The 144,179-nt window shown below is 45.7% G+C and overlaps 2 protein-coding genes across 2 annotated transcripts; both read right to left on the bottom strand.

Annotated features, from left to right (window-relative positions):
• Positions 1–17,849: 17,849 nt before the first annotated feature.
• MID1IP1 (MID1 interacting protein 1) lies at positions 17,850–18,487 on the bottom strand. Its single transcript, XM_088521973.1, has one exon. It carries the CDS (start codon positions 18,453–18,455, stop codon positions 17,850–17,852), a length of 606 nt encoding a protein of 201 aa, XP_088378099.1. The 5' UTR covers positions 18,456–18,487.
• Positions 18,488–50,069: 31,582 nt separating this feature from the next.
• On the bottom strand, positions 50,070–136,655 carry TSPAN7 (tetraspanin 7). Its single transcript, XM_088521916.1, has 8 exons — positions 136,514–136,655; positions 66,411–66,599; positions 64,255–64,329; positions 62,521–62,616; positions 60,948–61,103; positions 56,610–56,693; positions 50,405–50,477; positions 50,070–50,144 (listed from the first exon to the last, which is right to left on the bottom strand). The coding sequence occupies exons 1-7, from the start codon at positions 136,592–136,594 to the stop codon at positions 50,409–50,411; spliced, it is 750 nt and encodes a 249-aa protein (XP_088378042.1). The 5' UTR covers positions 136,595–136,655; the 3' UTR covers positions 50,070–50,144; positions 50,405–50,408.
• Between the last annotated feature and the right edge of the window lie 7,524 nt (positions 136,656–144,179).

Below are 144,179 nucleotides of genomic sequence, written 5' to 3'. Positions count from 1 at the left end.
GTGCAGGGGAAGAACAAGATCGGTATGTTAAAACCTGCAGTGAGTCCTACATGCAAGAGAAGAAAGGCAAAGCGTGTTACATGTCTGCGTAGCCCCCCTGTCCTCCACATTATTTATCTGCCAGGGAGGCACAGTATTCTGGATACCGCATATTTCTTAGTTGCTTTTTAGAATACCCCAACAGACTGACCATATGTCAAACCCGCTACTTGCCAGGAAGCGCGCTTATCGATTTTTTTTGATAAGCAAGTAAAACATTGGCAAAGTTTTATCTTATTCTTTATCACCGGCATCAACACAGAGGAAATTTCATGCATCCTCTCAGCAGTCATGTAGAAAGTTTACATAAATTCATTCATCTCACAGAAATGTTGTTATAACTGTTTATAGCAGTTATTCAAGTGCTGCAAGGGGATAGATGGCCCATTGCAAAGAGCAGCCCGTCCTGGCCCTCAGGAGCATGTGAGGCTAGTGACCACTTTGTACACAAACCAGCACTAGTAACAACGAGCTAAGCTGATATGCACCATCCCAGAAGCCAAAGCATCCAGACAGGAGGTTTGTGCTGGGATCCTTCCTGCATTTGCTTGCATGTGGCTTCAGCATGAACAAATTGAAGCTGTACTAATGCAGAAAGCACACAGTGTTTTCAATGGTTACACACCTGCCATTAACTCCACAAGAAGAAATGGGCAAATCCTTCCTAGAGGTGGCGGGAAAAAAATCCTTTAGCACTATAGCTACACCTCCAGGCTCAGGTGTCCTCTCTGGTTCCATAGTGGGAGATACTACAAAAGGAGGCCTAGGAATTTACTTTGGGAAATGGGTAACCATAAGGAGGAGAGAGATTTGTACTCACCAGATGCTTTCAACACTACACCAAGTTTTTAAAAGCATGTGTAATGGAATGTATTTATCTGCTTGCATTTCTTTCTTCAAAGTGTGTTGTTGTAAGCCTACTAGGCTTGTTAAAGCTTTGGATCCTGTTTTTGTAAGATCATCTTTTCCTGGTGGGGATATGCTTTAAGCTCTGGGATGAGCATAGGGAGCTCAGACAGTGAAGCTATATAAACCCATTCCCTTAGAGGCCTGCTATGGCACTGGGGGAAAAATAATATAATCTTACCAGTCCCTGTTCATGTAACAAAAATACATAGACTTGAACACAAAGCACATGGAAAAGCACCTGATTTCAGCATAAGCATCCCTCTTGTTATGGCAGGATTTCTTCCACGGGGACACGAGCTGCGCTGCTGATCCGAAAGATGAGCACCCCATGCGGCGTTCCAACATGGAGCAATACTTGTTGTGCTAACGGCCCCGCTGTGGCCGTTTCCATAGGCCTGGCCTAGTGTTGCAGAAGTTTCCCCTGCGACTCAGTGCATGACTGCAGTGAGTCGGAGCTAAATATCTTCAAAGTAACATATTATTGATCCAGTCCATGAGGGACAGGTAAACAAAGCCCGTAAGCTGCCCCCAGGCTTATGCCTTGCTTAGGTTTCAGAGTAAGTTTTCCCTCAGCCCACATCATCCCACCTCAGGGAGCTCAGCTGACTCACAGCAGCCACCTCTCAAGGGCTATCCTTGGTGTTTGAGCTGCTGCCGGGACACTCTTCTGGCAACCTCTCAGAGCTCGGGGGTCTGCTTGCTCCCAGCTGTGGGCATGGCACAAGCACCCCCACGAGCCATTCAGCCCGCTAGTTTTTGCTTGGGCGGCCCATTGCTGTACCTGTTCTTTGGAAAAACGTGCATGATCAAGAGCCTTGCTTTAAGTCTGGCTTTCTGGAGGATCTATCTGATGTTGTTCTGACAACTTTGAATATCTTCTAGTCCAGCCCCCATCCCTGCTCAACAGGGTTGCCTAGAACAGGCTTCCCAGGGCCTTGCCCAGATGTCTTTCGAGTATCTCCAAGGAAGGAAACTCCACAACCGCTCTGGATAAACTTGCCCAGTGCTCATTTACCTTCACAGTAAAAAAAAGGTTTTCCTCATGCTCACATGGAGCTTCCTGTGTTTCCGTTTCTGCCTGATGCCTCTTGTCCTGTCACAGGGCAACACTGAAAAGAGTCTGGCCCCATCCTCTCTGCACACTCCCACCGGATATTTGTACACATTGCAAATATCCCCTCTCAGTCTTCTCTTCTCCAGGTTGAACAGTCCCAGCTCTCTCAGCCTTTCCTTGTAAGAGAAATGCTCCACTCTGATTAGCCCTTCACTGGACGCTCTCCAGTAGCTCCATATCTCTCTTAAACAGAGGAGCCCATATCTGCATGTGGCCTCACCGGGACTGAGTAGAGGGGAGAATAGCCTTCCTTGACCTACTGGTAACACTCAGTCTAACGCACCCCAGGTGCCCCTGGCCTTCAGGGTGACAAGGGCAACTTGTCCATCGAGTCCTTCCAGGTCCTTCTCTGTGGACCCGCTCTCCAGCAGGTCGTCCCCAGCCTGTACTGGTGCCTGGAGTTACTCCTCCCCAGGTGCAGGACCTTGCACTTGTCCTTGTTGAACTTAATGACATTCCTCCCTGCCCATCTCTCCAGCCTGCCCAGGGCTCTCTGAATGGTAGCACAGTCCTCTGGGGTATCAGCCACTCCTCCTCATTTTGTATCATCACAAACTTGCTGAGGGTGTGCTCTGTCCTTTCATCTGGGTCACTGAAGAAGTTGAAAAGGATTGAACCTGGTATTGTCCCCTGGGGGACACTGCTAACTACAGGCTTCCAGCTAGACTCTGCACCACTGAGCTCTGCCATTCAGTCAAGTAAAGTCTTCCTCACTGATTTTTGAATCCATCAGCCAGCAGTTCAAAGAGCTTTGAGAGAGAATTTGTTATTTCCAGCACTGTGTCTGCACTTGTCTCCTGGGCTAACTGTAATTGAGTGTGGCATGTGCTTGGGCCTAGCCCTGGACTGCCCAGCTGGGGTGCCTGGTGGAGCACATGTTCCGTGTGCAAGTTTCCTTCCTCTGGAAAACAGAGCCCAGGTCTGGAGAGGACAGGGACCGTGACATGTGGCCATATTTTACCTCTGTATGGTGTGAGGGTAATGCCCTCAGACCCAAGGACGCAGCGGCTGGCAGGCTTTCATAGTCCAGACACAGCCAAAGTAATTGGGCTCTACAATTTTTGCAAAAATTGGCAGCTAGGTATTAGTGCTTTGCCTGAGGCAAAGAGCAGAGCATGAGGTCATGCTTTACTGGCAGAGCATCCACATGCCAGAGGATTCACGCTGGAGACAGACCTTATAGAGCCCTGAATTCAGGAAAAGCCTCAGCCAGAGCTTGCATTTCCGCAGACATTAAAGTCATTCAACACCAAGAGGCAGAACCCTAGAAAACCATGCAGTCATTAGCTCTTTTACTGGATATTTCACACCTTTCCGGACAAGTCTCCCAACAAGCTCTACCAGTCTGCCTTACTTTGAGAACACAAAACCTAAGAGGCAAGCAAAGTCACGTCATGTGAGTAAAACCATACATTTAATAGCTTGTCAGGATTTTCTCCCCTGTACATCCTCGCATGTGCCACAGGCTTTTCCAAAGTCTCAGCTCGACAAAATTTCGCTTAGCGATTCGACATCACAGTGTGATCTCATGCATTTTTCTCTACTCTGGTTTTAATCTCCCTTCTCCTTTTCAGAATATTCCTTGTATATGAAACAGACTTCCCTGTCTCTTTTCAACACTTTTCTCTATTTTCATTTTAGTACATTTCTTCTCCTTTCTTTTCTCCTATATTTCCTCTTCCTGTCCTATTTCAAAATCTCCTTATTCCCAACTCTCCACAAGCCAAACCTACTGACTCTAGAGAGTAATATTATGAGTTTTAATAGGCACTAGGTTAATCCCATGACTCTCATGTTCCCAATCTTTTTTTGCTGCCTCCTTTTTATTTTCCTCATCCCAGTTCCTGTTTCAACCTCTTTCTTCTCTGTACCTTGCATTACCCTTTTTACAGTGAACCTCCCACTGTTCTCCTCAGCCTCTCCTTGCTTCTTTCTTTCTCCTTTTCTTCTATCAAAAAACTGTCTCAAAAACGGTCTGTCTAATCTATCATCTAGCTAGTTACTAAATTTTCAAGTCCACACACACGGCTGTTGTATCTGAGTGCTTAACGTATACTAAGATTAGGATCTATCTCATTCACTCTCCTTTCCTTTCCAAACTATGTTAAAAAGGCTGATGCATGGTCTTTTTTTTTTCAATAGTCCTGCCTCTTCCATGCCCTTATATGTCCTGAAGAAAGAGCCTGAAGAAGAGGGCTGTGAGCTAGGAATGCAGAGTTAGCACTCACTGTTTCAAACACATGGGAGCTTTACAGTCTCTTCTCTGTCATAAGAGGTCTGATGCAATGACATCCAAATCAATGGAAAGATTGAGATTAAACTCAGCACGACGATAAACCTGTGGGAGATGAGACATTGAAAGGGGATGTGTGAGTCAACAAATAGATTATGGGAGAGGTTTGCAGAAGGTATGGGAAAAAAACCCAGGACCTTTAGAAGCTGCCCATGTTACCTGCAACATTATCTGCCCCTTGTAACCAGGATCTATTTTTTACTGAAACAAATCAGCATTCCCCAGAATGTTTATTGAGAGGCTGACCTAGAGAGCAGGGTAAAGGAGGACCCACCCATCATGATCTCAGCTATTTCTTTCCCACTATTCACAAGAAAGTCATTTTCCCACAGCAACGGCTTCTGCAGAACTTCTGTACTATTCTGGGAAATAAAGGAAAAACATGGAACTTGTGCTTCACCCAAGCCAAATCACAGAGAAATAGATAGAAATGGATTTGGAAAATTTTCAGTAGCTCTAACAATGGTAAAAGCAATGAATCTCGCTCATCTCTGTTCCCACATCTTCCATGAAACGAGGAAGAGAAGACAAAAAGACCTCTCAGTTGGAGTGCCCTACCTCTCTATGGGGAAATGAACAGAAACCAGCGAGAAGGTTGGAGAGATACCAACATCCCCTATCCTCTTCCTAGATCTGAGAGAAAGGAGGAGAAGAGAGGATGAAGGCCTGCTCTATATCGCTCCATAGGATGTTAAATGCCCGTGGTTGGGCCTCTTCTGTATCGCTGCATGGGTTGTAAAATGCAGAAGAAGTAGTAAAACTTGGTGCTGGGGGAGGAGAGAATTTCTGAACTTTGTGGTCCAGAAATTTCTTCACCTCCACTGGGGAAGAGAGGCAGGGATGCAGTAAGCCTGCTTTCCTTTAGAAGGCCTGCTGCTGGCTCAGACTGCCTGGGCTGCTGCAGGCAAGCAGGAAAGTCTCCCGAAAACAGGAACCAAGGGCAGAAAATGCAGATGGGAGAAACACCTCAATTTGCCAACTGCCTTTCGTAGAAAGCAAAAGTGAAAGGAGAAAGATGGAAACAAGGTCACAGAAAAATGTAGTCAGAATCTATTAATTCACCAAAATTCCAATCAGCAATGCTCTATTAAATAATGTTAGTAAGTTAAAACTGTTTTAGCTTGTCTTATCTGGTTGTCACAGTTTTTAAGTGTGTCAGCAATAAATTATGTGTATTTGCCACAATGTTGTTAGAATTAGAATTAGGTTTCTGTAGGCTTCAGTTCTCTTCCTACAGCATGAGTTTAGATGGAAATAAGGTACCTTTGCAAAACTATATGACATATGCTACTCACCATTTCCCCGTCTTGATTACTCAGACTTTCTAGTACAGGCTGCATAGATTGCAACTCATTCTGTGATGTTGAGGCTTTGAAGCACATGCAGCATAACCACAATATTGTGTCCTAATCTCAGATCCTGAAAGAAGCAATATTAGGGAAAAAGACACATTCAAAGCCCACATTGCATCCACATCTTAGTTTCTCCTCTGCTAGCTGGTCTATAAGGCCGCATGCTACCAGAAAGGGAGTGAAGAAATCACAGAAAGGGTATTTAGTGTGCATGGGTAGTGGCTTAATTTTAGGCACCAGGCCTTGCTTAGTAACATTTGTGGCATGACCATCATTTAACAACACCTGCAGATCTCTGTGATCTGACCATTAGTCCTGCTAATTAAGCTCACAGTGAATCTCACGGGCCTATTATATCCATGCTCCTACAAAAGGAGGTCTACCTAATTGCTAGTGCCTGAAATCAATACATTTTACTGCAAAGTCCCAAGCTTACTTCTTTGCATACACGCAAAGGTAGCAGTTCATGATTACCGTGTACAATTTGGCCTTGAATTTCTTGAATGTGGTGCAATTACATGTCACCTAAAATGCTAAATTAATATAGTGTGTTTTCCCATCGACTGTTCAATGAATTCAGAGGAATATCTGCAGAAAGGAAAATAAAAAAATCCTGTGTATATTCAGATGAATTACTACCCAAAAATAATTGCTGGAAACTTGTTTGCAAAAAAATGCTGGACTTCAAAAACAGCAGTGTGAAGTTTGGGGAAAGATAATCATGTCAATGTACAAGAGAAGAGAGAGAAGGGAAGAGAAGGGAAGGGAAGGGAAGGGAAGGGAAGGGAAGGGAAGGGAAGGGAAGGGAAGGGAAGGGAAGGGAAGGGAAGGGAAGGGAGGAGAGGAGAGGAGAGGAGAGGAGAGGAGAGGAGAGGAGAGGAGAGGAGAGGAGAGGAGAGGAGAGGAGAGGAGAGGAGAGGAGAGGAGAGGAGAGGAGAGGAGAGGAGAGGAGAGGAGAGGAGGGGAGAGGAGGGGAGAGGAGAGGAGAGGAGAGAGGAGAGAATGCTTAGGGTTGGAAGGGACCTCTAGAGATCATCTAGTCCAACCCCCCTGCACACACAGGGTCACCTAGAGCACGTGGCACAGGACTGCGTCCAAGCGGGTTTTGAAGATCTCCAGAGAAGGAAACTCCACAACCTCTCTGGGCAGCCTGTTCCAGTGCTCTATCACCCTCACTGTTAAGAATTTTTCCTTAAGTCCCTGTGGAACTTTTGGTGCTTCAGGTTCTGGCCGTTCCCTCTAGTTCTGTTAGTGGTCACCACTGAAAAGAGACCAGCACCATCCTCCTCACTCCCTCCCTTGAGGTACTTATAGACACTGATCAGATCCCCTCTCAGCCTTCTCTTCTCCAGGCTGGACAGGCCCAGTTCCCTCAGCCTCTCCTCATAGGGCAGATGTTCCAGGCCCCTGATCATCCTTGTAGCCCTGCGCTGGACTCTCTCCAGCAGCTCCACATCTCTCTTGTACTGTGGGGCCCAGAACTGGACACAGTACTCCAGATGTGGCCTCACCAGGGCTGAGTAGAGGGGCAGGATCACCTCCCTCGACCTGCTGGAGACGCTCTTCTTAATGCACCCCAGGATCCCATTGGCCTTCTTGGCCACGCGGGCACACTGCTGCCTCATGGTCATATCATCCACCATGACACCCAGGTCCTTCTCTGCAGAGCTGCTCTCCAGAAGGTCGGTCCCCAGCCTGTACTGCTGTCTGGGGTTATTCCTCCCCACGTGCAGGACCTTGCACTTGGCCTTGTTGAATTGCATGAGGTTTTTCACTGCCCAGTTGTCCAGTCTGTCCAGGTCCCTCTGGATGGCAGCGCAGCCCTCTGTGGCATCGGATAGTCCTCCCAGTTTGGTATCATCAGCAAACTTGCTGAGGGAGCACTCTGTGCCTTCATCCAGGTCATTGATGAATAAATTGAACAGGACCGGACCAAGGACTGACCCCTGGGGACCCCGCTAGCTACAGGCCTCCAACTAGACTCAGCACCGCTGATCACCACCCTCTGGGCCCTGCCATCCAGCCAGTTCCTAATCCACCTCACTGTGCACTCATCTATCCCACACTTCCGGAGCTTGCCCAGGAGCATGTTGTGAGGGACGGTGTCAGAAGCCTTGGTGAGGTCGAGATAGACGACATCATCTAGGACTGCAGTATAAATAATGCAGGACTGAAGGAAGAAGGGACAAACAAAAGGAATATATTATTGGTAGAAATCAATAACAATCATCATACAGTTTTTATGAGAACCTAATTTCCTTGAATATGTGAATGCATGGGAGTGCATCAGTAGCCTAAAAATCAAAATGTTAAAGAGAAGTAAAGCAGATCATGTTTTTGCCACTTGCCAAATAAAAATGCATTTCTGAGCAGGTAAGGCAGTATGTCTGCTGGTGAAGTAGCAGTTTATAATACTGTCATTTGTGTATTAAGGAAATTCAGACTTGCCAGTTCAGACAAAGTTTATGGCTTCCTAGAAATTAAAAAGTACATTCGATTAGGCATTAAGGGGCTATCTTTTTTTTTCTCCCTGAAAGAATGTCTCCTTTTTGGGGGGATCAATATCTTGTGGGTCTCCGCACTGCTAACTTAAACCAGGAGAATTTATGCCTAACAAAGTTCTGGAGATCCCCTTGCATCATAGACTACAGCTTGGGAAATGTCTCAGAAAAGCCCTTATCTGAAAAATTGTGAGTGTAAAAGAAAATAGCTTTGCCACAGTGCCCAAGCTTGCCTTTCCTGCTGGCAATGCGCTCAGGGGACCCCAGCAGAAGTGACAGGGCACACGCTGTGCCCTTGCTGCAGATAGAGGTGCTTTTCCTTCCCTCTATAAGACCCTCTTGATTTCCTAGTGGAAACTGAAGGATGCTTATGTATCTTCATATGTCCTTGCCACTCACAAAAAATTGAAAAGAGTTTAAAAATGCATTTGTGATTCTACTGCAGAGAAAACTGAGAAGATGGGGGTCAAAGACTGCTCACCATCTTTCTGACATCAGTCAACACATGACATCCATTCTTAACTTTGTCCACATGCTTCTGTATCAACAGTTATATTTGTTGCCTTGAGGCTGGAGTAAATGTTGACCACTCTTGTTCCTTTAAAATCTATTTTTAAAAAAGGGAAGGGCAGGGAAGAAGAGCCAAGACGTTGATCTGGAACAGAAAGGATGACTTTGGAGTTGCTGCTTAGAAAGCATGAGTCATGTTGCAGTGCCCCAGCACATCTTACTCAGGATAACTGAATGCAAAGGAGATGGCGTAAAATTCAGCCAACAGAGACTAAACTATCAAGCTTCAAAGGTATCCAGAGTGTGTTCCCCACAATATGCTCTGACAGTCCACAGACATCTGGCTGGTCATATGGTGTTAGTTTCTCTTCTCCATTTCTAGCTGCTAAGCTGTATTAAAAGGAGCAGGAAGTAAGAGAAACTCCTTCTTAAAACTTTTTATATACAAACAATAGTCACATCAATGCAAATGGAAAGGGATCCTATCCAAAATATACAGTCAAAAGCAGCAAGCGCTTCAGAGTGTGACAGACTGTCTCCGTCAAATCCAGCTTTTGTGATTAAAGCCATCGTGCCTGAAGAGCTCTGCCCCGTTCACCATCCTGCAGCTGAGACCACAGTGTGCCAGGCAAGATCCCCCAGCCACACTGGCCAGCTGGCATGGCCAAAGCCACCACACTGCCTGTGGGGCTGGGGACAGGGACCTCAGACATATTCACGCTGCCTGACTGGTTTAAACACAGATCAGAGCCCTTAACTACTGGGGTGAAAGGGACTTTTCCCCATGATTTTATGGGTAATTCTTACATATATGCAGAAAAAAAAAGGGGACACTGCAGCATTCAGGGCTGCTTCTTACCCTCTGTGCTGACTCCACATCAGAAGAGGGCCTGGTGAAGAGTGTCCTCCCTTGTCTCCTCTTTTCTGCACAGAGAAACCCAGACAGGGAGGCCAGCCCGGGAACCCAGACAGGGAGGCCAGCCCAGGCCCACCCTAGCAGCTCCGTGCTCTGTGCAACAGCTACTCAGGACTGCAGGCCACACCAGGATTCACTCCTCTTCCTCCTGCTCCAGGAGAGGCACCTACTGAAGGACATGAAGGGTGGGTCAGAAATAGGTAACTTCAAAATCCAAAGCTCTTTGTGCCATAGTCGTCAGCCACCAAGCTGTGTTAGTGCAAAAGAAGTTGTGTATCGACGTTTCACAACAAAGTTCTCAGATGGCTAAAATGGTGCTTACGGCTCTGATGAAAACACTTTATTCTTGTAAACTGAGCTGCAAGAATCTCAGTTGCTCGGCATCTGTCTAGGCAGAGTTCACCTATTAGGCCGGGCTGATGTCAGGACCTAGGGAAGATAAATTGAGTTGGAAGACTGCTGTGGATCAGTGCTCCTGTTCCCCCTGCAAAAGGCTCTTTCTGGTCCTCCCTTCCTACGCAGGTAGCATCGACATGCAAGAGTGACAGCAATCCCTCCTCCCCTGCACCCACTCTGCAAGTTCCTGCCTGTCTCCTGCATTTTCCAGGTTCCAAGAGAAGGGACAAAAAAAGAGCAGATGTGGAGCCGGGCATGCCAAGACACCAGTGCCAAAGGGATGGGAAGAGGGATAGACCAGCTGGAGAGGCAGTGCCATGTGGTGCTGACTACCCTGCAGAGACAAGTTTTGCTGGGAGATGCTGGCTCCCTCGGCTCTCCATTGCTCTGGTTGCAGCTTAGCCTTTTGAGGAAGCTCCCATCTCCTCCTGAGCCAGAGAAGAGAGGTAAGGCAGGGCTAGCACCAAGCCCGTTCCTCAGATTATGCCAAAATCAACACCCATCTACGTCTGCACCCCAGAGAGAACTGTTTTCAGCCTAGTCAATGGCCCCAGAGCCTGCCTGCTGAGTAGGGCTTTCCACATGCTGCCTTGCTGCCCAGTAGCAGCTCTGAGGGCCAGCAGAAACCTCGTTTCCATCCTCCGCCTGAGTGGCCTCCAGTTCACGTCTTGGCGCCCCTTGCAGAGCGGTCCCAGCTCCTTCAAGAGCGACCTGCTCACCTGGCTCCCCCACCTCCGGCTGGAGCTTTATCTTGCATGGGATCCTTTAATTAGAGGGCAAGGGAGAGCTGGTGCTGAGGGCGCTCTCGGGGAGGGCAGGCCCTGGGCTCCAGTCGCTGCATCAAGGCCTGAGACGCGGCGTGCGCGTTAGTTGAACCTCATCTTCCTGCTGCTCTTTCTTCTTCCCTCCCACGCATGCAGTAAGTATTAACGCCTTCCATACCAAGCCAAATTGCCACCACGGCGCACCCAGGCTTGCTCTGCCCCAGAATACCTTCTAGCCTGACGGTTTGGCTGCTCTCCCAGGAGTTGAGACTCAGCCCTTCGCGCAGCCCCGGGCAGAGGAAGGGGACGGGCCCTCCCCTTGCTGGGTATGCATCCAAAAACCACAGCAGGGTGGCAGCACCAATGTGATGGGGAGAAGTGTCTCCCTCTGAGAGGACACGTGGAAGTGTCTCCTCGTGGACAGGGCCATTTGAAGGAGACAGAGGCATCCGAGCACCAAAGAGGGTGCAGAGGCACCTTCTCCTTAGCTACTTGCATGAAGAGTGCAGGCAGCACGGCAGGTTCCCATGCTGTCCCTTGCGAGCCTGCAGTGCTTAACTGTGGGTAGGGACCACGACGCAAGGCGCGGTGTTAGCACATGCCGAGGCGCCCCAGTCTCTCTCGCTGGCTCTGGGCTGCAGGAGCCCTAGTTAGCCTAGATAGAAGCCCTATCACTAGTTTCAGTGATAGCTTCAGCGGTGCACCAATATCCCTTGAAAATGGGACTTCAGCGGCCGTTTCACAACCGCCTTAATGTGATCAGCCTGGAAGTGGCTGCCAAGGGGGCAGGTCGTTCTCTGCCTTCTCCCTGCATGCGCCCATCCCTTCCCTCCCACTGGCACCCGCGCTGAGGCTGCCACATGTTCTGCCGAATGAGGAAATTAGTGCTGCTGAAAGCCTTTTTTTCTATGTGTTAATTTTCAGCTGGATCATTTCCCTGATCTATTTACTACATCTCTGCACAAGTGCTAATGCCAGCATAGGCGGGACATGAAGCTCTCAGGGTCAGGAGCAGAGGAGGGGGAACAGGGCACCACTGTTTCCTAAAACATAGTCCTTGACTGGGTTTTAAAAATTAGATTTATGTGCCTATATTTACCCAGGTGAGGAATTGCTCTCGTCTTTGTTAAATGCGAACAAAAGCTGAGAGAAATTCACCTTCTGTTTCACTAAAACCAGATTTCTCAACGTTTTAAATTAGGGTTTTTTTTTTTTTTGCATGATATTGAATACTAAGGCCAGCATCATAAATGCATGTGACATGATCTGCCAGCTGCTCTGCTTTGCCTTTGCTCTGTTTAGTCTCACTACAAGGTGCATTTTCCTCTCAGTGTGAGTGTGACGCTGCAATTAATACTAATGGCAATTATTAGGGCACACGAAGAGATGAGCACAGGATACATTAGCCACAGAAAGCAGCTTTCTGCACTGTCGGCTCTGCCTTCAGCACACCTATTTGTGCACTCCGGTGTTTCTTGAAGTATCGACTGATGTTCAGCCACCGTTTTAAAAACATTTTCAAAAGAGCAATGTCTCCATACACACGCACACAAATTGCAGGTTAACAAAATAAGCCATGTTTAATTACATGCTTCCGACAAGGAAATATCATGAAACCTAACATGCTGTTATTACCAGTTATAGTCCAGTTCAAAATCCAAGAGACCTGTCAGGGCGATAGGATCCGTTTACTTGGAGTTTCAGGAACGACCTCAGAGAGATGGGAAAGGGAATCAGGAAGGACACAGGGACAAGTCCCTCAGAGAAACAGTTGAAGGTGAGTGAAGAAGTGAAGGACAGCACAAGTGGGAAAGCAACAGCCAAGGCACATGGGTTGAGCCGTCCGGTGGATAGCCAGGTTAAAAAGAAGAAATAATTTTGCGCAAAGTCAATAGATGCTTGGCTCCAAGAAGGGCTGTGGTTTAGTTTCCTCCCGTGTCCTCTGTTCACAATTGCAGGAACAGGCTCCTTTGTGGTTAGCAGGCTTGATTATTGTTTTGAGGGGTGGCTTTGGCTGCTTTTAAGTCCCGCACTCCTAATGGGCAGTTTTGTAACTTGCACTGCACAAACGCCAAATGCCACTGCGTACGTCAACACCCTCTAACTAGCGTTGTATTTGCAAAACTCCTAGCTCAGTTGCATCCCCTCCCAGTGTGGCCTTAGTGAAAGCAGCTGACCAGCCAGGCTTCCCACAGATCGCTCAGGAAAAGCTGACAGGGTGTAGTCTATATAACATATCTAATCTCAGTCTCTATACAGGCTCCACCGGCGCAACATCTGCTTGCTGGCAGACAAGCGCTGTCTTTGCCAGCCTTTAATCCGTCAGCCTCCGGGTGTTTTGGTAAACCACGGGTGTCGGCGTCTTGGGCCTCCAACAACCTTGTCTGCCTTGCGTGCGGTGGAAAGTCCCTGCGGACAGACGCCAGCCCTGCTGCTCGAGGGGCTGCCTGCCCCATCGCTGCCGCTTCAGGATGGCCCGGGGGCTGGACGGAGCGGAGCGGCCGGAGGGGTGCGCAGGAATGACCGGCATCCGCAGGGAGCTCCGGTGGGAAGCAGCTGAGAGAGCAGGCCGGCCAGCAGGCAAACAGGGCAGCTTTAACTGATACGATGACAACTCTTACCACCATCACGAGGCGAGCTGAGCTCCCTTGCTGCTTTGTGATTTAACGCAGAGGCACCTGTTATCCCCCTAATCTCAACAGGCTTTTTTTTTTTTTTGGTGCCATCTATTAGTAACTAAGCGTGGAAAAAATTAAAAGCACAAACACTCGACGGTGCTTTCGTCACCCCATCACAATGGGTCAAATAAGTATGAGTTTGTTTGGTGAGGATTATTACTTTTTATGAAGAGTGTTGACTCTGGCGGTTGGCTACTAACAAAAAGGTGGCTGATCCCTGTGCACCCATTTGTAAATTTCCTTTTGTAAAGGAGGCTGTAACTTCAATTCTTAAAAGTAACTTTGACCCAAATGTGCCATGCGAGCCTGTGGCCCGGATGAAAAAGGATTTTGCAATTTTAAAACTAATACATTTAGGTATTTGTATTTGTTTAGAGACAATAGCAACAAATAACAGAAAAATACACACAAGGCTGGAACTCCTTTTGAATGCTCACCTGACTTGCCTTCTGCTCAGATTGCTCAGATTTTATCGTTTGTTTTATTCCAATGTCTTTTTTTTTTCTTACTATGCTTACTATCATCCTAGATCTTTGCGTTCTTCAGAATACTGGAATATAATACCAAACCTGCTGTTAGCACGGTATAAATAACAAAAAAGCAGTGCTCCCAGACAGTGCCCTCCCATGCTCAGTGTTTCAGGGAAGCGAGTCTTTGGGAACAAATCTCTGCAGACATTTTCACGGAGACATAAGCTCTGTACCAAACCCATAGGCATGAAGGGGAGAAGCTTTCTATGCACTCCCCCATCCTTTTTTTCTTGGTTTATTTTTTGCTGTGAGAACAGGGCGCAGAGTTTAATTTCGTGAGATCCCAATCTAACCTTGTATCCGGCCTCTAATGGCAGGGCAGCCTACAGTGAAGCTGAGCTGCTAATGACTCATCAGTCTTGGTTTAATTGCCCCTGATGAGCTCGGAGGAGCAGAGGGGGGCACACACCGCAGAACGCGGCTATCCGGCGCTTCTGAAACCTTTGCGAGGAAAAACTTTCAGAAAGGAAGTAGGAAGATGGCAGCCCAGCTCAGAAAAAATACCAGATAATTCAAACTGTAATGACTTGTAGTGAGCACTTTTATATATTAAGAAGTGATGCATTCAATGAGCAGTGTCCTTGAGGCTTCTAGCCAGTAACATACTTACATTTGCAATCAATTTCTAAGTGCAAAATGTTCTGAATTTCATTATTACGCGACTAATGTCTGCTTACAGTTTATTGAGTTTATTTACTTTGAAGGGAGCTAAAAATTACACATGCTTCCCATGGTACCTATGCATACTCCACTGGTTTGTATATGGCTCCTGTAGTTCTACAAGTTGCCTTTTTATGCACATTTGGCTTGGAGAGAGAGACACGTACTAAAATGTTTGAAGTCACCTTTGCTGAAGAGTTTTTTAAAGTAGATTGATGTTATTTTTCATTATCACTTACAGGTATCAGAACTGCTTTACTGGAGCAGGCTACAGGTTTACTGAACTTGACATCCAATCTGCAGCATTTAAAATTATCCAGACCTGCAAAAGAAAATGTCATTCCTAATAATAAACCTGATTGTATTATAAAGCACAACTCATGGATTTTTTTTTCCAATTCAGCATCTAGCCCATAAAACTTTGCAGTTTCATCTTTGCTTGCTGCAATATCAGATGCCAGTATTTGCATAACTGTTTGATCATGTTTTAGACTAAGTTGTTTTCCACAGCCGTCTCTGCCAGCAGAAAGTTCGATACTTTGTTCTTTGTGTAGAAATACATGCATGTTTTAATCTCTTCTTGTATTTCCCCCTGCACCAGATCACCCACCATCCTGATCCAGAGAGCCTTTCTCCGACGCACGACCTTGGAGAAGGGGGAGCCTAAAGCAGCTGCAGGAGGGAGATGAGGGATGCTGCTCCGAGCCCAGCAGCGTCTCGCTGAGGCTGCGTGAGGATCGCCCGGGCGCCGGCGCCCACGTGGGAGCCATGCGCAGCTCCAGGACTGCGCCTTAAGTCACTCACGCGGGACAAGCCCGGCAACTGCTTTATCACCCCTTTCCGTAACTACGCACTCCGCTGTCACCCACGGATTTACTCGCATGGAAATTCCACTTTTACTGCCCAAGAGCCCTGGTCTTTCAATTGTTCTTCCATCAGAACTTTTATGTTGCCGTTTCAGGCTGCAAACAAAAAGCATGCAGTACTCAAACTGCTCCTTCAGTTCGAATCAGGACGATATTCCTGTGGTGCAACATTTAAACAGCACTGCCCAAATCGGCACTAAGTTACCCGGGCTTCCAAATCACAGCTGCTGAAGCAGAGGTAGCTGGTTTCGCTTGAGGTTTTATAAGCACTCTGAACATGGTTTGTAACTGGTTCTTTAGCTGGCTGAACTTGAGGCAGAAGCGAGCAACACAGCAGAACAGGTTCTTCCTCTCACCCTGCTTTCAGAATAAAACTTCACCATGCTGCATAAAGTCCTGCATCTCCCGCATTGTAAAATATCTCCCGCATTGTAAAACACAATGCTATGTTGGCTGCAGGGACCCTGGCACGCCGACATGTTAGGAAACCACTGTAATCCCTCTTATTGTTCCTGGCTTTTTCCTGGCATCTCCCCAGGAAGGAGGGGGAGGGGGAAAAACATTATGAAACCAACAGTCATTGTTAAGGTTAAAAAAGATCACCCAGTCTTACAAAAATTCCTCTTCCCTTAGAAGGAAAAAACCTTCTAAAATATATATTCAAACACACATGTAGGCTGGTTATTTGTTTCAACACAACTACGCACAAATTCACTAACTAGTACAATGTCTGGGGTGTTTGTGCTCTACTACAATGTTCTAGTATTTGGCCTGAAAAAACAGGGAACATTAAATTTAAGCATAAAATCTTTCAAGCTGACAGAACAAAAAAATACTTCTTTTGCATTTATAAAGGAAAAATCCCCCAATTTCCTACACACACAAAGTGAAATTTCAGTATACAGTGACTACCAGCTTAGAAACTCAGTGCCTAAGAAAAGACTATTTTACACGAGGATTAAGCATGTATTTATTAGGTGGTTATGCTGTTGTGATATGCACACTTTTCATCATCATCAAGTACACTTTTAGAACTTACTCAAGATCAAGCCTTTATGATAAGGTAAATGCCAGAGATGATAAACAGAACACTAATTTGGAGGCACAGCACTTCAACAAATGGAAAAGAATACATTTAAAAAAAAAAAAAAAAAAAAAAAAAACACTATTATCTGAGTAAGGTAAAAATTAATTCCTGGTAACCAGAGTATTACAGAGAAGGCAATGTAAGCAATGGGGGAAGGCAAGTGTCCTAAATTTTTTTTTGAGGGCTCCCCCAATACATGAAGGTATCTCATGAAGAGCAGAGTCATGCCTAGGCTGTTCTCCAAACCCCTGAGTCACATCTACAAAGCAACCATGACTCTAGTCTTCTCCGACTTCGTTAAGAAGCACTGACCTTTATGCTAATATATATGTGTATGTGTGCACAGAGCAGCAGGACTACTCATTATGAAATAGCTTACAAAAAAAAGAGGGCAGTGTATGGTATATTAGATATGTTAACTTATCAGTTTCAGATATGCTCATTTATCTTCACTACCTAATTGCTCCCTCTGAATAAAGAAAAAAATTTACAACTCTGGTACGTATAAAGAGTTAACAACTATCTAGTAAGGCAGCACTGGAAATAATTTAGAACAGATGGATTTCAGATGTTAAAAATATTATTTAATCAAAGAAACATAAATCATACCAAAAAGGTTAAGTCACTTTTAGTCAATACATTCGCATTTATTTTTAGAATATACTCTACATCTGAGTATTAAAAAAGAAAGAAAGAAAAAAGAAAAAATAAAGAGGACACGTTTATTTAAAACTCCCATACGTGTACGTCCGGGAAACCCTTCATCCTCCCAGTGACACGGGCGTGTTCGCTGGGCTCCGTCCCGGGTAATGTGAGTACTTTTACACCAGTTTTATTTTCATTGGCTCCTTCGCAGCCTCATACTGGCCAGCCACACAACCGGCTCATACACGCACAAGCTCCAGCCTCGCCCCGCTTGGAGGGCAGGCGCAGTAACCGCTCACCCCAAACCAATACAAAAAAAAGGGGGGGGGGGAGAAAAAAAAATTAATAAAGTAGTATTGATTAATTTACACCTCCGTTTGTTGTGCGTTGGTAAAAAAAATAATAATAATAGCAACAGCTGCAGTTCCAGGGGCGTGCGAGGGACACCTCACGCTTCATGTACACGCAGCGCGTGCATCGCCGTTACAATAGTGCAAACACCGGGGAAGCGCCGCCGCGGAGGCCCAGCCGCCGCCGGCCCCGCGGCCGCCTCGCGCGCCGCCCAACGCTCCCAACGGCCGCTCGCGCCTCAGCCGCGCCCCTCCCCCGCGCTCGCCCCCCCGCCATCTTCTCGCCCTGCCCGCGCCCCGGCGCGGAGCGGGCGGTGCTCACTGGCCCAGCTGCTGAAGCCGATCTCCTGCTTGTAGCGGTTGGTGAGCACGTTGGCCTTGCGCGTGAGCTTGGAGAGCACCGCGTGCAGTCCGCTGAGGTGGTAGTGGAACTGCTCCTCCAGGTCCTCCTCGGCCTCGGCGTCGGCCGCCATCCCGCGGCTAATGTCCGCGGCGGGGCCGCCGCCGCCGCCCAGCTTGTCCTTCTTGCGGGCGGCGTCGTCGCCCGCCGGCGGCTGCAGCACGCCCCACTCGATGTCGTTGCGGATGGACTTGAGCAGCATGTAGTGGCTGTACATGTCCCTGCGCGAGAAGTAGGCGCCGGCGTTGGGCGGCGGCGGCAGCGCCGTGTCGCGCTCGGCGCACACGCCGCCCGCCGCGTCCAGCTCCTCGAGCAGCAGCGGCACGTCGCGCAGCAGGCTGGGCACCATCACCGTCTGGTCCATGTTGTTGACGGCGCCGATGAAGCGGTTCATGGCGTTGAAGAGGGAGTACTTCTGGCTGTAGGAGTCGCAGATCTGCATCATGCCGGCGGACGCGGCGGGCAGCGACGGCGCGAGCCGCCTCTACCCAGGGCCTCCTGCTGCTCCTCGCTAGAGCCGCCGGCCGCCACCAGCCGCACTGGGCCGCCCGCGAGGAGCCCTGCGGAGAAGCGAGGCGCTCAGCGCTGCGGCACCTCCGCTCGTGTGGCCGCCGAGCCGCGCGCTCCGCCGGCGGCGCCTCCTCCCCGCCTCCCCCGCCGCCGCCTTTATCCTCAGCCCCTTCTCCTTTTTAGGCTTCCCTCCCCGCCGCTCCTCTTCGCCCTTCCGCCTCCCCCCGCCTCCTCCTCCTTCTCCTCCTCCCCCTCCTCCCTTCCCCCGCTCCAAAGCGAGGCGAAGCGGTTCCTCACCTCCCTCCCGATGCTCGCAGGGAGAGGGCAGCGCCGCTGCCGCGCTGCGATCCCGGCGGCCGCGGGAGGAGCGGGGCCGGGGTACCCACCGAGCCGCTCAGCGCTGCCGCCGCTGCCCGTGCGCGCCTCGCCGGGAGCCCGCGCCTGGCCGCGCTCCCATCCGCGCCGCCCTATTTATACAGCGCCTATCTCAAACGCCGTGTTCCCCCAGCGCCGGCCCCCGCGCCGCGGGTCACGGCGGAGGCGGCCGCGCTGACCGCGAGTAGCTCCGCGCCGGGCGGCGGCCCCCGCCTCCCGCGGGGGCAGGGCGGCAGCCCCGGCGCGAGCCCCGCGGCGGCGGCCGCAGGAGCGGGGAACCCACCCCCCGAGAGAGGAGCATCTCCCCTTGTCCCGTGTGTGTGACCGGCACCCGGAGGCGCCCCCCGCTTCGCGGCGCGGAGATGCCCGGACCCCCCTCCCCAGCAGCCCCGCTCGCCGGGGCCGCCCGGCCCGCAGCCGGGAGCGCTCCGTGCGCCGCGGGGTAACGGGGGACGCGGCGGAGTGACAGGGCGGGCGGCGCGGGCACACGCGGGCTCCGCGTGCTGGCCCCGCTTCCCCGCGGCCGCCCATGGCCGCCGCCGCCCGCCCGCGTGGCGCGGGGCTCCGCTCCGCGCGGCGCCGCCCGCGGCGATCGAGGGGGGCGCGCGCGGGGCGGGCGCTGGCGCCGGGGCCCCCCCCTCCCCGCATCACCCCACGGCCTCACCGCCGCCGCCGGCCAATGGGCGCGCGCCCCCCGGCCGGGGCTGCCGCCGCCTGCCAATCAGCGGCGGCCAATGGGAAGCACCGCCCCCCCCTTTCCCCCTTGCCGGCCGCGATCTCTCCCCGCCGGTTCGGGCGTCACGTGGGGCAAAGCGGTGGGCGGGAGGGGGGAGCGCGTTGCCGCGGCAACGGGTCAACCGCCCCGGCGCCGCCCTGAGGGAGCCGCGCGCGCCGCCCAACCGCCACCGCCCCGCGGGGCGGGCGCGCCCGCGGCTTCCCCCGGCGCCGCAGCCATCGGCGCGCCGTGCGGCAAGGAAATACGTCCCGGGAGAAAAAGAGTAAAAAAACACCCGCGTGTGCAGCTGCAGGCCGCCCACACGCGCAGTTGTGCACAGCACGCCTTATGGGTTGCGCTGCTCTCGTGCTTCGGCCGCTATCGGCCTGTAAGAGGAAATCCTTTGCAGCAGCGCACAGAAAAACAGGGCTGCTGGCCAGGGCGCTTGGTTCCTGCTGTAACGCAGATGTTCACAACATAGTGATAGCGACCTAGCGCCTCCATTTTCCCAACAGCCTCTCCCATTCTCCAGTTGCATCAGCCATCAACTACTTCTCCCAGTCCCTAAAGGGAGAAGATAAATTCCATGTGGATCAAGGGGCAAATCAACTTGATAAAAAAAAAGCTACGGATAGTAACCATACTGATCGCATCCAAGGGCCATTTGCAAGCAATATGAGAACTGCAAAAGCGTTGGGTTAAACAATTGCAAGTAATGCAGACTTGTGTAAAATCATGAAAGTCATGACGTGCCCACAGTTAATTCATTATGAAAAAAAAAAACACCTTGAAAACTACCCAAAATGTATTCTTGCGTCTTTGTATAGACACAATATGTCATTAATACACTGTTAACCATTTTGCTGCCTTTAACCGAAATTCAGTGTGTCCTGCATGTTCAATAAATTGTAAAGGCGGGTAAATAGGATTGAGAAAGTGGTTAATTGCAAAGCTTTCCTGCCCAGAGTAAAGAACCAATTAAGCAAACCAAACAAAACCAAAGAATTTGAGTTTATTGATGTCTCTGATTAGGACACGCTGACTGGGGAGGAGGAAAAAGTTGACAGAAATGAAACGTACTGCTTGGAATTGTTGGTGAGTGTTGAGGCTCTTTCAAATCCAGGGACGTGTTTGGCGGTGCCAGAAGCGCCAGCCGGAGGAGGGCTGTGCTGTGCTCAGTCGCGCTGTGGAAGGTGCAGCCCGAGTGCCCAGCCTTTTTCACCTCCCCACTCCCCTGTTTCCCAGATGTACAACCGCAGTCAGCCTGCTTCCTCCCTCGATGGTGAATGTCACCCCATGTCACAGCGCTCGAGCCTCGGCAGGCACGTGTCTAATCCATTAGCTGAGATGGCTCATACTGAAGTCAAACTTCACAGCATAAGGCAATCAACTCTCTCTCTCTCTCTTTTTTTTTTCCCCAAACTTCCTTATGTTCTGATCAGTTTTGATATGCAGTGTAAATGTCACTTGTGCGTATAATGTATATCATTAACACGAGCCTGAATAGGTTTGATTGCTCCTTGGTTAGAATGAAGGATCTCGTATTTTCCCTTCTGTGTTACGTAATTATGAGGGCTGTGTACAATGGAGAAAAGAAACGTCGTGTCCCTTTTTCCTCCCTTGTTAAGAAAAGAGGATCTCATTTGAGGCAGGATTTTTATAAGTAACATTTGTTTAAGATATTTCTTTTCCAGGAGCGATCGGATTATCGTGGCCATGCAGTGCGTGGCATGGGAGCAGTCTGGAAGCACCTTATCTTGCAGCGTGCTGGGCCACAAGGAAGCTCGCACAGGCAGTAGCTGCCTGCCAGGGAACACGTGAGCCCCACGCAGGATCCTGGTTTGGAGGGACACCAAAGTGACCACGGGCAAAGGCACAAGTGCCTCAGCTGCGAGGAAAGCGCCTAACGTGTGCCCAGCAATGCGCCTTCGACTTGTGTAGGTTGATACCCAGCTCTAAAGCTAGCGGGAGGAGCGATGCCGCTGGTGATTGCACAGCGTTTTTTTTTTTCCGGAAGAGACTGACAATCCTGGCAAGCTGCTTCAATTTCAGCACGACACGCAAGGGTTAAATTCTCTCTTGGGTGGCAACTGAGTAGCAACCCGCCTTTGCTAGCAGCTTTCCCAGTGCCGTGCTGGCGCGGGAGAGGTGTTACTGGCACGTTGCAGACCACGATGGCTGCACTCGGGCTGCTCGGAAGTTGTTCCGCTGCGCCGTGTTTGCAAAATAAGACGAGATCTTGCGTGGGTGAAAAGTGATAAATATGTGCAAATATTTAGTGTTACATTTTGAGGCCTGGGAACGCCATTTGAGTCGGCCTTGTGAGAGCACTATCTCTGGAGGGTTTCACTTCCTTTTGTGATTAGTTGTAAATGTTACATGGTAGGTTACGGTTCAGTGCAGAAAACTGCAAGAGGTTTCATTCTGTTCCTGTCTATCTGGCATACCTTTTTTTGTCCCAACTCGTGAAACACTTTCCTCGTTTTGGGTGGCAGTACAGACGCATGCATTTAGCACTTCTCTCTCCTCCTTTCTCTTTCCGAGACTCACTCTGTTGTACTAAGGTCCGAACCACTAATTCAAAAGGCAAATATGGAAAATTATCTTTATAAGTTACATCTTTTAATGAATTTCTTATAATCAGCACTTGTAGCTTAACATGCTAAAGAAGAGGGAAAGTACAAACCTTGTTTGTTAAAGGAACGCAGACAGATTTGCCTTGATCCTGCTACAAGCCATGGTATAACTTTTGCAAAGATTTCCTTATGTCTTGCCTGTTTTTCACTTAGCCATTGTCCATTCCCACCTCTGCTTCCTCCTCCGTGAAGGGGATGATGCTCCAAAGCTTAGTGAGAACTTTCCCCCTCGCACTGCGTGTCCTGCCCACGTGCACGGGGCGCTCGCGCAGGCAGGCGCGGCGCTGAGCGCGCCCAGGATGGGGCCGCTCCTGCTCAGATGGCTCCTCAGCGCTGCCATAAATAAGCCTCTTAATTAAAATGCGCACGGATTTCCTGGAGAGGGCCACAGAGGCCGTAGCTCCCTCATTAATACCTCCTCGTGCTCCTCGTTACGTGCTGCCGCAGCCCTGCTCAGCCGCTGAGGGGCTGCTCCAGGGATCCGAGGGCCATTTCCACCCCCCTCCTGTGTTCGCAGTAGGAATTTACAAGAAAATAAAACTTCGAGTGTGGAGAGGAGGAAGCTGCAGTAGGGAGCGTGCTCTCCTCTCCTTTGCCTCACTGCAAATCGGCAGATGAAGAGACATCCACACAGCCGGGCTTGCATCAAGTTGGGTCAAGCCCTTCAGACTACACACGTTTATTTTGGGGAACTTTGTTTCTCTTCAGTCTAAAACGCCGTTTCTGAGCTCTTGGCTGAAATGTCAACTTTAACGGCATCTTTTGCCTCTCATTTTTTCTTTCCTGTTTAAGAGAGAGTGAATTTGGCTGCTTTCAAGCCCCTCAAAGCTGGAGACTTGGGAATTTGGGTTAATTTGAGCAGGGTCTGCAGAGGTTTGATCCAGCTTTTCTTTCTGGCCATCGCCTACACCCCTCCTACCTCCCTCATGCGAGCTGCGACTGCATCATTGAAGTAACCCTGTGACCAAGAGACAAGAGATGCCCCTCCGAGGCTCTGATCTCCCTCTGAACAGTTTGTACACAGCGACACACCACACACTTGTTTCCCTGAGCGGCTCACGGTGCCATCTCCACTGTGATCCCTGCCCCGCTCAGCCACACCGCTGAGCGAGAGCCCACAGTTGGCCCCGGAGCAGCCTTCCCGACACGAACACGGAGCGGCAGCCGGCAGGATGTATCACTGCTCAAAGGCTATCAGGCCTCCCCAGTAGCACATCCCACAGCGTCCTTTCAATATCCGAGCTGGAACGTAGCCTTTGGGTGATGGCTGGAGACGGAGGTGCAAGGAAACACATACAGGGTCAGGAATGACACTAGCCACATCAGCCCATACCGTGCTCTGACGGAGAAGATTCCTGCTTAGGATGGCAGGGGACTTTTGGCATGACAAAATAATCCTCTGTAAACCCGTGGATGTCGATAGTGGTATTTAATATGCACACATCCAAACGAATGCCACAGTGATGTATTTTTATGGACAAATATTATATATTAAGCCCTGATTTATGCATCCGAGTGTAACACCTGGGGCTCCAAGGAGAGCCTTTAATCTGTGTCGAGGAAGCAGCATGCATGCTGAAATGCCAAGGAGCTGTACGCTGCGGCACCACGGCGAACACGGCGCACACCAGCGTTCCTCAGCCCGACAAAATTAAATCCTCCGTGCCGGCTTCCTGCGGTGATAGCACACTCTGCCAGCGAGGAGAGCCCTCGTCCCGCCAGGCCCGGCGCGCGGGAGGACAAGCGGCTCGAGCGCTGGGGCCCGTCCTCTGCGCGCCCCGTCCCCACGCGTGGCCTCTGCACGGGCGCCCCGGGCATGGCCCTGGCCCTGGGAGGTTGCGCGGCACAGTGTGGGCAGCGCTCCGCGCACCGAGCCGCCCCAGCGGCTCTCCCGCTCCTGCGCTGATTTCCCAAAGCGCCCGACTTGGGGGTAATTCCTGCCGGTATCCTCCGAGGGCGAGGGAGTGCCTTTTGCACCCGGCTAGCACCACCTACCGTAGCTCTGTTACACTTTCGTTCTGTGTCCGCAGGGTTTGCGGCTCCGGCAGGAGCTGCCTTCATCCCAAGGAGTCTGCAGGAGAATGTGGGATCGGTTTCATCTGAATGACCCAGCCCTGGGACGATGGGGAAACAAATGCAACACACACCCATCCTACAGCTTATCTTTCCTCATTTTAAACTGGTGATCCATTTTTTTTTCTTTTTTCTTTTTCTTTTTTTTTTTTTTTTCAGTGCTCAGCTTGCTGTTCATAAATTCTACGCTCTCCAGAGCGCTAAAGAGAGGAAGATGCAGAAGAATAAGGTGACCCAGGTTCACCGAAGCTTTCCGTGCTGGCTGGTGAAGCAGGAACTGGGGACGGGGCAAGACAAGGGGTTGGAGCAGTGCTTTGCTGTGGGAGGAGTAGGTCTGCTCGGCAGCAAATCTTCTAGCTACTGCCAGAAGATGCCAATGGGGCGACATCAGCCTGGGATTTTAGCACCTAACGGGGAAGTATGGGATGTGTCTAGAAGCAGCAGTATTTTCCAGGAAAAGTCCTGTTTCTTCTTGTTCCATTCAGTATGAAAAGGTCCCTCCTCCTAAGGAATCTCGTTCTCCCAGATCTGCAGTAGAGAGCTGACATGGGGGAGTGATGTGTCCTCATAATATGTATTCTTATTACAATGTGGTTTTGGTTGGAGGATGTCGTGTGGTTAAGGGAGACTTTTACAACCAAAAATAGACCCAGAACTTTCTGGCTTCTATGGCTTTTATGGATTTGTATGATTAATATGTAGTTGCTTTACAAAAAGTGTCTGAAGTTGGAAGTCAGAATCCAAGCTAAGTTCTGCTAAGCCTTGCATATGGCATATTTTCTTTAACAAATCTGTTGACGTGGGTATTTCTGTGGATGATGGATTGACATGAAAATACCGCTAGTCTATTCCAAGGATATAAAACAAAAAACAAGACATCGTGTGATTTATTTTATTTTATTTTTTGATGTTATTAATCCCCAGATTAACTCTTTGAAACTACTTGCCAGGAGAAGTAACTTGTTTCAATGGCAAGTAACATATTTTTTCAAGACCCCTGTGAAAACTGGAAATGGAGTGGATTTGGCGGTTTAGCCTGTAAAGTTCTGTGGCAAATCTGCAATCCTAAAGACCACATGCCTTTGTCCTGGGCTTGTTTCTCGATGAAGTTCGGAAAAGAGCTAAACCAAAACCATGCTCCAGCCATATGGTTAATTTTGCTCTACTGCAATAGCTCATAGCTGCCAGTGAATTTCTCTGACACTCTCAGCACTCTGCGAGGGATGCTGCAAGAGCCTGACGACTACTCTTCTCAGTCTACCATGCATTTGTTAGCTTAAAATTATTACAACAGCTTTTTTTCATTTGCATGCTTGGAGAGAATCTGTTTTTGCAGTAAATTTGTATTTCAACGCCGATTTCTTTGTCCGTCATTATTGGTGGTTTACAAGATTTCTCCTTCTTCCTCCATTTGGGGATGTGGGAGCAAATGAAATAAACCCATCATAAAAAATAATTTTGTCCAGGTGGAACACAAATCAGCCAAAAAAATATTATTCTACACAGCAAATAAAAAGCATATGCTGTATTATTTAAAGCACGGCCTCCATATTCACATACAAAATTAATGCTGCAGTGGGAGGTAAAACCGATGGAGGCAGACAATGAAAATATTAGGAGTAAAACATGGTGCCAGGAAGGATTCACGCAGAGCCCCTCGCAGGGTCATGGTCATATTCCAGTTCCAATGGGCATGGAAATACACTGCGGGTTATTCTTCTCCAGAGATGTGCAGATAATAAGCACCTGCTCCCCACGTCTACTCGTCCCTTTTAACTGTTGATTTATTGAATGTTTCTGAAAGCTGCGGTCGGGCTAGCGAGGGATATATAGCATGGTGCCTACGGGAAGAAATGGGAGCCGAAGGAAATGTTCTGTCAGGCTCCTGCCGCTGCCACGGGATGAGACAAAACTGGCTCCTTTTAGGAGTCCAAGCAGTACGCTTACGGAAAGGTAAAACCAGGCGTCTTCCTGCTCTCGTTGTGAGCGGGTTATTGCTCTGCGGCTGGGAAAGTCAGCAAAAAAAAAAAATTAAATCTAACCTATGTTTCTTGTCTCAAACTGTAGTAAATTCTGGCTTCAAAGGAGGCACATATGGTGTTCAGCAATCCGAGGCACAAAAAGGGACCTTTTCCATAATTAGCTATTTATTTGACTTCCCACAGTATGTGCAAAACTGCTGAGATATGTACTGGGATATATATGAATAAATAGATATACCCACCCATCTATATGCATACATTTTTAAAGCATACAATTGCGTGCGATTTAAAGTGATTTTCAGAAAAGCATCAGAAATCCAACCTCCCTACGTGCACGTTTACACTACACTGCAGGCTCTCCTGCCTTGGATTTCTTACACTGATCCTTGTTCTCCCAGAGTCAGTGGCTTTTCACTCCATTCCCACCCCTAAACCGTGGAACAGCCTCACTGAAGTGAGGGTGAACGTCATCTGCAGACAGTGCGGAATCTGGGTCACTACAAAGAGACTCCAGATTGATGACTTTTCTCCCCCCTGTAATTTAAAACAAGGTAATTGCACAGAGGACTTGGTTGGTGTCAGTTTTGCTCTTCCACTGCTCTCTGCTACTTTCGTGTCTGCAACTCTTTGCACCCCAGAAGCCTTGAGATGTTCCAGTCACAGAGGAGTCACGGGTCAGTGAGATTTAAGCGTCACTGCTTGGAAGACACATGCGCCTATTTAGAAGCAGAAGAAAGAAAATGTTGTTGTTTAATTAAAAACGCGAATCTGGAAATGCAGGGCTGATGAGAATGGCTCTGAATTGCATATTTTACATACACGGTTAAGAAAAAGTGTTCACCGTAGCAACGAGAGCAATTCATGGTTCAGTTCCTCTATGACACTAAGCAGTTTATTAACCTAGAACTACAAAATCACTCAAAATGACATTTAGCAATGCTGAACTTCTGACACAAACCCACCAATGCAAGGAAACCGAGAGGGCAGCCACAGAGCCTTTCCCTGAGCCCTGCTGTGCCTTTAAACAGCAGCAGGAGAAGCGCACAAGGGGAGCCAGGATCAGAAGGATAAAAGAGCAGCGTGGTAGCAAGGAGCGTGGGCGTTTTAACCCTGCCTCTGACTCGAGCAGGTCACTTTGGACCAGAGATTCAGGAGTTGAGCGCTGACAGCGAAGACCAGGCTGTAAGCAGAGCACGCTCAGCCGTGAGCCCTTTGGACCTCGCTGACACAGCCCAAAGGGCACTGAGTTTACTTAAAAATCAAGCCCAAATGGGGGATGCTGGGATCTTTTGAAACACGATCCTTAAGATCGACTTTGCCAGTTTGCGATGGAGTTGGGAGCGTGGCAGGCTTGGGGCTCCGGCCATGCTACCCCCTGGGCAAGGCAGGGGCTCCTCGGTCCCTTATCCGTGACTGCCAGGGGATACTATCTTGGCAGCCTCATTTGTTTCAATGGTCTGTTGGGGCCTTCTTGCAGGAGCAGGATCTGTCAGGCTCCGAGGCTCTCCAAAGTTGGACTTGGCACGTCTTTTCGGGATCCTAGAGCTTCCCCTGAGGTTAAAGGATGGTGTGGAAAGTTTTGGGGCCAGCACAGCTTGACCGCTTCCAAGATGCGAGCTAATACCCCTGCATGGTGCTTTACTCCATTGCATGGAGGTGCCAGTGTATCTAGAAGCAGATCAGGAGTCCTGGCACTACTCTCCAACACCCTCTCTCCATGGGATATCTAATTGTTTTTCAAAAGGAAGCTATGGAGTGTTACAGGCAGTAAGTCTGACTGTGAGGCCTCCTGGTCAATTGTACAGTCTAACAGTCATATTTCCTGCATTTCCTACAGCCCCATGAAATCTATCCATGATCATCACGAACCAAAGATCAGTTCCTTCCCTGCCGTGTGATCAAGCTTTCATCATAGCAGCAGTCTGAATGACCTAAAATTACTCAGGTGCAGAGCGAGGGAGGGAAAGATCCCTCTTCCCATACAGAATTCCCCTTCTAGGTCTGGATTTGCCAGCACCACCTGCGCTGCAACTCCCATAGCAAGGCACGTGCTCCACGTTATGTGGCGGGAGGCCGCTCTAACTCCAGGCCTTGCTGCAAGTCACCCCAGGGCTGGCAGCCAAAACCGCTCTGCAGTTTTCCAGCTGGGCTGCTGTGCGGGAGGATGTATGAGCAGACAGGAAAAGCAGGTAGGCTTTAACACTTGCCTGGCAGGTGGGCTTCTGTCGGAACATTTCTTAATTATCAGAGGATTTTTGACACCACGTAATTTTTTTTTCTTTGACAGACCCATCTCAAAGAAAACCCTTTTCCCTACTGGACCTGCATGTGTGCTTCATACGTGCTCCGGGGTGCAAATGGAAAGGAGAAGCTGGGGTACACGTCCGGCAGAATATGTTGCCAACCATGCAGAGTAAACACACCTCCCAAAATGGGGTGGGAGAAGAGATAAATCTACTTTTTAATGTCTTTCAGCTCCAGTAATCTCAACCAATCTACTAATCTTAATTGGTATAAATAACACTCGAAATGTTTTCCGACAGCAGCGTGATCTTTTAGCTGACAGTGTCCCTTTAAGCACTAGAGCACCGTTGTGTGGAGCTTTCGCTGTAGCCAAACGGAGCTAGATTGAAATCAATAGCCCCATTTCGCTTGTCACTTATTTAAGCTTGATTTGAACCCGTGTTTGTAAAGCTGAGAGAGTTTTGTGTGCCATCCTTCTGTGCCTCCCACGGCCAGCCCACCGGTGCGCTTCACGTTTTAAACAGAAGTATGATGGACAGCGAAAAAAATAATGTTTGTTTCGTTTTAAAATGTTCAACTCCCCATTTCTTATGTTATTTGGCGGGCCTGACATGAGGCGGCCTGAAAAGGTGATTAGACACACTGACACATCTGCTCAGACCACAGAGAGACCTCCATAACTCATCCAGAGTTATTGGTCTTACCCACAATATTAGTGATAAAAATTGATTATCCATTCCCACTTGTTTCATGATCCATGGCTATTCTTTCATTTGTGTTATCAGTTGTTTTATACGGAGTGAAGCAGTGTTATTCAAATAGCCGAGCGTAGGTGTAATACATCTTACTTTTGAAAAGCCCACACGAGCAGCAAGCAGATTTTTTTCCATGTTAGCCCCCTCCTGTCCTAAAGGCAAAAATAATCTGGACTCAGCAACTGTCAAGGCTGAGGAGAAAACAGCCTTAGGTTGCTTTGTGTGCATTGCCCTGTCAGGCTTCCCGCTTCAGCCTTTTTTATCCCAAAGCGCAAAGTCTGGGAATTGATCTGGCCCCATCATTTGATGACCAGTTACACTCAGCTTCCCAGGGGAAGGTCATTCGGGGACCATCTGACCAATGCTTATAGAAGGAAGGGCAGGATAAGAGTGATTTCATATCCCAAGGTTGGAGAGAAAAACAAATATGCAGGGGCACATCTCAAAGCCTCTGCAGTACTTTTGGAGTGAAATCTGCATTTCTGGAAGTTGCACTCTCAGCAGGAAGGGAAGGGGCTCACCTGCTCCCAAGGAAGGGAATGTCCCAGGAAGCCACATCATGGCCAAGAGTCCAGAGCTTTATAAACCTTGTGTTAATTTCAGCAGAGAGGAAGAACCACTGCTGCCACCAGCTCACTGAGTTCCCACTAGCAAAAGGACAGAGCAGTTTGGATATTGACTTCAGAAGATGTGAAAGTTTCAGTCTTCAGTTAAAACTGATTCCTAAGTTGGACAGTTGGATGTGGTGTGAGGTCAGGGACAGTCCCTGAAATAGGATAAACTACAGTATTCCAGCTGTGAGGAAGAGGAGTTTATTGGCATGTCCACAACTGTAACACGTTGGCCTGTCCAGAGACCAATATTTTCTTTGACTTAGACCCAGAAGATCGTGGTTATTTGATTCAGGGGAGAATGCTGGGGATTGCACCTCCTCCTCTAAAACTCCGTTTAGCATAAACAGGTATTATCTGCATGCAATAAAGAGGAGAACAGGCTCCTAATAAAAATACCCAGCAGCTTAACTGCATAGCTGGTAGCTTCTCTCACGCAGTAAAACAGTCAATGCATAGACTGACATAAAATTGAAAGGAGAGGTGTTTCCCCGCGGGACTATTAAATGTAAATCTTTTTCCGTTCAATAAGGAGACGAGACAAGTTTTTACACACGCGCGCGGGGTAATCTCTGTGGAGCGCCCGCCGCTTGCCTTGTGCAGGGACGCCAACTGCAGAGCCAGGAATTGATGCCGCGGCAGGAGGAAATCCCCATCCCCATCCACGCACCCATGTGGGCCTTGCTGGCCTCCTCCCCTACGCTATTTCAGGGCCACAACCGGCCCGTGTTGCGATCCCTGCTCCCGACCCTTGCTGCTATGGGCGAGCGCTGAGGCGAGCGCTGAGGTGAGCGCGGAGCAGCGGGATCCCCAGAGCAGGACCACCAGCCCCATCGCCCGCAGGGGCAGCCGGAGAGTGTCCCAAGGCCCGTGACACCCGGCCCTGGGGAGCTGCGGGAGCCGCCGGAGCCGAGGAGCCCGTGTGCGGCTGCGATAACTAGCGCTGTTTTGCCATCTAGTGCCGCGGGCCCGGATTGCAAGGCCCCACCGCTGCCACCTTGGCCGTGGCCGAGCTGCCCGCCGCAACGCTGCCCCTCAACGCCAGGCATCACGAGAAGGGCCAGTTTTAATGCTCAGCCAGAATACAGAAACTTCAGCTTTCTTTTTATTTCTTTTTTTTTTTAACATTAATTTGCATCAATATTTTATGTGCTGCAATGGCTGGATAAGCCCAGCTCAGAGATGCTCTATTTCATATTGCCGATAGCGATGGAAAGGGGATAAATTACCGGTGGCTGCATGAGCTATCTGTGCCTCATTGGGAAACTGTTCTTCAGCTGATTAGATATCGCCCAAAAGGAGATATTTAGTGTCACTCAGCAACAGTAGATGTCCTGATTTAGCGCTAAAACTGTGATGGGACTGAAGCCATTAGCCGAGCACCGCTGCCACCACTCCACTTGTTTGGCAAATGAGTCTCCTTCTATTTGTGACTGACGTGATTTACATATTGAGGCTCGGGAGCGGAGCCAGGTGAATAATTTCCAGTGACAGTGAATAATGAATCTGATCAATTCCCTGGCTCCTTCCCCCTCCTTTGGTAATTGTCCATGAGTAGGTCATGATTTTCTCACATTTCTTCATTCTTCTAAATTATTTGGTGAATAATTTCTGTGAATGTAGTTGGTGTCTAAATTATGTGTGAGCAGCTTATGTGGAGAGGCTTTGAATCAAAAGGATTTTAGCTGGTTGCCTGGAAGTACGGAAACACTGTATGGAGACTTGAGCTCACGAAACACAGGTGTTACAGTCACATGTATGAATTTGTGATTTATTTTCCATGTTCCGCCCTGTTCACTTAGAATGTGTTGTGCCTACAACTTCTGTGGCCACAACATTTTAAAGATTATATATGGATACCAAAAACAAAACAACCTCAGATGCAGTCATAAAATATGAGTGGATATTTGCCAAACCTCTTGGTTCAAGTTCTCAGTTCAGCCCATTCTAGTCACTTCAGAAGTGGAAAGGTGAGATAAATGAATTGGGCTGCCTTGCAGTTAGTTCCCAGAATGCAGAATTAAACTGAAATCAACAGCAGGGGAAAAAAGAAAAAGACGACAGAATTGAACTTTGAATTTCATTCTCTCAGAGAAGGCAAATCTCTGTGTTGGTAACCAGTTTCCAGAGGAGCTTTATAGATAATTTCTGGTTTGTTTGGGTAAAACCTTCTTCTGCAGTTTGATCCAGACATCTTTCTTCATTGGCAGAGATGAGAGTCAACATTGCTTACGTAAATGCCAAGAACATAAATCACTTGCCAAGAGTGGTAAAAAGCAGATGATGAAGAGGCAAAGCAAAAAGCTCTGAGTCGGGGCCTGTGAAGTAGTTAAGAAAGAGCGGAGAAGACGACATTCAAATAATGAGCTGTATTCTCTACCGCAGCACAGGAGAAGTGCAGCACAGGTATATCGCCAAGAGGAAATCTTGGCAACTTTCAAGAAAAGCACCACCACACCCCTTAGGCTTGGTAAGCTGCAAATAATAGCACAGTTTAATTTGACACACCAGCACAGGCTATATTGACATCTACAATTAAAATCTTTGCTTAGGAGGTTATTAGTTTTGTTACCAAGAGAGAATAACAGCGAATTCAAGAGAGAATAACAGCGTCATCAAGAGAGAATAACAGCAGGAAGACAAGATACAGGAAGGTCTGGTTTCCTACAGATCAATGGCTTGAGGCTGAGCACCCAAAGGACTTTGTAGCATCCAATAGCACCTATGCTCGCTCCATATTCTTTCCTTCCTCTGGGGACATTAATAGGATGGCTTCTCTTCTATCCAGCTCCCTGCTTTCGTGAAACCCATAGTAAATTTGTGCCTTTGACATCTTTGGCCTCCTGTCACATTTGGTTAAATTAGCCATCGAATTTAAAAACTATTGAGGTTACCTGGACTGAAAATCAAGCGGTGTGATTGAATTCGCCTTGCTTCCTTAGCAAACTCAAAGTTAATCATTGCGGAGCTAAAGGGGTGAAGACTTGAACCTCCCAGATGGGGCTGGGCAGCAGTAGAATGAGCTTTTTGAATCCAGGCACACATTGGCACAATATCAACAATAATGACCAAAAATAACAATAACAGGCGACCTTTTACGTAACAGCACGTATCTCACAGGGCCTTGCAAGCTTCTTTTTTTCACTTTCCAGCTAATTTGCTCAAAATGCATTATGGCCTAGATTTTTTGCAGCATTGTTGAAGTCTAGTCCCGCCTTGGGTAGGGCAATGGCAATCACATGGCTTGCAACACACTGCACATCAGTGGAAGGAGAGGAAATTTTAGACAAAGACAAGCATGCAGATTCCCACTCTAACATAAACTGCTAGTGTTTCTTTAATATTAAAGCAGGTAAGCCAGGGCTTTAATTTTAGGGATCTTGTTCACTGTTTTCTTGTCTTGAGTAGGCAGCTTGTGAACACCATTGTAGATAACAAACCCCAAAGCCAATTCCTTGTCGATACCTTGAGCTGAATCAAGATCGGGGTTGGGCTGTGAATGCATAAATGTGGCGTCCGACTTCTCGAGCTGCGCAGTGCTGTGTGATCACACAGGTTCCAGAAGATACAGAGCACGCACCAGGTGCAGGCCTGGCCTCAAAGCCAAACTGGTAAATGTCCCTATTCCACGGACTCGAATGCCAAAGAGGTGTTCAAAGACAGAGAAGCAGCCATCAAAAAGCCTTTGAGGGTATTGCTGCGGTGCTGCAATTTTGTGTAACTTTGGGGACATCTTGGGTTATATTTTTAATGTATTCTTAGAGGAATATTAGATATGGTGTTTCTGTGTGCATGAATAAATATATGAAAAGAGACACAGAGAAAATGTTTACCCATTGCTTTATGTTTTGTCCTTACTGATTCTAAAATTGGTAGGGGTCATATGTGGCAACGAGGCTGAACTCTCATTGCTCACCTGCCATCAACACGTTGACCTCAGTGTTCCCTCTGCAGTTTAGCAGACATGCAGAAAGAGCACTGTAACACTTATTAATTAGTTCCCCTGTAACAGTATTTCATTAAGATATTATTATTATTATTATTCTCCCATTTAGTGTGCACAGAGAATGACTAAATAATTTGGATAGACACGGCATGAGATTAGGAAAGAAGAGGGTTTCTAAGCACTTCATTTTCCCCCATCCTTTTTCCTGCAGCAACAAGAATCAAATCTGCTGGTTTTCATGCACAACCCTGTGCAGGAGCTGGGCTGCAAATAATTAAGCCTGCCTTTCCTACAGCTCAGCTTAGGCCTTGTCTGCAAACACGCAGATAATAGCATCGCCCAAATGAAGAGGCAGCAGCTGGGCTCTGCTCACTGGTGTGCCAGGAGTGTAGGGAGGGACCATGCACAGCCAGCGCTTGCTCCCTAAACTGCTCCTTTGTAAGTGGGTCAATGCCAAGCACGATTAGAGCCTCAAGGAGAGGTGTAAACAGCAGTGTGGTGGGCTCGTATAGGGGCCAACCTTAGATGGGCTCCATACAGGCATTACAGGGAGAAGAGTGGCGCATCTTTAGCCATCCTTGGATTCCCGTAAAATAGAGTCAGTGACTGACGTGTGCCCATGTGAGTGACACGGAAGGACTGCTAGAAATGGTTGGAGCAAGCCCCAGGTGCACTAAGCCTGCGCCAGGTGCTCCTCAAGGTTACGCCGGCAGCAGCGCGCCGAGCACAAGGCTGATGGGGCAACGCGTGTTCTCCGCACAGGGGAACCGGCCCAGCTGGCTCTCCGGGCAGATGCCCCTCTTCCATAGAGCAACCTCAAAATGCCTTCTTTATGTTTTGCATTGCTGGCACTTGGTTATTTCTTTGGAAAGATTCAGAATAAAGTAACAGATACAGCCAAAGGTGGAATGGAGGTAACAGGAAGGCAAATGAGACTGAGGTTTCCTTGTGTACTGCAATGATGCAAGCACCACGGATAATGAAAATGATGCATAAGACTTCAGAAAGATAAAGGCAAACACAGAAAACCTAAGGGGATGAAACACTTCTCCACATCAATAACATTGTATCAGGAAACTCCATCCCAAGCTATTCTTTTCTTCTCCCAAAGTAAGAAAATGTAAAGTTGTATGAAGAATATTTGTTATGAAAAATGTTTGTATGAAGAATGTTTGCCAGGAAATACTAACTGTGGCTAAAATTACTGGTGGAAACTCTGGAACTGAGCTTTTGAAAGCAATTTAAAGAGGTCAGAGGCCAATTTTCACTGAATTTCAATGGGATTTGGTCATCTGTTCTTTCACACTCCTGAACCAAATTCTAAAACTGTTGGATTTCATAGCAGCAATGCTTACCACTTTCACGGTGCTATAGTAAAACATCGAAGTCCTTTAACTACAAATCAATATAATGGACAAAAATTACCATTTGAAAATTGTAGGCTGCTATATTCGTTTAAGGAAAACATTCTTAATCTTGCTAATCCCTATTGAAATAAATCCAGCAGCTACTTTGGAAAACATTTAATGACCTGGTATACTCAGCCAGCTCTGTGTTTCCATGAATAGCTCAAGGAGAGAAAGCAAAACAAAACGAAACTCCAGCCAGTTGCAAAATGGGGATATGGTACAAGGTCCTAGATGAAAGATGGAGGACAGACTGAGAGTCTTTCAGAAGTCAGATTTCCCTAGCTAAAAACCAGGCCCTGATAAAATCCCAGTTATCAATCACCCAGAACAGATTTGGACCCCCAAAAGCTATGAGTAGCCAGGAGTCTTACATTAGAAGTCCATAAATACTGTATTTAGCTCCATGACTGTCCTACGCTTGAGTTATGAGCTGTTTCCTGGAGTCCTTGGGAGCATTACGGGAGCCCTCGGCGTTCTCGAAGAGCAGCAGGAATTTAACAGGGATGCCCCAAAGCCTGTTGGTCAACCACGACTGAGTGGCGAGTCGCCTCCGCGCCAGCCGCCCACACTGGTCGTCCTTCAGGGAGCAATGAGCTTTTCTGGTGGAACCAGAGGCTCTTCCCAGTGTCCGTCTCTGGACCCCGGGCTGTTTCCTCACCAGTGGATGTCAGTGACTGCAGTCACACCAAAGAGCTTTCCCACATGCCTCCTGCCGCGCTTTCCTTTTCGGCAGTGTGGGAAATACTGCATTCATACTGTTCCTGAGGGCAAGTTCATGTCAGGAATATGAAAGGGAGGGCTGACCCCACCATCCTTTACTTAGAGGTTTTGTTGTGATTTCCTCTTGGACTGTCTTTTCTTCCCCTATAGCCCTTTTGCCAGAGCACATTAGACATTACTGTGTTCACACAGGAGGCTTCTGCTTGCTCCAAATCATTCGAGTGTGTCTCCTCAAGTCGAACAAACTCCTGACAATTACTGGGTTAAACCCTCGCTGCTATTTTGAATCTGCATCATTATTAGGCACTTTGAAAGGCAGCAGCTCTTATCTGTCAGGGTGCTATTCCCTGTCTTTCTTTTCCTTTATGACAACAGCAGTTTTGGAGGAATTTCTGCTAGGACGCTGCCAAGCAGAAGGATGGGCATCAGGGAACTCTGCTGAGGGACGCGCATGGCCTGCCATGGCTTTCCAGACTCGGTTCCCTGTCTTTGTTGCTCCTCCCACGATGCACGCTCCAGGCTACCACAACGCAAGCCCTTTTTTCTGCAGTGACAATCTCCTCTCCTTTCTTTTGCCCCTGCTGTGGACAATATGCTCTCTTTCAATGAAAGTTCGCCACTTCAGTAGCTTTCCAAACAAGAGTCGCTTGATGATCATCTCGGCTTCACCAGGCATGTTAAATTCATGCTGCCCATCAGCAAAGTGCCATGCAGTTTGAGGGACTACAGTTTGAGAACAGAAAAATGGGGCCATCCTAGCAAGACAGACACTGGTGATGATGGGACCCAAAGACCATGGAACACTTTATGATCACTGCTGTAGCTTGGCAAAGACCTACTGTCTCTTTTGGGGCTGTAACTAAGTCTGACTGTAGTGCCTGAAGTGGAAAAAGGAAGAAATACAGATTGGTGATGTTGCTAATTGCTTCAAATCTTTGCTCTCAGCCTTTTTTGATGTCCGCTGCTCTAGTTACCATATTTATTCTATATCTGAGCAAAGACACTTTCTTTAGTAAATGGTTCGAGTTGCATTGCTGGGTGTGAACACATTGACCTACTTCAACCTCCTTTGCAATTTCTAAATTTCCTTGTTTATCCCTTTAATGCTCAGCTTGTTCAGCGTTGCTTATAATCATCAGGCTTTACTCTCTTTGTGGTGCTTTCTCCAGGCATAATTAAATTCATGTTTGGCTCTGTTGAGGTTGGGTTGGTATCTTCTCATCTGTCTCAATGTCCTCACTAATTTGGGATTCTGAGCATTGCTCTGCTCACCATGGCACAGGGTGAAGGGATGCTTTCATTCCTGCAAGACTTTACTGTTCTTGGAATAAAGCTGTGAAGTGTTTCTGGTGCACAAAGTACTCCAGAAGGGTATTTCCAGACTCATTTCAGCTCTAGAGTTTAATGTGCATTTTGGAGTCTCTGGGAGGCCTGGGGACAGTTTAGGAGCCCCGGCCGCCTTGGCAGGGCCGTGATCCCCCAGGGCTGCTATGCTCCCCTGCCCAGCCTGCTGCAGCTGTGGTTTATAGCATTGCTTGGCACTTCAGGCACTGAACAAAAATGTGCCAAAGCAGATGACTTGTTGAAGAACCTGGTTTCTACTTACTGAGTCCCTTTTAATGCTTGTGGCTTCTTGGTACCTCTCCTACCCCCGCTTCATAATTATGATGCTGTCTTTCACTTAATATGTTACAAGCTATGAGCTATCTGCTCCCTTCTTTTGCAATGCTTCCCTTAATCCTTCAATTTCAGGCCTGTGAAACACTCTAGGCGGTTACAAGAACAGGCCCCAACATTTCTGCCTTGTGCCATGGGGCAACAGCCCTGTGCCTTTCAAAAGGGTATACAAATCCCCTCGCTCCTGGGAAGGATTTTGCCCGTTACTGACGTAGCTTTAGCTGCTGCACACCCTCTTGCTCAGGCTCACCAGCACAGGTACATGCAATCTACTGCTTTGCTTTGTCCGATTCAGGGACTTTGGTGGATTTAGAGGTAAGTAACCAGCTTAGAGACGTCCTCAATGGAGATTGACCCTGAACATTTTAATCTTGGTATTAGATTTCCAGAGTTTTCTGGTCCTGCAGTTGCTTGTGTGGCTGCAGCTGGCTTTGTGGTGACTGTGTTTTCATTAGTCAGACTCTAGTGGCAGAATGGCTTCTCATCAGACTAGGAACTTGCTCTTCTCTTTCCCACTAAGATCACTCAGATGCTACCTTTGCCTCCCACCTTTTCCACTCTGTGAAGGTTTTGTGATTGTTTTGAGTTGGAAGTACTTCTATATATGAATTTAATTCACCTCAACATAATTCCCTGTACAAAACGTTTTCCATTTTCCCCCTGTCTTATTCTGACTTTTTTTAAGCCACATGCTTTTTGACTCTTATTAGACATCACTTTACATGTGTGTTAGTTCTATTTCTTGGCATTGGTACATTGCTTTGTCCAGTATGATCTTTGTGTCCATACACAGACTATTGTTGCCTTAATTTTCTATAGCACAATAAGGAGACATTCTGCAGCCACAGAGAGTTGATGAATTTTGAGTACAGAGTTTTTAATATGCCAGATTAATAAAAGTAATTCTTCACTTTGTCTGATACATATATATGAAGAACATACACAGACCTTTGATAGATCATGTCCCTAAAGAGGCAAAGCCAGACTTTTTCATCTGCAAAGTCACATTTTTTCCCTTCTGTTTCTCTGTCATTTCTCTCTACTTTGTACCTCCAACCATGATTAAAAACTGTTAAAAGTACCATTCACTGTGTTGTTTCTCATTTTCCTACTTAGCTAAGGTGCAAAGTTTTATTTGAACTTTGCTACAATCCCTTCCACATTCTGTACATTCCTTTTTTAGCCTAGTAGTTGAGTTGTAGGACACATTTCTACATGTTCTTCTACAACTTACATTGCAATTGCAATGCAAAGCAAAAAGTAATAAGCTCACTTTTTTTTTCCTGAAATTCTTGAACAACATGGGACTCCCATTCCTCATATCATGTTTTATTTTGATGAGAGCAATACCTATTTTCTTGACTAATACTAAAAACTTGAAAAACAAGCAGCCCTCCAAGGCTACTGTGACTTTTTCTAGCTGTGCTTCCTGGAACCATTGCCCAGTTTTGTATTCAAAGCTCTGCCAAAAGGTGAGATGGAAATCTGTTGCCGCATGATAATCCCATAGGAAATACAGTAACTTTAGATTTACCACTGTGCTTAATACTTCATTGGAGACTACCTCTGTGCGCAGAGATTGAGTCTTGCACTACCCAGGCTCTTCCAGCTTGAACTAAATGAGACATCCTTTATCTGTGACAGAGTAGGAAATTGTATTATTAACAAGATTAGTTGCTCTGATCTGAAGCACAAGGGCAATATATTAATTTTACCTCTCCTTGATTAGGCAGTCCTCTCCCAAGCACCTGAGATGCATGGAAGTGCAGATCCTACAACAGGAGCCATTTAACAAGCCAGGGTTGTGCAGTGCTACAGGCACCTTCTCCCTGGGAGAGACTGGAGCCGCCGTGGGCTGCAGGCACTGGCGAACAAGCTTGTTTAACAGGAGGAATATGTAAAACCCCGGTGTCATGCCTGTGGTCATGACTGTATAATGAGAATCCCTTTTGAAGCCTGCAGTTTTGGCGCTGAAATCTCCAGGCGGAGTCCCGCCTAATGATCACAGTGCCTAGCTGTGCACTTCAGCCGTGCCTCGTTCGCACCTCGCCTCATTAGCGGGAGGACGAGCGGCGGGAAGAGCCCCTGCTGGCGACGGGGTCTCCTCATTCATCAGCGCTGCTCCTCACCAGACTGATCCCAAGCAGAAGGAGCCACCGCGCACGTATTTGGCGCCTGGCGTGACTCGCTGTCCCTCAGCGACTTGGCAGCTCAGTTGGCAGAAACCAGATTGTGGCAGCAGCACCTGCACCTGGAGAAGCAGGGGCTCTGTCAGCTGTGCTTGCAACACCGCTGCGAGTGCCACCTTACGCTAATGGGGACTGAGGAGGTGGCCTAAGAGGGGTGATTACAGAGGTGTTGAAAGGGACACTGCAAAAGCTTGCAGACCTGAATTGGCTCTCCCCGTCTTGTGCCCGAGTGCGTAGGAGATGCAATGCCATATTGCTCCGAGGCTCGACCTCATGGCTCTGCTGTGGCATCGAAGGACGCAACAAACATGCTCTTAAGCCCCGGGCTTGCACCACTCAGTTTCCCCTTTGCTCATGGTCTAGAAGAAGCAGAGGACTGCTGCAATGGGGAATACCCCCAGGAATGTGCCCGGGACCGCTCTTGGTGCCTGCCAAATACACCTCCACTACCCTGGAAAATTACCTCTCAGAAACAGTTTGAAAGTACCTTGTTCACTTTTAACTTTTTTTCTTCACCTGCCACATACTTTCTCTTCCCATAAAGCAAAAAACATACTCAAGTTTGGTTGGAGTGTAAGAAAGACGTATGAGGACATATACAGTATTATTATTATTATTGTGAAACATGATACAACTATCTTTTATACACACACACAGATTTGGGTACTCCCACACACAATTTCCTTATGCAAAATACTCCGTATGTGTATGAAATGCCACCTAAGCATAGCTTATCTGATCATATTTCACTTCAGGATGAGTGGCAAAAATAAAAAACACTGATAAATTGATAAGGCCATATAGGGTTTTTCATGATTAGGGGTTCTTCTATTCACTCACCTGCACAAGCAGAGAAGGTATGGTTCACACGAGCAGCTGGTGTGTCATATGCACCTGCTACTTTAGAGATTTTATAGGCCAGTTCATTAGGCTTCTACTAATATACTCAGTTTAGTCAATCAGCTGTTGGCTGTTGGACTGTCTGGAGGCTGTGCCATGTGCAGAGATGTGCGCAGGCATCGCAGATGCTCATCTTCCTTAAGGAATGAGAATGGTGAGAGTGTTAGTTGTGGGGGAAAAAAACCAACAAATTAGTGAGGTTGAATGCAATGTTGAAAACTGCATGGTCTGTATCAACATGGGTCTAGATAGGACTTGTAGGATTGAGAAATAAGGGTTTTTTGAGATCCTTGAAGATATGTGCATGGGTCTCATACTCCCTTTCCTTCACTGTTCTCATAGCATAACTCTGGTTTAATAAAATAGAGAGGGATTGGCATGATTCCACCATGCCAGAAAGCCAGACCCTTTGCCATCTTGTCATTAGTCCTACAAAAACTGAATTTGCCAAAGTCCTTTGGGTGCTCTCTGGGGACTCCGTAACACCGCAAGATGAAGTGCTGCAAGCCCGTTTGTCTACCTGGGGAGGGAGGGAGAATCCTGGCAGGGAGACGGCTGCTCCGTGCTAACTCACCTGCACTTCCCAGAGGTAACGGTGCCAAGGCGAGCGGCACGAACAGGGCGTAGGTGGGGATACTGCACCCTATGCTCTTCCTCCGACGGTAACCTTAGCAGTGGGGCGAGCAGCGTCAGCTAGGCACGATCGGCACCACGTCGGGGGCCGTGGCACTGCTGCTGGGACAGCACAGTGGGGAGGGCGACGCTGCCTTCCTCCTCCTCAGCAATGATGAAGAGCCTGGAATTGCAGGGTGTACGTGGCAATACATGTCAAAGCTTGGCACGACGCTGCGCCTGCGTGGGACAAGTCCATTATGTGCCATGGGAAATGGGAGTCTCGCAGGGCAGGTGCTTTATAGGCAGTATTTATGGCTATAACCCACTTCAGTAAGTATACTTGCGTACACTTGTGTTCACAGCTTCTACAAAATTAAAATATACTTATCCTGTAACTCCATTGTAAGGTCACTGGCACAGCCTGTTTTGAGCTTGTAGCTGCCTCAACACCTCAGAGCTCTCAAGCTGCCCTAGATATATGTACCAGCGGCCAGTGTTTCTTGGCCCTGTGGCTGTGATACTTTCCTTTCCTTTCCAAAGCCAGTTTCAAGCTATAACCTTTCCTGCAAGAATTACCATTCCTATTGTCACAAGAAAAATGGATAATGGAAAACAGTCTTCAGAGCATGGTGTCAGTCTCTGTGGGAATCTAGCCCTGATCTTCCTCAGTTCTGTGTAGTGATACCACATCATGTTTTCAACATTTAACTTATTTTTAAAAAAAAAAGGGAGCTCAAACATTAACCAAAGAAAAGGGTCAGGTCTCTAAATTTAAAGCAAAAATTTCAAATGTGAATACATTAATGATAGTACCAAAAAATGCAGTCCTCACGCCCAGATCCATTAAAGAGTGGCAGCTAAGTGATTGCTACTTCAAGTTTCAAAATGGATTATACGTAGTGAAAATTTCCAAGATTTTTATGTGGAAAGACTCGTTTTTCTTTTCCTTGTAAGACTTGTCCCAGAATCCTAGGTCCACTTGAGACAGAAGAGGGTGATGAGAGCTCTGGCCAGTGTTAAGCCGAGGAACTCTTTCCTTCCTCTTGCGCTAAAATCATGGAGCAGCACAGGGATCGGCATCCTCAGCTCGCCACGTGCTCAGGAAAAGGACCACCTTCATCCCTGCTTCTCTCCAGCCTGAACAGCACTGCCTAATTCCCTTGTTTTCCATCCTTGCGTGTTCGTATCCACACTCTTACAGCCATTGTTGGATCTGCTCAAGGGTTTCCCCCCGGCAGGGCACGTCGGCTCACCCCACACCTCGCCAACGCCAGGCCGGGGGAAGGAGATGCCGTCGCGTGGCGGTTCCCTGAGTTATATGGGGAGGAGGGGACACACAACCCTCTGCCAGCTGGCTGCCAAACAACTCTCGGATGATCAAACTGCCCTGGCTAGACAAGTCACCGTCTACCCTGCCGTCTCCTGTGGGCATAGTTAGGCCGAAGGCAGCGACCAGCACACCTCCACTGGCTTCATCAAGTTTGCACCCCGAGACAAATTAGGCACTGGTCCTTTCGTGTGATTTACTTCGTCTCCTTAGCGGATAAGAAGCTCCTTTTATTGCACTAAACGGAGCAAGTTATTAATGGCCTCTCATTTCGGAGGCAGCCCGCTCCCGTGTTCATCGCAGCGCGGCTGCCTCCTGTTTGCGATCGCCTTGCTGCTTGTGCTTTCAAACGATGCAGTTTTAGAATAACATTAATCTGAAATGGATTATTATTGGCCTGACTGCCCCTTGGGGTGTAATGAAAAGCGCCCATTAAATCTCAGGGCAGGAGGGGTAATTACTTAAAAAAAAAAAACTGTGCTAATTGCCAATAATGTTTTTTATTGAATTGGTCTTGTAAAGCCATTTCTGAATTCCCTGTCCCATTCTACCATCTAAAATACTTCGTCAAAACAAATTGGCAACATCTAGGTTATCCAGATAAGCATGAGCAGGAAATCCTACTATCATAAATACAGGTGGACTAAGCTAGTCTTGTACTCTCAACGTGGCATTAGAACTAGTATTGACGGGGATTTCCGGAATTTCTTACCTTCACCCTGCCTCATGTTTTCATGCAACCGGCTAAGACTTGCTTTCCATTTTCTCCTGAGCAAGTCCATTGATCTTGACAGGTCTCTGTGCAGCCGAGACATCAGGAGCACACAGGGCTTGTGCTGATTCCCTGCGTGGGCCGCATTTCACCTTGTGTGAAGAGAAAAGCAGTCCTCAGCCCAGTAATTACTAGGAATTGTATAAAGGTAAATGGAGCGGCATGCAGCAATAACCTGGGGTTCAATATGCCGGTTTCTGTATGTGGAGGAAGGCCTTGCACATTTCACATCTGGTGAATTCCAGGATGAAGATAATTATTGGCAATTTTTTTTTTTGATCGGTTTGTTTCTACTTGCAAATAACTCCAGGCATGGTGATAACTAGCAAACAACATAAGTACCAACCAGTTTTTTGACCACGCAGTAACTTTAAAATTATTTTCAAATGCAAAAAAATAATAAGGAAGGCCCATCCCACAAAAGGGAGCCAGGGTAAGAAACTTTCAGGGTCAAGCGCTCAAGCAGGGCCACGGATTTATGCTGGTCGTGCAGCTGACCACGTGTGGACCACAGTAGGTCTTAGCAGAGCTTACACTTACAGCTGACCAAACAGCCACAGGCAGATTCTGCTGAGAGAGAGGTTTTTGTGACAGAGAGAGCAAGGGATAATTTTTTTTTTCTCTTTTCCCCTCCCTCTCCCTCTCTGGCTTCTCCCACTGAGCATCAGCCTTCTCTCCCATTGTGTTTTCTGGTTCTCCAGAAGATAAAACACACCATGGTTTCCTGCCCCATGAGCCCGAAAGCTGTTCTTGCTTTCCTCTAGAAACAGTTTAAAAATATTATGGCTTTTACTTAGATGAATAGTCTCCTTTTCAAGAACATATAGGGCTTTCAAAAGTGACTTTTCAGTTCTGAGTGCTTTAAGAGGTTTTGAAAGAGCTTGATTTTCAGATGGCATGGCGCTCAGCATTTCTTGAAAGCGAGAACATTTTGAAAATACCTCAGGAGGGTTACCCAAAATCTAGTGCTTCTGAAAGTCTTGGCCAAGATACTCTGTTATTTGAGTATGATGAATAAAAAGTGGTATTTGGTGGTTCAGTAGCTGCACTGGGAATATATATCACATTAAAAGTTATTGCTTAGCACAGAAGGGATATTATCTGTGTGTTTGTACACTCCCTAATTATCAATAATAATAATGTGGAAGGACTGCAAGCTAAGAGCACTCAGTATCCCCTCCAAACTGCTTCAGGAGAGACCAAAAGTCTCTCCTTTTGGCAATAGGGCCCATTGGATGTCTTGCCATTACTGCAGAGCAGAACAGACTTCAGATGCCAAAGGGTTTCTGCTCCAGCATGATTTGCTTTTAGGGAATTCCCACCAACCAAATACGTGCCATTATGCTGGACCAAAATGAAACCCACCTTTCCAGTTTGCCACAGAAACTGGTGCAAAGAACGTGCAAAAGGCATGTTCATGAAAGGCAACTCCACACCATCAATCCAGACTTTCCAGTGGGATGCCATGTGTTTTATGCGGCATTAACTAAATATTACTTGGAGCTTGGCTGACAGTAAATTAATTTGCTAATCTCAAAATTACCTTGAACAGTAATAAACTATTAAAGTTAATGGGGAAAAAAAATTACACAGGATAAAATCATTGTGGCCATTGAACTAGGTTCTCTGAGGAGCAACAAGCTGAAATCCAGATGTCTTAGAAAGCAAATGTCCCCCAGAGCTACATTCCCCCATAGAAAGTTTTTGTTAGCAGTGGCAACTTACAGGTTGATTGACTCACCACTTTCTGTGCCGTGTTGCACTCACCGTAGAGCTGGGGGGGCTCTGAGAGCTGGCTGGGGTCATTTTCAAAGAAAATGTGATTCTCAGACTCGTTGCTTCCACTCACCAAGGATTGGTCATGGAGCCAGGGGAACTTGTCACTGGAGGTTCCTCCTGCTTCTCATGCTGCAGGAGCTGTTGTCCTCAGAGGGAACCTAAGCCCTTGTGTGGCAGGTGCTCCCTGTGTGCAGGGATGCGAGCCCAGACCTCACCGCCATGGGCAAGACAGGGAAGGGCTCCCAAGGAGGGAGAAGCAGAGGGGACGAGCCAAGGTCTCTCAGGAGGCTGAGGACAAAGCAGAGCCTAACGCGGCTTTGCCAGCCCCGCAGCAGAGGGCTGAAGACAGACAGAGCCCAGGGAAAGGCAGGTGCTTTTCCGCTCCCAGAGCTCCCTCCTGGCTCCTGCAGGAGGAGGCGGGCGTCTTGCCTCCCTCTCCCCGCTACGTGTGACAGGAAAAAGCTCCTAGGAGGTGAATAGGGAAGGAAAACCAGGACAGCCTGCAGGCCAGTTCTTTCTGGTGCATGGAAAAATGCTCCTCTACAAACTTCCTGTGTCTGTAGAGAGGGCATTGCAGCTGAATAAGCAACTACTACTTCTTTGAGGCCTCAGAAGGAACTGCAAATGAGATGTGTGGTGATCAGCACCGAGTGGCTCTTCTTTCTACCTCAAAATCTTTGCACCTGATTCAGTTCTTGCGGTTTCATTTGGCTTGGGAAGGAAAGGACGGTGGTTCAGCAGGAAGAGAGAGAATACACAGCAGTGGCTCCAAAACTCGCACACCAGCTGCCCAGTGGCCTTCCCCACGCTTAGGTAAGCACAAACCCTGCTGCACAGCTGAGCACCAAAGCACGGTCTGCGCGGGCGCAACGCAGGGCGCTCCGTCCGGCCAAACGCAAAGCTGTCAAAGGCAAGGAGATGCTCGAAGCACGGGCACTTCTGTTCGTCATAGGGAAATGCAGCTCCCTCCACGCTGAGCCAAAAAGAATGACCTGGGCCCTCAAGGCAGCTGGTTATTTGCTGTCCTAAGCAGTGCAGAACTGCACAGATGAAAGAGATTAAAAATAAAAATAAATAAAATTAAGACCTCAAAGGCACAAACCGCAGACCAAACTACAAAGCTTGAGCCCGCAGGCCATATAAGTAACCTCAGTCTGAACCCAGAGCATTTGCAATTGGTAAGAAGAAAGAAATGAATGCAAGGCAAATAAATCAAGCAGTGGCATCCTTGGGCCACTGGTCCTGCGCAAAAGCAAGGCCCCTGGTCTGCTGCCGCTGAGCACGGAGCGCACGAGGCAGCCGGACGACTGTGGGGCAGGGAGATGTGGATCTAAAAGAACCAAAAAGAGCCCCCCAGGTTTTAACTGATCCCTTCAGCCGGCACAAACGAATGGTCTGATGTTTGCAGTGTTTGCTCCCCTGTGGTTATGGGCAGATCCACCTCCCTGGCATGCAGCAGAATCCACCGAAGGCTCCTTCTGAGAACAGCCGCGTGGTGCGCGGAGCCCTGCTCTGCGCTCAGCACAGGCTGCAAGGAAGCAGAGCTGCAGAAGGCAGCTGCATTCAGGGTGAATTTAAATTCATGAAGCAGCTGCCTCCGCTCTTATTTACAGATCTCTATGTCAAATTACCACAGTTCTGAACTTCAAGGAGAGACTATGGCAGTGAAGGAGAAGAGAGACATAAAAATTGCCTTCGTGAGCACTTTGTTTACTCTGAGGTAATGTAATTTACTTGGTAGGAAAAAATCAGTAAAATGACTTATGTGAGATAAGCAGGATTTGTTGAGCCCTGCTGTACTTTCCATTACAGCTTCTAACGTTAGTAAAAATTATGAGTAACATTTTCACATGTGCAAATGCATAGGAGAGGAACTCTTAGCTTGCACGTAACAGAAGCTTTCTGCTCTTCTGACTTAACCTGCACTGTTCAGGTATTGAAAGTTCAGCCATTTTTCAGCTACGTGGGAGTCTTTGCATTTCATACAGAGACAGTCGTGGGGTGTGTATGCGTGCATACATGTGCATTTGGGTGTTGCACAAGCACGCACTTTTACAGGACAAGTGCTGCAAAATTATCTACGTGCTTGTCCTTGGTATGGGAATGTCTCAGGTACGAGAATGAAATAGCTCTTCAGCTTAAAGTCTTAATATATCACCAGTCCGAACAGACTCCTGTAATATGTTACGGATGCCCCACATCCTAGCATGTCTCTCACACATGTACTGAGCCCTTTTGTCCCCTTCACAAGGAACTTATAAAAGGCAATGTGGACTGAGGCAGAAGCCAAATGCAAGCTCGGAGCTGAATCACATACAGAAGCAGAGACCCAGCAGCAAATCAGAGCTTCTTGCCTCGGCAGCAAATCGAATCCGTACAAGATGGATCACTTGCATTTTGAGATCAAGAGACAGCACCGACTTCCCACCCTCCTGGCAAAGCAGAGCCCCATGCCTGCCCGTTTTGCAGATACTCCCAGTGAGGCTGGAGCTGCCGCTGAGGAGAGCCCCGGTACCGCTCGGGCTGGCTTTGGCAGCGGGAAGCCGTGCGTGCCCACGGGCCGTGCTCCTCAGGCTCCCGTTTCCCCACACGCTCGGATCCCAGCCCCAGCCATGTGGGAGGCGGGATCCCCCCGGAGACATCCTGCTAGCGGGCAAAATGACCCCCAGCCCCCCAGAGCCCCAGCCCAGCGCGGATGAGGGACTCCCAGGCAGGGGAAGGGCAGGCGGGTGGCGTGGACAAGGGGAGGCCCCGTGCAGCAAGGAGGCAGATGGAGGGTCGGTGCTTGGCAGAGAGATGCGGGGGCCGCGTTTGGAGCAGCGCCGGGCCTTTTGTGAGAGTGCAGTCAGGAGCGCAGCTTTTGCACAGACATCTATTTGATCCAAGACATGCCCAGATGTTCCTCTGTCCTTTCTGGCCATCCGAAACCAAAAATAACTGCCTGGGCCACAACTACGGTTGGTATCATTTTGCAGCCCCTGTTAACAAAGATCCACATGCTGTGACCTTTTAAAATGATCTCTTAGGCCTCAGCACGGAAGCTGTCCCCCCGGCACGGGGTGTTTCTGCACCCCAAAGCCAGGCGGTCGCTCTCTTGCAGGGTGCAATATCCAGGAACGCAGGCAGGAACCGCAGCAGCCCGAGGGCCTGCGAGGGCCCCACGCGACAGCCCCTGAAGAGATGGAGAGAGGGCTGAGAGGCCTCTGCTCGTCCCAGCAAGGGCCCGGCTGTCTCCTGCGTTTGCCTCACTGCATTTAGAAACACTCCAAGAAAGCTACGGAGTTTTCCTCACATCTTATTTTCTGCCCAAGATGTTAGTTTGAGGGCTTGGTGCAAAACCTCCAGAGTGACTTTGGATCAGACCCTCAGCTCCCCACGAGTCCAGAAGAGAGAGATCTGGGCCTGCCTTTCCACGAAGGCAGGAAAGGCGGCTCTGAGTCCTCCCCATCCCTCCTCTCACCACCCACACACTCATTGAAGCCACATAGAGAGAAATGCCTAATGCCAAATCACACACAGCACCAGGGACAGGATAATTAAATACTGCAGATACCATCAGTCACAAGAAGAAAAATTGCAAAGCAGAGGGTGCGTATTTGTCACGTGGCAAAAGCAGCTGTGGAAGGTTTTTTTTGGAGCTTTGAAACAATTCCAGCTTTCTCTTTTTTCCAGGGTAATAACATTTTTCCCCTCGACTGTGAGTGGCAAGTTAAAATACGCACAGGGAAACATGTCACTCCAAGCTTTGCGCTTGGGTTTCCTTTCCACCCCTTCCCCCAGAGAAGAGTTTTGTGAAGACTAAAGAACAAAAAGGAAGCAGCTAGAAATCCGTAATGGTTCCATTTATTAATACGTATATCACAAGTACTCACAATAATCAACGCATTCTCGTTGGCATGCTAGACAGAGGCATTATTAAAAAAGTCCTATTCTTTAAAAAGGTTTTAAACTTTTACTTTCCCCAAAAAATATTCCCTATGCCTGGCTTTTTGTGTTTTTTATTTTTTGTTTGTTTTTATTTTGATTCAACAATGTATTCGGTGGCTGCAACTTCAATGCAAAAAGAAAGAAAAAGAAAGAACAGGAAAAGGTATGAAGGCCGCAGTACAGCACAGTTCAATTAGTTTGTAACTATCTAACAAAAATAAAGGAAGCAAAATTACTGCCTTCACAGTAAGCAACAACACAGCTTAGTAACAGTATTACACAGGTTCAGGTTCAGAGGCAAAATGCACTAGACAAGCCTACCGGGATACGCACTAGGCATACAACACTGAGTAAGAATCAAAGATGTAGAAGAACACCAGGAGTAATGGTTCCCTTCAAGCACAACATTTTAACATCATTTTCAAGTATCTTTATGTTTTGTTACTGATTTTGTTGTTTGTGGGGCAAGGGGGGCGCACAGATGCAGGGCAGGGGGAAAGGATGAAAACCTTAGTAAAGCAATAAACAAAAAGAAATTAAGATAAACCCAAAAGAATATATATTTCATATACCGGCTTATATGAATGTGTGCAACACTTATTAACCATGGTGAAAGGCTAGTTACGCCCTCCAGTCACTACATGCACAGCCTGCTCGGCGCTGCTGTTAATGGATGAGTTACCTTTGTTAACTTACGATGCAACTACTGCATGACCACGAACACGCGCGCGGCGCCGGGACACGCGGAGCCCTGCGACGGAGGCCGGGCCGGGCCGCCCTCGTGCCGCGGCGCCGCGCGGGTGGGACACTACGCACGGGAGAGGCTTCGGGAGGCGTCGGGGGGTGAGCGCGCGCGCACGTGCTGGCGAGTGTGGGTGTGCGGGCGGAGACAGTGTGTGCTATAACATTCGTTTCAGTCTTTCTCCAATTCTGCGGTTCCTCATCTTGAGACGGGCTCTGGATTTCTCACTTCTGAAAGACGAGAGAGCGAGGAGAGAGGTGAGAGTTGCTCACAGCATTCGCAACGACTATTTTGCCCTCTCTTTCTAAGAAAAAATCTGAAATAATATTCAGAAGTGTTTTCCCCTTTTGTCACCGGACAACACTGGAACACAAAATCCAAACCAAGGATCATTTAGGAAGATGTAGTTCTTGATCATCTAACACTTGCTAACTATCTTCAAGGGGAGAGCACATCAGAGTGTAGCATGCAGAAGGTGGCAGACACTCACCTCGTTACACCATCTCATACTGATTAGCAGTAATAAACCGGGACAGACAGCACGCCAGCAGCATTCCGATCAACTGTTACAGACAAAAAACAGAAAAGAAGAAATGAAGTTGAAGGCACATGAAGTAGATTTGCCAGGAGAAGCCATGGTTCCATGTTCAGGAGTTATAGCGCACAACAGAGTTCACACATCAGTTTCACTCTAGCTCTTTGCCTGAGAGACAGCACTCATTTTTACCACGTTATGAGACTTTTTTCCAACGCCTGGCCAACTCAGGCACGGATGGGCAAACTGGTACGTGCAGCAGTGCAGTGCTGGTGGTGGCTGTCTCGCAAGATCCACCTCGGTACCAAGAATTACGACTGCCCCAACAGTCACCTGCACCCCGGCGGGATAGCAGAGCCCACCGTCACGGAGCCAGCGTCGTGCTGAGCAGCAGCGTGCAGGAAGGAAAGGGGCTCAGCTGCCAAAACCAGCTTCAAGCTGCAAGCCAGGAAAGCTTAAACTTCTTACCGACTGCACCGACAACCTGCGTTAACAGCAAAATTTGGTGGTCCTCTGCAGAACAATACTGCAACAGCAGCCAGGGCAGTCACACCGAGAGCCTTGAATCAACTGGAAACCAAAGCTGCATTGAGTTGATCCCCTACGTACTCTGACCGCGAGCTGACTCCCACCACCCAGGCACAAGATCCTCGGTTTACCACGGATTGTTTCAAGGATGCATCTGCTCAGCAATAGCCAAAAAATCCAAAGTGAATGCTAGTGTTATTTGTAAAGAAACAGAAAACATGGGTGCACTACAACATGAATTCCTAGAGCCCCTGCATCACAAAGGAATAAGGAATAGCCTTTCATTTGCATCAAAGCAAAACTCATGGGCACCTGAATTTCTTTCTCTCACTTTTATATTTGATGGTTTTTGGCAGCACATTTAACCCTCGCTCCAAAACAACCTGGCCAGGCTAGCAAATCCCATGCAAATTCCATGGAAAAGGCAGGATAATGAGGACAGCAATACCTTGAAAAACACAAGCAGTCAGTTAGCACCCATATTGCTGACATCATTATCCCCCACCAGAGTCTGCTGCTCATTTCGGATTTTGGGGTGAATGATTTTATAGAGCAAAGATACTGCAACCCTTACAAATGGCAAGTCCTTCCTTCTCCTCCCCAAAACACTGCAGTAGACTTTCCCAACTATCTTTAACTAGGGATTCTTACATTTTATGCAAGCTATAACTCTCTAGTAATTGAAGTGTGCAAGTTTTGTAGCATCTGCAGTTATTGTCAATGCTTTGATTTAATTTAAACTCAATCATAAGGTGAATGTCAGGTTACACATAAATGCATCTTTCTGATCTTTGGTGTATTCATTAATTGTTGGTACCATTTATATGCTGGTTTATGGTCTTAGGTGGTTATAGTACCATATTATTAAACTTATTTCCCAAGTGACGGTACGTCCATCAAGCCACTACACACGCTGATTTTACACCACACTGCTAGCTATTACGAGGAGTTGGCAGAGCTATAAGAAGTATCTTGCAAGTACTCTTAACACATATAAAAATGTGTATTTTACAAGACGTGTTACCCACATATGAGCACTGTCCTTTCTGCAGCCAAGAGGAGGGTGTTTTGTAGCAAGCTGCAGGACTCTCCTCGCAGTGCCCGTTCATGGCAGCCCCAGCCCTGTGTACCTGAACGAGGCCGGAGGCGCCCGGCCTGCGAGCAGCGAGCGCGCTGGCTCTGCCCGCCTTGCTCACGGCCTCTGCTCGACCGCGGCACCCTCTGCCCCCGGGGCCAGGACGCGCCTGCTCCGCCGGTCCCTGCAGCTCCCTGAAACACCCGGGGAATCCGCATGAAGGGATCCCAGCACAGGCGCTGGCTGCTAGCCGGGCATTCCCTTCTCTTCAATCTCACGGCTCCCATCGGCTCTCAAGTGCCTCCTTCTCAACTTTTATCCACTTATTCCTTTATTTTCTTCATTTTACAGTCCCAGGTTTTTGAGAACTAAAAATGACAATGTTCAAATATCACTCCATCATGAGAAGTGTCAAGCTTGGTTCTGTTGGTATTCTCTCTCATTTTTATCTTATTCCTAAGATTATCTTGGTCTCCTGAACTATTCTGTGCAAAACAGGTTTGCCTTGGTACCTCTGGTATTGCTGCAGAAAACTTTTTAAGCATTGCAAAGTTCTGCTTGGCAAACCAGCATCCCTTAGGTGCGTCCTCTTTATTACCATGCTCTCGATCTAAGTTGGTTCTCATGAGCACGACCCAGGGCAGGCACTGTTTATCTTACACTGGAGATCTCTCCTGGAAACCACTGCACCTCAGATCTGACCACTGAAATCCATCCACAGCAACTTCCCAGCAATCCTGCCTTCCACCACATGCATGAGATCTAGCTTTTTACGTAGTTATTTCACATCGATTGGAAGATGTCTTGTGATATACTGTATCCCATTATACTGAACTGGAATGCAAATCCAAAATCCATTTCTTTGTTGGTCTTGGTATCTTTACCCTTCCTCATTCTTTGGAACTCTGTAAAGTCTAAAAACGTGAGTGCTGCTGAGTTGAATTAACTGGAAGTTCATCAGTGGATCAGGTAAACTAAGTTGTTTTTTTCTCTATCACGAATAACAGATTGGGGCAATATTTTTTCTTCTTGCCATATGCTCCATACGCAGAGTTCAAGCATCCTGTTTTTCTGACTATTTTAGGAGAGAGAATCTTTTTTATGTCACATATCACTTACCCAAGAGCCTCATGTGCTGGGGCATGCTTCTGGCAAAGCATGTTCCTTCAACACTGAATGAACAGTGGTAAGTGTTTAGGAGCAAGCTTAGCCATATATTAGATTTCAAGTCATATGTACTGGATCCCAGTTTCTCTCTTCCATGCAATGCCAAAGCTTGTCTCCAACTCCTTAACCCTTGTGCAAGGGATCAGAGAGAAGCCTACCTACCTTCCCCAGGTCAGGAAAGCACGAGTGAAAAGAACTGTGTGCATCACTGCTAGCCTGTGTGTCACAGGCGTAAGGAGAGAAAAGAGCACTTAGAGATAAAGAACAGCACTGCCCTGTCATCAGTTTGTCCTCCGAGTTCACCAGCATCTGCAAGGAAGAACATCTGCCAAAAAGTCCCTTCCTCATCTTCAGCATGTCCACACACAGCTACTCTGAGTCAGCTACTTGTTCTTCTAAGACAGTAGTGCAGACGCTGGTCAGAATTGCAGTAAAAACCTTGAAAAATATTTCTTACACGATGGAGTATCCAAGAGAGGCCAGGTCTCGGCCTGGCCCTTATCCAGCCAGGAGCTGCGCCAGGCAAGGTGGGTGACGACTTTACCAGAGCTGTGTCCACAAGCAGGCAGAGCTACTCGTTTCTGTTAACAATCAGGGTGCCCACTGAACACTGCACTGTAGCGAAGGATTCTGTCCCACAAGACCACAACTTCATTTTGCAGTATATGGAGGGCACCTGCCTTCCCGTCTCTCAATACAAAATGGAGAATTTGGCCCTATCACTTCACTGAGAGTCCCTTACTTGGCAATTAACCTTACCTAACACAACCAAAATCTATTAGCCTCCCAAACCTTGTCTCTTGTGATCCCTAAGACAACGCTTGCACTGTAGCTTTTTCCAGGCAAAACTCTTTGTCAGCTCCACTGCTTGCATAATTTTACTCTCTGCTGGGCAGAAAGCAGATAGCATTTTGCTGTTCTGAAGAGCACCTGCTAAACTGAAATTATTCCACCTGGAAGTCTGCATTGGCATCAGATTCCAGAAAACAATCAAAATGTATTTTATTATTTCAGACCTGAGAAGCAATGTCTGTTTCTCAACACACGTACACGTCAGCAACACGACAGCTTTTCAAACTCTGACCGAGATGTCTATGACAGAGCTAAAATATGTGTAATGCCATTACATCACTTTTCTCATTTTAGAGAATCAGCACACTCCACTCGCTAGTCAAAACCTAACAAATCGTGCGAAGAAAGGCCCTTGAGCTTACTTTTCTGTAGAAGAGCAAAATGATCTAATTTGTCTTTTATTTAGATTAGAACTATTCTCAGTAGGAACAGCGAAACGTCGCCTACAGCTGGAACACTGCCTGGCAGTACTGCCAGCCACAGTCAACCGAAAATCAGTTTGTAAACACCATTCTTAACTGGATCCAGCAAAACAGATCTGTCAGGAACTAGTGCCTTCGACTCTCTGCACATCAGGAGAGGTGCGTGTTTCTCCTCTGCACCCTTCTCTCTTTTGTGAACATTCGCACACGTCCAGGAGGCTTTTCCTGCCCTGCTGCATCTGCTCAGCGTGCAAAGCCCTGCACTTCCAGCAGGCAGCGAGACCCATCTGGCAGGAGAGCCAGGTGCCACTGGGCAGAGCGAGCCGCCAACGCCACATCCGAACACGCTCTGATTTTGCTCGGAGCTGGCGCAGCCGCATCCTGCCTCGCGCCAAACGGCTCCTGTGGCAGGGACCGCATCCTGCAGGCTTTGCTCTCCTTCGCTGCTGCATCTCCTGCCTTCCCCTACCACGCTTAGGAGCGACTGGTGACCTCAGGCCAACATCCAGGCACACACCAAAAGTCTAACGATTCCAGCTCTTCCTGTTCTCTCCATCCCGGGTGCATGTAACAAGCTGTAATCAAGTCTGGAAAAGTACCAGGACAATTGTGACAAGTCAACAAGAACTAGAAGAGCCTATTAAAAAAAAAAAAGGAGAGAGAAAAAGGAAACAACAAAATCCGCCCTTTCCTCACAACTCAAAACGGGTGATTTCACCACCCTATGTGGTATCAGCTCTTTGGGAGCTCTGTGTGGCTGGAGGTAAGATGAACCAAGGTGGTTCACAGGAAATAGGATAAAAGCTCTCAACACTGGGGTTCTGGCATCTAAACAGAGACAAGAAGATGCTACTTTTCCAAATATGCCCAAAGCAGAGAAGACAGCTGATGTGAGCCCACCCATATTTAGGGCTGCTTTGGGTTGTGTGAGACTGAAAGGACACAGGGACCACTGTCCACAGAGCTTCGGGCACTTACACTGAAGAGCCTGAAGGCCAAGGTTTTAAGAGAAAGTCACATACATTGTCCTGGTACCTAATTTTTCCAAATGTGGAAAAAACCCCATAAATCATTCAATAGAAATATTTATTCTGAAGTGGTGCCTCAGGCCCCAGGTTTTCAATATCATGCGAGTGAAGCAAATGGAAGTGTCACAGAGAGGTTTTGAGCACAGCATTCACAGTCACGCCAACGCTCTCCACAGAGGCAAGGCAGATGGCTCTCAAACAGAAGTGGTTCAGGCACCCTGCACACTGTAATGCATTTTGCTGCTACATCCCGCCATCAGTCCTGTGTTGCCTGCACTCCCCTCTCTCGAATTTGTGCATATTTCCTGGAGAGTTTGTTTGTTTCCTTGTAGAAAAAGTAAATGGTGTGAGAGAGTCAGATTTGTTGCACGATGGAAGTCTTTTCCTGCCAATTCTTGATTAAAAGATTCTCCGCAGACCTTTTAGTTCCCCTAACTTCCATCTAGGTAGAGACAGGCTGAATGTCAGTGAGCTGCAACCAATTCTTAGCTCTCCTCTTTTCCTTTCCATACCAAACTCATTTTGGTGCAGGAAAGAATTTGAGCTAATATTCTGTTTTTGACAGACCTCTGTTCAGTGTTCCATGCTAAAAGGGGAAAAAAAAAAGCCACCAAAAATCAGCTACCAAAACCAATTGCCCCTTCCAGGCTCTCCTTTTCCATTCTCCAGAATGGAGAAGCCTTAGCTTAACATTGCTTGAATTCTAGGCGCCTTTAAAGAAAAATAACAGTGTTTAGAAGAGGGAAGCCTATCCAAACAATAGATCAGCTATTTGTCTTCTTAGCTGTTTATGCTCCATTTAAGCCAATGTTTTATTGGGTTAACCTCTATTTGACCCAGGAGAGGGACAAGTTGTTTTCCTAGAGCTAGTCATTAGCTCAACCGTAACTGATATTCCCAAGGAGAAACTTCATTTAAGTTGAAAAAAAGAAAATCAATGAACAGATGACCTCAAGACTAATGAGCACGCTGTGCTCGGTCCCTCACTGCAATCCTTCCTTCCTTGAGGTTAGGTAAACAGAAGGGGACGGGGGAGTGACAACCCCTGCCCCCCGCCCCCCACAATAAAAGTGTACTTATGCATTTACCTGTGAGAATGCAATCCCAAAAGCCACTCCAGCTATGATTCCCATATTTGTCTCCATAAAACTGGTCACCAAATCATAACAGCCCTAGAAAATAGAGACAAACATAATCATTCACTGCATATCCGTCCCTCATACACATAGATACAAACCTCTCACTTAAACAACATCACTTTTTTATTTAATACCAATTCTAATTGTATGAGGAAATGAGGTAACAAAAACAGTTCTTTTTAGATGCAAATATATTATGATATTTTTAAAAGATAAATATGATGTTGCACTAATTTTCCCAAGATTACATATTAAAGAAAATCAGCCATCATTGATTTAAAAGAAACCATTAATACAGCTTTGGTCTGAAACCAAACTATAAAGTAATAATAAAACACAATATAGGCTGTTAAAAAAGAGTAATTCATGTGGATCTCCTAGGACTGCAGATGCTTAATACCCACATGCTTCAGGTGTGTGGTGAGAGCTCTGCTTGCCTTTGTCAAAGGTAACCAGGTAAGTATGGAATACTTTAGAACTTTCAAATATTTAACTAAGTTGTCAAGGGTCTTGTGCATTTTCTTTTTTTTTTTTCTTTTTTTCTTTTTCCTCTAGGCCATGAAAATCCCCTTCCTGTTCCCAAAAATCATATTTCTGTCTCTAGACACCAATTCCACCAGCTGAATTACTTCTTTGTACCTCAATTCACAGTAGCCACGAGGGCGAGCAAATCCATATACATCCTTTCTTCTGGACAGGCTTTTTTGACGTGTGCCCCCTCAGTATGTTTATTTTCTCCAAACCTCTCCACACCTACCCCATTCCCCCAAAAAACATTTGTAATTAGCTTTCCTAGCTTGTGGTACCTAAATGCATCTAAACATGTGAAACAAAACTTGGATAAAAGATAAATATCTATTTTTTTTTCTTTACAAACCCGTCTGCCTACAAAATACAAGCACATTTCTCAGTCTGTTTGGCCACACCAAATAACCGAAAACACTCTCAGCCTGAAGTCAGTCCCAAGGCATTTTAGTTCACGGAATAACTTTATCCACTTTATCTGAAGTTGGAAAAAACATAAATAACAGCGAGTTCCCTTTCCCAGTTTGGACTCCAGTCCTACCAGTCAGAAGTGCATTCACATGCCCCCACCGTACACAATCTGCAAACACTTTATCAAATCTTTGCAAGAATTAAGGACAGTATGTTGCACATAAAATAACTGAAACAATGTCTTTTGTTAAAGATAGGCCATTCCAATTTAGGTAGTATCATTTCTTTGATCTCTTATGTAATATCAGAATACATCTTATATAATCCTGAAAGTACCAAAGTGGTCAAGTTACTCATAACTCAAGACCAGTACAGCCTATTTATTAAACCTTAATTATGCCTTACAACAGTCTACTGTATGTTAGACTTAAGCTTACTTATTTAGCACATCAAACAGCTATAGATGTGCCTTACACATTATGAAATGAAATTAGATTTCTCAATCAGTTCTTTACATGGCTTAAAGTTCTCCCAACTCTTTTGAAATCTGCTCTGTTCGACAGTCTTCAAAAGATGCAACATCTAACAGTAATGGCAATTTGAGGGGGACTGATCTTGTTAAAAGCATATGTGAGTGAGATAGATAGTTTTGATCACTTTCCTCATGTGAAGACTATATTCTCCCAAATAGCAGTAGTCTGTTTTTTGAAGTGTATTGCATAAATATGGCTTAATTGCTCAGTCCTCACTGTGCACACGGATCAGAGTGCAAGAAACGCCCGAGAGCTGCACAAATAACACAAAAGTAGGCTGAGCACTGTGCATACAACTGGGTGCTGATTCAGAAGGTAGAAATGACATTTTAGAAAATATCACTGAAACGCCACACATTTGTTCCTTTATTAAGATTTTAGAGAAAATGAGTTTTTGAGATTTGTTGGTAATGACCACTTAAGATTTAAACCACTAGATGAATCAGCTAATCCTAACAACAGTTCTTAGAATTAGGTATTAGCCTAATCTCAGATCAAAAAAAGAGACACAGAGATTAAATGATTTAGGACAGTTGCTAAGAAATTAGTGGCAGAGTTATCAAAAAGATTTAATAATATTTGTCTTTCAGTGCTGCAATTAGACCATTAGTTTAAGCTTCTTTGGATAAGTTATCATTAGACCTCATAAACTGCTGGTAAATTGATCACTTGTTGAGAACTTGTCTGATAGTTCTGCTAGATCCACCAAAAAGATTTTTCAAATATGCTTTTCTATAGAAACAATAATAAGGGTTTTCCACAACAGACACATACACATTTTCTGCTTTCTCCAAAACATAACAGAACGAGATACCTATTCCCATGAGAACATGGGGCTTTGATCAGAGGCGATGATGTTTGCTCCTTATTTGAAATTAAAGCACAAGGTCCAACAACATTTCTTGCAACTTCATTTTTATTCTCATGCCTCTTTCAGAAACACCCTACCTTGTTCATATTTGGCTAACTCCAAGATCTGACAACTGTTGAACACAATTCTTTCCAATCTTTGTTTAGAGATGGCTATCACAGGACATGGGGGAATTGGACAGAGTTTCTCAGATGTTACAGAATGTTTGACTACCTCTGGGTAATTAAATGCAATAATTAATTCAACTGTTTCCTGAGGAATTAGCAGTCCTCTTCTGTCTGCTGACTTGTGCCTTTGATGTGACAGGGGCTCACAACTTCTTAGGAATCAACACAGCTAGAAGTGAGTTACAACCACTGGATAAAGGTCACTCCTCCTGCAGCTGCTCTGCTCAGGCCTTCACAGGAGGAACTTGCCTGTGGACGGGGATGTACTGGGCACACATGCTATGCAGAGCATGCAAAGGAAGTCTGACGCCTGGGGGAAACGCCAGAGCCACGATGGCAACGCAGGCAGCATCTGCAGGGCCGTGGAGCTGGGCAAGGTTCAAAACACACAGCTCTCCCAAACGGGTACGGTGGGACTCGCTAGTGCAGTACAAGAGCGATCATCACGGATGCACACGCAACACAGAGCTTTTTCCCCTTTCTGGAGGGGAAATTTCCTCTTCTCCAAAAAATGGAAAATCACGACAACTTTACAAAGTGCAAACCACTGGAACTGTTTATCCTTTATATTCCTGCAACATAGCAAGATTACCTGTCTCTGGAGAGTTTTTTAAAAGACTGAGTCACTATGGTTCCAAATATATTCGTAACAAATGGCTCTTGTTAGACTATTGTGGTTGAAGAAAAGATTAGTGGAAGATAATGCTCTGTTATCCTTTTTTTGGTATAGAATCTAGAAAACACCATCCACTTGAGTGCTTCACACAGAAAGATCTTTAAGACTGTTTTCAGTCAGCAGTCCAACTTCCTGACTGGAGTGTCTGAGGTACAAAAGACTAAAACAGAAGACAAGCAGGTATTTCTATATTTTCCCCTTTATCTACTCAGGCTTTTTCTTTTTTTCTTTTTTTCTTTGTATTCAGCAGATACCACGGCAATAGAAAAGGCAAATGAAATCACCCATAAGTCTGACTCATCTATGCTGCAATTCAACTTGTCTATTTGTCTGCAAAACCTTTCCTGTTATCTACAAACTGTCTTGTTGCATCTTTTGCAAATCTTAAGTGAGAAGGAAAGAACAGACGGTGCACCAGAAGTTAAAGGAATAACTTGAGCTGCATTTCTACAGTGCAATATTTGCTCTATGTGCTGCATTATTTTCCCTCTACCCTCCTGCTTTTTGTGTTTATTATTATTATTATTTCCCAATTTTTCAATTTCTTCCTCTACCTCGATTCTGTTCTTCCAACACGCTTTTTTAGGTGACCTCAGGAGAGGGGTCAGTTTGGCTGTGTGATGCTTGCCACAGCATGCATCTATGTTTCTTAACAGACTCTGTAAACATACCCATCCCACTGCAATGCTTTCTTTTAATCACCCCTCTTTCCTCTTTTTGGGACGACAGGCTCCAGCACTGACAAACAAACCAAAAAACCCACAGTTTTCAGCAGAAACAAGCAGAGATGTGCTAGCTGCAGTCAAGTGCACACGCTCTATATATTCCTTTGCCTATTCAGCAGTGCATCTTTGTGCAATGCTGTACCTGAACCAGTGTGATGAGAAAGGGGAGCAAACTCCCCTTGCACCTGGTCATTTCAAAAATTCTGCGCATAAAGAATTTGAATGTAAAGTCAATTCTTATAATCACTTCATCCCAATAAACAACACAATTCTTATCAATCAAGCATTTGAATCAAAACACAATTGTTAGCAGCCATTTGCTCAACTGATTTGCTAGATGGTTTCATAACCATTGCCTCTGGCACAAAGTTACTGTTACCTTCTGGTTTACTTTAGTGGCAGCCACAGTCATATTGCGCAGATCCTGAGTATTGCAGTCACTGGAGTTCATGCAACAGCTTGTAGGGATGCCATGTTTGAAGAAATAAGGGCTGGTGCTCCAGTTAGTGTAGCTCTGAATGCCACAGCAGCTCAGCTAGGAGGAAGAAGAGGTAGATAACCAAAAGGAATCAGAATGAAAAAAAGTACAGCAACAACAAGATTTTCCCTTTCAGCAAAATAATTTAAACCATCATCAATGCCCACTTAAAACTCAAACCAAATAAAGGCAGCCCTGCTGTGGCATTTGCTCTGCCCTGTGCTCCACTGCAAGGCTGGAAAACGTCCCGTTTCACTGTCCCAGCACCCCTCAGGTCAGAAAGGGTTTCTCATGGGATATCTAATCCATCTCTCCAACGCTGCAAGAAGACAGCTCTCACTACTGTGGGACCACCAAGCCTGACCTCTGTTACCTCAGGTTATGGATAAAACCCAGTGCTTTTGGCAACCTTATATCATGGAAGTGAACACTGTATTCTTCCTTCAAAAGTTCCTCAAAACATTCTCCTACTTTCTTCATGTCTTTATTTATTTGTCTTCCACTACTGAACAGGAAAAACATTTATTTTATACATATCTCTCTGGAGCACTGGCATGCAGCCACGCTGGTCCTCCCGTCCTTGCTTCAGGCAGAATGCATTCCATTTTTCCCCTTGAATTTAACTCATTAGGTCTCCAGGCCAAGTCTTTCACTGTATTTGTGAACAGAACTGCTGCCACTGCTTATTGTTGTCGAAAGATGCTAGATTATTAACTTCTCTTTAATCCTAGTCAAATCGTAACTCTACTTACAATCTACCAGTAGACTCCTTTAAGAATAATGCTGCCCACCTTCCACAATCCTTAAAGATGGAACCAGCTTTAAATCTAATTCAAGATCTGGTACCAACAACTAGCAACTACCACAGGCTCTTTCTTTGTTAGACAGATTGCACTGAGTTCATTAAAAATTAAACCCCCTTATAGAAGTATATCCATTGAAATGCTTTTTCTTAAGACCAGTTTTACCAGTCTCTATTGTGAGTTTATCTCACGAGTTGTTAAGACATTTCCATCCAAATGGTACAAGTTTCCTAACACAGGCCAGGCCCAAGATTAGAGGGCCTAATTTGACTAATTTGACAAAGCAGCAGCATAACAAGATGCTGCTGCAGTAGTGTTTCTGAAATATTGTCATTTGGTATCCACTGATGCCTTAGGCATGGTATCCAGTGAACATGCCAAACAAAACAGGACTCCTTAGGGAGACTAGCACAAAACCCATTTTCACTGATCTGTATGGAAAAGCTCCCACTGATTTGCCAGGGCAGTGTATCAAGTCAAGCATTCAGAAACCTGATTTGCTATTGCATGAAACAGCCAAGCAACCAGAAGAGCAAGTAATCAGAATGGGGCAGCAATATCAAACTTAAATGCTGCATTTTGCTTAAAAAATACAGCACTTCATGTTCTACTTTTTGACTTTTTATTGATTTATAATTTTATTTATTTTTAATATCTTATTTCAAACTTACACTTTCCTGGACGTTATCCACTGCATGGCTCCGCTCATCATTCTTGTTGTAATTCTGGATTGCTTCAGTATATGTCCTAAGGAAAGTATCCTTGATCTAAGAGGAGAGGGAAGAATACACAGCTGATGTGAACAATGAAAAGCAAATTTGAGATAGTCTTTGGGGGAAACAAATGTGTTTTAAACCCTAACAAGGCACGTTTCCACTGGCATGGCTTGGGTGCTGATGTAAGAGCACTACACAAAAAGTTGGTTACTGGGATGCTCAGTGTACTCCTTCAGTTCAACAGAAGTTGTCTGGAAGGAAAGGCAGATGGCAAAAAAATGCCATGTCCCATCTCAAAGCAAAAGCTTCAGGGTCCTGATCCTTGGCATACATAACAGAGTAAAGAAGATCCTGTGCAAGGGACTTACAAACTGATAGCTTCAGATTATGCAGCTAAGGCTTGAACTTTTTTGGAGGCAGGAGGAAGGTGAAAGGTAAGAGAAATAAAAAGAAAAATCATGGCACTCTGGGAAGCTAGGAGAGAACACATCACTTGAGTTTCTGTGCAAAGCCTGGGTTGGTGGAGGGCAGGAGGAATATGCCAGAGAGCTGGGAGTGCTGATCTGAGCAATGCTAGAGAAAGGGAGCAGCCTGTGCTTCTCTGCCACACGGTCCCAGCCAGGAGACAGAGGACATCAAGAGAAGAAGTGACTCTGGAGCAGGGAGCAATGTGGCTCACAGCACCAGAGGTGCCTGTGTAAGGAGCAAGGGCTTTCAGCTGGAGAGGGTCAGGCACGTCACCACAAAAGGACTCAAACCAGGCAGTAGGAGGGATGAGTGGCAGATGACTTGGGCAACTTGATTGCTGTGATCTTCACAGAAGACTGCCTTTCCTGAAAGGGAACGGCAGCATGACACCCAGGAGGCCACCAGCGAGGCCGGACGAAATGGAGGCCCTCAATAAATGGACAGGTATTTCAGGATCAAATTAAAAACTGTCCACCACTTGTAAAGGTAGACCCCAGAAAAGCCTATACAAAGGGAAAACCCCAAAGAAGAAACCACAAAATGAATACAAAGAGACTTGACACAAAGAGAAGAGACAGAAGGTCTCTGGGCTTGTCCTTCTTCAGTACTAATGGCATACAGGTCCATGGACTTAAAATCACAGATAGTCATGATTATAGGGCGTAGAGTGCTAGTACAAATCTAGATCATCATCCTCTTTTAAAGCTTCCTTTTGTCCCTGTTTCCTACCACATGCTATTTCTAACCTCTCCCTATTCTCAGAATAGAAGAACAATCTCACACAGCACATACGGGATTTACAACAGCGCAAGAAAACTAGCCAGCTTGGATGAAACATTCTCAGAAAACATTCTCTGCCTTATATAAACTGCTTGCCTAGCTGAAGAAGCTGCATTGAAAAAAGCACTTAATCTATTTTGCAGCTCTCAGCATACGCAAACAGGTAAAGAAGACCTTGAATGATGGACACACAAAAAATGATAGGTCCAGGGTAAGTATCAGCCAGCCGAGGCCAAAAGCTTTGACTAAACCCATTCATTTGGAACATATCAGTTTTTAAGAGCAGTATGTGTTATAGCTGGAAATCAGCTGCAACCTTGGAGATGAATATGAAACTGCTGAACCCAGCCACCTACAAATTCTTTGCGTTCCACAGGACGTTTCAGTAACTCCAGCACAGAGAAGTGCTGCCGTATGTAACCTCAGCACATTTCCACTCACCTCATGGCGAAACACGAACCCTGAAATGCCAGCCACTAGCTCAGCCAGGAACACCAGGGATAAGAACATGGCATACTGAAAAGAAAAGAAGCAAGGACAAGCTGAACAGGACATGTTTTTTTTTTCCCTCAGCACAGTTTGCTTAGTTATCACATGAAATCACATTGATTTTAACTAGATGTTCTACATCGTCTTTAAGATATTATAAAAAAGCAATGTTCTTTAGGCAGAATTACATAAGTTATTGCATGAATATAAGTTTGTATATAGCACAAATAATATGTATTCTCTATTTACTAGCTTTTCTGACATTTCTATCAGCACGTTTCTTAGCATTCTCATATAAATTTACATTTTCTTATAGCAGAGATGGATCACAAGCCACTAAGGTTTTGATCGTGTCATAAGGAATACAAATGACCTTTTAAATTTGTATGGCACTCAAGTAAAATAAACAGGCTTATCCAGGTTTATTGGTGGTTCATGTATATCTACCTCACTGTAAGATTGGAACTTGAAGCCTAACTCTACAAAGTTTCTTGAATGTGTGTACTGAACTATTAACATCACTGGAAATATTATCATAGTAATACTATGTGTACTAATACATAGATGGATGTCCCAAACACTTTGCTGGATCAAGGTCCATGTTTAGATTTCAAGAACCATATGGATTCACAACTAATCAAGCCTTGGAGACAAAGAGTTGGCAGTGTAGTTGCTCACAGGCTACCTGAAATGCATACAATCAAAACAAAAAAGAAAGAAAAAAAATGGCAAGTAGGTTGGTCACATCTGAAGTTGAGGCTTAATCTCCTGGTAGGAAAAAAAATTCTTTATGTGCTAAATAACTCAATGGTTAATTAAAAAGGAAAAATTTAAATTAAATTCAGTGCTTATAGGAGTTCATGGAAAGAAGGAAATTTATTTTCAATGAAAAGTTGTTGGGAGAGGGAAAGGAAGGACAGCAGTGAAGGCAGAATCAGAAAAGGTATTCTCTATAATCAGTGCAGCTGTCAAATCACTGTCAGTACTCCTTTCGAGACAGAAGCACAGTTTTCAAGTGTTTCTTATGTGTAAAATGAAAATAAAACCAGTGTTCAGAACAGCTTGTGCTACAGTAAGTCGGAGGATTTACCTCTAAAGAAGCCACGCGACTTATGGGGCAACTAGCAGGGCCTGTTTCCATATGGCTTTATATCCTCTTTCACCCTTTATCTTGCCCTCACCTGGGCTGTGGTAACTCTGACAAGCCACTACACGCACCCTGACAGCTAGGGACAGCCTGAGACCCACTGGCCAGCCACTACACGACTGGTGACCCATCTACATCTACCACCCTCCCCTACTGAGCCACCAGTTTAGGAAACTAACTCCTTCAGGATGTCCCCTTTCAGATCTGGTGGGAACTGGACAAGAATCATCTCATCACCTCAAGAAAGCGGCCACAAAATATCCTAGCAGGAAATGCCTTGTACTGTCAAGCCCTTTTCCTACCAGTGCTTCACAAGTGCTTCCACCCTTTAAATTATTACATATGCAAAATTTTACTCCTGACTACTACAAACACCGTTTTATAATTCTCTAATTCACCACCTATAGCTACTCTGCATCTTAAGGCAGACTGGAAAACTCAGAATAGAGAAAATTATACATAGGGAGATGGCTGCTGGGTCTGTGCTTAATGTGCCTCAATTCCATTCTGCTTTTGAGATGTGGACAAACATACAGTGCAGAGCTTAGTTTTCTGGGGTTGGCCTATTTTATTCTAGTGAATGCTAGGGAGAATAGGGAGGAAAAAAAAAATGTTCATTTAGAAGGTAACAACTATTTTGTTCATAGATTTCATATCAGAATCATAGGATTACTCGCAGAGTAACTCAGCAACAGCATTTTACCCCTGCTCACACATGGGCCTGTATGCTGTGCAGTAGCAAAATTCATTCATATTCAATCACCAAATGGTTTTGGCAAGAATATTTTTTTTCCTTCTTTGTCCAAAAAAACACACATGTTGAACATTAAGGTCAATAAAGCCTGGTTTCCATGTCTAAAAAAACATGTTAACATCTGGTGAAACTTAAGGGGGGGAAAAAAATCCCACTACATCCACAAAACCTCTCCCTCGCTAACATACGGTGCTCTGGCTTACTTACCAGCTTCAGCATCCATGGGCTGCCACGGCAAGTGGCAAAGCAGCCAAAAAGCCCAAAGACGATGATCGTGGTTCCCGTTCCAATGAGCACGTAGGGGGCATTGGTGGAGTTTTCAGCAATGAGAGAGATGTATGTGCCTAGAGTGAGCTTGCCCCAGACGCCAACCGCAAGAAGGATAACACCTGTGATCTGTAAAGCAAGAGGAGAAAACAGTCAGGAGCTACCGGCAAAGACATCCAAACCCAGTGCACATGGGTTTGACCCAGCGTCACTGTGGTGAAAGGAAGCCACAAGGCTCCGACTAATTGCAGTGGGATTGACTGCAAAAATTAATTCCCATTATCTGGAGATGTTTCATTAAAGGTGACATGGGAGCACAGACCTCTAGGACTAATCACTGCAACGCTGACCATGGCCAAGGGCCAACACAGAGTTCTGCCTGCAGAGAGCACCACTGGGGCTTGAAACGTGCTCTCTGCTCTTACAGCACGCCAACTAAACCACTCCTACAAAAGCCAAAGATAAGCACTGCTTCTTTCATGTCCTGCGTTTTGCCATGAAAACTACCTGCGCAACCAAAACCTTCTACCTGTTGTCCCGTCCTTCCTAACATGGAAGTACCCAGTTTCAGGGACATGAGCACCCTCTGTAGCGTGTTACTTTGGAAGAAGAGTCTTTCCCTGCGTCCCCAGTTTATTCACTGAGTTACCCTGGTCATGGGGTCACAGGGCGGGTCTATGGGGCGCCCTACGCCAGGACCGAGGAGCAGCTGGAGCAGGGGTGATGCCCACACCCGCCTTGCTCTAGTGCTCAGAGCAGGCTCCAACGGGTCTCAGCACTGGGAATCCAATGGCTCTATCTTGCTAATGAGTGAGTTAAAATCCGAATTTAAGAAATTATTAAGGTAGTCTTCAGAGAAGAGGTGATGCAGGTAAGGGAGGACTGTGATGGAGGGGAAGCAGCGCAGGTGAAAGCACTCCCGATTTCCTTGCAGATGTGCAGCAGTTTAATCCCCACCAATACTGGTTCACCACACATGTTTACCATGCCTCAGAGCTGACACATCTGCTTCAAGACTGATTTTGTTCCCATGGAGTGACCCAAGGACAAAACACCAAGTGCCGTCCGTGAGCGCCAGCTCTGCAAAAGCTTCCAGTTTGCCATGGGTGTTATGAATTAATCCTGGAAAAGCCCTCTCAAAGGAAAAAGAAAGCAACTGCTTAACTTTCTTTTTCCCCCAGGCTGCCTCAAAAAGCACTGACGAGACGGTGTGCACCTTGGTTGCTCCATCCCCAGTCACGTCCCTGTCCAGTTATTCTGTACGAGCAGGCCAAGGAGCCCTTCCTCCATCCCTCCTGCACACACACAGCGACAGCAACGCTGCTAGGACCCAGCGCTCTTCACAGGTCCCTTCTTCTCCTTTCTCTAGCCCTCCCCTTCTCACTTCTCATCCTATCAACCTAGGGGTTGATATTTAGGTCACACCTTCGGAGCGGGATTCACAGAGGTTTCTGCTCTCCTGCCCAGGGAAGCAGGAGGGAAGAGTAGATCCAACTTCTCTTCATCTTTCTATGCAACTCTGTGGAAAGTGCTGATTCCTTTACTCTTATAATCCATCAACCAACAGCTTGATGTCAAAAATATTACCCAGTAGCACGCATAACCACAGCCATCAAGCATCCTGCCTGCACTTTGCCTTGTTTGAGGCTAGTAATTGTTTTAAACAACTGAATGAAAATAAGTCCCTGAAAGGATGAATACCCTAACTTCTGTCTCTCTTGTCCCTAACAAAAAATCTTTCAGAAGGTCCAGATTAATAGGCTAAAAACAAAGACAGAAAGAGACCTTATGGGGAACTCAAAAACCCAGAGAACAAATTTTGGTCTCCAGCCTCCAGTTACACAAAGCTGGTTTCTGTGCCTGAGCTGTTGAAAGTTTTACCATCATCCTCGGAGAGAAGTAAAATCACCCTTTACTGCCAAAAGAAACAAGCTGCTTCACATCTGAAAGAGAACTCCAGCCTTACAATAAAAAAGTGTTTTTATTCAGCTATTTAAAACAATTACCAGGCCTGAACTGGGCATTTGAAAAGTTTGGTTTCCTTATATCTCAGGGGGGCCTTTCCAATCTGTGATGCATAAAGTCTTCAGAAGAAAGGAGCCAGGACTACTGATGGCTTATCCCGCTTCTGTTTCTTAATCAAACACCGATTTCCATGGGTTTAGAAAGTCTTGCACTCATGCTGAGGCACAAAATCCCAGCAAATCTCTATTAGTGGTACTGTGCAGACAGGGAATGGGAGAAAGAAGTTTCTGCAAGGAAATGCCTTAGATATAGCAAGAGTCTGGGCAATGCAGTTTGGGGTTTTTTTTTAAACAGGGAAACCTACCTTTCTTATTTTCAAGATGTGCATTTTACCTCTCTCTGTTCCACCATGGAACAGGTAACGCACAGCTGCTTTTTCTGGCTGTTCCCTCCTGGGCTGTGTCCTCGGAGGGCGGGAAGCGCAGGCTGGCGCCGCCGCCACAGCTCCCGCGGCCCTGCCGCTGCATGGGCCCCGTCTGACGTGCCCCCCACCACATCCTTTGCCATCCCGACCTCCCCACTCAACATGACCAAAGCAAACAACAAAACAACTTCGAAATCAGCCAGGGATGATATATATCCATACGTATGAGCGTGGTGGTGACGCTGGGGCTGGGCTGGAGGAGGTGGCAAGGCAGAAAGCGGAGCGGATGCAGCCTGAGAGGCGGATCTGCCGGGCGGGCGCATCCTGCAGGCGGTCAGGATGGCACCGTCACCTAAAGGAAGATTAGCTGATCCCAAAGAAACCCCAGTTTGTAGTAAGTCTTAATTCCTTTTGAGGAGAAGAGCTTATTTCAGCACATTTTATCCTGCACAAGAAAACTTGACTTTTCCATCCAGATTGTGCTGGCATGGGAGGGTGACACGAGTTACCACTAACAGCGTTCTCAGACTGCAGACTCCCCAGCGAAGGGACTGTGTGTGAGCGGGGTCCGACTGCAGCGCTCAGCCCTGGCCAGCGCCACGCTGCTGTAATAAATGCTAAAGAACACATATCGACACAGAGACCAGGAAGGGCTAAGCTTTACCTTCTTCTCTCTCGGTATGAAGCGCCCTGTTTTACAGCGTCACCGCAGGTAATTTGAAGACGCTGTCAGAGACAGGGGGCACGAGCCACGTCCACGACACGAGGATGTGTTCCCATGCTGTGATGGGCACACGCGGCGCTCGCCCGGTGCTCCCCGTACGTCCTGTGGGGAGGCAAGCAGCATCCCCGCACGCCGTCACCCCACGGAGCAGGGTCACAGCTCCGTGGTCAGCAAGGGAAGTCGCCCATCCCTGTGCGGCTCACACGAGAGGTACCAGAGCACCTGGAAGCGATTTCAAGCAGGAAACGCTGCAGAGGTGCGTGCCGGGAAAGCCCCGGCACACCAAACATTTCAACCTCACCATTTGCATTCTCCTGAACTCACAGCAACACTGTGGAAATCTGGGGATCCCACTAAAAATAAATAAGGCAAACCAAAGATACGTTCAAGAAAAGGAGTGTCTGTTGCACTCTAGCTCACATCCCAGAGTAGAGATCTACACAAAGACAAACCGCACCACTAGACCATCTTTAAAAAAAGATATCAAGGCTAACCTAGTCCATGTTTGACTACATAAAACCCTCACTAGGTTCATCTAAACAGTTCTTGCAAGTGCCCAGGCAGGATGCTTAACTGCTCTGAAGCCTCCATAAAACAAGAATCATGCCATCTACTTCACCGAGGTCTGGGAAAGTTTTAATAGCTGCAAAGGGCTTAAAATTTTGGTTTGTACAGTGCATGCAAGGCAAATGCCACATAAGGGCATCTACAGGGCACTGGGAGGAGTGGGGGAGGGTTTGATGGATTGGACCTGTGGGAGAAAAGACATGGATAGAGCGAGGGAAACAAGGGCTGGAGGGAGAGCTGGAGGTGGGGCATGGCAACTTTGACACAAGAAGCTTCCAAAAACTAAGACTCATGGCAAAAGGGTTAAAAAAAATTCTGTTATCAGTTATTATCAGTTATGACTAGAAGCCAAAATTAACAGCTCAGATTTCATGCGGAGGCGTAACAAATGGTCAAACCACATACACACACCCAAACAGATGACATCATTAGAGAGATATATTTGCAGCCAGTGTCAGTGAAGCCCTTTTTTATGCATGTTCAGGGCAAGTCCAGGGTACATAATAAGCCTTGCGGAAACTCAGGCAAGCTTCATGTCCATGAACGGGCTTGCAAGCTGTTTGTCGGGGCTTATTTTGACAGCTCTTTCTAATGCTTGCAAATTAGGGCTGTTTAATCTATTTTGATGGATACTCACTCTCTGCTTATACTTCCAGGATGAAGCACTTTGCTTCGTCTCCTGATGTACGGCTCTCTTCTTCCAGCCTCACACAAAGCTGCCGCCAAAAAACCATTAGGCCTCAGAGGCCAACTAGCAATAAAGCATCCCGGGCTTGAAACCTTCGTGCCCACCTGGAGGAATTTGCTCATCCCTAAAACCACCCACAGATTTTCCACCCAGAAGCTGCAGCCAACGCAGCAGCCCTGAAGCGCTGCATGGTAGAGAAAAGCAGTCTTCACCTTCCCAGCAGTTTGAAAGATTTTTTTTTAAGCTGCAGTAAAATTCACCTGAGAAACTACTAAGCAAGAAAGGCATTGGTGTATTTGACAGAATACAGGAGGAAAAAAAAGATCTCTGTCTGTACAAGATTGTATTTTAAAGATAAGTATCACTACAGCAAGGGTATATCACTGTCACTGAAGTAAAAATAAGCAAGTACAGTCACTTTTTTTTTCCCCCTGTACAGCCACTGTAATGTTGCTTTAGCACAAGAGCAACCTGTCATAAGTCCTTTTGGATATGTGGGACATGGACTGCAACCTGGGCTGGAGCTGCCCTTCTCAAGCTCACCCATCTTTCTAGGAAGTAGTTTTTTTAGTAGTTAGGCTTTTTATTATTATTAAATATAACTTTCTTTCCTCATAAGTCTCATCTTCCCATGTTGATTGTAATTCTCACCCCCGCATCCAGTTGGTATAAAGGGAAGGAGGGAAAAGGAGAGTGACACTTCACATGCAACTCAGAAAATGTAAGGTAGAAGGCTAAAGTAACCTAGGGTAGATAGTGCGAGTATCTCTGTATGTGTTTAATATGCCACAGACCTCACCTTTGGAACTGAGAAGCTGAATAAACTGTTTCACACAAAACAAAAGGGAAGAGTCAAACAGAATAGTGGGAATGCATCTTTTCTCCACTCCATTTCCCCATCCACACTTGCTCAAAAAGCAGGATATATCTTGGACCCCTAATACCACAGAGGATTGCAAGCTACTGCTTACATGTTCCAGATAAAAGTTAAGAAAATTAAGAAAACCTTTGACACAGTAATTCCTGCATTGACCTTTCAAAACAGGCAACCTTCTATCACTAGTCATTCCTTTTTAGGGTGCAAAAAGGCAAGGAAAAAAAAATTCTGGTATTCCTTTGTGCTCTCTCTCCAGCCATTATCATTATTAGAAAGCTATTTTATCCTGGATTTCATCAAGGTAGGTCATGTCCCAAGGCCTTACAAAAATGTATTCACTGCTATGGAAGGCCCTAGACTCATGTTTCCTCAGTCTTGAAACCTGAGATGTAGTACTTAATAAAATATTATTAGGCCTGCCCTTTCTTTTAGGTCAAACATCTCAAAGGAAAAAAATATATACAGCAGATATCCAAGCAGGGCAAGGATTTTCAAGATTATATGCAACTACGAATTGTATTGGTTAGTGCTAAAAGGTCTCACATTTCATTGCTTCTGAGCTAAGACTTGGCAAAGGCAGCCCAGAAGCTCTTGACAGGCTAGATGGCAGGAAATGAAGCAGGTAGGTAAGCTGGTCTTCTTCCAAGGAAAACTCCACCGAAACCAAGTTCCTCTGCGGTGTTTCAAGCCAGATGAATCAGCATTTTCTGGCTTAGCAAATGCTATCTGGGAAAAAAATTTCAAGCAGCTCTACCCCTTGCTCTGGCCACACGCTCATATTGGAACCCCACTGTCATCCCATGCACCGCTCTCTTTACCAACTGCTTCCAGGTTAACATCTTTGTGGGCAGCTCACAGAGTCTCATTCAGCATCTGACAGTGTCAGTAGGACTGCAAAAATCAGAGACCACCAAAGCACCTCTCCTTGCCTGGCCCTGCTTCTCCCTAAGCATGGTATCAGAGACACATCCACCAGCCAACCAAATCTCGTCAAACTCCTCTAGTTCTGCGGCTGGCCCAAGTCAAGGCTAATGCTCTTCATGCCCCCTACTACAATATTGCTCCCACGTCTGGAACTGATTTGATGTGTTTAAAAAGTTAACATGTTACAGACAGGTAGAAACGCGGCAGGAGTGAATGTTAGCTCTCATTTCACTTGTTCAGTAAACCATATGCTTTTAAAAGACACATAGGCAAAGAGGTGGCCCATAGCTTTAACACAGGGGTACGTGTTGCAGCTTTATAGAGCCAGACACAACCATTCTGATAAGGTGATGCATTTCTGAAATTAAAACTAACTTTTAACAAATTCCTTTTCTAAAGAAAGATACAAAGATGCGTAAGAATTACTTACTTTAGCAATGCCTGCAGAGAAACTGAACTATCTACCCCCTCTTTCTGGGCTAACAGAGATGAAACACATAAATAAGAGAAAAGGATTCCCAAAATAATTTTTGAAAGCGCAGAAGTATAAATTCTGACAGAATTGCCCTGGAAAACACTATGTACTCCTTAAAACAAAATGCATATTAAATCTTAATTGAATCTTCTCTTCACAACCTAAAATTCACAGAACATTTGTAGCACAGTATAAAGGGAACTACCTTAAACTAAGATAGGAAAAATAAAAGCCAGTACATCTCACATCCACAGAGATTTCACAAGGCCCAAATGCAGAGGAACTAATTTATACGCAGGGCTTCCATATGGAACATTTAAAGTTTATCATTTACAGAGGTGAAGATAAATGTGCAGCAGTAATTGCTGGTTTATTTGTCTACGTAAATCATGTCCTCCTGTTCATTACAGATGCCGGCTATTTTGCCCCCTAAACTCTGGCAAAATAAGATTCAGGACCCAAACCTGACTGGTGCTGGGCATACAGCAATTCCTGTTGCTTTCCTGCAGCTGGAAGAGCTCAGCATTTCTCTGGAGCAGCTTTTCATCCACAGAACTTACTTAGAAGTAAGAGGTCAGCTTCATTAAACAAAATCTCATTGTAGGGATTATTTTTCTGTTTCATTTCATATTCATAGACCTTGTTAAATGAATGTGAAATCTGTGAAACTTCAAATAAGATCCAGAATTGTGCAAAAGAGTCAAATGCAAAGCAAATATCCATGTTTCTGATATTTTCATCTCATATTCCAGTATTTCCTTTTCCAAACGCCAGACTCCATGTTTGGGTATCCTGCGGGTTTTGAGGCATGCTGTCTCAGCACTGCAATCTCCTCCTCAAAATAAGTTAGAGAAAGTCTGTAATAAAATGGATGAAGTCAGGGGAAGGCAGACAAGATCTAACGCCATCCATCTTGGCTGAAACTGAAAGGCTTCGTGATGTCCCATGGGTTTAGTGGGCTGTGAGGAACTAAGAGAGGACTAAGGTACACAGCTAATTAGATCTACGTTTCCCCAAAGGAGGGAAACTTTTTCCCAGAGAACATGTTCGACCTTGACAGCATCCAGAATGCACCCTGCATTAAAAGCATGTCCAGAGAGGTTTAAAAATAACTGGCCTACCTCTGAAAATTTTATGTTTCCCAAAATAAGCAAGGGATCACATTCAGAATGTTCTTGCTTTGCAACCTGCCAAGCAGGGAGAGCGGCTGCCTGTGAATCTTTTCCTGTCTCAGCCTCCGAGTTCTAATCAGGCAGACAGAGGACTAAAATCTAAAGCTTCTTCCTCGGAGCTTCAACGTCAGGTCTTCGTGTGCAGGAACCCAGCAGTAAGGAGAGGCATGACGCAGTATGGACATGCATGTACGCCAACATTACAGCTCAAGTTTCTATTCTCACATCTGGTGAACCTGATCAGACCTAGAAAAACAACCTCGGTCGTATTTTGCAAAGTATTGACCTCTGCTGGAACTAATGAGAAAGCAAGATGTCATTCACTGTATCTTTGGAAGAGGACAACACATTTATGCCTTTCATGGCGCACTACAGAACAATTCCATTTAATTATTGAAAAAAAAAAAGAGAAAAACAAAAAAAAACCAACAACAAAACCACGTTGTGACGATGCTCATATCACTCATAGGTGTCAAAGGACAGGAAAGTAGATTTTTTTGAAACTCTCATTTCAAATTGATAATAGCAACACCTGTGGCTCCCTGCCCTCATCACCTTTGAAACAGATCGTGTTCAAACCGTTTTGAAGAAACTACATGTGTAGAACAAAACATATAAAAATAAAAAAGGGGGCACACTGAAAAATTAATAAAAGCAATTCAAGCTGTGTTACTGCCCAGTATTACCAGTAAAATGAGTTTACATGAAACCCATCCCCCCCACCAAAAAAGAGACTCTTGAATAATTACAGAAACAAATATTTCAGGCTCAACTTCCTTTTTTTTTTTTTTAATCAAGTATAATTATATTGTACGCAGTGAAACTCAAGGAAAAGATGAAAGCCAATTAATATCTACTTCTGCATCACTTGCAAACTCTGTATTGGGAGCAACCATCTTCAGTAGCCATTTGGCAACATAACTGTTCCAGCTCCCTCCAATCCCTGCCTTCAGCAATTCCTAGCACAGCTTACAGTACCCAGCATGCCAATTTCTCATCCTCCTTGTCTTCTCACTTAAGCCTGTTCTCCTCTTCTCCTTTCCTACAAGGACTTCCCCTCTAAGTAATCCTGCCCTCAAGATTTAAAGAACAGCATCATGATATGAATTTGTTACATTAGGTTCCCCTCTGCTATCCATTGCTGGTCTTGCCTAGAGAGGCAGAAACTCTCTGGGCTTAGGGTTGTCTCTTGGATTTAGACATGCCCAGCAGGATGACTCTTGGTTTGCCCCTTTGCCCTCACAACAGGTTTGAGTTATGCTGCATCCATCTAGCACCAGACACTGCCAGAAAACAGATGATGTGCCACAGTTCTTGTTGTTTTCATTCAAAACTGCAATTCCTGTGTACTAAAACCATTGGTCCATACTCTCTCTGCTGAAATTTTCATCAAGAATGCCAGTGTGTGCAAACAGTGGCAAGAGGGATGCTGCCATGGTTCCCATAACTCAGCGGACGACATATAGAATATTGCATGTGTCTGGATCACGGCACAGCCATCAGATACGACGGCCCTGGGATACAGAAACCAATTTTGATTAAACACACTCATGCAGAGCTTAACAAACTATTTTTTTCCCAGCCACTTTTCTGTAAGTAAGTGGAGTGGTATCCCACCTCTTCTTCAAAAATATTTTAAAGGTTCACTGTTCTTTCTTGCTATAACACTTGTTACGAATACTTGTTCCAGCTGTTGTAAGCACACGAATACTTGTCATAAGTGAGCTGCTATCAGATTAATATCCTCAGAGATTAAATTGTAGGCTGTTCAAAAATGTATGAAAAGGAAATAAAAATCCCATTCTCAGATATATGCTGGAAGTGAATGCTAATCACAGATAGCACAGATAATTTAGTTGATCAGGCTATTCAACACTAACAGTACTTTTTTTCTATTAATAGTAGAAAAAACCCACTTCCTTGAAGAGTCCTACTTCAACAAGAAGAAGGTTGTTCTCATTAAAAATCCCAATGCTACACACTGCTCAGGCACTTCCCAGGATCCCTACACATCCGTACACTAACCATGCACCAAGGTTTGATGATGCTTTCCAGACCCGAATGATGGGGTGGAAACAAGCATCAAGGCAGGTTAAAAATCACACAGAAGATTAAAGCCGTCCCACAGCTCTCCTGGCAACCGAGAGGACAGGCTCATGTTCCTGTAATTAATGATAGGGAGAAAGAGTCATTTATTTTGCTTTGGAATAAAGAATCAGATGTGATACCAGAAATCCCAAAAGCATTAACAAAAGTGCAATGCTGGGGGGATGCAACACAGCAGCCTGAAAACACCTTTGCAGTGTGGCTCAAAATCGGTCATTTCTTGCTAATACAGTAGTAAAACATATTTTTGCTATAAGAAAATCATTAACTACATGCCATCTGCAGAAAGACTCTGGATCTTCATGCTACCATAGATAATGAACGGTGATAATAAACAGTCACAGTCTCCTGGTAAAAACTCTGCCTTGTTCTACCTTGCACTTACTGAAGTGCAAGGAAATCTTCATAACATGAGTTCTTCATTCTGAGGTTTATGTTTTTTATATAACATGCTTCATTAAGTGAGAAAACATTCTGTTTTATGATTTAGCCACCAGTGGCTGTATTAATTGATGCATCTTTTAAGTCATCTAAGACAAAAAAAAAATGTGGTCATCTTTGGGTAAAAACAAAAAGCAAAAACACATACCTACTGGGAATTTCCAGTGCTGGTTTCTCAAAACGTAGCTTTAAACATGCATAAATGAATGTCTAACGAAGAAGAACTTAAAGCTTGGAGAATAAAAAAGAAAAAAATAAGCAGCATCCAGCTCTGTAAACTAAACCACGTAATGAGGGGGAGACGGAGCCATCGGCAGCCATCACGAGTTCGCAGTGCGCGGTTCGGAGCCCTGCAGTCACCCGCACTTTCTGAACACGGCTCCGCCACACGCGGCACCGCGGCACCTGTAAACGGGGGTTATTTGCGAGGCAGCAGCGCAGAGGCTCGCAGCCCCCCCAGCAGCAACGGGGACGGTGAGCGACGAGCCTGCTCCCGACGGCGCTCGCGGGGGGTGCGCGCTGGCTCCGCGAGAGCCGTTAGGCCGTTCGAGCTGGATCCTGCGCCGCGGAGCGGGTGTCCGCGGAGCCGCCCTCTGCGTCAGGCGGGAGCGCAGCCCCCATGGCCACGGGCCACGCGTGAGCCGCCCACGCGCGGCAGCAGGAGGGCCTGGGCCTCACTGCCCCCGCAGCCCTGTCACACTCGCCTGACTGTATTCAGAGACAGCAGGCAGCCGTATTCTGCCCTATAATGCATCAGGTTCACAAAAATCCTTTTTTTGGGCCCCTTTTGGCTGCTCTGCCCTCCTCAAACACCCCCAGGGCATGAGGCACAGGCAGCCCTTGCGCTAGTGCAAATCTCACCAGATCTTTACAGATTAAAGCCTCTCCTCAGCCAGGCATTTCCAGGCTTATCCCAAGGCACATGTTCAGACACCTGAGGTGAGTGAAGGAGTAGGAGCCGGGTTCCCACCGTGGCCAGAGAGCAGCAAAGTGATGGACGCCCCACAGCTACTCAGCACCATCAAACTCACCACAAGGCGTAGGGCCCCAGAAGTCCTGCACAGCAACAGGCTAACGAATGGGAAAGTGGAAATAGTTTTCCATAAGAGACGAAAAGTATTTTCTGGCACTTACATTAAACCTAATTAAAATGAGGCTTAATGGTCCAGGTACTATTGGGGATGGGAGAGGTCAATGAGAGGAAATGGAGTCACCATCTATGCTTGACTGAGGGACTGTGGTGTGTAAATGGCAGAATGTGTATAAGGAAAACTAAAAGGTCTCCAGGCCTGGCCTTTTACATACAGGCATAAACACAGTAGGCCAAGTGCCCCAAGCATCCAGTCACTCTGAGTTTCCTTCACGAGTGAAGATTTCATCTTCAATCTGTTGCTTTCCAAAATCAAAGCCCACATCTCTCTTCTCACTCTTCTTTGGCAATGCAGGAGCAGAGCCAAGACCGAGGGCCAGCAAACTACCATCCTGGACTACAAGAGGGCTTTTACCACAGCAGCCACATCCCAGGAGAGTTATGGCCCTCTTCAAGCTCTTCCCTTCTGCTCTTCATTGGTGAACTCCAACAGATGGAGTGATTTCCCATGCTAGGGTCCCAGCCTCAGCACTGACTTTCTACTCTCTCGCTCCTTTCACATCTCTGGCAAAGAATGGGAACTTCTCCCTTTAAAGATTTTCATATTCAGGCAACAAGCCTTGTTACAATCCCTCTCTCCACGTGTAACAGTTTTCAGACATGTAGCAACAAACCACAGCATCACACCAGGCCACTTTATCCCAAGTGAATCATCTAAACTTATTCAGCTCTCAACAGGAACAGAAATAAATTAAAAAGAAGATGCAATGAACATATAGTGACCATGTGGTACAGTTCACGCAGTTCTAGAGAGGAAGAAAATATGTGTATTCTGAGTCAAATGTACAGAAAGAATTATATTATTCTGCACTAGCACAAGTGTTGGATGACAACAAACACCATAAAAGTTATCAGAAAAAATACAGCCAGCAAAGATTCTGCAAAACAGCCTCTCTGAATGGGAGCTGTTTTCCAGTTTAGGAGAAAAACCTCCTCCAGGGAACTACTGCATCCATCTAAGACATGCACATAGTTTGCATATGGAGAAAAGACTCTCAATTGCACCATTACAAGGAACCTGTCCCAAGGGAGAGGGTAGCAACCAGGTCTACTGGGCACAGAAAACATCTTGGGCAGATGTAGAGTAATATCAACCCAATCCCATCCTTCAGTAGGCACTAGTCTGCACTGTCCATATGGCTATGAAATTTCTGTAATTATAGTTATCTATAACTATAGAAATTTCACCAGTCTTACACAGTTTCCTCCTTAATATAAAAAGAGGTGATAATGAGGTCTGTACCAGCACAAGACTCAATGATTTCTCATTTTGCTGACTGTGGGAACTGGAGGAAAACCAGAACTATCAGGTTTTGATCTACTGCTTTTACAAAGTTAAGATTTAACAGTAAGAAAACCTGAAAAGAATTAAAAAGTGATTAACAAGCTCATTAATACGAGCACACAACAGCACTGGTGTGAATTTCTCTTGGAGCCATTATGTATTCAAGAATCTCTGTTCCTTATTTCCTACAGAAATAGCTGAATATGGCATTGAAAAACGCAATAATAGATACATGATGAAATTCAGTAATACCAAATCCAAGGTCATGCTACTGTGACCAATGCCAGAAAATTCAAGCTCCTAATTTACAACTAATAGAGGAAGATGAGGACTTGGCAATGACAGCTGACTCCAGGTTTATCATCCAGAACGACTCCTGTTCACACAAATATGAGAAATAGGCACCCACAAGCCCAAAAAGCATTTCCAAAGGCAAGATATTTCCCTTAGAGACTTCAAAAACTGCCACTGAAAAGGCAGCCCTGAGCCCCACCTGCAGCGGTAAGTTTAAGTCCAGTTACCTCAGCTCAGGAAAGACTAGGTGAAACTCCACCTGGGACATGGGAACACTCCTAGGACGATCTCTCCTACAATGATCACTCATCATCATCCTAGGAAAGTGATGATGAGTGGAAAGTCTCGCTAGCAGAAGATGAGGAGGCTCAAGAGGGGGTTGGGGATATGAGTCTGCCCATAAGGAGATTACACACTGAGGACAAGGGAGGGCTACTTACGCCAAGGGACAAGCGCCCCAGGACAAAATGAGCGCGCTCTGGCCATGGATACACTTGGGCTGCAAACACGAGCATTGAGCGTCTGTCGCTCTGAAGGGGAGGGCGGGCGGGTAATGGGATGGCTGCCCACGGCGGGTGACAGATGGGCGGCCTTTATCCCTCCGCTGCCGGAGGGGGCTGTCGCGCGATGACAGGGCCCCCACAAGCCCCTCACTGGCCGGGAGCTGTGCGAGGGAGCCGGGGGGTTTCGCGCATCCAACCATTCCCTGCCTGGCCTCTCCGGCCAGGAAGGTTGCAGTGAGGGCCCTGCCTGCTTCAGCTCTAGCCATCCGTGCAAAGATGGGCTCAGGAGCACGTGCAGCCATCTGATAAGGGCTCTGTTTAACATTTAAAAAGCATGTGATTATTGCAGCTAAACCCCTAATGCACTGATCCCATTTTATCTAAAAATCACAAGCTATTTTACATTCTCCCAATTATGCTTACTAGCAGAAAGCTGTGTTTCTTACCACGGGGCTGTTTTACCAAAGTCCTTCCATAACCACATATATTTGCTCATGCTACTGCCTCTCCTTCCAGACAAAGGCAGCACATATCCAAGGAAGCAAAACAATTTGCAGGACAGAGATAAGAAGGAGAACGGCGTCATTTGCTCGACCTCCAGACAACCTCGCTCTGTCCCAGAGAAGGATGCAGCACTCTACCTCTGTGTCTACACACTGCTGTTTTTCATTTGCTTACAGCTCTGTTTTTCATGGGCCACTCCTACTAAAGAAGTCAAAGTCAAAGCCAGAAGCCGCTCTTTTTAATACTCGAATGCTTTTTCAGGGAGAGGAAGGAAACATCTGCCCCGAATCCCAACAGGAAGGCGTTCCCGAGAACAGTGGTGTACAGATGCTCTTTTGACTTCTCTGCACTGCTGGGTGGTGGATTTAATAACCAAGGTGCTTCTCCCAAGTCACATCTTCCTAACAGCAAAAAGGAGAAGGAAGGAAACAGATGAAATTCAAATTTGCAAGTTCCTCCAGAGTCCACATAGCAAACAGATAAAAAAACACCCTTTTTTCTCAAGTTAAAAGAATAGTTGTTTGCGCGGCATGCAAGTAGGACTTACTGATTTTTAGAATACACATTCCTTAAAAATCTGTAACTGTCTCCAAATAAATTGGATATGGAGATCCTCACAGATCTCCATATGTTAGATTTGGAGCTAACCCAATCAGTCAAGAATGGTTTTTGGAGAAGTATGGTACAACCTGCACAAAAATAGCCCCACATGCACACGCACAAAATCATATGCAAATAAGACCCCATATATCACATACATAAAAAAACACCAGAATTGTGGATATGAGGGTAAGAGTGATCTTGAGCACTGCTGCTATAACTATTCTTCAAAATTTTTAAACATACTAGATAACGCAGTCCATCTATGCAAGAACAGTTGGCAGCTAGGGGTAACACCCTGCTTTCCCTGCAGGTTTAACAGGGAAGCAGTGTCTTCATCTGCAAGCAAAAAAGTCATTCAATTAAGCGATGCTCAGCTGGCACAACCTCAGCAGAAAAAATAGTTGACTATTCCACAAGTCATAGTGCTAGAAAGGGAGAAGTGACAACAAGGAAGGACTCCGAGAGAAAAGCTACAACTTTCTAGCATGCTTCCAGCTAAACAGCATTTGGCAGGTGACTGCGGTGAACTGGCCTTATAGCAAGTACACCACCTTACTGAAAAAAAATAAAATAAAATTCAAAACAATCATCCCAACATCTGACAGTCTTTTCTTTATAAATAGCATTTTGCAACAGTTTATGAGCAGCAGCCAGAACAGGAATAAAAAATCCTTGGATTAGAGATTAATATCAAATATTATAGATCAAATAATATAGATTAATAACAAAAATATTATTTTGTATTTCTATTCTATATTTTGCATTTGTAGTTTAGATTTCTATGTATGCAAACTGTCACTTAACTGGTTTAGATACATGAGTACCTGTGTTTGTGGTTATCGCACATATGTATGTGTATGAAAATGAAGGCATATTTTTCACACAAAAGCTGTTTCTTTGTAGTTTCATTAAAAAAAGAAAAAAGCTCATAATAGGAAACAGTAGGTAATCATAATAGCATTACCAGATTGCTGATAACACAAAAGTGACTTTATTGCTTGTACTTTAACACTCTTTTTAGACAGAAATACTTAGTCACCTCCAGCCATGTAGGTAGAGATTCCACTGTAAATTTAAACAATTTTTGTGTTTATATTTTTCTTTTTGGTTTATAACAGCTACTGATTCACATCTTACAGCCCACTCTAAACGGACAAACTGATCTGCAACTGTATTTCCTGTGTCAGGACTGTCAGGCCACCAGAAGAGCTTTTTGATTGTAGCGCGGTCCCTCCAAACCCATTTGATACTATAGTTTGGCCTCAGAAGCTGTGAGGCACATGCAGGATTTCCTAATTCCCCCTGAAGTTTTGCCACAGCTCCTCTGGGAGTCCCAAGCGCTAATGCTCTCCCTAATCTTAACTGACCTGCTCTGCAAATCTTCAGAAGGGCCTCAGACATCTGCAGATGCCGTGGCTGCTGTCTTCAGCTGCGCGACATTTGCATGCTCTGAAGCGACTCCATGTAACCTGTAAAACTTCCCTCATCACCAACAGTGAAATACCTACAACTTCTATGCAGCAATCCTCCTGCTTTTTGAGATGTAGCACAAGATTTGCAGAAGGATTTTTTTTAAAAAAAAAAAAACCTAGCAACAGATTTCTACATACATTACGCACAGCTAACTTGCTCGTCTCTCCTTCATATTTTCTTTATTTTTCTTGAAATGAGTGTAGTTCTCTCCCTCTGCCCTCTCCTCCCAAAGCTGGTGAGTTTAATAAGCACCTTCCAAGTTCATTCTCACCCTGCGCCTCTTTAACACTGTCCCTTTTTGTAAGCAAGCAACAAACGTAACATCTTGCAAGCAGCGGGAGGAAAAAGAAGAGCAAGTCAGATCCAAAAAAAGCTGTTCCACATTATGAAAGGTTTTCAAATGATGTTATTAAATTATACCAGACCTGGCATCTCTTATTGCTATTAAGGATGATTCATTTTTAAATATTTTAAGACTTCTTTCTTCCTATTCATCTCACCAGCTCAGACCAGGCTTTAGCATAAAACCAACACGCTTCTTAACCAAGCCCGCTTGCAACCAAAGCAAACAGCTGAGGCAGATGAATCGTGTGAACGATGGGGGAGCCGGGGGCTTCAGCAGGAGCCCCCGATCCGCAGGGAACACAGAGCTGCAGGCTCTGACTTGCAGACATGGGGGCCTGCTGCGCTCCCCTCGCAGCCCCGGCAAGGCAGAGCTGCCTGCCCCTCACTCCGCTTCGCGCTTCACCCTCACGCGGCCTCTTACAAGGACGGCAGGAGAAGCTTGACGCAATTACAGCCCAAATCCTTCCAGCCCGGACACCACCCGATAAAAGTGAAAGCGAGTTCCACCAAAGCTTTTGCAGATCAGTCACCCAAACATGAGATAAACTCCCCGCAACAAGAACAAGAGATCAGGTTGTCCCACACGGCAGATCTTCCGAGGCTCCTTTAAGATGCCTGTGCCAAGACAACTGGCGAAAGCCTCCCAGCGCATTCAGCGCTAGGGCACTCGCAGCTTCACTGCAAACAGGGCTAATCAAAAAGCTCATGTTTACATATAGCAGAAGAGAAATACGTTGAGGAAGCAATTTCATTTTCAAGCTTGAATGGAAGTACTGCAACTAATGGAAAGTAAAAAGATAAATATAAAAAGTAGGCATTAAAAAACCTGTTATATATTTTAGAACAGCAATTAAAGGAAATGATTCAGTGCAGAGCTCCCATTGAACAGATTAAAGAGAACCATCACCTCTTTCTCAAGAAGAATTACACTTCGAAGGGAGGTTTCATGCTAGTATAATGGTTTATTTACTGACATCCAGTATTATTTTGTTAGTATTCATATTAACAGTAAGGCATGGTAATATTACCATCATTATACAGATCGTTCTGTTTTACTTCATCTGACTGGCTGTAGTAAAATTAATGTTTGCATTGTTGTCAGTCATTTTTGTTCAAGCTCCATCTACGATCTCAAATTGTTCCAATTTAGGGAGCCATCTACTAATGAGAGAAAGTGGAAGGCGTTAAAAAGCTGTGCAGGAGCTATACAAATTCCTAGTTTCTCTACCTTTTACGCACACTGACCAAGCTTTCCTGCTTTATTTCTCCAGCTCTCACGGCATGCTGCCAGCAGCTGTCACCTAAGCGTGTGCTGTGACTGGCTCCAGAAGGGGATGTAGTCCCCGAAATTTGCCCTGGTATCTGGCTCTAGCCGATGCTCGCTGTTAATCCAGGGGACCCACCGAGGCCACGGACCCTGCAGAATGAGACACAGAATGGTGCAAGGGCCTGGCTGCCCAGGGACAAAACAGCAGCAGGATCAGCAAGATAACAGCAAATGAAGTTGCTACACAGAACTGAAAAGTTACCTACATATAATAATAATCATAATTTTGAATGAAAAATGAAGTTTTTAAAGCATCTTCTTCCATCTTTCTCTCATCTGCTTGCATCTTTGGCTGCTGCTTTCCTCCATCTCCACAGTTCCTACTCTTCACAGGTACTGGGCATCATCTCCTGGCCTTGCCTGCCAGGCACTCGGGCTCTCCAGCACAAGGGCTGTAGCTCCCTTGTCAATGCCAGCACCCTCCCCCACCCCAAAAAAAGGAGGTTGGCAAATAACTGTGGAGATGCCGCCAAGCCCTGCAGCGGCCCTGGGGCTCCTCCTCCAGGGAGCTCCCTTAGAAAGCCAGCCAGGTCCAGTGAGAAGGGCTCCAGCCACCACGCAGCACCACCACCAACGCACCCCGTGAGGCAAGGTGTTCCCCGCTCAGGGGCAATGCTGGAGCTCACGCTCTCCCTCTGCCTGTTACTGTGGAACCGCTATGGTTGGAAAAGGCCTTGAAGATCACCAAGTCCAACTGTAAACTCGTCCCCACCAGGCCTGCTAAACCATGTCCCTAAGAGCCTCTAATGCTGCTTCCATTAAACGAGCTAAATAAGCCATTTAAACATTTTCCACTGGAAAAAAGATAATCTTTGCCCTCCCCTACTTTCCCAAAAGGGTTGGCTAATGTGAACAGAGTAATCTTCTCCACGGGGGTTAAAAATTATGTGGTATTCAGAGTGCTGATTACACCTCAAAGTTTCACCCTTGGGTGACTGGTTCCTTTTGTGGCAGGCAGGGTGGCAGGGGGAGAAGGGGTGTTGCGATAAAACATTTCTCATTCATTACTCCTCCTGCCCTTCTCCTCTGCTCCTCTACCACAGAATACATTATTTTTCAGTCATTTTTGACGAGCCTTTACAGTCTGGCAGTCATGTGCATGACTTTCTTCATTTTCTTAAACAAACGATTTTTTGCTCATTAACTACTTGATCGACTTCAAAGTCCTTGTTGAGTCGATCTTCCGGCAACACTTGCTACATTGAAGCTAGCCCAGTGCTGTTATCTTAGAAAATACTCAAAATGTATACCTAGGTCATTGTGGTTAAAAGGAGCTAATGGTTTTGGAAAAGAAAAATGTAAAAAGCTATTTGTAAACATGGAAACACTGACTGAACTCCATTATGAAAGACTCTAGCCTTACGTGAAGTGTCAAAGGTCTAGCTAGAATGATCTTTAGTTTGTTTATGCCGTATGTTGACTTTGAATCCAGCCATTGGGCACACGCTTAGGAAAGATGGGACAATCCACACCCAGGTACTGTTTTTCACTACACTCCATTACTTACTTTCTCAGATCATATAAACAATACTCAGTGTATCTTTAAAAGTAAAGACATGCTTAAGCTACAATAAAAAAATGTCCTTTCCACTTACTTCCCCCTCCCCCTCCTTATAGGACTGCCCAACCATGGCTGAATTCTCCTCTGTGCCAGCTTGCTATAGGAAGATGATCTCCCAAGAACACAAAACAAGGCCCAAAGTAGCTGGGGGATCGAAAGGTACCACCTGGCCAGACTTGCCAACAAAACTCAGGCCTGAAAGGGCTTCCGAAGCGCATTTACAGACGTTAAAGGGATATTTCAAAGACAACGGAAGGAAGTACATCCCTGTAGCATCATTCCATGATTCACACTCTTTAAAAAAGCAAAGATAAGGGAAAGTAATGGAACCTCCCTCCAAGGATGGAGAGAGATGCCATAACCCTTCCCAATTAAAAAAAAATAAAAAAAGAAAAAACAGGAAAAAAATTCCCCTTGCATTTACAGGCAGGCACACCACACTAATCATGTGCTGTTGTCTGCCCCATTTGGAACAGCTGGCACCTGGCAGCAAGCTATCCGCAAGATATCTTCTTCATTATTACTTTTTAAACTGATAATGTCTCATTAGAATGTGTCAGTATTATGAAGTTCCTTTCAAAATTTAAAGCCAGCATTAATTTTCAGAGAGGTCACCGGTGTAAGTCTTTAGCAATATTGCCCACTATTGCTAAATGAAGCAAATGATTGTTTTGCTCATTGAAATAGACATTAAAAAAAAAAAAGAATCCTTTTCCATTTTGCTTCACTTGCTGTAGTAAATTAAGTAGGAAGTGCTATGAAATGCATATTGACCTACTTATTGCAGATTAACCCCCGGAAATCTTTCTGGAAAGCTAACTCATTTTTCAGACAAGAAATACGTGACCGGAGCCATCCAAGTTCCTCTCAGTAAATCAACTGACAGAGCACCACATGGAGAAGAGAATGGAAAGCTGTATAGACACAGGCTGATGATAAAGAAGGGGGAAGGTGCAGTAGGCTTTGCTGACCGGGAAATTATTTGGAGTTGGAGAAACTTTGCAAGCATTGGAGTGGACTTCCTTGTATGAAGGAACATTGCCAAAACCCTTGGAGTATCCTCAGGAAAGTTTATGGGTGATGCCACAGGCCAACACTGTCACACAGAAACACTGTCTGGCACCGGAGGAAATGGACGAATTTTCAAACCAAGCAGAAGCAACAAGACTCACTCTTTTAACACAAAGTCCTCTGCAATACGGTAGACTCACGAATCAGGAGCTGCACATGAAAGAAGACTTATCAGGTGCTCCGGGGGCAAATGGGTGAATAGCTACTGACGCGATGCAGGTGCAAAAAAAGCTTCTGCAAAGCAGGTATTTCCAGCAGGCCTAGTGAAAAATGAGCGCTACACAATGAAGCACCAACGTAAATTCCTATGGAATAGATGATGAATCTGGTTGCCATGTTCGAAGATGACAAAATGAGAGTGAAGCTGAGGGAAGAGACACAGAGGAGAGATGCTAAGCTCTGCCGTCTCTGATGAGCCTGCTGTATGAAACAGGATCCAAAGAGCGTGGCTCACTCAGCTGTCTGCAACAGCACCTGAGAGTGGGACTGACTGTCCGTTAGTTTAGCTGGCTTCCCTTTTTCTTAATCTGGGAATAAAACGAGGTGTCTAACTCGCAGTGTCTGAGTAGCCTTTCAACAAGATTGATGAGGGCAATGCCCGGTTAGCTTTGAGATAGATTTTCATCAATACATTAAGGCATTAGACAATATAGTTTCCTGTGGTCATAGTGAGTCAGACTCTTTCCATGAGGAGGTGCCTTCTAATTCTATCTTTCTACAGCTCTAGAAATATCTACACACCACAAAATCTGTATTCATGGCAGATCCTTTTCAATGTTTTAAAACATATGGATAAGTCAGTTTTTAATGTGACTGGCCCAGATCCAGGCCTTCTGCAGCAGAATTCTGTTCTCCCTGACCTGCAGGCAGCACTGAGAAGAACGGAAGCCCTCAGACATGTCCAAGTTTGCAGAGGTCCATGCTGCCAAGAAGCTTGGACAATCCTGTGTTCCTGCTGCACAGCTCCAAATGCCCACCACACTGTTTGGACATCACTTCCCAGGAGCAGAGCCTGGACAAGTAGCAAAGGCAGCACAGGAAAGAGTGTGGTATATTTATTACTAAGATTTTTTTTGCCCCTTCAAATCCACATCCCTGGACTGAGACATCTGAAAGTCAAGTTGATGACCACAGATGGGGACCTGCAGGGAGCCACTATCGGCCCCTCCGTCGAGGGTGCTGCACAACCGCAGATTCTCCAAGTGCTTCGTGGGGTCCTCTTCCTCCTCCGGCAGTGGAACGAATCCCACTCACAGTGAGGCGCAAGGCCTGGGGTTATTCCCCAGTCACGCTCTGACTCCTTCTTTGCAAGCATGCATGACCCACGCTCCTCTGAGGAACAGCCAGTCTAAATTAGATCTGGCTGCAGTAACGGATGTGGGAATTCTTGTGGGGAAGATCTCATTGCGATGTACGGGGTTTGTATTCCAGACTGACGGTGCCTGCTACGCCTTCCAACCCTATCTCGGGAGCATCAAGCCAACGGCTCACTCAATAAACCTATTCAGCACTGTTTGAACTGAGTCTTCAGATCTCATTTCCCCTTTTTTAATATATAAGTAAACATTCAGCCCTTCCAAGTACAATGAGCACCCACACGCACGTAGCAAATGACTGCCTGACTGCAGATACACTGAAATACTGTCCCCAAAGACTGAACACCCTGGCACACTTGCTAGACTACAACACATTTCTTTCAACTGGTTTTAGGTGCTTAAATGCTCAGCCAGACCTGTCAACTCCCATGTCCTTTTTTTCCTCCGTTAATTCCTCAGTCCACAAACGCAGTTGACACAAGACCATCAGCACTAGCTACAAAGCCACGAACCCTTTATGCAACCGTGGGGAGACAACAAAATGGGGGAGGCAGCAGCTTTCATGACTACCACAAACCAGGCTATCCCCAGCTCTATTTACACGCAGCCCCAGTATGTAAACAGAGAAGTTTTCCAACGCGCCACAGTACTTCACTAAGAGGGGAGAGCACAAGAGAAAAGAGGCACCCCGTTTCCAAGCACTGTCTTTTATCGCACTGAGGTCCAAGCAGAGCATCTGGAAACACCAGGACCCACCTGTAGCTTTAGGTATCTAAATGTCTGTAGAAAATCTGGCTCTACACAAACATCATCATTGCTCTCAATGTCACTCCTCTGTCCCTTTTCCCACATCCCTTGGCATGTGCTTTTTTTTTTTAATTTAATCTATTTTAGAATAACATGCCAAACTATTAATCCTCAAAAGCCCTACCCTCAGTCTTTCAATACAGAAACATTACATTTACAACGGGGTTTTAACACAGATGCATAACTAGAAACACCCGACGAGAGCGTTCCTGCAAGGAAAAGGTCACGTTCAATGTGCTCTGCAAAGAGTACAGAATCGGTGACATTTTGACCACCAGGCCTTCAGGAATGATCTGCACTTCCTGCTCACACAGCCTCGGCTGCTGCGGTGCTGATTCGGACCAGATGGCCGCAGAGCTTTCCTGCACTGGGGGTTTCTTTGGCCTTGTCGAGGTTGGTTTCCTCATCTATTATGTGGTCTTGGAGACCTGCAATCAGAGCAGGATGGAAATGCAAAGACGAAAACAATCAAACAAGGGTGCAGTTGCGAGGCCTTCCCCCTTATCAGCCAATTTTCCATTTATCATCTCTAGACTAACACCGTCTTCCTTGTTGTTTCTGCAGCTTACGAAATGCCTCAGTGTTTCTATGGAAGCTGATATTAATGTGCTTTCCCGAGTTGTTTTCTTTCTTTACAAATAGTCATGAGGCTGTCAGCATTGCTCCTGCAACCAGTTTTGCTAAGCACGAAGGTTAAGATCTCAAAATAATTGGGGTAAAGACCAAAAAAAAAGGGCAAAAATCAAAAAAACAAGCAAACAAAACCTCTTAAATTAAAAATCAGTTATAGTGAATGGAATTTCAGATACAGTATTGCTAAATGACAGTTTTTGTTTTCATACAATTGTTCCGAGGAGGCATTTTAGCCTAATTTTCCTACTGAAAAGTTCCTCTAAGATGCTCTTTGCTTGTTACTTTAAACTCTTTCCTATCACCCACTAAGCTTCTCATGAATACTCCTATTTTGATACTACTTTCAGAAGAAGAGCAAATCGAGAACGAAATACATGAGAATTAAAGCAGAAATAAAAACTATTCAACTCCAAACTAAGACCCACACAAATTATGCTGCATGGAATGGATAACTATTTGCTTTTTTGCATGCATATTTAAACAAACCTAATCCTGCATGTAAGGACAGCAGGTCTAACAATTACGAGCTAATGGTCATGCAAACATTTGATCATCCAGATGCCCAGAAATATATGGTTAATCTCAACTAGAGTTTTACCTCCAAAATTACACTGTATTCTATCTTCCACCCCCCCATGCCTCATTTCTAAATCCTTCCATTATTCACCCCATAGCTTTTTATTATCCTCCCCTTAACTCAGTGCGATCAGTTAAGTTCCAGTAGATGAACACATTCGCCCTGTGAATAGAAAATCCAACATAGCCACATCACCAGCTGGTATTTACATGTAAAGTGGTAAATCTTATAAGAAAATTAAAACGACATCAATTTATACTTTGCATTAAGTGGATCAGACGTCTCCCTTCTGCCCCCTACTCTCCCAGCTTAACTGACGGCAGTAGCATTTAATCGTTTTTGCTGAAGGCAGTTAAAAGCACTGGGCTATGTGCACTGTTCCTGTAAGTTTCTCTATTATTAAATACTTTTTCTGCTTGGTTGCTTCCAGGCTTAGAGTCAAGTTAAAAATAAATGAACGCAATGCAATTTTTAATACTTAGGTCTGAACTAAGCTTAAGCATTTAAGACATACCAAGAAAATGCAGTAAATATTTGACCAGAAGTTGTTTTTGATTAAATGTATTTTCTTTACTGCAATTTACAGGTAAAATACAACCAAAAAAATCTCAGAGCAGGATGATGAAAACCAAGAAAAGCTATATATCAATTACTCTAATTTTAAAATATTTTAATCAAACCTAAACACTTACCCTATGCAAACTCTCAGCTAAACCTTATATATTTTACACAGTAGTTCTATCTTGGGAGACCCTGGACAGAAATTCAGCGTATTAGAACAGTTTAAGTCCTTTCCTCAGCTCTGCTCCCTGCTTTGAAAAACGTCTATGTGCTTCTCATCCTTCATCCCCAGGTTAGCTCCCAAGTAGATTGCATTTGTTCTACAAGCACCTCAGGGGCAGCACGTGGGAAACAGGAGCGTAACGCTCTCAGCAGAAAATTGCACATCCTGCCAGTGGATTAGTAGGGAGCCAATGAACCTGTTTTCTCTGGTCCCAGCTCCTTCTTTCTCCTCTCCTGGGAAAAATAAAGCAGGACAAAACGCGAGCATTTTGCTGCGTACATGCCTGGCTTCTTGGTGATCTGCTTTTCTCCTGATGGAGAGGATGGAGCAGGCAGGAGGAGAGCAGGAGAGACACCGGAGCGGCCTCTGCAATGGAGTCTGCCCGTCACTGCAGCGAAGCTCATCATCTCCAGCACCAGTGGCTACTAAGAAGACAACAAAAGCAGACTCCAAAAACACAACCGGTGAAGGAGGCGGTGGCTGAAAGCACCTCCAGAGCGTAGAGATGCCTGGGGCAGCGGCACCTGAGACCAGGGTGAGGGACCAAATGACCGGCACTGCCAAGGTGCACTGCGTAGGGCCGAAGTCACTGCTTGGTTGGGCCATTCCCAAGGATGAACCGCAAATGGAAATCATCTGTGTGGCCTGGAATATGATCGTTTCCCAGATATCACGCAATGCTCCTCCTTCCACCAACTGCTGGTACCTGCCGGCTCTGTGGAAAAGAGAGCAGCAAGAGCAGCATGACTTGTACTCTGCTGCATAAATTCCTCATTTCCTTTCCCAGCTATCTCAAGTGACAGTCATTCCTCTTATCACGGCAAAGCACATTAGCAGAATGAACATTACCCAAGGCTACTCTGCTATTTTCATTTTTTTCCCTTTGAAGGAGCTTGCATCAGTGCAGCTAGCACTGGGGACACCATCGAAAAGTTACAGAAAAGCTGCAGGGATGGCCGAGAGCAACCTGATTACTAAGACAGAGCCCTCAAGAGGGCTCCAGGTTGCTCTGTGAAATGTAACCTCGGGCAGGGGCACAGCAAAGGGCCGTAGCTCGTATAGAAGAGAGAGGGTCACTACATGCTACAGTGACACATATGCAGGCTGTCAGCTGTGCTGCTAATCAATCATTACTCCTGAACCCCTTACAGATGGTGCTTTATATCAAATGGCACTTATAAGGCTTTTGCATTGTGGCAAAGCATATGGAGAAGGATGGCAGTGACACTAATCCTGACACGCTCATCTCACTGTGGCGCGAGATCCTCGTTGAGCTCGTCAGCTCCAAGTTCTGCCTCCCCAGGACACGCACAGGCCCTAACACCACAGCTCTCGCGGCTCCTCCGTTACAAACAAACCCTCTGCTTAAACGGGCAGGCTCCAGGCAGTGTAGGCTTGGTAAAACAAAGCTGGACTGATTTAAATTCTAAGAGGACCAAAACGGATCTTTTAGGCAATGTGTAGTAAGCATGTTCATGGCCACACTAGCATTCACAGAATCACAGAATGGCTGAGCTTGGAAGGGACCTCCAGAGATCCTCTAGTCCAACCCCCCTCCTCCAGCAGGGACACCCAGAGAACGTGGCACAGGGTGGCATCCAGGCAGGTTTGGAAGATCTCCAGGGAAGGAGACTCCACAGCCTCTCTGGGCAGCCTGTTCCAGGGCTCTGTCACCCTCACAGGAAAGAAGTTCTTCCTCACATGGAGGTGGAACTTCCCGTGTTTCAACTTACACCCATTACCCCGTGTCCTGTCACTGGTCACCACTGAGAAGAATTCGGCCCCATTCTCTCTACATTCTCCCCTTGGGTATTTGTACATGTCAATAAGAACCCCTCTCAATTTTCTCTTCTCCAGCTTAAACAGGCCCAGCTCGCTTAGTCTTTCCTCATACGATAGATGCTTCAGTCCCTGAAGATGCTTCAGTCACGTGCAGGAGACCTGCTTCATGCAGCAGGACACCACAGGCTGACCAGAGCCACCCCTTTACACGCAGCACTGAATATGGTTTTAAATTTTTTTGTCTTGGCACATGAATACTAACTCAGATGTCTCTCCTGGAGGTCTTTTCCACCATGTTCTTCCCGTCATCATCCAAATGTCCTCAATGTATTAGTGGAAAATGATCCACCATCACGACAAGAGCAAGATGAATTTTGTCTTCTGGTTGCCAACCCTCATCCCTTAGCAGACTGCAATTCCTGCAAATCCCATATAGCCACTGTATTGCAGTTGCAGGAAATTTGTAAGCAAGACAAAACTACACGCCACATGCATATGGGTTTACTGCTGCATGAGCCTCACCAAGCCTGCTGCCAGTTCCCTTTGGAATTAGCTGTGATTGCAATAAACTGGGAAAACAGATATGATGATTGCCATGACAAGGAAATGAAGAGCAGTGAAGTAAGGCAAGAAATGAAGAGACAGAAGGAAAGTGGACAGACGTCACCACAATTTTTCTACTGATACTTCACAGTCGATCTGTACAGCCCTTAAATGCTTTAGTAATATATATATATATTTAAGAGATGAAAAGAAAAACAGTGATTGGTAAGCCAGTGCTTACTGCTGTAACTACAATTGGCTAATATCCTTGTTATCCCTCTAAGATACCCCTATTTTAACGTAAAATGAAATGCCCAAAACAATATAGTTAGCTATTTAGCAAGCAAAATTCAAGGTGGTGAGAAAATAAGCATGTAAGGTAGCCTTGCTTTAGAAAAATATACAAACCCTGCTGCCCTCTAAAGACAACACTAGGGATCTAGTTTATGGGCTTAAATGCCTTAAAGATTAGAGATAAACTTGATAATCCATCTTTAACATAGCTTGGTCACCATTTTGTCTTCAGACATTTGCACGTAATATAGGACATGCATCAGCCTATGGTTTGACATCTTCTAAGCAATGGCCAACTCCTCTCTTGTGCTCCTAACAGCAACAGCTGGGTTATGGAGCATTAAATGCAGGTATATATTTCCAGCAGCCTGTGCTAGGTTGCTCCAGCTAGCCAAGTATGATGGTCTGGGTCTCAATCTTCACCTATTTTACAACCAGACAGGAGAAATCTCTCTCAAATTTTAAATGAAGCTTTTAAATTAAAATCTTTTACTTCAGTGCTGAGATGTTTTATATACAAAAGGAAAAATCTGCATTTGCCAACACTTCCTAACTCTGCAGTGGCAGGTTCCCAAGCCCTTTTCCCCCTGAGCTATGCTAAAAGCAGTAAGTGCTGGGACAGCTCCTAAAATTATGCAGCATTATTGGCTCTCAAGTCATGTGCCATGTACAGTAACAGCAAGCAGAGAGCTCTCCTGACACATGAGGCTTGTTTCACTACTTAAACCCAATTGCTATATTGCCGTAAATGGAGCCAAAATACACTAACTCAGTATTTTCATATAGAAGGGAGAGCTGTAACTACTATGGGGGCATTACCTAATATTAAAGTTCTGTGAAATAATGCCTCTGTTTAGGTGTGGTCTATAGTTTGGAAGAATTTGGAACCATTGCAGTGTACAAAACCCAACACTTCATCGTAATAAGCTTAGTTGCCATCCATACAGAAGGCAGCAGATAGGATGGAGAACGGAAAATACTCTTTGTCACATGGAAAAGATGATAGTTGATATTGAGGACACCCCTCTTTCTCCAAGACAAAAGGGTTGACCAGGACTCCCCAGAGTTCAGCAAAAAACTCCAATCTATTAAATTACAAACTTCTCACAAAACAACTGAGTAGTGTTTTTTTTGTGATGGCCACCTGTTTCTCTAGTGAACAGTATTTTTTTTGTTGTTATTTAAGTTAAAGCCATGTTGAGCATGAAAGATTAAACAGGACAGTTTTATCACTTGGGATACTTTGTGGGATTTCCATAAGCTCATTCGCCCTCACACAGCGTCTGCCAAAAACTAAGAGCTTCCTTTGAACTCCTCATTCTGAAGGCTCCTTTAAAAAAAAAATCTAATCAAAACTGACCGTTTTTCACAGTGGGAAAGCACATATGGGAAATATTTTACACAGTTAGTTAGCTATAATAGACTTGGATAAAATTTGGTCTACTAAACTTGCTTGGAAAATTCCATTTTTCATTTTTAGGGGCTTCTGCTCTGTGACATGGAAATACTGACACTATGAACAAGGATGAGGTTAAAAGAGGGGCAATTTCTCTGCAACAGTCTAGCTGGGGAAAGGCGCTGCAGATGCTATCTGCAAAGTCTCTGCGTATTCCAGATATTGCATTAAACTCCTTGTTTTACTGGGCAAGATGGAGCCACTGAAATTAAGGGAAGATTAACGTTTTTTCTGTCATGAGAATGGTGTTAGGTAGTAAAGGCGACAGGCCCTGGAAGAGAGGGTGGTGAGAGAGACAGGTTTCCTGAGGTACCACAAGATAAACTGCTAATAGGAAGCAGTCATGCTAGAAAGACAGGGCCCAACTTCCTCCTAAAATACACATACGCAAACGCACTTCTAAAGCTGCCACGTGTCAGCAGACAGTTAGAATGGGGACATCGATTTCTTCTTTTAGAAGGACAACACCTCCTCTGAGGGCACTCAGGGGAGCCAGATGGCTGAAATATCCAACATCATGGGTTGATAAGCACAAGGTATGTTATTTTCTCTTTCTGTCTTGATATCTTTTCCGGGGCTTTCAGATCTTTTGGCCAGTGGTTGGCTCTATCAGCAAGAGCAAAAGAGACACAACGTGCAGCTGTCCTCCAGGAGAAAACAGCTGGCCCAGGAGGACTGTGTCTTCTGCTGTCCTGGAGAGTGGCGTTCTCCCCAGCCATGTGAATGCAAACCTCTAGTATTGTGTATAATAGCTGAACGAAAGTTCTGGTATTTTGGGGCTGTGAATCTTACCAAAGCTCATCCTGTCTGTTCTATCCAGACACCCTCCACGACCCAGTTTGCCCTGCATGCCACGGTATAGGTCGTTCTCCTATTTTTTTCCCCTGTTTGGGAGAAGGTAGAGGCTGTGGCAAGAGTGTGACAGTGGCAGCATCACCTAGAGCAGAGGCCACGATTTCAGCAGTGACCGACCCTGTGGGGAGCACAGCGGCCCCGTGTCGCGTCAGCACCGTCCTGCCTGTATGCACGGCCACTTCCCAGAGCACCACGGCAAAACCCTCTTCCACCTGGTCAGCAGCTTCCCAACAGCTTTTTTCTGTCACACATGAGACAGCTGGCCCTTCCCTATGCCCTAGGCCTCAAGGAGGCTCGAGCATCTTCAGCCATTCCCCAAGCAGCAGCAGCTCTGTTCTGCTCCTTGTTTCCTATGAGCTGGCAGTCGGTAGCTCGCCAGTGGGAAGTAATAAGCAGTGAGGCTGTGGTGGGGACTTTCGGACCAACGGAACCATCCCATCTGCTCAGCCTTGTTAATCTTTAAAGCCTATTCAAAGTTCAGTGCTGATGGACATAAATCTTGGCTCTCACTGCAGGTTTTCTTCGGGCACAGCTAGCAGGACTGTTCAAAGAGCCATCCTTGTTTCTGCTCTGCTCTGCTTCCACGCCGTTTGGTAACGAACACCAAAAAATTAGAAAATGCTGTAATCTACCATGCTGTAAAAGTCATAGTGATGAATAAATGGCAACTGTACCTCAGAAGTAAGAACTGTGCAGTCTCCTAGACAATTCTGGCAAGAAAAGGGATTTGGAAATAAACCACCAATCAAAAAAAACCTCAGAAAACAAAACAAAAAATGGAGATACTTACAGCCATCAGCTCATTTTGTTGCTACAAAAATAGGGGACAAACTGCTTACAGTACCATGCGGTCCACGTATACAAAGAGGCAAGATGTGACAGTGTGTAAGCACAGGAGCTAGGGCAGAAAAGCCCATCGCGAACACAGCACTTCTCATGGCACAGCGTAGTGGCTATAGGGAATACGCTCCCAGGTACAAGCTGGCTAGTTTCATATTCTGTTTCTGGAGATTAGGGAGGAAAAGAATAGATTTTTTCAAGCACTCAACTCAAAAGTGGCACAAGAGTGGCAATATGCAAAATTAATTTGAAAAAATGATCACTGTCACTTTACATTGCCAGTGACACCTTTGCCACTTTTACCTGCTGATCAGATAGAAACAATTACTACAAACTAAAGCGGAGAACAGAAGAGAAACCATTACAAAGCAAACTGCCCATCCTGCAAAACTCAAGCCCCTGAGCTGGAAGTGCTGTAAATTCATTTACCACTGCCCTTGCAACACACATGTGCATCTGCCATCCATTTTGCACGTTCCCTCCTCAATTCTGCTTCTGTTCAGCCAGTACTTATTAGAAAAGGAGCAAAGGAAAAGGAATAGAGAAAAGACCCTATACTTTCTAGCAAAAAGCACATATAATTCACTTTGTAGCTGAGGATGACAGAGTAATTTTGTTTCCAGACCTAGCCATTTTCTTCAGAGTAGACTGGCAAACTGTAGCTTGAATTAATTGTTAGAGCCAGAAAATGAGACAGCCAAAAGCCCTTACCTCTTCTGCAGCGCTGCTATTATCAGGCATATGCTCTATACATTACAGCAGTTCTTAACCAAATTTCACAGACAGTATTTTTAATCAAGAAGTCGTGATTCACCATGTAACTCTAGCTTACCATTTAATTTCTAGTTTTGCATATGCTAACACAATTTACCAATTTACTGAAAGATCTGGCCTGCTCAAAACTCATCCCTCTAAAAGTCTTTGTACCCAGGAAGAAAAAACAACAAACAAACAGAAAAAAAAAAATCAAAACTGCAGTATCGAGAGCCAAGTCAGTTTTGGTCCCACAAGGCTCCTGAAGATTCACGATCTACTGTCTGAGGATGGCCCTTGGGCAAAATTTTACACAAATTAACTGCATTACCTGATGCTGCCACCAGATGTCAGGGAGCAATAGAGAAAATTTAATTGCAGTTGTCCTAAGTGAAAAGCTGGTATTACGAAGGGGAGGGTGCACGTTAAAGCCATATCAGCCTTGCCATCTCTGTGACAGTCGACTCAAATTGATTTAACTAGTAATTGCCTCAACAGGGCTTATCACCCCCTATCTACAATCTATCAGGTTTTGAGAGTGACATCAGGCAAAGGGAACAAAAAAGGAATTCAAAAAGAAAAGGCTTGTTTTTTTTTCTGAAGCTGGAAATTCAAAAGAAAAACCCCAAGGTAATGCAGCAGCATAATGTAGGTCTTGAAGGCAAATAGCTCAGAAATATCCAAATTGCAACATTAAGATCAGCTCTGCTTTGTGCATATGTAACTATATTATTACATGTACTGTCATCTTCTCTCCTTTAATTATCATGCTGTTGGCAGCAAACTGTACACACTTCGCTCTGCTTCTCAGCCTTCTCCAAATCCCCTGTCAATGATGAATAAAATATAGGAGGATGCACTAGAAATTCCTCAGCAGACACATTCTTCCTGCCAAACGCAGAGAGTGCCTTTAAATCACTCCATAGCAGGGTTTGGGAGGACGGCCTGGAACACATGATGGAGAAGCAGGGCATATGAGGCGACTTCAGCATGAGTTTGAAATCGTGTGTCACACGCAGGTGGCAACGCCACAGTTGGGTTTGGCTTGCAAGATGAAACTATCTTTATACGACTACACACTACACCAGCCTGTCTTCTCCATATGCCACCTTTGCAGAAATGTATCAGAGAGCTTTTTAAACATTATTACAACTATTTTTTTTGCATTCCTTCAACATGAGGAGGATGTCAAAGTGGTCTCTCTGAAGATGTAATATACATTTTCTTGTAGGAAAAAAAAAAAACAAGTATTTTCAAAAAGAGTATCTTGAGTCCCTTCCAAGGCAAGATGCAAGTGCTACAAGCATGGCTAGAAGGGGTAAATTCCCACTTCCATTATGGCACAAATCAGTCCAAAAGCATGACTGAAGTCATGGCTGTTTAAATCACACCTTCAGCTGGCTTTGGGAAGAGAAATTTGGAGGTCCAGAGGTGAAAAATATTTCTCTGGAAGGTTAGCTAACCAAAAAACCTGTCCCAACACTCGAAACCATTTAAGGACTGAAACGAGTCAGCACACCGGCTGGGGAGAAGAGACAAGCTTCAAAAGGCAGTCAACAGAGTCTGGTAGATTACTTAGTTTTCTATAGATTAGATCTACAGATTAGACACAGATCTATAAAACTGTGATTTTAGACATGTGTCCTGTATCACAACATTAAATCATTGGGCAGCTTCTTGCGCACCCTGAGCACGACGCAAGAGGGGCAGCAGCGGCAAAAACAGCTGGCATCCCAAAAACCCGTGAGTGAGATGGAAATGGGAAGGAGGGATGTCAGCAGTGGAACAGAATGGGCAGCACTTTGTTTCGGATGCTTAGTGCCAAACACTGACTGCTCAGGAGATTAACAAGCGGACGGGCCACACCGGCAGCTAGAGCGGGTGCTCCGGCGCTGCCCTCGTAGCTGCTGGTCGCTATCCACAATACAGAGCAGTAGGGAGTATAATGGAGTATACGGAGCATAAGGCAAACTTCTGTAAAGTGGTGTGCACCAGCCTTAGCACAAACAAGGCACATGGCAGAATCTGATAAAAACTGTGGACGGCTTGAGCACCAAATGCCCCAGCGATGAGACGGCCCCATCCTTCTGTTAAGGCATAACACTAGGGAATTCCCACTATAATGAAGTGCAGTTCTGCCTGCTGGGCTGTGTCCAGTTTTGCATGCTATAAATACAACCATTAAGGGTGCGTATTGGTTCCACAATATGTCAGGCAGCAGACACTTCCAGCACGAAACATTACAGACAGTGTTTCATCCTAAAACGTCCTGATCCATCCATTGATCCTTTGGGATACGGCAACCCAGGTGGGAAGGAGTTTAGGATTACAGTTTTGTTACCTGATGCCCAATACCTTTTGCAGCCACCTTTTGCACTGTTCAAATTTATGCTATAAACAGCATTTGTAAAATCTCCAAAAAGGTACTCAGGTCCTTACTTATTCATGACATTTTGAATAATTCATAAAACGGGATTGACAAAAGAAAGAGACAGGGACAAACAAGGTGCTCCAGATTAGAAGGTATGTACAGACCTGAAGAAAAAAAACATTTGACTTTGCAAGATAACACTGCGAAGTTATCTGCCAGGCTAGGCTTTAAAGCCATACGATGTCCCTTCATGCTTCCAAAGGCACATCAGCAACCGCAGGAGAGATTAATGGCTCAAAGCAGCACCAGGCTCAGACCTGCTGAGCTCGTGGCGTCCCTTTCCTACGCATGGCCTTCCCCCCGCACACGGGAGCAGGAGGCTGCGCAGAGTGCTGAGATGTCAGCTGAGACTACACACAAGCCACTCGAGGCAATGCACTGCCAAAGTTGCGCTCTACCTCTCACATTGGACTGCAAACAACTGCAAAATGGGGCTACGGAGCACAACCCAAATTCCGTAGTAAGCAAAGCAGAAAACTTTGATTAAAAACAATAATAATAATAAAGGTCTTCAGCATCCAGTATACTTAAAATTTGCTCAGCCAGTTCCCTAACCAAATGCAAGGCAGGCCAATCATACCCTGCAACTGCAGGCACCAAAAGGAGTTCATGTTTGAAGCTCTTATCATCAGTATTTGAGTTGGACAGAACAAGGTCAAACTCAGTTTTGCTCAGTCTGATATAATGCAGACTGCTGGATCCGATCCTGCTCACCAGGATGTAAGGCTTCATACTTCTTTCCTATACTTATGTTGCTATGTACTGCCAGCAAAGTGCTAGTGCTAGAGCATGACATGCCAACAAAAAGATAAAAATTGAAGTATGGTGAACGTTTTCTGAGGAGGGAGAGTTGGTTAGGCCAGTTCTTGGCTTCTGCATTACAAAAAGAAACCTCCTAGCTTCCACCCAGAAGACAAACAGAACAGCTGATGTTATGAAAGAAGATGGCAAGACTGAGAGGGTGAAATTTAAGACATCTTATTCAACCCTCAGAAGGAATCTAAAGCTTCCAGTTCCAAAGAAAAGCTGTTCTGTTGTTCTTAAAACAAGCAATATATATATGAATATATAAAAATAATAAAGAAAAATAAATTTAGTGTTGCATCTTTGGCTTATAGATGAATACTTCCTCAAAAGCTGTATTAAAAATTAAAGAAATACTTCAAAAATATAGAAACACTCTGTACACAGAGGATGCATTAATTAACCTGTGTAAAGAAATCTTCCCAAGCACATTATAATTTTAAAACTAATTCAACGCTTTCCCAATTGATGGGCTTTGCCATGGCTTTCATTCGCTTTTAAGGGTTAATGGATTTGAACGCAAAGACGGAAGAGAAGAAGGATTTAATACTAAGAACCTTCAGTGGAACTATCACCTCTCAGGGGCCTGAACATCCTCTTGGAGCAAGTTCTCTGCTATCACAGAAAAAAATAATAGGAATGGATAACTTGTACTACAAGGCAGATGTCAAACCATTTAACTACATCTCTTCCCCTTAAAAAAGCTATTAGAAATCAGTAAAAATCCTGAAAAAGAATCCAGAAAAAAAGGAAAAAAAAAAGAAGTACATTGCATCCTTGGCTGAGTGCACTGAGACAAATCTCTTCTCCGTGAGACAGACACAGGTAAACGGCCCAAGTCAGAGAGGATGGTTAGATAACTTAATCCATTTACCTGTGGGAAAACAGCTGTAGATAAAAACGTAGCCATGAACTTGCCACACAAAGTAAAGCGAAAGTAATCAGCATAAGGAAACTTCCACCCTCATATGAGTTCCTGCATTCCCAAGAGGTTCAATCAAAGCACAGGGTAAGGAGAAAGCCTGACGGGATGCCGTGAGATCATCTCTGGAAAAAGATCTCCGCATATGCTCACCAGTGGGGGCTTTCTGATTAGACCAAAGCTTACTGTAAATTCAAGGGCTTGCAAAGAATTATCAATACGGCTTCTTAATGTTTCACCATATCTTCTGCAATTACCAGGGAACACAAAGATCAATCTGCGACTGAATTACAAAAATAGTTTAAAAAGAATCTGATATCCATCTTAAAAAATTCCGTTCATTTTTACAGAAAGAACTGGGAAGATAGAGTCATTAAAGATTTATTTTTTGTATTCACCACCTCAGATGTTCCCAGCCCTGAGACAGCAGTGCGCGGCGCCCGCTGCCGCCTGGCTAATTATAGCACGGGTTTCGTTCTCAAGACCCCGCTGATACGGCTGTGTGAAGAGACGCAGCTCCACGACACATTCACCAACGGGAGTCTAAAAATGACCGGCTCTCGTCTGCCCAAATTTCACAACCACCATTTAACTGCTGACTGCCAGGCGGGAAACACATCAGAGCAACAATCTGCCTCCCTCCCCGCGCGCTTCCAAAACTGGCAGCCGGTTTCTGCTTCCTTCGCCTCACGTCTTAGCAGCCGCACTTTGCTGGCGGTGCAGAGACGCTACAGAGGCTGCAGAGCTCTACCCAAGGCAGAGCCACGACGTTTCCATGCAGCCCTTACCCTCCCTGCAGCTCAAAGAGACTCCACGTGAGGAAACATGGGCAATGGGAAGCAGACTGACCACAAATGCGTGTGGATGAAGTGATCAAAGCCTGGAGGCGTAGGGAGACCACTGTCTCCTGACGCACAGAAAAGGCCCATCTGAAAACCACGAGGTGGTCCCACTTAGACCTGGTGCCTGGCCCCCTTGGCGCTCCATGCCGCAGGCCCAGCGGTCGCGGTGAGGCCACCTGAGCACTTGCACCGGAGTGCGAATGAGGGAGCGTCGGTGGCACCAGGGCACCTCAACAAGGGGCCTCAAGGCAACTGGCCTTGGGGAGGAGGGGAGGGGGATGGAATTTTAACTCCCTACAGAGCTGGGACTTTCAAAGAAGAGCCACAGCTGTGCGGGGTAGCGGGACACCTGCTACATACAAGTTTCTGCACGTAATTTTCATGGGGAGGTCAGTGACGGCTTATCAAGAGAGTACCTCTGTTGTTAAGAGAGTACCTCTCTGGTTACCTCTCAGGCTGCAGGTCCCCCTCCCTGGGGCGTTGCCTATGAAATAATAACTGCTGACCAGTTACTCTTCAATTCTAAATATTTGACAAGAACCTAAAGGAAAATAAAGTGGAGGGAGATCACTTCTAAAATGTTTTCCTTAATCTGGAGAAAGCAAGGACCTCCTGAAGACCACACGCTGCTTGACCCTGGGTCAAAACAACTGGAGGGACTGCAGCACATATTTCCACCTCAAAGTTGTTTACCGAATTTTGCCCTTCCCTCAGGCCCTGGCCTTCCCATGATTAGCAGCGATGTGTGAAGATATTCTGCTATCAGTACCCTTTTCATTGGAAATACTCCAGCCCACTAGCCTGAAATGACTGCTATGAAGTGCAGTGTTAGGAGAAGCCACCAAAATTTCTCATTCCATAGAAGTCCTCCCAGTTTCTTCAAACGCAGTCAGAAGCAGGCAGTGAAGCTCACCTGGTTCGCAGCAGCAAAGGGCAAGATCCTTAAGATTAAGGAGATATTTAAAATAAAAAGAAAAGTAGTGCTAAGTAGACAGCAAAAATACGTAATGAAGGGAGAGAATAAGATGAAACAAGAAAAAAGAGTAACAAGATAGTGCACCCAGCCTTATCACATCTTAGTTACTTTTCAGTCTATGCAAGCTCCATCTCTTGCAATCAGTTCCAGTTGCACCTAAACTAAATGTGATCAAAGTTGCTGTAATTACTTGTACTCTTTAAGTATCAACTCATCAGGAAGAATGAAACAGAGTCATCTCATCAAATGCTTCTAATTATTACAGTCTTTCACAGTAGGAGTCTGCCTCTTCCATCACTGCAGACATCTGCTATCAGGAACCTGAAGACAAATTTGTGTGAAGACTCTTTTTCCAGATTATTTCAGTTTGAACATTTGTCAGTGCCACACATGCTATCTGCATTCTCCCCAGCTGTCACATCTAAAACACATAAAGAAGATTAAAAAAAAGCAATTTGTGCAGAAGTAATATATATTTAAAATACCTACTGTGAAATCTGCACACCGACAAGATATTTAGGAATATATACAGTACTTGAACCTACATTTACCTCAGCCTGAGAACCATGCTAACTTTCCATTCCATGGGGCTACTTAACATGAGGGCTTTCCAGCTTCAGCATTCTTGAATTCCAGTTCTAGATGCATCTGGAAGCATGTTCTTGAACATTTAAAAATAAAGAAATATAGCCATACCTACATTTCCCTCCTATCAATTACCAAAATCCTTACACTTATGACCGACCTACATTACCCTGTGTAGTTTTTAATGCAGCATTAAGAAGATTCTCAGGCAAAGAAGTGCCAGCAGTGCTCTGGACAGTCACTCAGTGTTGCAACTCCATATAGCTAAACTAGCAAGAACGAATGCTAAAGAATTAGCACCCTATGAGTTTTCACTTCTGGGCTTTCTAACCATGAAGGACTTCATGGCAGAATGTGCGAGAAAGCTCCAGGTCCCTGCACCTAAAAGTACTGTATTTTTCTACCCACATAAGCACACCTCTAGGTGCTGTCACCACAGACGTTCCCTTAAGCAGTCAAGGAAACTGAATCTTGAAAAAAGAGCTTCGAGAGCTCAAAGGTGGAGGCTGCTCTTGGTCAGATAAACTCCACGCAATATGCGCAGCAAACAGAACCCCACATTAGAGCAACTGCTATGAGGGTGTTATTTCAGGGGATGTAGTTATGTTTATGATATAACTTTCCATCTTAGGCAAGCAAGTTCCAGAGTCGCAAACACTGCAAAAACAGGCTATTCCAATCGGACCTCTATGAAGGGCACAATTTTTGCTGGTTTGTTTGTTTAATACAGATTTTAAAGCAAAGTATGACATTCTTGATTGCCAAGTCTCTTCTTAGGTCTATTTTTGCAACAGAAAACACTTCTCACAGGTCTGGAACGCAGAACATGGGCCATGACTGCAGGGCCAGGACTTTTAAGTCTTTCACAGAATCACAGACTGGCTGAGGTTGGAAGGGACCTCTAGAGATCATCTAGTCCAATCCCTCTGCTCAAGCAGGGACACCCAGAGCACATGGCACAGGACGGCATCCAGGAAGGTTTGGAAGATCTCCAGAGAAGGAGACTCCTCAGCCTTTCTGAAATATTAACTGTAAAAACTGCAACTCCTCCAGAAACCTATACATAGAATGTGTCCCCTAACCTGATAGCTACAGAAAATTAGAAGAATTCATATTCAGCTGTGTCTTTCAGCTGCCAACACAAAATATCCCTTGCAGGGGTTGAAACAACGCTTCATTATGCCCAACTATACAGGTTTGTCTGGCTGTAGATAGCTGCTCTCAAGGACGTTGCCATAATACTGCACAACACAATGACATCTGCACCAGAGGCTCAATCTAACCAGGCATTAAAAAGACAAGATGACCCTTAAGGACCTTGAAAACTTGCAATCAGAAGACTGTTTTAGGGAAGGTGGCCTATTTAATTGTCAGGATTTCTTCCTAAGATGAAGTACAGAAAGTTGATCTTTTACTCAAAACACCTGAATACACTGCCCAGCTTTAAGAGAAACCCAAAGCTAAATTTTACACGCTTAAAATGCAGTTAAGCTACAGATTTTGCTTAACTAGTAGCATAAACTACAGCTGTTGGCTTTATGCTAGGTCTCATAAGCAGGATGATTGCTTTATCTATTCATAAGTTTTGGACATGCCTGGTTGTAGCTGAAAGATTAGCTCTGAAATAGTAAAATCCTCTTAAGAGTGAAAAACAGAAGGCTTGGCAGGAATAATTTGAGTTATGCTCTCTTCTTGCCATCAATTTGTATGGTCTTGGGAGCCAAAAAGGAAGATATCTAATAGAGATAATGCAAAGATTGTTGATAAATTGCTCATCAGCTCAAAGCCAGATACGGAGAGGGGCCAAAGGACATATCTCATTTCAGATGAAAAATGGTCAGTAGCCAACATTAAAGCAAGGGACATTGCCAGCTACAGGTCAGTCACAAAAAAAATCCACAGCATTAATTTTCTTGACAATACGCAGTGCACAAACAAGCAGGAATTGTTCCCGAAGAAGCTAGTTTGTTCTCAAGATGATCCAGTTCCTCCTAGTCACCGTGAAAATCCCACTGACGCAGCGATTGTCACGACAGGAGCACATCTGCAATACACGGAAACAGCAGCACCTTGGGACCTCAACAGAGCATGGCATTCTGTTCAGAGGATGCTGCTCTCTCTGCTAATCATTCCCAAACGAATGAAGAACTAAAGAGTTATATCTATCCAGCATCAGTCAAAGAACTGCTCATTGGCTTTGCTGTGACACAGCATAGCTTCCTTTAAAAAGTCTGCTTCCTTGCTTTCATTCTTGATGGAGAAAAAAGGGTGATAGGACTTTGCTTTCTATCAGCCTATGATGATGCCAAAGAATAGAGAAAATTATGGCACAGGGCTCCGTGTGAATATTCCATCACTGTTCTCACTCTGTAAACAGAACCTATACTCCTGTTAGGATCCTATAAACAAACACAGCTTTCTAATTGAAACAACCCTAACTTCTCTCTTTGCAGCCTCCTTTGCTTCGATATTGTGCACCACTTCTATTCTCTGCTACCATCTGTGCTTGTTTATCATGGATCCAGGATACATTATTCCCTGTATTCGCTTAAACTTCCATTTTGATTACTGAGCTTTCATCGAAAATGCTCTTCAAGAGGAATACATCACGAATTTCCCTCTTCCTAATATCAGCAGTAATATAATCCTGAAGCACCCACCATATCAATAGGTGCTGTAGCTCAGGAAGAACGCAAGCTCTGCTGCCAAAACACAGCAGAAGGGTTTGGGAAGCAGCATGAAAAGAATGTTTCCTTACGGCATTTATCCGGAAGTTTCTCACTGACCTTGACTCCACCTGCGATTCCTTAAAGCTAGAACTAGACCTCTGTCCTTGGGGACAGGCGGACAGACAGAGGGAGAGACAGGAAAGGTGAGCAGTACAGCACAGGCATTAGGCACCTTCATTCATTCCCTGGCCCTTGCGGGGCTATTGGAGATAGGAACAGCTTTGTCCTGCTCCTAACAAGGCTTGTGCAAAGGGTCAGGCATTTGCCTTGGCTCATGTCCAGTAACCTCATTCTGATCCTCATCCTCCTCCTCTGAAAGAGGCCAGCACCGCACACAAATCTAATTGCTTTGTGGGTAGCCCTGTCGATGACTCTGAAGCAAATAACAACCATGGGCCCTGTCTCAGCAAACTGCATTTGTTCTCATTACTGCCTGCAACATTGCATGTTCTTTGCTGTTTCCACCAGAGGTTGATTTGACCTGACATATGACCTGCAATCCTCACCGACATGGCCTTTTCTCTGCTCTGTGGTTTCCCCCCAGGCAAATGTTTGAACTGGCCTTTACACGAGGGCCCTCAAGGGCAGGGGGCAAAAGGGAACTGCAGAAAAGATGGAGAAGAGAAAAGTCACACCAGCATGTGGGCAGCAGCACAGACCAGGCGTTTTACCAGAAGAGACAGACCTTCCTCTCACTGGTGGGGATGAAACACATGGCAGAAGATGAAAGTTGGTGCTGTTGAGCTTTCCATTAATCATGGCATGATGAGAGAGGCTGGCGTGCTGGCCCTGTCAGGACAGGGCACAGGGGCGTCATTCCAGCATGTCCGGTCCCTCCCATGACGGCAGTGCAGCTGAGCAGGGATCTCACACAGCGGAGCTGGAAACAGCCGCTCTTAGAGCAAGAAGGCATGAAAGCATCTGAAACAACCAGCCACATCTCGAAAGAAAAAGGCCAGCAGTTCCCAGAGGTAACAAGTCCCAGAAAAATGAAGGAGGCCAAAGGATCTTGCGAGGGAAGCCTGGCAGGCCCAGCCCCCTGAGCAGCATACAGATGAGGAGCATCCCTGTGAGCAGCCTATCCCGTGGCAGCCGCCCGCGCGGCCGCCCGCTCGGCTCCCGGCACCGGGACAGTGCCGGCTTTGTTAGCAAGAAACGCGCCGGCCGCAAGCGCAAGGAGAGAGGGGCCCTCACACGGGCATCACGCTACTGAGGCTGGACACGGCCCTAAAAATACACTGGCAGATACGGCCATTGCGTGCACGCACCGAGTTGGTTAGGGCTGGGGCACTCCGAAGTGTTTCTTCCGTTTCACCGTTCACCGTTTCAAGCTATAACGTCATCCTATAATTACCTGAAATTATCCCTATTCTGTTCAACTTCTGTACTGATGAGAAGCTCACAAGCAGCGTGCATTGTCAGGAGAGGCTTAAACATACACCGAATGTTACTAGATAAATGAAGCATGCACTTTCCCTGTGTGCTTTTTTAATCTTGCAAGTATTGATTCGCAAGGCTATCACGAGTTGGTACTGTTCATGCAAGCTACTCCACAGAAATTAAGTGGGAATGGACTTTCCTTCTGCTTCTGTTCTAAGACAAAAGTGTTATGGCACTGTTTGGCACAATTTGTGCATTTTATTCCGAAGCAAAGGTACGTTTTAAACTGCAGAGACAACTAGCATTAAAACAGACAGAGGAGAGAAAGTCTACCATTAACAAAACAGAAGAACAGAATTTCCACAAAAACGTAACGTTGAGGAAGCAGTGTACTTTTTTTACTGAGCTTCCTTGCAGAAAGACATAGGGTAAATTAAGAAAGTCTAAACTTCAAATAATATATTATTCACAAAATTTTCTTCCCCACCTCTATTACTGTGTGAACATCTGACCAATTGAGCCCCTCCTTTTTTTTTAATTGATCATTTCAAACCATTCACTGTATCTGACTAGTGAACCTTGCATGTTTGATTTTCGTACTGTGTGCAGATGGGCTATACACACAAGTATGAGCATTGTGGCCTACCAAGCATAAAACAATAAATTTAGATTAAAAATAAGAAAAAAAAAATCCACTCTAATGCAATTTTAGAAGCTCGAGAGAAAAATACAGTCTGTGTGCTGGAGATGGTCAGACTGTCAGAATGCCAGGAAAATCTTTAACGGTCACATATAAAGTTGCAAAACATAAATATATTGGAATAACCAAATAATTATATGCAAGAATTGCTTTTGTAAAGAAAATGATGGGCTACATAGGAATAGTAAACTAGTCTTAAGCCCAATTCATATTCTTTAGGCTCCACATTTATACCGACTGTAACGAGAAAGATATGCTTAATTAAGCTTTTTATTTAAATGAAAGGCTGCTGGAGCATGAAGGCAAACAAACAAACAAAAAATCCACCCACATCTCTGGTATGTACTCCCCCTTCCCTTTGCTTCACTTAAAAGAAAACACAGAGGAGATTAATTTATTGTTCTCTAGGTAAAATCAATTAAATAAATAAACAGCTTGTCACTCTGGCTTTAGAAGAAGTCTAGTGGAAAATTTCTTTTCCCAGGAAACCTATTTTGGGAAAGTAATAAACCACTGGCAAGAGGCGAAGGCTATAGCAAAGCCTAGAAGGAGGCATTAAAGGAGAGCGCGCGCGCAGAGCCCCACACGCGGGCCCGCCGCGCTGCGGCTGAGGCGCTCGCGCTTCTCTCGCTCTGCTCCCTTTGCGTCGCGCGTGTCCGTTGAACGCTGATCCCAGGCGCAGCGCTTGGCGCGCAGCAGCCACAGCCACGGGCTCTCCTCCCTCTGACGGGCAGAGGAACCGAAACGGAGGTGAGAGGGATTGCACTGATCACTCCCATCTGTGGCAAAACTGGGAGTAAACCCAGATGTGCTGCGACCCCACAGAGCGCTTGGTTTGGCTTGGCCATGCAGAGTGCCCCTGGGCACAGGCCTGTAACCAGGCCTTCTAGCCTGGTAGCACAGCCACAAAGAGCCCGAAGGGGCCTAAGAGGTCCTTAGGTGTCATCCTGACTCCTTCAGGACATCCATGGAATCTGAGGACTCCCTCTCTGCTCTGCTCCTGCCGCTCGCTGCAGCAGAAGGGATACCCCTTCCACCAGGGACAGCACCGAACAGCAATAAAACACGGCCCAGCACACCCGGGAGCTGCCCCGTCACCCAAGCGCGGCGGGGAAGCCAAGAGGCTCGGGGAAAGCGCCTGCAGAAGGAGCTGTGAGCCACAACCGCCACGCACAGCGCGAGCGCACGGTGCCCAGGGCACAGCGTCTCGCTCCACCTTCGGCCGAGCATTCGCACTGGAAAATCCCGATCTATCAAACTAGGAAAACCACTGCAATTCCACTGGAAGACACTGATGCAGGGAATTATTGGGCTTGCATGAAGAAATACACACACGGAGGGTCTCTGTGCCCCTCCATGGTTGTCAAGCTGCACCATCACAAATCGTCCGTGAAGAAAGACGTAAAGCCGCTCTCTTCCACTGCGTGGTGAGACACCAAAGTGGAGAAGATGATTACGCACAGTGGAGGAAATGTTTCCTTTGGCAGCAGTTAAGAAAATACTATTCATTCTGTATATAGCCTGCATGCTTCTGCATAATAAAGAGAGCAATTGAACAGTCTTTTAAGAAGTTTACTGGGTCACATTTCTCCTGGACTAAGGCCAGCACTCCCATTATTTGCCAGGGCCGGGTGCACGTTACACAAATCTTTTACTGCTCTCAATCCTTTTTTTTTTTTTTCCACTTATGCTGACATTGCCTGAAAACAGAAACATGAACCCTGAAATTACTTTTCATGCAAAATGTACTTCCAGAGGTTATTTAGGGCAAAAAGAATAAAAGTGCCCTCCTTGCTCCTTAGGTGGCCAGAAGAGCATGAGCAGGGGAGCCTGTGCACTTGAGCGTTGGACAAGATTGAGAAGCACAGTGAGATACAAGGAAGGGCAGAATAATGCAAGTCGTTCAAGTTAACGGCACGAGTCATAGCAGGAAAATTATGCCGGCCAGGATGGTCTGCAGGAAAGTGCACTGCGGATAAATCGCATTTTGCATCTGATCATTTGTGCAGCTTTCTAAGGCAGTCAGTCCCCCCCTGCCACCCCAGTGAAGGCAGCACGCCTTCCGAAAGGCATGTGAGGCAAGATGCTGCGGGCAGGGGCCTGGGCAGCAGCACTGCCTTCCTCTCAACGCCTTCGCACCATCCGCAGCCTTTCACGGCTCTTTGGGGAACCACTAAAACAAGGAGACACCAGCAGTTGCACAGAGAGTGTCCAGGGCTCTCTAGGTCAACAAAATGGGAAGCAACACATCTTTTAAAAGAGAAGCAACTTCTTACACAAGCTGACGGAAAATCTTCCCAAGAAAGCCCTGAAAAGAGAAGAGGGGGAGAAGGAGAAGGAGACAGATATCCAGGGCTTGGAGTGCCTGTCCCAGTCCTCTATTCACTGCCCTATGTGTAATAAACACCTCTCTGTGAGGTAGCAACAGCCCCGCTGCCGGCACAGCCACCAGGCTGAACTCTACCCCGTGGCAGTGCCATCAGTCGTCCCTCTTGGTGTCACTCCTCATACCTTCCCCAGCTCCAAGGGGGACAGGGCTCCACACCATGAATGCTATAAACCCAAACAGACTGCAAGAGAGATACAAAACACTCTTTCTTGCCTTCCTTTTTCTAGTAGCATTTTAATATTTCAGGTATTCATATCTAACCAAAGCTCATCACAAGCTACATTTCAATAAATGAACAGCTGTGCAGGATGGCTTGCAGGAAGAAGGAAGCCAGGAGCTCTACACACACAGTGACACAGCTGTGACAGGAACAGAAAGGGGAGCAGAAGGGCAGAAAGCCCAGGCTCTGCCATGGAAAAAAATTAGCCTTCTCCTGCAGAATATTTAGTGCTCTCTGGATATCTTGGACAGGGCGGTGCTGCCGAGCAGGGCACAGCGCGGCGCGCTGAGGAGCTCCAGAGTGCTCTGCTCGGGGGCTGTGCAAGGCCAACCCGCTTTCCTGTCTGCAACAGAGGCACACGAGGCCTCAGCTCAGCGGAGTCAGCGAGCTGGCCTGTCGGAAGCAGGAGGCACATGTGAAGGTAAAGCCTCTAAATAAACAGGCACTGAGTTACATTTGCAAGGCCCAGCCAAGAGTTTCACTGCTTGCTCTCATTACACTCACTAATGGACAGCATGTGGCCATGCCACAAGCACAAGAAAATATTCTTTATGCTGTCTGGGTTTAGCTGATGTTGGATAATTCTGAATTCCTTTCCAGAAGGCTCATCTGTGGCAATCTGAAATCATTTCAGAGCTATAAGCAAGAAGGGGAAAGGTGTGGAAGGAGAGTAGGTAGATGGAGGGGATAATGCCTTTCAACCTCTCCTACTAACAGATCTAAGAGCCCCAATAGCTTAATTTCAAGCCCAAGACCTAATTTAATATGCAGCAGTAACACTGCCAATGCACTTAGAAAGAGCCACTTCTTTTTGTACTGATGAAATTTGTTCTTTAAGGAGTTTGCTTAGGAACTCACTTTCTTGTTTAGAGGACCAACAGTTTAGAGCTCCAACAGTTGACCCTTTTATTGAGGTAGCTACCTAGAAAGCTTAGTAAAATTATGTGCAGACTTTTACGGATACCCTTACGAAGAGCAAAAATCAGCAGTGCAGATACTTGCCTTGCACCTCAGCTATCACCTAAGAGGTAGGTGACAGGGGTGACAGGCTCCATCTCTGCAGAGCACCACAAGCAGCAGGAGAGCCAGGTCCTGCCTAGGAGCACGGCCCCTCTTGGATGGAATCACCAGCAGAATGAGGGGCTCTCCTTAACATCCTTCCGCAAAAGCTTCTGAGTCTGACTGACCTCCGCAAAAAAGGCCTTTGCTCTTCTCCTCTGCAAGATCAACAAGTGACAGCAGCTCTTGGACCCCAAGCTCCTTCCTGAGAGCACAGGGTCTCGATGGAGTTTAACAGGAGCAGCTCAGCAGTGGCATCACCCCTAGAGATTAAAACCAGATGCCTGTCTAGACAGAAGATGGCCCATCAGGTGCTTAATGGGATATCTTACTGTTCTGAGCTACGTTTCCGAGTCTGCCACAAGCACCCCCAGCTGGGACCCGCACCAAGGGCCTGGTACGAAGAGGCTGCAGCTGTGCAACTGTGCCCTAATGCCTGGCAAAGCCGCCAAACCAGGGGCAAGTACGCAGAAAAACAACAGCAAGAGGAAATCTAGACTGCACTGCGACACAAGGTGCCACCTCGCTGCGCTGTGCTGCGCAGCAGCGGTTCCGTTCCCTGGCGCCCACACGGCCCTTCACGCTGCGCCGGTGCTCTCCTCCACTGCTCTCCAACGTCACCTCTTGGCACTTCGGAGAGAAGGTTTCGCTGATAGGTGGTGACTCAGACCAGCTGGCACTGAGGAACAAGCTGACAGCACATTTAATTAACAAATTAACTTTCCACTCTTAAGTAAGCGCTGCAAATACTACACATATTCAAGAATACAACATAGAATTTCTACCTGACATTTTTCCAAGCTTATTTTCTCAGTTTCCATTAAAAAGCAGTTTACCTAGCACATCACAAAATGTTCTGCTGACCACGTTTTGCTCTGTATACTGCTTGGTGGCTGCAGGGTGAGTTAGCCAATTCCTCTGAGTCACTTCTAGCAGTGTCTCACTCCATCAGTGGCACTGATTTGTGCAAGGGCCCAATTGCCTGGCCCTTCTCCAAGCAAACCAGCTCTTTCATCTGAATCTACTAGTGCCTCTTCTGAGTAAAATAAATAAAGTAAAATAAAATAAAAATAAATAAGTAATAAAATCACGGTCTTGCAGAACACCTGCATCCCATCAGGAAAGGACAATTCAATCTTGGAGGAGTTCTTTGGATTGACTTGGAAGAAGGATAGGAAAGTTGAGAGAAATAAACAATCTGTTTATCTCCTGGAAAGATCCTTAACATTTTTCCCTTTACTTCTTAATCTAAAGCTTTCAAACTTTGGGAAAAAAAAAAAAAAGTTGGCCAGTGCCAGTACTGATGAGTACAATGTATTTCTGGCAAATGTGCGACCTTGAAAAGTAGTGGTAAAGCGACACAAAGGTAACTTAATGTGCAAACTCACACTGTTAAAACCCTGAATCAAATGTTTGCCCTAAAGATACACACTCTCATTCCTCTGTTTTTTTGCGTGTTTTTTTTGTTGTTTTTGTTTGGTTTTTTGGGGGGGAGGGAGTCATTGCCTTTTTCTCCCTCCTGCATGTAGCCTTCATTTGCTGTGTCAGAAGAGGAGATCTATCCTTAGCTCATTCTAAAAGCCTTTCAGCAATGGTGTTTGCATTTCCCAAGCTAAGCCATTCCCCAGCTGAGGACTGAAGCCCTCTTCCTCCCGAGCACCTGTGCTCGCAGCAGCCATTCCCCAGCACAAAGGGCTCGGGGCCTCCAGCAGCCGCGGGTCAGACAACATCATGAGCGCAAACTGCTTCACAAGCAGCTGGGCTCAACTGCTCCAAAGCGTTTCCAGAGAGGGGCCTTGTGACAGGACCCTCACGCAGTCCCTTTGATAGCAAGACACGAATTCCACACTTAGAGAAGTAACTGCTTAGCAGACATTTAGTTTTAATTAAGAGCCTGCTGAAGGAAAGCAGGGAAGGGAGACAGAATGACAACAGGAACCTAGAGGACAGCTTCCTCTCTCTTCGGGATAGGGACACTGCAGATATCTGCAGTGATCTGCAAGAGCAAATGGAGGTGAGTCAAATCACCCCTGGGACTCACAGCATCACATGGAAAAAATCTCTGGCCAGGAAAAACAATTTAAGAAGAATGAAATTCCCATTCTTCCCTCTAGAGAAGGATAATTCTGATGGGTCCACTGCAAGTAAAGCAAGAAGAAATTCTGTATTTTATTCCTTCCCTTCTATACGTTACAGAGCCCTAAGAGCATTTCCGCCCCGGCTTTGCTACTGCACTATCATCAGCAGGCGAATCTGGGTTGTTTGCTGTCCCTCTCGCGGGCCGTGATCCCATATTCCGAGGATTAAGGCCAGCTAGCGAGCACGTGACGCGCTAATCTCCCGCAGACGCCCAAGGGGCTGTCACGAAAGCACCGCGCGTCCCTCCAGAGCCCTGCGCCCGCCTGCAGCCAGGCCAGCGGGCACCGCGCTGCCCTCGGCATCCCATTTGCTCCCGGGTGCTGCTGCACAGTGTGCGCCACTGCCTCCCATCTGACACGGGGAACACGGCCGTGCCAGCCTCGCCGTCCAAGGGACTCCCTCAGCTCGACCACACGGCTCCCGCCACGGGCTCCACACAACCTCCGCAGCCTTCTGCATTTGTTGGCTGCCTGACCGCACCACCCTCCGCACCAGTAAATGCTGGAGACACGCGCACTTCTGTCGAAATACCCAGATATAGCAGCATTGCTTCGGTAGCCCTTCTATCTTGCCAGCACCATGCGATATGCTCTTCAGTACCTGTTCAACAGATTGTAAGCCAAACTCATTTTTTCATGTTAAACACATTACACTGGGAAAGTCGTGAATTATTTCAGTGAAGTGAGGAAAAAAATGTATTTATTTATTTTTCTGAGAGCAACAGCTTTTTTTGCCTATTCTGAGGGAATAAATAACCCCTCTGTACATTTAGAGAATATAGGATCAGGCTTTTTAAAAACTACTATTTATTTCACAAAACCAGAGAGGCATTTGAATTTCACAACGAATGACAAAACTAAAATGCACTATAGCTTAAAGCACAGCAACGTCAAGTGAAAAAAAAAATGTCCCACCTTACTCCTGCCTTATGACAGAAATATTAAACTATTCTTAGTAAGTCTGGGCAGAAACATTCTTGCAACAGCAAATCAGAAGAACACAGGTCAAGTTTTTGGAAGGTTCAACCATCTGTGTTCAAAACACCATATTTCTAGTATTTCATAAGCGACAAACTTCCACTTGCATGTCAAAGTGCTGTCCTTCTAACACAGATGCTGTCCAACACGCAGACCAGGCCTGTGCCAGGCATGCAGCAGAGGACCTGCTCCCCGTCAGTGCAGAAGTGCAGAAGGCTGGACAGACTCCAAGAGACTCCTCTGAATGCTGGTAGTTACTTCCTCTCTTTGCTGCCTATCCTCATCCTACTTGCATCAAAGTATTCAAGGTCTGTTCTTCCACTGCTTCCGATCCCAGGCATGAGCTCTCACTTACCACCATGGACTGCAACACTGTTTTTTAGCAGGCATTATCTCCCTTCCTCTCATTTCATGGGTGAGCAACAGCTTTCAACATTTGTCTTATCTTCAAACACTTAATTGCTTGAGGTATTGAGAAACTACCTTTTAAAATTATGACACAGCTCTGTATCACTAGGATTTCACCTCCCATCCAAGACTGTCATGCACAATCAAGCCAAAGGAATCTTTTATCTTGGCATCAGAATGAAAGAAGAAAGATTGCATGGATTAAGAAAACTGCTCTTATATAGCCAGTTCAGAACGATTAGTCCCTCTTGTCTACTTAAACGCAGCATTTCTTTTTCTAGATCTCCTTGGTACTTCTTTGCTACCCAAATTTCAGGTGATGAAATCACTATGCTCACTCTCAAAAATCTATCCTCTCCACAGATTCTGTACATCATACTGAGAAGCAGGAAAAATAACTCTCAATATGGTTTTGAAATCAGTGCAAGCAGTTAATGTTTAAATAAGAAAACATTACTAAGTAAATCTTTAAGTAAAGACAACCAACTTGCTTCAATTTTCATTTTCAAATTCCTTTTCTAACATCCCCTCTCTGCTAGCAAAGCCAACTAGGAAAACCAGTTTTGTGAGAGCACAACCGTTCACGTTAGTTATAAAAAATAAAAATTAAAAAAAAATCAACCTCTCCACCCCACCACCTAGGAAACCACTACTGTTTCCTAGGGTGCAATAAGAATTTGGATAAACTAGGCATTTGCTTAGAACCAATCTCCAAGTTTCTTTAAACATCCACTTAATTTGGAAAACGATGAGTTTGTTCTATCAAAGGTAATCCACAGTCTGAGCACCTTTGCCACCCACAGAAATATAGGGCTGTCAAGTGAGAAAAGAAAACGAGCCCCCTTGGAGAGAATCACAGCAATTGCTGAAACATTGATGAAGCTCTTTAAGCGAGAGAGTCTAAAAAGGATGTTGAATAATGCATCGCAAGCAGCGGCACATCAGCAGCGGGTTCTTTATGTGAGAGGCAGCTGGCGTTTTAAAAATAGACAACTTTAAACTTGATGGGGGGAGCTTACCAGCGAGGGAAGTGATCCACAAATCACCCACCATCGTTTGAGGGGACGAGGCAGAGAGACAAGCAGAGCACCAAGGAGGTTTGTTGGCAGGGATGCTCCAAAAGGCTGTTCTGCTGCCAGCAGGGCCTTGCTGACGGCGAGCAAGGCGCAGCTCCACGGCCCTCGCACCGCAGCGGCCCCTCAGAGCACTGGAGAGGTCTCTCTGAGCTGCTCTGCAGGGCCACGTTCTGGCAAAAGCTGAATGACTTACTCCTGTAGGCAAAAGAGATGCTCCGTCCCCCACAGGCAGCTCTTGGATTTCTGAAGCTTTTTTTTTTTTTTTTCTAACAAAACAGAACCATTGGCGATCTTGGATTTATAAATCAAGGCCAGAAAAGGAAGGGCAAGGAAGTAGGGTGATGACAGGGATCAGGTGAGAAGTAAAAGCTCTGGCACCTACTCAGCCTCACAGCTCGTTGGAGAGCAGGGGTGCTTTGGCCTTCCCATTCCATGCAGGCCCCGCTCCTGCAGCACATGAGCGTCTAGAGCCGCGACAAGCAGCCGCATAGGACCCAGGCACCAAACTGCCCGGCACACTTGGGGTTTCAGCATTCGTACTTCCTAGCGGCAACATGACCCGCTTTCCCAGTGACTGACAGACAAAGATGTTGCTATAAGTGGCTTTGCAGCAAGCCACCCAGAAGGTGACACAGGTAATTCCAGCCAGAGATGTTTTCCCCATGTCCTCGATAGGCTCTCCTTTCCCCTACGCAGCCGGAATAACAAATGCAGTTTTAAGATGCTGTAGCACTGACACATCCAAAGGCAGAGGCTGTACAGGGGGCTCATGATGGATGTCACGTGAACCTTCCTCTTTGGGTGGAAGTGCTGTGAATCAGCGCACCCCAAGAGCCACGGCATTATGAAGCGTTTTGGAAAAGGGGCATTTCAGAGCTCTCTCCTCTCTCCCTCCCGTCAGCCACTCTGGTTTTGCTGCAGAGATCACCTGCAGACGGGGAGGGGGTTACAGCAGGACCAGGCACAAGGTCTTCTTGACTCCCCTGTTTCCAAGGGGTCTCCTGCCTGGACACAGTGTCCCCTGCGACCTGCAGGTCCCATGGAGGAAGATCTGTCCCACCCCATGCAAGGCAACGCTGGCAGCAGCTCCCACCAGGAGACAGGAGACCGGAGATGGCGGAGACGGGTATGAAACGGCCCAGCAGCACCGACTGCGCATCAGCTACCACGGCATTTTGGCGCTACCACGTCGCACACACATTTACAGAGACAATATCGCTGGAGTGCCGACCTACTTGCCATCGTGTGTGCGTACACACGTTCGAGGGTCACTGAGGCTGACAACCTTCGGAAAAGTGGTATGTCCCAGGAAGCAACTGAGCAAGGCAGAATGACCTGCAAGCCCCATTGCATCCTCCAGTTACATACCCACTTCTTTCCATCTGCCCATTTAGTTATTTTACTCACCAGCCAACAAATGATCAGTTGCTTCAGGCATCAGTTTCGCTCTGCCCTTCTCTTCTCTGCCTTTTCCTTCCTCTCCTACTGTCCCCCCACCCCGCCTTTTCATTAAATCCACCCTTTCTGCTCTTACATTCCATTTCTGCCAGCACAACAAAAAATAATCAATGGAGTGATCATTGGTCAGCAGATCTGACACAGTTATAAACAGGCCGCTGACAAACAGCTCCAGCACCCACGGACCCTCATGGCAGAGAAGCCATTTGAAGGAGGAGGGGAAAAAGGAAGCACAATCCCTGCTCCAAAGTGATCACAGCACTTAAGACAGCCTCAGAGAAACTTTTAATAACGGCACGGCAGGCAGGGCAGAGGCAACACTCATTTTTCATGTTTTCACCCCTCCTCACTCTTTCCCTGTCTTGTTTCTTTTGATGCAATGCAGCTTTATTGGTAGTAGCAGCAGTATTCCAGCAAAATGCTGCATGTGAAGAAGCCGAGCGCGCTGCGTGGTCGCTGAAGGGCTAGGAGCCGCGCGGGCCACGGCGGCCTGCCGGAGCGCCCCGCTCCACACCGAGCAGGTTCCTCGCAGGGCCGGCTGCGCACCGCGCACGCACGGCAAACGCCCGCGGCCTCGTCAGGAAAGCTGTGCAAATCCCAGGTGCAGCTGGCACAGGACGGATTTAGCAGCGTGGGCCTATTCGGCGCTCGCCTCGCTCTGCCCTCCCCGGCGGTTCAATGCGCTCCCAGCGCAGGGCGCGCGCTGCTGCCGCGCGTGCCAGCCGCCGCGTATCCACCACGGGCAAGGCGCCCATCTCCCCTCCGCGCACGGGAACACCTCGCCACAGACACAACGGGGACAAAGATCACCCGGAAAATTGCCAGAAATCAAGTTCCCTAAGGAAGGAAAATGCTTCCCTTTAGAGGAGCCATCTTTCACACTGCTGTTTGCAGCAATACAAACACAGCAGATTTTTTGGTTTTATAGGCATCCTCACTTTCCTTGCCCAAAGCTATTCCTTATTTGAAATATGCATTAGTAATGTGAAAATCCATAGCCTCTTTCCACAACAGGAAGTGTAAATCTTAACACATTTACAGTTACCCTCTGGTTTTCTTGCCGGTTTCAAAGTCAAGTAAAAAGCTCATAGTTCATTGCAAAAAGCCTCCCTCGTGAGTTAGAGAAAAGATCAGCAGTGGACAGTGTTATGACACTGATATTCTCTCTCCCCTAGCACTGCCTGTTAACCAAACTAAGTCCACACAAAAATGGACCTGCCAATTTTATCTACCTGGAAAGCTGACTTCTGAGGTCAGGGTATTATTAAAAAGATCTTTTCACCTAGCAGCTTGTAATATACATGTAGATCTCTGAAAATAAAAGACGCTACATTTGAATTCCAGGGTTTAAGCTTTGGGAGGAAGATAAACTCATCTTTATTTCCCTTGAAATACCAATGATGCAACTCCAGTCCCATCTCCACAAATGAGGCCATCAGTGAAAAAGCAGGGCATGGCACTGGGGCAATCGTTTCAGTCCACTGCTCTGAAAATATCTTGCAGCCTATCTGTGTTGTAGTGTTCTCATGAGAGACAAACTCATCTCAAATCGTAACCTGGTCAATTCATAAGGGAAAATCAATTCCAAGCGAGAAGAGCACAGCAGTTCTTCTGTGTTAAGCATTAATTGAGGGATTCTTAATACATAGTAAAAAATGAAAACCCAAATATATTCTATAATTTATCAAATCAACTGGAAGATTTCTGCCCATGGGCAGAAATTATATATACCTAAAATACATAAAAAGATACATATGAATAAACCATCTCCTCAGATGATTCAATATTACTTCCCCACACCACAGAGGCACTCCACACTGTCTGTAAGTTGCATACACAGAAACTTTAAGTCCAGACATTGAGGATCATTTAGATTGGGGACCTCTAGGCAATACAGAGCTGTGAGGCAATCATACAACTGAAAACCATATGGCCAAATCTGTGCACCCCTGGTCTTCAGCTAACAAATTCCCCTGAGATGCAGGGAAGGGCCTATGTTTAATCACAACCATGTTACTTCCATGACCCAACGCCTCTGAACACTACGACACTGGGCTAGAAGACAGATCCAGCTCAGACACAATCCCACTGGTCTTTACAAAGAATTGGGCTGTGCAATCCTGCTACTTTCCAGGTTTGGCTCTTCCTTTTATTAGAGTTGCCAGACAGAAAGAGCCTGGCCTAGAATTTCTCTCTAAAGGCTCTACCCAGCAATAGTGGCTTGCAAATGTATGGCACAAAGACCACGTAGTTGTCTTGCATATGCCCAAGATGGGAAGATGGCCAGTTCCCTTCAGACAGAACGAATCTTCATGTGACCCTTCAGACCAGCTAGGAGAAGGGAAAAGATATGAGAGAGTTAAACATGGCCAATTTTGTGACAAGACTGCCCAGAAAACTAAAGCCTTATTGAGGAAGGGCTTGTTGTCTAGCATGAGCAGAGCTGCTCTGACTTTCCAATGCCAACCACATGGAGAAGAGTTTTGCCAGGGCAAGCAAGCGGGTTTGGGAAGAAAGCTGACAGAATAAGTGCTCTTTGTGATGGAAACCTTAAATCACCCGGTAGAGAAATCTCTGAAGTATCTCAGCCTTTTCTTCATCCTGAAAACTCAGTTGAAGGTAGCAAGGCCACGTGACTCCTAAAAGCTAATCGTTTGTATGCACTGAAGTGACTGCCCCAAGGCAAAGGGCCTTCTGTGGCAGAAAACAAGTTCAGAAACACACAGTAGCCCAAAGAAGGTTTTAATTGCCTTTGAGACAACTCTAGCACCAAATGAGGCAAAAGATGTTTTAAATGGAGGAAAGGCGGTTTCCGAAACACGAAGTCTCACATTAATTTGGCAAGATTACCGAGATGCATTACTTCAGATGCACCATTTGTATTTCTCTATTTGAATGACTACACGATTCTCTAAGAATGATCACAACAGCTTCCAGTGAGGCCATGCAGAATTGGGCTTTATACCCAATTCAAACAGGTACCAGCGTGAGAGGGGAAGGAAGAGGGAAAGAGAGAAAAAAAAAATAAGTGGCTGAAGTGGTTCACGGGCTGAATTTGTCTCCTCTCCCATGACAATTACGAGACAGCCTTCATAGATCTTTTCACATAGCCATTTTTTTCCTACTTACTGTTTAAAAGGCAGAGATCATGGCAGCAGGGTTTGCTTACTTACTCCCCCAGTGATATAGCACTATGAAAGCCCAATTTTCCAAAGCAAAGTGGTAAGACAGAAATTCTTCCAGGCCAGGTTCAGGCTAAGAATCTTCACCTTGCTCAGCTGCCCAAGGATCAGATGTCAGCCTGACAGGATCATCTTTGGACCCCTGCAACAGCACTCTCTGGGTAGTTTTAGCTTATTTAATCTACTCTGAGTTATCAACATACTGCAGAGAAAAGAAGCCATAATCTCACATTATCATGGAGGAAAGGCTGAAGATTTACATCCCACACTGGGGCTGAGGGAGAACTGCACAGACTTTTATTTTCTAAATTGGATACGCCCACGGGGGGAGAAGAAACAGGACCTGAGCAGTGCTTTTTCCCCATGTCTGCCTTTTTCAGTAAAAAGTTGCTACCATTTTCACTTATGTGAAAAAGGACGGTCTTTTCCTTTCCAACAACATGGATTCATAGAGTCAAGAGAAGACAGTCACCAATTAAGATACAGACTGAGAAAGCCATGACGAAGACCTGATCTTTCTTCATCTACACTTTCCGCACTCCAATTACTGATGTTGCACAGGAAGAAAAGCCCCTGGAGTCTGGACAGTGCTGCCTGCCCAGCACTAAGAAGACATGGTCCCAGAATAAGAATTCTGCAGGACATCTTGTAAAAAATGCCACTATTTGATACCTCACCCTCTCCCATGTGGCCTTCTGCTCACTCTGGCTATCTAAGCAATTTAGTATAGAACCAAGACTAGCACAGGTAAGAACTGGACTGAAATTTCTAAGGTTTTTAAACCTTTTTTTCTCTTTCAGCTCTGCATTACTTTTAAAACATTTTAAGGGTATCATGTGGTATAGCACAAATGGAAGTGAGATTACATATTGGAGTTGGCTGTTCTGTTCCATACTTACTTTGTTACACAGTACTTTAACCACAGAATAAACCAAAAAGAGGAAAAACAGCAAACACAGCAATTTTATCCAAGATATAATTTCAACATTATTGATATAACCCAGCATAAACCGCATGCTTTAATTTCCAAGTGCGTCGAGACTTGGAATAAAGAATACCAAACGCACGATCCTAAATGGATTTCCACAGTTCCGCTGCCAGCAGCGCTTCCTGCCGGTGCCAGCAGCGTTCCCTCCTGTGAAACACTCGTATCGAGATCCAAAGCACGTATGCAGATAACACTGGCTCCAAGCCTTAGCATCTTCCCAGTCCTAGCCAGCATTGGACCATCTGTTACTACTTAGCATGAAGCCCCTACTAGATGCTAGATTGGTATTAGTTACTTACATGAAGAGGAAGAAATAAACTGCCAGCAGAAATGTCATTAAGAGGTTTGGTCTAAACTACAGGAACAGCAACTAGTAATTCATCCACCGGAAGAGTATAATTTAAACCATACCAAAAAAAGGTGATAAAGATACCAAGACACGAACTAAACCACCAGCCACTTTGCATTTCTACCTCCACGAAATTGCTCATGGAAGAAGAGTTGGAAATAGAAAGTATGCTGCAGCTTACCTAAAATTATCTTCCTTAGGTTACAAGATCCAGGATGACAGAGAAAGTAAGGATCTTTTGCAAACTGAGCAGAGTCTCTGCTGGACTCTTTCCTCTCTGGTTCACCAAGGGTGTACAAGAAGGTAAGAACAAAACAGTGACCACTCTAAACTATTCTTTGCTCAGTCCAACCAACATCACAGTAAACCAATAATAAGCTACACTAGAGTTAAAGATAAAGCTGCATCATTAGTGGAAGGGGATATTAGGACATTAGGGAAAGAAAAAAAAAGCCAACATTCCTCCAAATCTTCTCAGCCTAAAAATGAATACTAGGATGGACTGATCATCATTTTCTTGAACTATTCTTCCCCACAACCACCCCCAGTCAAAAAACAAAACCCAACTTAAAGCTTTTCACAGCCACAGATTAACTCTGACGTAAAGCTAACGAAACAGCATTAGTTTCTTCCAGAAAGGCTTCACTGCAGGTGTGATAAAAAAAAAAAAAATCAAGCTCTCACCATGAACAAACTACCTTCTTTTTGAAGAAATTCCAGAATTAAATTCTCCCTCTGACCAGTAACCTCCTGGAAACCCTTATCCATACAACCTATTCTCATTCCAAATAGCAGTTTTGGAACCTCGTTCTGCCCCTTCCAGCACCACAGAGCCTGAGCCCCAGCGGGTACTACCACGCTGCTCCTGCCTTACAGCCGGCTCCTGAGAACAGCCCTGCCAGGACAGCTTGTGCTCTGTGCTTGTATGCACCCAGATTTATCACCAACGCCTACCAAGAAGTCTTCCTAATTGCCACAGCACCCCCTTCAAAAGTAAATTAGACTTAAATTCTTCTTTGGCTGAAAAGAAAATCCAATTCTTAGGAACACGTGACAACCTCATACATAAAATCTGCGACAGAATCACAAATCATCAAACGTTTCATGTTGGTCTCTAACCAGAGCGCCATGTTAGTAAATGTTCTCCACGGCTTAATGCCCAAAGGAAGGTAGAACTAAGCAACCTAGCTTGCTCTGGAGGCGAGCATTTAAATTTGACCTTGCTTGTCACATTTGGGCCAGATTGCCCTGAAGAAAACAGATCACTGGTACTTACTTAGCACAAAGAGGATGAGGACTTTTTTAAGCAGGCACAAGGAGCTTCCTTCCTTGGAGGTGAGGCTGTCAACAAACACTTCTTGCACCGCAGACAAACTGTCTTTCAAAAGAGAAGTGACACCCATCTGCAGAAATGGTTCCTTGAAGGAAACCATTCCTATGCTCTGTACAAGAAGAAACTAATTTTTCCCCAGCACAAACCTTGCCCAATCTGTGAGGCCAGGAAAATTGACCGGCAGGTTTCCAGCTATGGAAGCCCTCTCAGCTGGGGCACTTCGGGGCAGAACAGCCCCTGTCACCACATACTGACAGCCCTGCTCCCCACTCCCAAGACAGCAAACAGCAGGAAGCACCTTCTGCAGCAGATCTGTGTATACAATTCACACGTAAAGAAGAACCACAGGGGACCAACTCATAGCTCAGGTACAGACAAACGCTTCACCCAGTAAACCCTCTCCACAAACAGTATTTACTAGATTCCTCAAAAACATTCCCCTGCTCTACAAACTGTCGTAGCAGCATGTAAAATACAAATTTTATTTCAATTTTCCAGATTGCAATAGACATAAACACAAAGTGAGCACTTTAATAATGATTACAATCAGAGACTTAAAAAAAAAGAAAACACAGATTCAAAATTGTTCCCATTTTGACCACTGAAACATCTCCTTCTATAAAATAAGCATAACGGTTATGATTTTTTTGAGGACCAACACTGGTAAATAAATCTGAAGATTTAGTTTCCCCATAAGTAACTACACAATGCTTCTCAAGAATAGCAAAATCAAAGGGCTACCCAAAGAAGCAAGTCTGGAGACTGGAGACAAAACTTAGCCAGTCTTCTGTCTTCACAGAGAAAGGTGGGCACAGGTCTATCCTGCTGAGATATCCAGTGCACAATAGACAGAGAAACATTTCCATTCCCAGCTCTAGTCCTGTCATTAGTTCTTGAGCCACCATGTAGCAAGTCATAGGCCTCTGCTGCAATTTACCAAGGAAAACAGTATTTGGTGCACAAACCTTTGCATCACAAGCCCCAGCAAACTGAGGAATGAAACCCAATAATATTAGGAATAAATAAGTAAATGTTTCCGTATTTGCTCCACTATTAATTAAACCATAACACCCATGCTCCTTTATCTTAAATGAAATATGCTTATGATTTTCAGATCTTACCCAGATAGGAGGTCAGAAATCCCTACATTGCTTAGAAACCATTTAGATAACACAAAATAGTCCAAGTCTGAGTAAGATCAGGTACCAACAGGCACTGCAGGTTTAAGATTACATTTACCAGTCGTAGGTTGAGTAATGAGAAGAAAAGTGAAAAGAATAGTAGCAGGCTATGGTAATTCTGTGCTATACAAGCCAGAGAAGCCTTGTTTTCACCAAATCTGAGTATTACAGGAAAAAAATCTAAAAACTCCACCTGATTAAGGTTTTAAAAACATCATTGGTTCTTGCACTTGATTGCAAGACAGTAAGACAGTCATATATGGTTTCTACTGATTTAAATGAGGATAAGATTATCCTGCAAGATACTTCATACAATTCAGATGGACAAAGCTCAGCCCCAACCATGCGCAATCATCAACCTCAGCAGATTTCACCCTCCTTATAATGGCATTTTTCTTCATGTTCTTTTACTTACCAGTACCGTACTTGCATACAATACAGAAAAACTGCTTTCAGAGGGGAAATGTTATTGCCGCATAGACTCAGGCTTGGGTATATGATTGATCTGACAGGGCAATGGGTCTAGAAAAAAAATCAGTTAAGTAATTCTCATTGATGAGGTAAATTTTATTTTTACGCCATGAATAGCTTGAAAATATGTCCAAGAGTAAAGATTTAGCATGAAAATTAAAAAATAAATAAATAAAAATCTTCTCAATGCCCTTTAGATTCAGAGATCTTCCATCTTACGTATTTTATATATTCAGCGTGGGTGGAAAACACAGAAAGTCATTTGAGTCTGACACCTGGCACAAAACTGCCAAGCTGAGCACCTTATGAAATTAAAAGAATAAATCATCTGAGTGGTTGCGGCAGTGCTATATTTTTGATCATCTGGGGATATTCTGTTCTAGGAAACGGCCCAGCTCCTTACTTTAATACTGGATATTCTTCAGGGTACAGGGATTAATCCTTTCTGGTCCCTTGGCAATTTGTGGTCAGCGAGTAAGGGGGAAGGGAATACTTTAAATCTGACACTTCTATTAAAAAATAGCTATGGCGCAGCATGATCAGGTTTCAATAAGATCAGGTTTGCTTTAGGTGAAAAAACACCATGCTTTAATATTACGGGTATACAGTACAAGCTCAAAGAAAATTGAGGCAACTTCTCCACATTGTTTTGCACAATTTCACTATTTGAAAACTCGCTCTCCCACAGATACACCTATTTTAAGCACGATGACAATCTTTCACATAAGAAAGCAGCTGGCTGTTGCTTACAAAACACAGCAGTGTGGAAGTGGGAGGTTTTATTTTTGCAGGTGGTTTCAGCCTTAAGGAAAAAAAAAAAGAAAGCAAAGCAGAGGAGGGCCGCGCGGCGCCCCAGGCCAAGCGTGGCCCCGCGTCGCGCTCAACGCGCTGGGCACGGCGCGCGCAGCCGCCCCCGCCGCAAACACGGCGCTTCGCCATGCGCCGGCCCAAGTGGAGCGAGGCCCGGCTGCCACCCAGGAGGGCTGCACGCTGCCCTGATCCTACTGACCCTGCTAAAAATAAACCAGTAGTCCTGCCCCTGTGAAATACACTTTTGAGAGGTGTGACCTTCCGGGAGTAAATCCTGATCCCATCACGTTGTGTCATTCCGTGTTTTATGAAAACAGGCGGCAAGGCATAAACTTGGGCTTGGCTTGAATGTTTCCGGAAGCAAAACTGAAATGCTCTTGATAGTCCATTCCCTGGCACTGAGAGATTCTGGCTTTCTTCATTAGTTTTTAAATCACAGTTGCATACTAATAAAGCTACAGTCTGCAGGTAACACATCAACAGCCTGTAAAAAGTTCTGGGGCAAGACAGCTCAATTTAAGCCTCTAAGATATTCTACTCGCATAATTTAACTCAGCATTTTTTTTCCTAAAATATACCAGGAGAAAGTCAGTCACGGACAATATGCAAGGTAATGCTGCTATTAACTAACTACTGCAAATTGTGTCTGCTTCATCCAGCTTACACAGCTATACCAAAAGCAGCTCTGATAAAATGTAAAAACGGCATCAGTGATCCATAAAAGGAGCAAAAGTTAAAAAAAATGTTGGAAGACTTATAAAATAATGTTAGTTGCTGGGTTCCTGTAAGACTTACATTTTGCAGGCAGATTGAACTGGGCCCTGTCTGCAGTCAGTGCTCGCAGGCAGCAGGAAGCTCTACGCCCAGCCCAGCGCAGCTCAAACAGTAAAACAGGTCACCTCGGTGGGATGCAGAAATTAAAATGAACTTGAAGATACTGAGGGTGGCTTATGTGTATTTCAGTTTCCTGTTCGTTTTCAAAGGGGGAAAAGAGTGACACACATTTAATTACATTATCCTTCCAAGCCTAATTAGAGATGTTTAAATGTCAAGTGCAATTGAAGTGAACAGCATATAGGTGGACTGAGTTCCCATCTTTTATTCCCTTATTGGAAAGAGAGACTCTGGAAAGAGTCCTATCTTATATGCTACCTTACTCATGCAAGAATAAAAGCCACAACCTTCTTAATAGTCTTGGGTTGTTTTGTTGCTTTTTTGACAGTAGCCAGCGAGGCTGTTACGGAATATGATGGAAACCATGGGATTCCCAGTAAAAATATGAATGGTAAGATCTATCACTTCTGTCTCCATTCACTGTACTGGAAAATTGCAATAATCCTCACTGTCAAACAGCTTTTGAAATTCCTCTCAATGCACTTCTGTAACAGAAGGGTCATATTTAGACCTCTAAAGGACCCTCTAAATAATGACCTTTTGAAAGAGATCAGAGCAGGCCATTTGAACAGGTCCAGGCAAGCTAAACATAATCATACAACTTCACCTGTTACCTTCTTTAAGAGCCAAAAAAATTCCCCAGGAGGCATACACGGATGCATGCAGCAGGCTCCCCATCCCTGCTACCAATTTCCACCCCTAAAACAAACACATCCCCGTTACAACCTAGAAGCCAGCACGCTTCATGCACCAAATGGCAAGCCGTGGCTGAGCAAACCCCAAAGTCTAGCCACAAGATGTGGACACTATCATGCGGCAAATGGAGAAAATTCTTATTTCCTTGAAAAATTTGCTTTTTAGGACCTCCCATGCCACAGAGAGGTTCCATCCCTGAGAGATCTACTTCCCTCATAAATTTGAGCATTTGATATAGCTCCATTTCCAACAGGATATCTGAAAACTTTTTCAGCTCATCAATTATTTTTAGAAACAAAGGTGACTTTTTTTTTTTATTTTCTCCTGCTAGAAATGCTATAAGAAATTTCATAAAAACTTCAAAACTGCTGCCAGACAACAAGCAACACATTGTAAACTCTGCCCAAAAAGAAGAACGTTTTTAAAACCTACAGAAGTACTAAATCAGCAATCTAAACTAAATCAGTTTAGCTGAAACTTTAGTTGCAGGAGTGTGCTCAGGTCCTTGCAGTAGGATTGATTTCTAGCATGCTAGGGGACAGTTTCAAACACACTTTGCCAGAGATGTTCAGAACAATTTTCTTTTCGCACTTAATACATTTTCTAATGCTGTACCTATAAATCTCACCAGGATCAAGTTGCTGAAGAACCTGTTAGCTTCATTGACAGCTTCACTCCTGTGGCATCCACAGAGCTGAGCTGCTTATATATGCTGAAAGGAATTAAAGCATTGAGGAGCTGTATGGGGCTTACAGCAGGGGCTTCCTTCACTTCCCACTTTTAGGGAAAGGGTAAGTGCTCTTCTCCATGGGCTGCTTATGAGAGTCCACCCTTTCCTATCCTCTCATCTTTTTCTTTTGCACCATATGCACACACCATCTTTTTCTTTTCCTTCAGATCTGCTCCTGAGATTCAAAGACATTTGCCAACTAAGTCCAACATCTCACATTCTCCTAGCAAATAGATTTGTGAAAAAAAAAAGCTTGGATTTCTAATAATATTCAAATTGATCCATCCAAAGCCATCAAACCGACACTTCTGGGCCCCCCTGCTTGCGGTGCCCTCAGCTCAGCACGGGCAGTGACGCCACTTGGCATCAACGCAGCAGATCCCAGGCAGCTTCCCTGGTCACTGAACAGGAACCAAACCCAGGGACAGCCGATACCTGAACTCTGCATGGGGCAATTTAGGGAGCTGCAGGAAGGGTTGCTCAGGCTACAGATTTCAGCATGGCCCCCAAGCCAAGCTACTGGTGGGGGGAATCACTTTTGGAAATATCTTGCGGAGCACCATAGAGTTTACGGCAAAATTAAACAGTAGCACTTGAAGTATTTTATTACAGCTCTTAAAAGCCTTGTGGCCTGCTCCCAGAGCCCAGAGAACGAGTTCAGCTATGAAAAAATGGTAATGCAGTTAGACATGAGCACGCCCGGCTTCTTCCTTTGCCTCAGAGTCCCTTTAGGAGCAGAGAAATTTAAATGCTTCCCTCTTACAACCCCCAAAGTGTTAAAGGCGCTCCCTGCAGAAAGTACAAGCCATCTGCCCATCAGTGAAAGAAAGCTAAAGGGGAAAGGAGGGCTGCTCTATAGATGCAGAAGGTCTATTTGCTGAGAGGTGATTATGTACTATTTAATAGTGCTGAGCCTAAAGAAATGGCAGTATTCAAATAAAAACAGCTTTACAGTAATGGTCATCCCCTTCTTCACCAGATGACTCACAGTCTTCCCTGTATATTCCCTTCTCAAGATTGAACCATCTGTGTTTGCAACACACTGAGTTCAACAATATTTTCACCCTCCAATTCAGTGGATGCAGAAGAGACTCATTACTGTAAGAGAACAAACACCTCCACAAAAAACATCACTTTAGTCAAAAAGCATGAGCAAGATTGAAGGAGAAGTTCCTACAGGCTTACATGCACAATCACCTTACCTGCACATAAATTTATAGGAGAGTTAAGACAACAAAAGATGATAAAATTCCAGAGATGGAGATGACTAGCAGAACCAGGTAATCTAATTTACCTTCCTGACAGCACAGGGAATTGATAAATACTCACATAATCAGAGATCTAATCAGGCTCGTGGATCCATTTGAAATTTCATCCTGCGTTACCTATGGTATTTCCCTCCATTTTCTTGACAGGCAAGGTCCATGATATCGTACTAGCATTCAAGAAAAAGGGCTATCCTGTGCTCTTGACTGAGTAGAGCTAGGAACAAAGCCTGCTGAACACTCCTCCCTACCACTTTTACTTGTACTATTTATACTATATATGCTTGTTTACATGTATGTCCCATGTCTTCCCAAATACAAATACTTCATGTCACCCACTTCTCCCTCTTCACCAGTCCAAACCAACTTGTTACTATGCCCAAACTAGAGAGCAGTCAAGGTCCCCTCTCTGAGAGGAAGTTGTGGAGGGTATCTCCTGAAGACGGAATTGCAGGTACTGAGACAACAAGACAAAAATGGAGCATTTAGTCAACCCCAAGGTCCATTAGTCCCGTGAATGAGCTACTCCTATCTATGATTCTAATTTGTACCATACACACAAAATGTTTAGGAGTCGGAGGAGGCATCAGCAATGCAAAACCCACACAGGTTTGTCAACGTGTCCGCTACAGAACATGCAGGTTGACTAATCTTATAAAACCAATTTGCTGCCAAGAAAGGGCATCTTTTCATCTCCAACCTTCCCATCCACATTTCATTCCATGGTGGGAGGTGGAGAACTTCCTTAGGATTTAATTCTGAGGAAATCTCTATTAAAACGTTGCAACACTGATTACAGGGCCTTGGGCTGAATTACAACATTATATTTTCTGTTTAGTCTCGCTTATTCGAGTTGTAATGTTGACATGGCCCTTCTTGGTTAGGAGTATAATTAAGGATTTGTTAAACCCAGCTTTAATAAAAGCAAAAAGGATAAAACCCACTCTAAAAACAACTTAAAATGAGGTCAAGTTGGGTAAGTATGCCAACAGTGAATTTAAAAAGCTGACTCTGGAGCTATGCTTTTTAACACTACCTTTTTTTTTTAAAATCCCGTTATTTATTTAGTTAACAGATTTCACCCTGGGCTGGGCTCACAAGAAGACAGCACTACCTTTAATTTTTCATGTACGTCACTGAGTGAACAGAATTGGACTTATAGAGGCAACTGCATGAAGTTTTTCTCTTAACGGCGGTGCACTTTAAATCCAGCCTGACTGTGAATTTCAAAACCAAAATACTGTAGTTCTGAAAGTACAGTTTTGCTGGATTTCAGGTAACTAAGTACCTACAGCAGCATTTCTTTCCAGAAGTACAGCAATCGTGATTTTGCAGCAAGAGAACCACCAAAAGGTACACGAAGCCAAGCCACATGGGAAAGCACGAATGTTTCCTGAAGCATCTCCTTTAAAAGTGTCTGCTAGCAGTTATTAAAAAAATGGGGGGGGAGGTGGGGGGAGGAAGGGAGTAGAGGGGGAAACGACCTGAGCCTGGTAGCAGATATTAGGAAGAGCAGACATGCAGAGAGCAATGCAGAAGCCCAGGAAATAAGTTCTGAGGAGAAAACAGTAATTTCAATAATCTGTCCAGACACTCATAGCAAAGATGATTAATGCCACTAGTAACTCTAAGGAATACACAAAGTTGATCCCGTGTTATAATGCACAGCTTGAATTGCTGTGTTTGAAGATGGGTCAGCAATTCAGCCATAAATTTGCGCCACAGAGCAAGCCCCCATGCTTGTCCTTTGCCTCAGTTTCCCAGAAAATATCTTTATGAGGTCCTGAAATTGTAACTAGGTGTCACAGAGCTCATCCATACAGCTACAGCATTTGGACTTTCAGTCCCAGGCCTGGGAATGTTCCAGAAGCATCATCAGGACAAAAGGGCTCCAAATCATCTACTCTAAAAACTGCTCTTCTGCCCGTGGCTGGGTGCAGGCGGCCCCTCGACCGCCGAACGTGGAGCAGGGGAGACGGGTGCTGGCAGCCCTGGCGTCAGCGGGAGCGAACGCTGGGCCCCCCCGCTCATCCCCCGCCGCTGACCTCGTTTGCTGGGAGCCCGGGAGGTGGTGGAGATGCCGGGTGTGCTTTCCTGAGGCGGAAGCCCACCTTCCCACTGCCCTCGCTCCGTGCGGGCCCGGGCAGATGGCAGCGCGCCGCACTGGCTCCTACCCACCTCACCCCTCGATTAGCATCTCCCAGCACGGCAATCAGAGAAAACTGCCAAGAGGAAGGCAAACAGCACGAAAACATGGATTTTCAGCTGTCTTTTCAGATGGTGTCTCTGGGTATACTAATCCAGCAGCCTGCGCGTGGGGACCAACCACCCATGGGAGTCCCAGGGCCCCAGCTCTGCCCCATGGTCAGGCGGCACCTACCTGTCCTGCTGCGGTCAGGCCACGGTCCTCCTGCTAACACGCGAGGGGACCCATGAGGGTGGGCAGATCCGTTTTCCCAGGAAGGAGAGCGTGGAAATCTAAACTATTATTATTGCAAAGCAGTGTCTTATTCTTAATTTTATCACATGCCAAGTTTAATATCTGAAAAAGCGATCTTTGGCAGAAGATGCTCCTCAGCTCTGGTCGGAAGATACTCTTCAATTCAATGATCTGCCCTGCACCCAAATGGAAAATCTGCTTATAAGGTTTTATTACATGAATTAGAAGCAAGAAATCCCCACACCAGGCACAACGATACAAAGCACTCATTCCAGTGTGAGGTATTTCATAGCATGGAACAGAGAAAAAAATAATCAGAAAATAATCGCTTTGCTGTAGTCTCTTTTGGGGACAATACTAAGCTTTGAGTATAAGACCGCATCCGTTTTATGCAGCACTATAACTTGAACAACCAATGCACACACTCTCAAAATCCCCTCTCAGAACAGACTGAGACAGGCCGTTAATTTGCTCTTGAAATAACGTAAGTTCATCGCAAAAGCTCTGAGATACAAAAATACATATATTTTAAGACAGAAGACAACTTAGGAACTAGATAAATAAAAGGTACTGTTAGGTGCTTAAAGGTTTCACTCCTCTATAGAAAATCCAAAATGCACATTCCTTTAAATAAAAGGCAGGTTATATCTCAGGTTTTTATGCAGGTAGTAGTTTATGATACGCAAAAGGAGACAAATAAAAATAGTTAACAGTCAAGCAGTGCTTTTATTGCCTTTTTCAATTTACTACTTCCAAATCAGATGTGTTCAGTTCAGAATTCTGATTAGGAAAGAAATGGCTGCTGAATTTTTATTACTATGTCCCTTAAGGACTAAAAGAGGTAACCCTAGGCATTTAATATGCACTATGAATAACAATACATATGAGCACATAAAAAGCTTGTTATCTCTGTTCATGGATTTTTTTCTACCATGTTCACACATTTATGGAAAGAAGTTGGGAGGTATGGTGAAGGTGAGGGAGTGGAGCAGAAGCTACCAAAATAACAAATATTGCTAACTAAAACCAAATTGGAAAGGAACAAGCTACTCTGCACAAAATCGAATAAAACCATGTCTCTTCATTATCAGTCTGCAGCTCCTGCATTAGAGCCTCATTTAGTGTTTATTCAGAAAGCCTCCATCCACAGCCCTCTCACCCACTGATAAAAAAGCAGTTCAGATTTCGGTCTGACAAATTATCACTCACCATGGGAATGTTCTGCATGCATAGATTTTCTGCTTTCATAAACCATATAAACACAGACAGCTCCTTCTGGATTTTTCAAAACATCTCACCAGATTCAACCCAGCGTTTTCTCCCCTTGTCTCCTCATATCACAAGCCATAAGCTCCTGGCCAGATATCCGAAGGGCTTCCACCACATACTTCTCAGCCACAGGCATACTCTCATCTTTGTGTTACATTGCCACCTCCATCTCCTCGGCTATAAAGAACAGACAACTCCTCAAAGCAGCTGAGCAATGCAGGATTTTCTCCTTTGCAAACCAGCTTGCAACCTCCTAAACACCCAGGCAAACCAATCTGCAAACCAATAGTTTGTGGCACTGGCATGATTTGGATGAGCTATTTAGAAAAATTAATTTTCTTCTTTAATCCGTCTCAAGGACCAAAAACATAAGTCCTTTTCTTCTTTTGTTCCTTCTAGGCTAAATGTGGGAACAAACAACTTCAGGTCTACTCTCCAATACTCCGGACCTTTACCAGATCCTCTGCTGACTCTTCCCTTCGGGATCTGCCTAGGTTTCTCTAGGTTGGTGCCACATGATGTTGAGCAAACACAGCTCCAGTCATGGTGGGAAAGGAATCAATCCTCTTTTGCTAATGGTTGTGGTAGTCTGTTCTGCTTCTTTTTCCAGGCACAAGGAAGAGGACAAATGGGCAAATGCACCCTGATGGCCTTAAGTGCCTGGAAGAGCCGTGCTAATGGACCGTGTTCTCCTGGAAGACCAGAACTCCACCAACACAGACACGTTGTTATGGCTCAAACCAGAGCGCAGCTCTGTCATTTACCCTAAGACATCACAGCTGTCAACCTGGCCTGGCACCAGTACAACCCAGAGTGCCAATTCCCTTAGCCAGATGCTTGGCTCAGTGTACAATTCTCTTTTTTTTTTTTTTTTTTTTTTAATGAGATTAGCATTCATGAACGCCTAGAGCCCCCGCACGCTGGGAAAGAAGAAAACCGTGGTCAGTGCACAAACTTAGCCGCTTACCTACCTGAGACTAGCAAGAGGCAGCTACTTGTCAACAGCAAAAAAAAAGAGATGATTCAGGCTTCCTGACCATTTTAATCATGAGACCCGTTTGCTCAAGCTACCACCAAAATTGCCAAAGTGAGGGGAGAGCAGGTTTAGCAGTGTAGGGCGGCAATGAAGACAACATGCGGGTACTGCCATGGATTAGCAGCACGGCTTTTGGCTGTGCTTCTGATTTTTTTTTTCCCAAAAAAATGGCATATGAAGTTAAGAGAGCCAGAGAAGAGTCACGGGCTCACTATAAAGATGTAAAGCACCATTGCTATGAAGAGGCAGCTCTTAGTTTAGAAGGCATTTTTAATCAGAATGATATAAAAAAAAATAGAAAGAGTGATTATATTTCTTCTATGTCATAAAGCTATTAAAATGATAATACGGAAGGAGCGATGCCAGGCAGGGAGCGACAAACCCGCCGGTACCGGCGATGGGCAGATTACAGCTCTCAACGGCGCGCGGCGGGGCCGTTATCGCGGGCTGTCACCGCGAACCATTTCAAAAAGGTCTTTAAATCCGTCGGCTCCTGCTCCAGCACAACGCCGCTTGCGCCTGCCGTCTGCTGAGTAACAGCGTCTGGGCACCACGAAAAACATGCGTATATACATACTATATATAAAATAGATACATATATATGTATAATATATAATACATAGATGTATATATAAATTAGGTATCTCCAGGCTCCGGGGGAAGCGGGGTGCCTGGAAAACCAGGACCCCCGCCGGTCGCTGCGAACAACTCAATTAATGCATCTGGGTCACCAAAAACCGGCTCCCCGGGGCCGGCGCTGGGTTATACAACGCGCCCCGGGCGCGGGGACCGCAGCGAACGGCTCCCGCCGCCCCCACCCCGCCTGGGAGGCTGGCGGGGGGCATATTTAAGGTTAATCAATGCGATAAACGACGAGTCCGAGCGGCGGGAGCCCTCGGCGGGGCTGGAGGGGGCCCTTGCCGCGACCCCCCCGCTCCAAGCGGGAGGCGGCCGGTAACGGGGCGCCGCTGCGGGCAGCGGGGTCACCCCGGCCGCAAGCGTAGCGCCCCCGCAGCGGCTCGCAAGAACACCCCCAAATACTAAAATAAAATAAAACTGTGTATCTCTATCTATATGTATAAAATGCAGCCGCCGGCGCGGACGTGCCCCGGCGGGGGCGAGTCAGCGAGAAGGCGGCGCGGAGCCGCGGGCAGGTGCGGGGGGGTCCCCGCGGGGCGCACTCACCCAGAAGACGAAGGAGTAGATGATGAGCAGGGTTTTCAGACACGTTATCACGGGTTTGGTCTCCATTCTCCTCGATGCCATAATACTGAGATCCCTCCCGGCTGCCGGCTGCGCGCGGGGAGGGACGGAGGGAGGAGGGGAGGGATGGCGGGGGAGGAGGCGGAGGAGGAGGGAGGTGAGCTCAGCGCTCAGCGCTCAGCCCGCTCCGCCGCGCCGCTCCCGCTCCCGCCCCGCTCCGCCGCCCCCCGGCCCCGCGGCGCAGCGAGGGCAGCGGCGGCAGCGGCACCTGCCGCGGCGCGGAGGGAGCCGCGCTCGGCACGGGAAATGGCCGCCGCGCCGAGCGGCCGCGGGGCCAGGCCGCGGCGCGCGCTGCGCGGCGGGGATGGGGGCCTCCCGCACGGGGAGGCTGATGTCGTCCCACGGGGGCCGCCCTGAGCCGAGGCGGCCCCGGGGAGACAGAGGGACCCGGCCTCGGGTCGGGCGCGACCGCGGCCCTGCGGGCCCTTCCCCGCTGGAGCTGGTGTCAGAGCTCGTAAAAACAGCGTCGTACCGCGGCGCAGCGCTGCCCGGGGGGTGAGCCTTTCCGGAATACATCGCAGGGAGAAAGAGCCTTTCATTTAATGAGTTATTTTTAATTCAAAGATACTCTCTCCCCCTCTTCCCCAGCCTGCTTTTCCCACTGAAGATACGAGGTGGCCCTGGGCGGTTGGAGTTGGACCATGCGTCCAGGGAGTTGCCCATGCGGAGGGGAATTTGTCTTGCAGCATCACAGTGAAAATCTGCTTTCAGGGAGCCGAGGTGCAGGCGAGCAAAGCACTGCAGGTCCGGCAGCGCTGCCGGCTGCGGAACAGCGCTGTTCGGAAAGACAGCAGCGGGCAGGAGATAACACGGGTATGATCAGGGCATATATAGGCACGGGATCGCTGCTTTGGGGCTGTCAGGGGGCCACGACTCCTCCCTCTGTGACATTTCTACCTTTGCCAGCTCCGGTGGCAGAGGTGGGACCACAGTTTGTGAATGCCACCGCGCAAGGTCTTGATGCTAGGGGGCTACTGGAGCCAAATCCTGCCCTCTGCTCTGCCCCAGCCTCATGCCCAGTATCTACTCAAGGACTGACCCCAGCCCAAACTCACCTGGAGGCCTGCACTGATGCAGACCTGGCTCATCTCTGCTGGGCCAGAAAAGGCCCTGAGTGACCAAACATGCCCGCAAGGCACCACAGCCCCTCTGGAGCCGGTCTGCTTCTCATCATTGTCACTGCAGCTATCCGCTTGCTGCAGTATCCAGCAAATGATGAACGAATGGCAGAGAAATAGCCAGATTAGTCTAGAAGAGTGAAGAGTGCAGTGTTTAAAGGGAGCTGATCCAGCAGAGCCCTAGCAGCAGAAGGGTAGTGTAGATCTTGGCAATGTTCCCTGGTGGGGATGTGAGGGCTTGAGGCAGGGTTCCCATCAAGGAAAGCATGGCCAGAAGGAGTGTCCAAGCTCGCCGTGTGCACAAACACACCTCGGTAGCCCCAGCTGCTGAGTGAGGAGCACAGACAGGGGTGGCAGGGGCGTTGCAAGGCTTTCCTGTCCGATTACCATGCTTTGGAAGAGACTGTGTGTGTGTGGGAGGGAGCACGGGGGCTCCCACACGCCTGCATGCCCCCAGAGCGGTGCTCTGGAGCGTGTCTCCCCAGGCTGTGAAAACAGTGTGGTTCGTGCAGCTGAGACCATATCAAGGGGATATTGCAGACATAACCATTCAAGGAACAATGTTTAAAAACAGAGAGCAAAAGTAGTCCCTGAATATGCAAAAGTTTTGCAGCAAGAGCTTGCTGGTTTTGACTTACAGCTTCAGGAGAGTATTTTAATATATGGCTTACTGTTTCCAGAAGCAATGAAAGCATTTAAAGGATGCTTGGGGGAGGAGTATTCTGCAGGAGTTACGTGGTTGGGATGCATTTACCATTTTTGTGGAAAATTCAGATGGCAGGTGCAATAAATCTTTATTGACTTGAGCCATTAAAATGTAAATAAGTTCAGTAACTGCAAAAAAATCATACAGACACCAACAACAGTTGTAAATACTCAGTACACAAAAGTTACAGTTAGATATTTGACAGAAAACAGCTAAGCAAGAAAAGGAGAAACTTATCTTCCTGCCCCCGACACATAGGTGTTAGAAAAAGATAAATTCTTCTGCCACAGGCCAGGGAGCAGTAACCACTTATTTCAATAGCCATGGTTATATCATATCTTCCCTGTCCTTTAGGTGTTTTAATAAAATATGAACAAAACATAATATCAACCAGGATTAAAAATTCCATCCAACAGAAGGCACATATGACTGAACTGCTGAAATTTGTTTTTTAACAAGGTGGTGACTAACATTTTTGCAAATAACCAGTGATCTTGCAACTCTATTTTGTAGTGCCAAACTTGAGATACTGAAGGTGTCTAAGCTTAACTTCTGATATTCTCCAACTGCCCGATTACAATGATGTTAAAATTTACAGAAGGATTCAAATAGTTGCAATGGACCATAAGGAAAACAGAAATACAAGAAGAGTCCATGTTAGGAAATACAGTTCCTTCCTCCATTAATGTCAGTCCCTGTCACCAGAGAACATGATGTCCTGCAAACTGGGAAACAAAGATTCCGTGTTATCCCCATCCTAATGTACAGTACTGAGATTGTATCTGGAGGAGCACTGGATTCATTTCTGACATGTAGTGAAACATCCTGTGTTTTACTGGATGTACATGCAAATTTTAGATTAAAAATGAGACTATCTGAATGGAGTTGGATATAGATCTATGTGGTTATAGCAAATACCCTTAAAATACGACAGACTCACCAAGCCATCAAACGTTTTAGACTTAAATAGAATTATTGCACTGAAAACACATTTAGCTTTTTTAATTAGTTTATCATATTTTTGCAGATTTGGAAGTGCTAAGTTTCTTGAACAAAATCAAAGTAAGTCTTTCTAAAGCAAGATACATTTTTCTGTGCCATAATTGAACTGTGAAAAGTCAGAAACATAATTGTTCCTTACATCTCCCTGCAGAGAGCATGTTCTTGTTCAAAAAGGGAAAGTTACTGTTTCATTTGAAAAGTATTTATTTAAAATGCTATCGGTTTTTGGAGGATTTTTCTCAAGACCCGTGCCCATGAACTCACTTTTCTTAATAGCACGCAGGGAGTGTCTTTCTTAGTGAATCCTTCTGGAACACATCAGTCTAGAAGGAACACAACAGAGAAACATCAGATTTTAGAAAATGAAGATGAGGACCTTCATCCTTACCTGCAGTTAATATTGTTATTCAGCGGATAAAGAAGAAGTTCCCAGAGAAAGGGGTGGGAAGATACAAACAGTAATTATATCAAGTGTAATAAAGCCTAGCACACTTCAGCAGTTACAGTGGATATAATGAAATCTGGCATTTGGTTGTCTTCGCGGCCGCTCTAGCCTTCCCCAGGTTCCCAGCGGGGCTCTTCAAGGTAGAAGATTGCAAACTCTGCTGTCTTTCACTTGGCTTTCAGTCTTAAAATCTGCGATTCAGCCTCCTCTGAGATCAGCTCTGGTTTCTTTTTCTTTCTCTGTCTGTGTTGCCTGTCCACGGTTTTCCTCCACTAAATAGCTACTACCTAGTTCAGTCCACTGAAGGTTAAAGATATGCAGAAATCAATTAAAAAAAAAAAAGCCTGACAATTTTACCACTCTCGTGTATTTCTATAGAGTTCTGGGTCCATGAGCACCCCTCTTTTGTCACTTGCTCTTGAAGAGAGCTGAGGTCTTGCACAGCAGCCATCTACATGGCTCACAGTTGTATCACTTTTAGCATCAAAGTGGGCTCAATCATCAACCTCAAGCCCCAAAGCATTTTTTGTACCAAAGTCTCAGATCTGTATGTTCCCACAAAAGCCATAAGGGGCACACAGTCAATCAAGGAGTGTGATTTCACAAAAGAAACCCTGTCAAGAGGCAAATGTAGCATTGATGAAGTGGGCCAAGGTACCCCCATTTACAAAAATGCGTGGACAAGATCCAGTCTCCTGCAGCACAGAGATAAGGGAGCAAACACAGACACCAGCAACACATACGAGTTAGGATGAAATGCATATTCAGCATCAACACAGGAAACAGAGCTTCTAGGATGGCATTGGATTACTGAGAGACACAATACAATAACACAATAATACAGGGCCACCTAAACGTGATGAGCAAGCAGTCGGGATTTACAGAGAAAGAATGAGAAATACTTAGAAACTTTTGTAGGCCTCTTGAGAAAATCTTAGGATGTTCTATAGGAATATAAATTTATGTTTTATGCTTAGTAAATTAAGGTTTTCAGCTTATTTGGGGTCAAAAAAAGGGTTCAAGTGAAATAAAAATAAGTAGCTGTAGGAGAGAAGACGAATAATAAAAACAAACTTCTCACTTCCATCAGTTCAAATTAGTTGCAAGATTAGAACTTTTTTTTTGGTTTTATGTAACCAGAGATTGTCAAAATGCAGTCCAAGGTTACCCCTAGTCTTACCAGAAGCAAGGTGGCAGCTAGCTATCTCCTCTGTCCATGTTTGCTCTAGTGCAGTTTTGTAGTGAGTATTAGATGATAAAGGAAAGGCTCTGCCATGGTATGATGTTCCTCAGCCCTGAATTGCTCCTTACTGCAGATCTAATGAACTTGCATCTTCAGAAGCTACAGCAAGTTTGTCCCTAACAGCTGGTCCATCCTTTCTGTTTTCTAACGTCTTAGGACTTGCACATCTTAAGTATTAAGATCCACGTCTTTCTATTAAGCATAGAATCATTCAATTGTCTCTTATGCAATGTTCTAATTGTGTTATTTTCAACTGCTTACTGTGTCACATAGGGATGAAGTTCGGGGATTTTTTTGATCCTTCGGAATGAGTGGTTTCTCTAGAGCAAGTTTCTCAAAATCTCCCACTCAAAATGAGTGTAAGGACACTCATTCTGCCCGGTTCTTGTGCACTGCTTGTGAGCGTTGTGCACGCGTGCGTGTGTGTGGAGGCAAGAGGAATATCCTGTGCCCCTTCTCCCCTCAGAGCAGGAAGGTAAAATCTGACTTCTAACCATAACGCCACACCAAGAGGCATTTCATAATTTTTCATACTCCCAGCAAATAGCTTGATTTAAAGGGAAGTTCTTCACGGTTTTGGATGGCTTGGAATGGCTTTGCAGATTATTTCAAAGCTCTGCAAAGTGTCCTCTTTGAAGGGAGAAGGACAGAAATATATCTGTGACTAAGCTTAACTACCATAATAATGTCAAATAACATCATCCGTGTACACAGAAAGAGGATGTATAGCTTTGGATCCTCGGAAATTATAAGAGGTCAGAAAGCAGAAAAATACCTCTCCAAAGAAAGAATCTGTGTTTTTTCCCGAGATGTATTATAATGTCTCTAGAAGATACCAGTTTTGACACATAGCAAGAAAATTTTCTAATCCTCATGTTTAGCAGTAGACAATTACCTGTGCACTTCTGCCAAATCACCCAGATTGGTTCATCAAAACTATTTGTTTTTAATTATTTTCCTTCTCTGTGGTTCTGAATTCCAACACCAGGAACCCTGGGTGTACCTGGCAATTTCCTTAAAGTCAGTAGGAGTTATTTACAATTAACTTGGAAGAAATTTCATTATTTTTCCCTATAAAGATCAATGGGAGAGGTTAAGAGCTGTCTGTGAGTTCCCACTTTTCAACCTTTTTTTGTTCTTTAGCTTCTCTGAATTAGGGTAAACTGGGCTGCACCTGAAAATTTGGGCTCCACCGTATTCAAAATTGTTTTCATTTTCTTTTTCCCTTCTTAACTCTGCCATAATTTGTTTTTACTGTATTTCTTCTAAATCTGCCCTGGAGCAAATGCAGACAGGACTCACGAGGCCTGGTATATTCTGCAATACCAACAGAAGCTACTACTTGTCATCACAAGTTCATCAATGTTCACATGGAAAAGTGGAGTAAACAAGCAAATTTCTGCTTTTCTGAATGCTAATGCATATTTACATTTCCCTATATGTGACAGGTACAGACACTTCACTGATATGCAGCTGTCTGCATAGCGTGCAGTAAAACATTGGGATTCCTAAAGGAGATGCTGGATGTCCTCAGCCTGTGATAGAGGTATTGGGAAGACTCAGCTGTGAGGCAATCCTTGGGCCATGGACTACATGGATGCTGCAGAAGGAGGTCAAGACGTGGAGCTTCCACTGAACTGGGAAGTGAGGTTAGGTTAATGTGACAAAAAAAGAGTGCAGGGGGAGGAGAAGCAAGGTGGGAACAGCACCACTTCAGCAAGCTGCTAATTCCCGTGTCACCTGCAGGAAACAACTGGCAGGACCACACTCCTCATGGGACTACAGAAGAATTTGCTTTGGGAGACCCAGAGGAATCCTTAACTTTGAACAGCAAAGGGAAGGACGAGAGACAACAGGGAAAGAATCGCAGAGGCCACGGCCAGCCCAGGAGGCTTTCAATAAATAAATAGCTGCGTTTGGGGTGCTCAAAAGAGATGATGTACACAATGAAAGAACCTCGGGCGTACACTACCTGATTTTTGAGCCAGCGTGTTTTCTCGTGACATCATGGCTAGATTTCCTCCCCTTATTCAAAACAATGACTCCTCTTCATGCATTCAGAAAACTAAAGGATTGATCTTTAAAACAGCTGTTCATTTTAAAACAGCATACAAATAGTAAAGGGAGAAAATATTAGAACCTCTTAAAAATCAGTATGTTTGGGCACATAGAATTAGGCTGGATGAAGCAATACCAGATAAAAATCAATTTACAACAAGCAAATTAAAATATGCTGACACCAAATCTTGCAACAGAAGAAATGTGGGATGCTTAGTGTGTACCTTGTGCCAGCGCTGGCAGGGAATGGGCTCTCGCTGGGGGCAGGAACACCCTTCAGCTGTATCACAGGCCGTGCATTCAGCTGGCTGAGGAGCCTTGTTGAGACTCCCTCCCTCAGTCCCTGTGCACCCTCCAGGCTTTAGAAAGTCTCTGTCTCTTCCCTTTTCCATTTCAGGGAAGTAATTTGCTTGTTTGATTTCTCTTTTTTTTTTTTTTTCCCCAGGGCTTGCATTTTACAGACACAGTCCTCTCCGAGTGCCAGCCCAACCCCAGCCCAGCCTTCAGTCGTATATTTTATCACACCTTTTATCCTTTTACAGAGGGATATTTTATCACACAGGCCACCTCTGGGGTGCTTGTCATGTGACAGTTAACACACCATACACAACTGAAGGGCTGCATGCATATGGCACAAATTACACAAGGCCCAGCTGCATTTTCATGCTGGTTGCTGGTGTTTTTTTTTTTTTTTTTTTTTTTAACTAGATTCTTACAGAAGCAGAGCAAGGTCTCTGTAATACTTTTGTATTAAGTGAATTAAGTGAAAGATCATCACTCCTATGCAGGACTAGGACAAAAAAAAAGGCACAGTTGGTACACCACAGAGGTGGTACCCTTAGAAACAGCTTCATCATTTTCTTGCAAAAATGAGAGAACCAGATACAGCTCTCAGGCACATGTTTCGATGCAGAGTTTGAGCCTCTGTATAGCATCACCTCCAGAGCATTGCTGCACTACTAAAGTAGTATTAAATAAAATATAGAGTTCTACATTTGCTTTCTCGTAGAGATTTC

The sequence above is a fragment of the Tinamus guttatus genome, unplaced genomic scaffold, assembly GCF_059628265.1.
Source record: "Tinamus guttatus ecotype Peru unplaced genomic scaffold, ASM5962826v1 Tinamus_guttatus_pri_ptg000008l, whole genome shotgun sequence".
Lineage (NCBI taxonomy): Eukaryota > Metazoa > Chordata > Aves > Tinamiformes > Tinamidae > Tinamus > Tinamus guttatus.
The sequence above is the reverse complement of the archived record's forward strand: the minus strand, read 5'-3'. Positions and strand labels throughout refer to the sequence as shown.

What these genes read in the sequence shown, in the direction of transcription:
- MID1IP1 (XM_088521973.1), bottom strand. Translation starts at nt 18,455, where the DNA reads ATGATGCAGATCTGCGACTCCTACAGCCAGAAGTACTCCCTCTTCAAC.
- TSPAN7 (XM_088521916.1), bottom strand. Translation starts at nt 136,594, where the DNA reads ATGGCATCGAGGAGAATGGAGACCAAACCCGTGATAACGTGTCTGAAA. An exon ending in TGGATAACGTCCAGGAAAGT is followed by an intron (nt 61,104 to 62,520) that starts GTAAGTTTGAAA and finishes TCTTCCTCCTAG; the next exon opens with CTGAGCTGCTGTGGCATTCA. An exon ending in TTGGGATTGCATTCTCACAG is followed by an intron (nt 50,478 to 56,609) that starts GTAAATGCATAA and finishes TGTCTGTAACAG; the next exon opens with TTGATCGGAATGCTGCTGGC.